The 141,750-nt window shown below is 44.0% G+C and overlaps 12 protein-coding genes across 19 annotated transcripts in view; 6 read left to right on the top strand and 6 right to left on the bottom strand.

Annotated features, from left to right (window-relative positions):
• The window catches only part of LOC100837377 (glutathione S-transferase 4), a 3,394-nt gene extending 2,552 nt beyond the window's left edge, over positions 1–842 (top strand). The window contains exons 5-6 of one of the 2 annotated variants that reach the window (XR_002963342.1): positions 69–177; positions 256–842. The gene's annotated coding sequence lies outside the window, so the exon portion shown is untranslated. Of the gene's footprint in view, positions 1–68 lie in introns of both variants that reach the window. The other variant, XM_010232581.3, reaches the window with a different exon arrangement.
• Positions 843–5,790: 4,948 nt separating this feature from the next.
• Positions 5,791–8,109, top strand: LOC100826019 (protein SRC2). 3 transcript variants are annotated; one of them, XM_024459224.1, is made up of 3 exons: positions 5,791–7,308; positions 7,388–7,515; positions 7,727–8,109. In XM_024459224.1, exon 1 carries the CDS (start codon positions 5,855–5,857, stop codon positions 6,734–6,736), a length of 882 nt encoding a protein of 293 aa, XP_024314992.1. In that variant the 5' UTR covers positions 5,791–5,854; the 3' UTR covers positions 6,737–7,308; positions 7,388–7,515; positions 7,727–8,109. The 3 variants fall into 3 exon arrangements, with proteins under 3 accessions (XP_024314992.1, XP_024314991.1, XP_014753956.1); XM_024459223.1 differs by having other exon boundaries at positions 7,642–8,109; XM_014898470.2 differs by having other exon boundaries at positions 7,388–8,109.
• Positions 8,110–13,174: 5,065 nt separating this feature from the next.
• LOC100837071 (16.9 kDa class I heat shock protein 3) lies at positions 13,175–13,922 on the bottom strand. The gene has a single exon (XM_010232579.3). It carries the CDS (start codon positions 13,810–13,812, stop codon positions 13,369–13,371), a length of 444 nt encoding a protein of 147 aa, XP_010230881.1. The 5' UTR covers positions 13,813–13,922; the 3' UTR covers positions 13,175–13,368.
• A 12,604-nt stretch (positions 13,923–26,526) lies between these two features.
• On the top strand, positions 26,527–30,293 carry LOC100825397 (probable potassium transporter 3). The gene is made up of 6 exons (XM_010232578.3): positions 26,527–26,654; positions 27,397–27,946; positions 28,064–28,324; positions 28,400–28,452; positions 28,611–28,728; positions 28,815–30,293. Exons 1-6 carry the CDS (start codon positions 26,568–26,570, stop codon positions 30,173–30,175), a joined length of 2,430 nt encoding a protein of 809 aa, XP_010230880.1. The 5' UTR covers positions 26,527–26,567; the 3' UTR covers positions 30,176–30,293.
• A 182-nt stretch (positions 30,294–30,475) lies between these two features.
• LOC100825090 (cullin-1) lies at positions 30,476–35,654 on the bottom strand. Its single transcript, XM_003565708.2, has 18 exons — positions 35,472–35,654; positions 35,269–35,368; positions 34,527–34,712; positions 34,375–34,422; positions 34,073–34,276; positions 33,916–33,993; positions 33,685–33,774; positions 33,525–33,605; positions 33,394–33,453; positions 32,689–32,724; positions 32,515–32,601; positions 32,277–32,426; positions 32,149–32,204; positions 31,767–32,049; positions 31,275–31,418; positions 30,989–31,207; positions 30,714–30,881; positions 30,476–30,616 (listed from the first exon to the last, which is right to left on the bottom strand). The coding sequence occupies exons 1-18, from the start codon at positions 35,600–35,602 to the stop codon at positions 30,515–30,517; spliced, it is 2,223 nt and encodes a 740-aa protein (XP_003565756.1). The 5' UTR covers positions 35,603–35,654; the 3' UTR covers positions 30,476–30,514.
• Positions 35,655–49,620: 13,966 nt separating this feature from the next.
• Positions 49,621–50,396, bottom strand: LOC100836447 (glutaredoxin-C1). The gene has a single exon (XM_003567640.4). It carries the CDS (start codon positions 50,259–50,261, stop codon positions 49,950–49,952), a length of 312 nt encoding a protein of 103 aa, XP_003567688.1. The 5' UTR covers positions 50,262–50,396; the 3' UTR covers positions 49,621–49,949.
• A 22,497-nt stretch (positions 50,397–72,893) lies between these two features.
• On the top strand, positions 72,894–82,354 carry LOC100836141 (probable chromatin-remodeling complex ATPase chain). The gene is made up of 25 exons (XM_003567639.4): positions 72,894–73,291; positions 73,703–73,834; positions 73,974–74,077; positions 75,962–76,074; positions 77,311–77,408; positions 77,548–77,727; positions 77,813–78,034; positions 78,153–78,287; positions 78,375–78,657; positions 78,751–78,824; positions 78,922–79,142; positions 79,221–79,308; positions 79,396–79,489; positions 79,743–79,931; positions 80,005–80,036; positions 80,124–80,200; positions 80,275–80,364; positions 80,460–80,529; positions 80,692–80,734; positions 80,819–80,877; positions 80,960–81,125; positions 81,262–81,440; positions 81,514–81,729; positions 81,871–81,981; positions 82,093–82,354. The coding sequence occupies exons 1-25, from the start codon at positions 72,989–72,991 to the stop codon at positions 82,111–82,113; spliced, it is 3,300 nt and encodes a 1,099-aa protein (XP_003567687.1). The 5' UTR covers positions 72,894–72,988; the 3' UTR covers positions 82,114–82,354.
• Positions 82,355–83,581: 1,227 nt separating this feature from the next.
• On the bottom strand, positions 83,582–90,525 carry LOC100835837 (probable serine/threonine-protein kinase At1g54610). 2 transcript variants are annotated; one of them, XM_010232576.3, is made up of 7 exons: positions 90,077–90,525; positions 89,677–89,961; positions 89,274–89,591; positions 87,621–87,848; positions 85,703–85,803; positions 84,618–84,735; positions 83,582–84,179 (listed from the first exon to the last, which is right to left on the bottom strand). In XM_010232576.3, exons 1-7 carry the CDS (start codon positions 90,362–90,364, stop codon positions 83,874–83,876), a joined length of 1,644 nt encoding a protein of 547 aa, XP_010230878.1. In that variant the 5' UTR covers positions 90,365–90,525; the 3' UTR covers positions 83,582–83,873. The 2 variants fall into 2 exon arrangements, with proteins under 2 accessions (XP_010230878.1, XP_003567686.1); XM_003567638.4 differs by having other exon boundaries at positions 83,582–84,182; positions 90,077–90,523.
• Positions 90,526–92,587: 2,062 nt separating this feature from the next.
• LOC100835528 lies at positions 92,588–97,102 on the top strand. The gene is made up of 9 exons (XM_010232575.3): positions 92,588–92,745; positions 93,236–93,351; positions 93,936–94,108; positions 95,084–95,177; positions 95,431–95,541; positions 95,687–95,776; positions 96,547–96,632; positions 96,739–96,803; positions 96,882–97,102. Exons 1-9 carry the CDS (start codon positions 92,646–92,648, stop codon positions 96,989–96,991), a joined length of 945 nt encoding a protein of 314 aa, XP_010230877.1. The 5' UTR covers positions 92,588–92,645; the 3' UTR covers positions 96,992–97,102.
• A 3,646-nt stretch (positions 97,103–100,748) lies between these two features.
• LOC100824788 lies at positions 100,749–107,021 on the top strand. Its single transcript, XM_010232574.3, has 9 exons — positions 100,749–101,081; positions 102,211–102,326; positions 102,549–102,721; positions 104,525–104,618; positions 104,989–105,099; positions 105,211–105,300; positions 106,260–106,345; positions 106,473–106,537; positions 106,625–107,021. Exons 1-9 carry the CDS (start codon positions 100,904–100,906, stop codon positions 106,732–106,734), a joined length of 1,023 nt encoding a protein of 340 aa, XP_010230876.1. The 5' UTR covers positions 100,749–100,903; the 3' UTR covers positions 106,735–107,021.
• Positions 107,022–124,717: 17,696 nt separating this feature from the next.
• On the bottom strand, positions 124,718–129,204 carry LOC100823862. Of its 4 annotated transcripts, XR_001406414.2 has the most exons (6): positions 128,320–129,203; positions 127,970–128,118; positions 127,726–127,765; positions 126,969–127,323; positions 125,553–126,878; positions 124,718–124,732 (listed from the first exon to the last, which is right to left on the bottom strand). XR_001406414.2 is itself a non-coding variant. In XM_010232573.3 (4 exons), exons 1-4 carry the CDS (start codon positions 128,343–128,345, stop codon positions 126,702–126,704), a joined length of 324 nt encoding a protein of 107 aa, XP_010230875.1. In that variant the 5' UTR covers positions 128,346–129,202; the 3' UTR covers positions 126,461–126,701. The 4 variants fall into 4 exon arrangements, 1 of the variants encoding a protein (XP_010230875.1); XR_001406412.2 differs by having other exon boundaries at positions 127,970–129,204; XR_001406413.2 differs by having other exon boundaries at positions 126,969–127,253; positions 127,970–129,204.
• Positions 129,205–134,472: 5,268 nt separating this feature from the next.
• LOC100835216 (cysteine-rich receptor-like protein kinase 10) lies at positions 134,473–138,761 on the bottom strand. Its single transcript, XM_003567636.4, has 7 exons — positions 137,836–138,761; positions 137,271–137,372; positions 136,949–137,130; positions 135,690–135,900; positions 135,363–135,600; positions 135,096–135,246; positions 134,473–135,008 (listed from the first exon to the last, which is right to left on the bottom strand). The coding sequence occupies exons 1-7, from the start codon at positions 138,713–138,715 to the stop codon at positions 134,700–134,702; spliced, it is 2,073 nt and encodes a 690-aa protein (XP_003567684.2). The 5' UTR covers positions 138,716–138,761; the 3' UTR covers positions 134,473–134,699.
• Between the last annotated feature and the right edge of the window lie 2,989 nt (positions 138,762–141,750).

The following is a 141,750-nucleotide window of genomic DNA, read 5'->3' as shown; positions in this document are numbered from 1 at the left end:
AGTTGGCACCGAAAATAAGTTGGGCGACGAAGTCGGCATGGACGTGATAGTTGAGGGACGAAAAAGACACTTATCTCTATATATTTTGAATACTTTGGTTCCATACTTGGTCTACTCTACTCAAGACGCAGAACCGCCAACTAATATGTTTAATGGCATGTAACAACTTGGAGCAAGGTAAGAGATCTTTTCATCAGTCATGGGTGGCGGTCTAACTTTTGGTTTGATATGCTTAGAGTTGTTTCGTTCTTGCAGTTCACGGATCAGATAGAGAAGATAAAGATCAACCCGTGAAATATAGCTAACGGAAAGCGCCTATGCATTATGTCTATTATTAGACCATCATACAACTCGGCTGAAAACATGTGTAACCATCTCCAAATAGTTGCCGCCAGAAACCTTATGCTCTCGCTGATCCATGGGAAGCCATGACCACAAATGAATCAAGTGCGTGGCCTTGTAGATAACGCTCGAAAAACGAGCAACACTAGTCTTGTCAAAAAAAAATCTGCAAATCCAGATAGTCAGCAAAAGAGGCTGAAACGTGCACACGGATTTAAGCTTTTTCTTTTAGCTTATCCCGTTCAACTAGTCCCAAAATATATTTGACATTAATAGATGGGGGTAGATTAGAATTTATATGAACTACATGCCAAACAAGATGAGCAAAAAGACATGAGAGGGACAATATTGTATAGACTCTTTTTAGGGATAAATTTTGCTTGGTATTTATGTTGTGCGGTGGTGCTTACTAAAGATAATTTGGTCAAACGAAATTGAGGTGCTAGCAAGAAATGTGTTTTTTGTGATCAAGATGAGACCAGCCAACATTTATTTTTTCAGTGACCAATGGCGTGTTTGGTATGACGAACTGTCTTTGTGACATTTAATTTGTATCACTAATATGTTTGGCCAGTGATGTTAGGGAGTTGGAAAAAAATTAAATCGCTCATCCTCGTAGGGACTTGTGCGGTTTGTTGGTCTATCTAGAATTGCAAAAATGATATGTTTTTCGTAACAAGGAAGTGTCTAACTTCTTGCATGTTGTTTTTCGAGCGTCGCATTGGCTTCGTAAATGGTCCCTACTACTTCGGATGGTAGCACGGGAGTTATTCAGCCAGTTTGGATGGCGCCGGTCTTAGGCTGGAAGGATATTGATGTTTTCCTTTCATCCTTTTTATATTATCTTTTGTAACTTTGAGACATATATTATGAATACTTTTAATAATTGATGGTTGTGTGCATCGATCGATGCAAATGCCGGGATGTCCTCCTTTTCGAAAAAAAAAGACTCCTCTTAGGGACAAGACTCATCTTAGGGACAACTAGTTTTATTCTTCTTAAGTTTTTTGGTTGCATCTCTTAATATGACATTCAGATCAACAGAATCTTCCATTTTTCGATGAAAAAATCAGACATGCACCGACCTGACATTGACACATAGGACAGTCTCACACAACTGATCAAATAAACGAATTTATTCTTCTTCTCAAGATTTTGTAAGTGCAAGATTGAAAGCAAAAGCCGATTTTTAAGTGGATGCTGTTGTAAAACGAAGCCGTCACTGCAGACAAGTTCACCAAATGAAGATGATAGAATGGTAGATCCTTTTTATTCAAAACTGAGACAAAAGCTTTGATCATATTAATATTAATTAAGAACAAGTTTAAATGTACAACACAAGAATAGAGGAAGGCCAGCAGACCAGAGACAAATAGACAATGAACGCATACTCTCGGCATTAAGGAGCTCAAGAGTCCAGGCGTCCACCCAATTGCAGGTTTCCCTTTTGATTTTATTTAGCCAGCATTGTGTAGGTGTTCCGAAAAACCCTTGAATTTTGCTCTTTCCACAACTCTCCAGAAGTGAGCATGGAGGCCCAATAGTAAGGAAGGAAATCCTATTCGACCCAGTGGCGCTAGACCCAACCATGGACCCAGTTCTCGATCGCTGGATCTGCCGATCAAATCGTAAAACAAACCAGACTGCGGATCCTAACTGATTCGTTCCTGATCCAACGGCTCATGGCTGGGTCCAGCGGCGGGTCGCTCAACCACAGGTCGTATAGGATTTTTTTTCCCAATAGTAAAACTCCGTACTATGTGATGAAGCTGATGAAATAGACCCGTATCATTCTTTGATGCCTTTTCTACTAAGTATTAGCTCCATTCCTGAATGTACCATGTTCTATCTTTGTCTTAAATCATACTTTTTAGAGTTGGATCAAGTTTATAGAAAAAATAATAAGTTTAAATTGGTTTCATTAAATTGGTTGTGGTATATATTTTCATAGTATATTTATTTGATATTCTAAATGTTAACACATTTTCATATAGAGTTGATCAAACTTTAAATATTTTGACTTGTTACGACAAAACTAGGATATCTTAGATTTAACAATGGAGGGAATATGTTCAGTCTCGCCTCGGGGTTCATGGGCTGCTAACGATGTGTCTCCTGGTGGGTCTCCTCCACTCAGTTTGAAACCGGAAGACGATTGCTTGGTGAAGTTACGCTTCAGGTTAGTGAGGTGGTTAACGTACATGGTCCTCAATGCGTGACATTGGTAAACTGATCTAGCATTGGATGATGAAGTAGTTGTGCCTTGTGCAACAACTAGCATGAGCAGCCTTCTCTCTTTTTTTTTTCCCTGCTAGAGAATTTTCCTCTTCCCCCTTTCGACATCTCTTTTTTTTTTTGACGAATTCAGCAGCGCTGATTTCATTAATTAAGAAGGAACAAAAATACTGTACATGAACAAGAGAAAAGAGGTGAGGACAGAGATAATTACATCCTCTAACTGAAACAAGAAACAGAAAAAGCAAAAGCTTAAAAAGCTCACGGGGGATCCACCCATTTAGTGGCCTTCAGTCCAGCACTTCTCCAGAGGTGAAGCTCCTCAGAAAGACTCTGCAGCAGATCATCGATGGAGCATGCTTTTGCATTGAAGACTCGGTTGTTTCTTTCCTTCCAGGTGAACCATGAATGTAGCATCTGAAGTACGTTCCATTTTTCGCGGGCAGAGTTTGGGATTGCATCAAGACTTGCTAGTCGCCAGCAGAGTAGAGAGCAATCAGGTACCAGCACAGAGGGTGGAGGGAGGTTGAAATTGATGCGAATCCGACGCCAAAATTCCGCAAAGAAAGAGCAGTGCAGCAACAAGTGATCAGCCGTCTCGTTGCTTGTCCGGCAAAGAGAGCAGATAGGATTATATGGCCATCCTCTTTTGGCAAGATTTTCTGCCGTTAGACACTTGCCGTGCATAGCCACCCAATTGAAGAATTTACATTTCATAGGAATTTGGGGCTTCCACACCAGGTTCTCAAGCGGCGAGTGAATGGAACCCGCGAACTGAATGTGGTATGCAGAGCTAGCAGAGTATGTACCCGATGCAGACATCTTCCATGTAACACTATCATCCGAGTGAGGGTTAAGTTCAATGTGTTGCAGCTTCTGGTATAGCCAAACAAACTGTTGCAAGACTGCATCTGAGGGATTAGCTTTAACGTTAGAAATCCATTGATTGTCCTCCAATGCATCAGCCACAAGGATTTCTTTTTTCCTACTATGCTTGAACAGCTCAGGTGTAGTCTCCTTGAGAATAAAGCCATCAAGCCAGTTATCATGCCAGAATTTGAAGCTCCTGCCATTACCAAGCTTCAAAGAGGAGGCAGCCACAAACAGATCTTTGACCTTTTTGTCCACAACAATAGGAATAGAGTGCCACACTTTACCAGGGTCAGTATGGTATTGCCATAGCCATCTAATCTGAAGGGCAGTACTTTGATATGCAAGGTTAGGGATCCCCAGGCCACCTAGATATTTTGGTCTGCAAACCATGCTCCATTTAACCAAGCATCGACCTCCAGAGCAGTTCTCCAAACCAGTCCAGAGAAAAGAGCGGCGGAACTTATCGATCAACTTGGTTAGCCACTTGGGGTGATTGAGAACAATGAGCTGGAAAGTGGGCATGGCTGCGAGCAATGAGGTGACGAGGGTGAGTCTTCCAGCAATGGAGAGGAGCTTTGATTTCCATCCAGCAAGAACTTTGAGGATTTTATCAATTAATTGCTGATAATCAGCTCTTTTCAGGTTTCTGTCAGATAGAGGCATCCCAAGATAACAGCAAGGGAAATTCTTCAGCGGGCAATTGAGGATACAGTGGATTCCCTCCAGATCAATATTACTGCAAGAAATAGGAGTGAAACTACTCTTATTGAAATTTGTCCGGAGTCCAGCTGCCTTGCCAAAGATGTTCAAAATCAGGGAGACCACATTCAGCTCTTGATCGTCAGGCTTGAGGAAAATAATGACATCGTCCGCATAGATGGAGGCACAGAAAGGGAATTGGAGCCGGCCCAACGGAGAAATTAACTGATGGTGCTGCGCAAGAACAAGGATTTTACTTAAGCAATCCATCACCAGGACGAAGAGCAGCGGCGACAGAGGATCCCCTTGCCGTAGTCCCCTTTGGTGCTGAATAGGGGAGGTGAGGCAGCCATTGACGAGGATCCTCGTTGAACTGGAGCGGAGAAGGTTGGAGATCCAATTCCGCCATCGAAGGCCAAAACCGCAGAAGAGCAGGATGCGAATTAAGAACTGCCACGAGACCGTATCGAAAGCCTTGGTGATATCCAGTTTCAACAAGATTGCCGGAATTTTCTTTTGTCGCAATGATCTGGCGATAGCTCGCACATATACAAAATTGTCATGAATGGATCTTTTCCTAATGAAAGCATTCTGGTTTTGGTCCACAAGGTCATTCATCCGAGGTTGCAGTCTCAATGCTAACATTTTGGATATCATTTACCAAAGCTATGCACCAGACTAATTGGGCGAAATTCAGAAGGAGAGGAAGCACCTGGAGATTTCGGGATGAGCACCATAGTCGCAGAATTTAGCACATGTAGATTTTGGGAGTTCATTGAAAAGAACTTGTCGACTGCAATGAGCACATCAAATTTGATTAAATTCCAGCATGCTCGATAGAAGGCGCCCATAAATCCATCGGGCCCTGGGGCATTTTCAGGATGCAATGAGAAAACGGCAGTGCGCAACTCCTCAATGGAGAAAGGGTCATCTAACTCATTCATGGGACATTGATTCATCTGCAAAGAGTGGAGATTTAAAGTGGAGCCATCTGGTGAAACATGGGCAGTCCCGATCAGATTCTGAAAATGCTGCCAAAGAGCTTCTTCCTTTGCATCTTGGTCAGCAATGACAATGTCTCCAACATGAAGACAATTGACAAGATTTTTATGCCGCCTGGAGGATGCCTTAGCATGGAAGAACTTTGTGTTGGAATCTCCCTCCTTAATCCACAGGAACCTGGAGCGTTGGCGCCACATTGCTCTTTCCAGTGCCGCCATGCCCAGGCACCCACCTTTAAGAACTTTGTATAGATTATGCTCCGCCAAAGTGAGAGGTCTGAGATCCCGAGCACATTCAAGGCGAAAGATTATTTCATTGACAATGTCCGTGCAAGAGATGTCTTTGTTTAAATTCTTTCGACATCTCTTGCACATGGAAAACGAGTTCCAAGCAGTTTTTTATGCAGAGTTGAAATTTAGTACCACTGATTCATATGTGCATTTAAACAAAGAGATCCGCCAAAGAACACGATGTTTGAGGAGCGAAAAAAATGCTAGACCACAAAAAAACTAGGAGTCTCAAACCACAACCCTATTCTATCTATCTTTAGTACCAGATTACAACACCACCAAACATAGCCGTTCCTTTTAAGTTGTGACATATGACCGTTTTCCAAGTTGAGGGGCTACTTTTCAAGGAGCCTCCTCCTCCACCTAGTCCTACGTTAACCGGCTGACCATTTCATTTTTCGATAACATCAGCCATGGCGTACCGGATTCTCGAGGTAACACTGATCTCGGCGAGCGACCTCAAGAAGGTGACGTTCTTCTCCCAGATTCGCATTTATGCAATTGCCTCCATCTCTGGCGGTGACTCCCGCATGCTTACTCACTGCACCCAAGTTGACCGCGACGGTGGAAGAAATCCCACTTGGAATGCCAAGTTCAGCTTCCCAATCCCCCCAAGTGTGGACATCCGCGGCCTTGCCCTCCATGTCTTGTTGCGCGCCGAGGCGACCTTCTTCGGTCACCATGACGTCGGTGAAATATTTGTGCCCCTAAATGATCTTCAACATGGAGCGGTTGCTAGCAACGACCTCAAGACAGTGACCTACCAGGTGCGCCGGCCCTTGACTGGACGTGCCCATGGCGTACTGTATTTCTGCTACAAGTTCACCGACATCAAAGCCGAGACAGTTCTGGCTGCCAACGTAATAAAGGCCAAAGAAGACCAGTATATCAAGTATGCTCAAGATTCCGGGAAGGCAATGGCACATGTCGCCACATACCCAGAATCACAAGCGGCATTGGCGTACCCACCAATTATGTCTTATTGCACACCATATGGTGCTTATCCTCCACAACCATATGGATATGGGTATACTCCATCACCATATGGATACAATGCTGCACCACCACCGACAATATATGGATACACGACACCGCCTATGGCTGCACCAGCGAGGCAGAGAGGAGGCATGGGGATGGGGTTAGGCCTCGGGCTCCTCGGTGGTGCAGTTGGTGGGATGATGCTCGGTGACATGGTCGGTGATTTCGAGGCCGACGCTGCCTATGACGCCGGCTTCAATGATGGGATGAGTTTCAAAATCTTACAGTCTGGTTATGAACGGAGTATGTCCTTGTAAATTTGTTATGTGCATTGAAAATGAGTAAAGAAACTGAAATCATTGAAATGTGCAAGATCATTTTGGCTTTTTTATGCCCTAAGTGCAAAGTCAAGAGGATTAGGAGCTGACGGGACTATCAACGTGGGACCGTAGGAGGCCGCATAGTGTATATTTATATGTCAAAGAGATATACATGGAGTTTGTTTACAATGCACAAGATCAGGAGGAGATCACGGTTTGGTTTATATCTCACCAACCGGATAAACATGAGTTGTTGGAATCTAATCCTAACACTCCCCCTTAATCACAACTTCCCTACGTTGAGATTACGTCTGAACTTTTGTAAGCTTCGTACTGGCAATGCCTTGGTGAAGCCGTCTGCAACTTGATCTTGAGAAGAGATAAATCTGACATCCAGAAGTTTGTTCGCAACTTGTTCTCGAACAAAGTGATAATCTATCTCAATGTGTTTAGTTCTTGCATGAAATATTGGGTTAGCAGATAGATAGGTGGCACCCAAGTTGTCACACCATAGACACGCTGCTTGATTCCGCTTGACACCAAGTTCATCAAGTGTGGATTCTACCCAGGTAGTTTCTGACGTGGCATTTCCTAATGCCTTGTACTCAGATTCAGTACTCGATCTTGACACCGTTGCTTGCTTTCTAGCGCTCCAAGACACTAGATTCGGACCGAGGAAGATGGCAAAACCTCCTGTTGATCTTCTGTCATCAACACAACCAGCTCAATCAGCATCTAAGAAGGCACTCACCAGCATAGAAGAGGATCTCCTGAAGGTTAGTCCAACTCCTGGTGTGCCTTTGATGTATCTCAATATCCGCTTGGCTGCAGTCTAGTGTTCTGAGGTTGGAGCATGCAAGAACTGACATATCTTATTAACAGAGTGTGATATATCTGGTCAGGTGAGAGTTAAGTATTGAAGTGCACCAACAATACTCCTATATCTTGTTCCATCTTCAGCACACAGTGGTTCGCCTTCATGTGCAGATAGTTTCTCCGAAGTAGATAATGGAGTTGGTGGAGGCTTACAATCTTTCATACCGACCCTATCAAGCAATTCAGTAGCATATTTTTCTTGGCACAAAATCAAACCATCATTAGTCTTCTTAACTTCAATGCCTAGAAAATAATGCAAGTCTCCTAAATCTTTCAAAGCAAAGTGTGTTCTTAAATCTTCTAGTAGAGCAGGAATGGTCTTACTTGATGAACTTGTAACAATTATGTCATCAACATAAATGAGCACAAATATTGTTATACCTGCCTTACTGTATATGAAGAGAGATGTATCTGACTTTGATGGTTTGAAACCAAGATCTTGTAGCTTTGAGCTTAACTTTGAATACCAGGCTCTTGGGGCTTGCTTCAACCCATAAAGAGCTTTTATCAAGTTTGCAGACATGGTAGGAAGCTTGTGCATTTTCATAACCTGGTGGTTGTCTCATATAGACCTCCTCTTCCAGAATACCATGAAGGAACGCATTCTGAACATCTAGCTGTCTCAAATCCCATCCCTTGGATACAACAATAGCAAGAACAAGTCTAATAGTAGCAGCTTTAACAACAGGACTAAAAGTATCCTCATAATCTATAACATGTCTCTGTTTAAAGCCTTTTGCTACCAAACGTGCCTTGTACCTGTCTATTGTGCCATTAGCTTTTCTTTTGATTCTGTAAACCCATTTGCAGTCAATTATGTTTTTACCTTGACTTGCAGGAACAAGATGCCATGTCTCATTTTTCATGAGAGCATCATACTCTTCATTCATCGCTTTCTTCCAGTTCTTGTCATCTAAGGTGTCTTGAAGATCGCTTGGTTCACCTGTGACACATAGCATACCATACGGAATAGTTCCATCTTTCCGAATTCTAGGAAACCTTTTACCGTGTTGGAGTCTGGTACGCCTTGCTACAGGTTGATCAGCAGGTTGACCAGCCGCAGATGATCTAGAAGAGTGTGTGCTGGTTGGTGAAGATTCCGCTGGCGCAGAAGATCCTTGCATGCGAGCCCCCTCCTGACTCGGCTCGCCCCTCGAGGCAGATTCTCCTGGCGACGCGGTTTGCCCACGTGGGGCCACGCAGGAGGACGCGCGCAACGAGGCAGATTCGCCTGCCGCTGATCCGGACACGCTTTGGGCAGGCGCATGATCCGAGGAAGATTGCTCTACCGAATCCTCCTCGCTTTCCGTGTCGGTTGCCTGCGGATAATTCCCAACACTGTTTTGGCTGGGATCTGCATCATCTTCATCCGGATTTTCTCCTTGATTTTCTCCACGGTTCTGCACACAAGTAGAAGTAGGACTATGCATATGATCAATACATGTTATGCCCCCTTGATTAGATGCCGATTTTGGGTGGAGATTCTCAGGAAGGAGAAGAACTTCTTTGCAAAGAAGAGCTCCGGCATTTGGTTGTAGCTCGTGAAAGGGAAAGACAGATTCGTCGAAGACCACGTCACGAGAGATGTAAACGTGACCTGTGGCAACATCAAGGCACTTGACACCTTTATGCAAAGGACTATAGCCTAGGAACACACATCGCTTAGACTGAAACGCAAGTTTGCGTGTGTTGTATGGTCGAAGATGTGGCCAGCAAGCACAACCAAACACACGAAGATTTTATTCGTGTGGTGTGATGTTAAGGAGTCGCTTGGTTGGTGTCAAAATTGATGACTTTGCTTGGTAGGAGATCAATGAGATATGTAGCAGTGAGAAAGGCCTCATCCCAAAATTTTAATGGCATGGATGCATGGGCTAACAAAGAGAGACCAACGTCAACAATGTGTCTATATTTGCGCTCGGCGGAGCCTTTCTGTTGATGCGCATGAGGACATGACACATGATGTGAGATGCCAAGAGTTTGAAACAAAGAATTCAATTTCTCATATTCTCCTCCCCAATCAGTTTGCATGGCAATGATTTTTCTATCAAATTTCCGTTCAACAAAGTTCTTGAAATTATGAAAGACTGAAAATACATCAGATTTCTTTTTAAGGAGATATATCCATGTGAATTTGCTAAAGTCATCAATAAAGCTCACATAATATAAATGTCTTCCAACAGAAGATGGTGCAAGACCCTATACATCAGAAAACACAAGTTGCAAAGGAGTGGTAGAGATACTAGTAGAAACTGGATACGGTAACTGATGACTTTTAGCACACTGACATGCATCACAAACGGATTCAAGACTATGATCGTTGACAAACGAAAGTTTATTATTGCTAAGAATTTGTTGAACTACGTAAGGAAAAAGATGGATGACCAAGACGACTATGCCATTTGGTGGTAGAAACTTTTGTGGCGACATGGGCTTGCTTGCTAGCTCGAGACGATGATGATGACTTCAAGGGATAGAGTCCACCATGGCTGGGTCCGCTAAGAAGATGTTTCGTCGTGGCCCGATCCTTTATCAAGAAATATTTGGGATGAAATTCATAAAAGGCATTGTTATCATAAACAAGTTTGTTAACAGAAAGTAACTTTTGGATGCACTTGGAACATGGAAGATATTTCTGAGATGAAGATTTCGGCTAGGGGTAGGCACAACAGTATGACCAACATGCGCGATGTCCATACCTGCTCCACTTGCAGTGTGCACTTGATCCTTGCCCTTGTACTTCTCTCATGTAATCAGCCGGTCTAGCTCGCCGGTGATGTGGTCCGTCGCACCTGTATCGGCGTACCAGTTGGTGGCGACGCCGTATGAGGCAAGGTTTGCCCCATGCTCGTTGTTGTAGTCGTCCTCCTCGTAACGATACCAGCATTCATTGGCCGGGTGACCAACTTTCTGGCAAATTTGGCATGTGACGTCTCGTCGAGTAGACGATCCGCCACGACCACGTCCACCTTGATTGTTGTTGGCGGCTGGAGCATTGCGGCCACCGCCTCTGCCGCGTCCACGGCCACGGTTTCCACCGTGGCCATGGTTGCCTCCACGTCCGCGAGTTGCGGCGTTGGCGGAGGTTTGGAAGCCTCCTCTGCCTCCTCCTGACTCAGCGAGCATCTCCTGACAAGCATCATAAGAGGAAAGTTGTGCATAGGGCTCGCTTATAGAGAGCGTGTCAGTGTTGTTGAGGGAGGTGACCAGCGGGTTGTACTCAGATTCGAGTCCCGCAAGGATGTACTCGACCAGCTCGGCTTCATCGAGCTTGCGGCCAGCAGCGACGAGCTCGTCACCAAGTGCCTTCATCTTGGAGATGTACTGCGCCGTTGTCATGTTGCCCTTCTTGGTGTTGGCGAGGGCTTGACCCAGATTGGTAATCCACGAGCGGGATTGCAAAGAGAACATCTTCACAATCGCATCCCAAATCTCATGTGCATGCTCCATCCTGATGCCCTGCGTAAGGATTTCCTTCGAGAGAGAGTTTAGCAAATAGCCAACAACCTGTTGATCTCTGATGATCCAGGAGGTGTACGTCAGATTGGCGACTTCCGCGGTGGTCTTGTCATCGCGGGTGACGGAGATCTTCTTCTCCGGCTCGGCGTCGGTGGCGTCGAGCAGGCCAGTCATCTGCGCTCCACGCAGAGCTGGGAGCACCTGCGCTTTCCATAGGAGGAAGTTCTCCCTGGTCAGCTTCTCCGATGGTGGTGCGCTTAGGGACGCAGGAACACTTGTGGAGGAAGCCATGGATGGCGGGTGGTGGATAGATGAGAACGCTAGTTTAGATGGAAGAGTGGCTCTGATACCATGTAAACATGGGAAGCGTTTCTACCTCCCATAGAAAGCCGCGTATTTATATGTCAAAGAGATATACATGGAGTTTGTTTACAATGCACAAGATCAGAAAGAGATCACGGTTTGGTTTATATCTCACCAACCGGATAAATATGAGTTGTTGGAATCTAATCCTAACAGGGACCACAAAGGAAGCTTCCTTCAATTCTCCTAAATTTTTGGGAGAAATGTATGCTGCAGCAGCACTGCCAAACTTTATAGAAAATGGAATTAATTGCTCTGATGCAGCCCTTTCGCCAAAACTTTGCAAGAGCAATTTATTATTTTCCAAGGACAAATCAATTAGGCACACAACAGCTCGATTCCAGTGGCTGGTGGTCAAATTTCGACAAGTGAAGTCAGATTGCAGCCGACGGTTCCTCAGTCGTGGGCATGGCGGCTCGATACCAACGAGCGGAGGACAGATCCCTGGAGAGGCGTCTAGATCCTGGCCATGGCGACTCATTTAAGACACAGCCATGGGTGATTAGCGCCCTCTTGCCATGACATTTTTTGCGAAAGTATGTCTTCAATTCACTGCTAAGATCAATGTTCATGTAAATGTAACTCGTCCGAAGGAAAAACTGCAACTGCAGATTCCTTTCCACATAAAAATAGTTTTTGTGGCATGGAGTATATGGAAGACAAGAAATGATTTCATTTTTAATAAGTCTACAGCCCAGGCCCTATATATGCAGAAGGCTATTCATGGAAGAATTAAACTATGTTTGGCATCGAGTGAAGAGAAAAAAATTAGTCTCCTTTTATTTGCATGCACAGTTTACCTTTGTTTCATTATTATATGTCAATATGTATTTTGACCTATTGCCTTTGCCCCTCAAAAAAAAATTGTGAACGGGTTTCCAGGCATAACAGAATGTAACCGGTGACGTTAGCTCTAAAATAACTGAGACGATATGTCTAAAAACATCACGTGCCTGGAGGTCTCACTCAGCTGCGTGACGCTGGAACAGGAACGTCACATAGTTTTCACCGAGCGTCAAGCATATTTTTGTCGTGCAATCTCTGATCTAGTGGTTTGGTCAGACCAATTTCCCGAACTTCTCCAACCAACTTCTATGAAAACATCCCTGAAATTCAAAGGTGGCACTACCATACTCATATCCATACTATTTCACAAGTATACCAATTATCCACAGTTCCACACACGACTTTACCCATTGGTCTTACCCATGCCTACACCGGTATTCATGGCCATCGGCACCAATCAGAGATCTTAGTGATTATGCATCAATTGAAGGGCATAATTTAAATGAAATTGATTCGAATAATACATTTTCGGGCTACCATGGGCAAACTATGAGACTGTATTTGTATGCATATTTATTCATGACTAATCGAGTTACTCATGAATAATATGATAGCTTTCTGACTATGCATTGTGAAAAGTCAGAAAAAAATATAATGCACGTTTAAAAGCATTAACGATTTTTGTTTTACCTTTCTGACTTTTCACAATGGTAAACAAAAATCTTTATTAGTTTTCAACCAAATACTAGTAAAAGAAAAAAGGCGAAACTGAACAGCGTCCGTGAGCGCTGAAAGTTCGCGTAAGCAAATTATACGCGCACATCAACTGTCCGTTGGAGTTTCTGACTAAACGAATGACAAGTTTGTGACTAAACGAATGACAACTGTCCGTGAGTTTTTAACTTTTCAGGATGCTAAAACATCATCTATTTCGAAACTATAAAAAAAAGGTGAAATCGAAACAGTCGTTGTTTGCGTTCAGAATATTAGTACAAACTGATTGATTTATTCCTATTCATTTATTCATACGCAAACAGAAAGGCGACAATGGAGCCTTGACTCACAGATCGAGTCAACCGCTGCCAGACTTGGACCAAACACGACTCTTACACACACCACATCAAGACAAGCGTTCAGGTTCAGGTTCAGCCAGAGATCTCGATGGCCTTCACCTCAGGCTTCTTCACCTCGGCTTTGGGCACGGTGACCGTGAGCACGCCGTTCTCCAGCCCGGCCTTCACCTGCTCCACCTTGGCGTTCTCCGGCAGGCGGAACCGCCTCACGAACGCCCCGCTGCTGCGCTCCACGCGGTGCCACTTGTCGCTCTTCTCCTCCTTCTCCTTGCTGCGCTCGCCGCTGATCACGAGCACGTTGCCGTCCTCCACCTCCACCTTGACCTCCTCTTTCTTCACGCCGGGGAGGTCGGCCTTGAACACGTGCGCCTCCGGGGTCTCCTTCCAGTCCACACGGGCGTTGGCGAAAGCGGCGGTCTCGCTGCCGGACGCTGCGGGGACGATGGAGCGGAACACGTCCAGAGGGTCCCAGAAGTCGGCGAAGGGGTCGAATGCGCTGCGCCTCACGAGCGACATTGTCGTCGGGTTAACTCAGAGGAGAGATAGATGTATTGGATTTGCTCGGTGTGATGTTTGCGATTTGTACTTACTGGCTTCTTGGGTTGAAGGGTGCGGCACCAGACGAGAGGTATTTATAGGACTCGTTGTGAAGCATCTCGAGTCCTCTGTACCTTCTTTCGGTTTTTCTTTCCAGCTCAGCCTTGTTTTCTTCGGGAAGGACCCGCAAGGTTCGAGAGCACTCTCCTGCCTGCTGGACCTTTGGTCTCTCTCCTTTATCTTACACGGAAAATTTAGTCTTTTGTTACATTGTAAATTTCTGTTCTCGACATTATTAAGTGATTTAAGTCATGCTATGATTGCATTGAACTCGAAGCATCTGGTGGGATGGAAAAAGATACTCCTGGACCTCCTAATGGCACCTTGACCTCCAAGATCAATTGTTCTCGTTGACATGTCACCTATGTCAATCCAACAAACGTATATCAATTAAATATAAAAATGCAGTACTTTATCAATATTTGAAAACATATCATATCTTCGTAAGATTTTTAGGAACTTGTGGTGAAGCAGGCTCTTACTTAATTTACGGATATGATATCTAAACTCTCATACCTGCCTATATCACCTTGTATTTGATATAATAGAAAACTGCGAAATATACACATGGTACCATCGGCTTTTTGGTATATAAAAACAAAAATAAAATGGATGAGCTACAAAAGCAAGAAATAAGTGCAAAAACTAGAAAAAGAAGTATTAAAACAACTGAGAGACAACAATATTATTCAAATTTTAGACCACGCACCGTGTCTTTTTGCAATAAAACTTGTTCAAGTGATGTAATTCGACATAGATTGTGCCCTTAATTATCTCATGGGCAGGTGTTTCTATACGGAGATCCTCTTCATTTGCTAGAACTTAATCTTACTGCGGGTAAATCTCGAATGGAGATTTCAAATTTGCACTATGTAGGTATTTTCACATGATATGTTGCCAACCTAAATACAATATTATTCATAAATTGGAGAATACAAGTTATAATCCTATTAGGGCTTATATATTCGGCTTATTCAACTTATAGGATTTTATAACCCTATTAGGCTTATTCGGCTTATTGGTATGTCACGTACACTTTAATCCTTAGTAACTTTTCATTGGGTCTCACCTAATGTTTAGAAACATTTGGAATCAGATCTATTTAGGCACAATCCTTAGAAAACTAGCATCTTAATTTCACATGAACGAATGCTACGTAAGTTGAACCTGTAAAATCCTCCAGAAACTAATCAGCCCTTAAATCGGCAACAAAGTTCTATATAAGCAGCAGAATTCCCATGTGGCCAGTTCCAACAAATACCTTTTCCAGCTTTGAAGGGAAGAAATGTTAACGAACTAACAAAATTCCATACAAATGAATTTCTTATTTTCTTTTTGAAAAAAAAACATATTTCAGGGATGGGGTTCGTCTTTTGGACAAACTTTCAACTTTTTGAACAAACTTTTAACTTCCAATTTTCAAGGACACATTTTTTGGTAACTTTTAAATTTGTAGAATGGACGGAGTTGAGCTGGTTTGCTTGACCACATGCGACTGCATAGCGTCCACGCATTCGACCTCGCAACATGGTTAGATGTCACCAAGAAATCCTGAAAATTATTTTGGGGCTTAAACCATTAGATGGTTATATAGTACTTCTATTTTTGCGCAAAAAAATATAGTACTCTTATATTATCATTACTTGTTTTTTTTAATTCTCGAGAACAGGATTCTTGTGGGTAATACATACGCGTGACACGTAATCAGCGACCCACCACGGTGTTGAGAATAATTATTTATGATCAATTAGGATTAATTATTAGTTAATTAATAGTTAATTAGGCAGTTAATGTTGTAACTGTTCGTGTCCCAATTTATAGAAAATTGGGACGCCAATGCCCAAAATTTGGGACACCAATGCATGTATTGGTGTCCCTTCCCCTTGTACAAATGTAATCATCAATCAATGGAACAAGAAACAGATTTCATTCTAACACGTTATCAGCCACGTTTTGTTCTACAATCAACAAAGGTGAAGAACATGGCAATCCACAATTTGCCCATCTTTTTCCTTGCCATTCTCGAGTTCTTGGGCCACCATGGAAGCCGCCGTCGGGGTGCTTACCGTCGTAGGCGGGCCTCGCGCCGCCGGTGGGCACCCCGCAGCCGGAGCCATGCGGGTGGCCGTCGCCCGCGCCTGGGCCGTACTGCGCCAGCGACTCCCGCGCCACCGGCCTCTGCCACGCCGGCATCCGCGACACCGGCCTTCGCACCGCCAGACCCCGCGCCGCCGGCCTCCCTGGAGTACATGCCCTCCATGGAATGGTTGATGTCGGGGTCGGCGCCGCCCATGCTCGGCGAGGAGGATGACTTCGTCATCGCCCTAGCGCCTCCACCGCCACCCCTCTACTGCCCCGTCCATGGGTTCGGGCCGTGCTTGGCGAGGGACGGCACGACGCCGCCCCTTCCATCCCCGACTCCTCCCGCGCCGATTGCCGAAGATGCGCCTCCGGCCATCACCGCCGCCCCTCCGGCTGCGGACGTCACGCCGCCGGAAGCCGACGAAGACGACGCCGGGGAAGTACTCAACGCCGTCCATCCCTCTAACTGCGCCGGCGACGCGGTGGCGGGGGAGTTGGGGCGGCAGCGGCATGAAGGCGGCGGGAGTTGGGAGAAGAAACGGCGGCGGCGGCGGAAGTTGGGGGAAGCGGCGGCAGCTGCGGCGGGGCGGGGAAACCGTAACCCTAGCCACCCGCCCCCCCTTTTGTATCTAACCGCCCGCGCCCCCTCTCCCTCGGCCCGACCTGGGCCGGCCGAAAGGCCGCCGAGGCCCCGGCCCATGCCCGCGCCCGCACCCTCCGTCCACTGGCTACGGCCATTTTGCGGAAAAGTCCAGATAATTCCGGCTATTTGCGATTTGGTCCTTGTATATATTTAATAGTAGTATTTTACATACATATAGGTTCCTGCAGTTATATTTATTTAGATTCCAGTGGTTTTAGGATAGAGTCCTATTAAAAGACATATTCCTATGTAAATGTCAATGTAAATATTGTCGTGTTCAATGTGTTTGTATGATATGCATCCACTATTACATGTGATATTTACATCTTGCAATTGAGATATTTATTTCTTGCATATTTGAGAGTTTTGCTTCAACGATTAAGTCCCAAAAAGGCATCAAAAATGCCCAAATTAGACTTGATTCAAGAAAAATCTCCATTAGTGATAAGCAAAAATTATCAACATGTGACTATCTCAATTTAATATATGCGAAACACAAGGTACTATAGACTTTCAATAATGGTAAAATGCTACATGGCGTTGAATGTTACGTGGGAACATACACCTTATTGAAAGCAGCAAATTATTTCACGTAGTGCCGAGAGGTCTACATTGTGTCGAATACACACAATGACTACCTTCAACGTGCTCTTCCAACATTAAATTAAAAATAACACAAGGTGCTACAGTCTTTTAATAACGGTAAAATGCTACATGGAGTTGAAAGTTTCGTGGGAACATACACCTTATTGAAAGCAGCGAATTTTTCGCGTAGAGCTGAGAGATCTACTCCAATAATTGGTGATTATCTTCAAAGTGTTATTTGAGGTCTACAGTATATGAATTTAATATTGATTAATTCTCATGCATTTTCTTGCAATTTAATTACAACAATGACCACAATATTGTGACTTTACCTACTAGTAATTGACAAAATCCATGGTTTTTCAACCCCATGCAGGACAACATGACCGGGAAAGAGTTTGATGAACTCTCCCTCGACGGTCGAAACTATGCAACTTGGACAATGGACGTAAAAGTGAGCCTTGCATCACATGGTCTTTCAGCAACCATACAACCTCCTCAAGAGGGACAACCGCCCATCGCAGATTTATACAAATATAATGCCTTATATACTATAAGGAACCACATCTATGCTGATCTCAAATTAGAGTATCTCATGAAAGAAGATCCATACACACTTTGGCTTGCCCTTCAAACTAGATATGAACAGCAGAAGGCCGTGATTTTGCCTGAAGCCACACTTGAATGGACTCAACTACGCCTACAAGATTCTAAATCCCTTGGAGAGTTCAATCATGCCGTTCATAAAATTTGTTCAAATTTGCAATTTTGCGAGAAGGAACCTTCTAAAGCGGAAAAGATTGAAAAGACCTTATCCACTATGCTTTCGGCCGATAGGATCCTCCAGCAATAGTATCGTGCCTGCCAATTTACTAGATATTCTGATCTTATCCATGTTTTACTTCAAGCCGAAAAGCATGATGAACTTCTAATGAGGAACCATCATCAGCGTCCTGTAGGCGCTGCTCCTTTGCCTGAAGTACATGCTAATTTTCAGAAAAACAACAAGTTCAATGGACCGGCTAATCGACCAAACAACTTCAAAGGCAAGCAAAAGGGCAACAAGAAAAACAAGCCACATGTACAGGAAAAAGGGAAAGGCACTTCCAAACCACAATACGACAAATCTAAAGTTTGTCAGAAATGTGGATGCTACAAGCATATTACAAAGATATGCCGTACCCCTCGTCATTTGGTAGATCTGTACCTCCAATCCGTAGGACGCAAGCGACCTGCTCATCAAGGACCAAGATTTGAATCAGACTTCAATTTCCAATCCGACAATTCCAAGAAAACTGGTTGTTCGCATGATATCAAGGAGGAACCAAGCAACAACCCGACAATCCGATCGTCTGAGGATCTAATGAGCACGGAGAACATGATCATTGAATTCACTTCAAATGATATGTTTGGAGACCTAAATTAGTTCACCTATCTCCAAAATAGATATTATCTATATTTACGTTCCTAAGTATTGTTGTAAATAAATTATAGTGGCCGTTGTCATCAATATTGTAATATTACATTATTGTATCAGCACTTTGGTACCTAGATATTTGACATATGTATTGTAAATTACGATATTGTATTATCAATAAATTTGTATGTATTCTATATATCTATTAAGAATGATATTAAAATTCTTCATTTTCCATATATAGTTTTCTACGGGAGTCAATCCAAAATGGACGAAGAACTTTGCCTTGTGGATAGCGCCACCACAAACACTATACTTAGGGAAACAAAATATTTTCAAACCCTTACTAAAACGCAAGGGAATATTTTGACAATCGCTGGACGCGATACATTAATTGTTGGCTCTGGACGTGCCATCATCACACTTCCTATGGGTACACAAGTAATAATCGAGGATGTTTTATTGTATCTCGATTCAACTCTTACTCTAATAAGTTATAGGGATATCCATCAAAATGGGATTCATATTGAAACCCACGATGACAACAATGAGGAATTTCTCCTATTTACAAAAAGTAACGGATATGGCAAACATATTCTTGAAAAAATTCCTTCTTTATCGTCCGGATTGTACTATACATACATAAAACCTGTAGCCCATGTTGCGTATAAAATAATTTTCCAGAATGTCAATACATTCCAAACTTGGCATGATCGCCTTGGTCAGCCCAGTATCGGGATGATACGAAAAATTATTAATAATTCTGTTGGTCATAATCTTAATAAAGCGAAATTCCCAAAATCTCAGGATTTTTTGTGCACAACATGTGCAAAAGACAAGCTCATTTTAAGACTTTCTTATCTTAAAATACAAGCGGAACCACTCCAATTCCTTGAACGAATTCAAGGAGATATTTGTGGTCTTATCCAACCATTGTCTGGAGCATTTAGGTATTTCATGGTCTTAATCGACGCATCTACAAGATGGTCTAATGTGTGTCTAGTTTCCACACGTAACCATGCATTCGCAAAGATAATGAGCCAAGTAATTAAATTAAAACAATTCGAATGGACAATGCTGCTGAATTCTCCTCACGCGCCTTCAATGATTATTGCATGGCATTAGGAATCAAAATTCAGCACTCGGTCCCATATGTCCACACACAAAATGGTTTGGCTGAATCTTTTATTAAGAGAAATAAGTTTATTGCAAGACCTTTATTACAGAATTGTAATTTAACAACAACTTGTTGGGGTCATGCGGTTATACATGCAACTGATTTAATTCAATTGCGACCAACTGCATATCATAATACTTCTCCCCTTCAATTAGTACATGGAAATCCACCAACTATTTCCCATCTGCGAAAATTCTGTTGCGCTACATACATACCGATCTCACCACCACAACGTACATCAATGGGACCCCATAGAAAATTAGGGATCTATGTGGGGTACAAATCATGTGAATTATCAAGTACCTAGAACCTTTCACAAGGGATCTATTCACTGCCCGGTACGCTGATTGTATTTTTAATGAGAATCATTTCCCGGCATTAGGGGAAATTAAAGTACCATAAACAAGAATGCCAGGAAATCAACTGGAATGTCCAAGGCATTTCCGCCTCAAATCCACGTACTCCAGAAACTAAACAACAGGTTCAGAAAATTATAAATTTGCAACATATTGCAAACAATTTACCAGACGCATTTGTTGATTACAAAGGTGTAACTAAATCCTATAATCCTGCACAGAACGTACCCGAAAGAGTGGAGGTACCTATAAAAACTATTCAACCTCCTGCACCTACCGTTCAAAGGAAGAGGGGGAGAGGTACGACAATTAGAAAGGATCTAGCTTCCAGCAAGCAACAAAAGGAACAAACGAAGGAGCCGCGGCAAAAAAAAACAGAAGAATAAACCTTCTGAATCTCCTTCCACAACAACAAATGTGAGTCAACATTTGATTGACCGAGATCAATTGGGTAATATACACCCAGTGGATAAACAACATCCACAACCCCGCTCAATAGTGCACTCAATTACTGATTCTGGGACAACGGAAGACCTGGACTTAACCGCAACGGGAAATCGCGAACAGTCACCAACGGTAAACGAAATTTTCACAAATTATTTAGTCACTGGAGAAATATACAATAGAAAGACTACGTTTGTCGACGCTTATTTCTCTTCTAAAATTGCAAACAACCTTCTAAAGATCATGATTCAAAGACCATAGCTGAGTGTGAAAAACGCTCCGACTGGCCTAAATGGAAGGATGCAATTCAAGCAGAAATAGCCTCGCTCAATAAAAGGAAAGTATTTACAGAAGTAATACCTAGACCTCCAAATGTTTTCTGAGTGGGATTCAAATGGGTATTTGTCCAAAAAAGGACGAAAACAATGAAGTGGTGAGATACAAAGCGAGACGAGTAGCACAAGGGTTCACACAGAGACCCGGCATTGATTTCAATGAAACATATTCTCCAGTTATGAGTGGAATTACTTTCCGATATTTAATCTCATTGTCTATTCAAAATCGTCTATCTATGCAATTGATGGACGTCGTGACTGCATACCTTTATGGGTCATTAGATTTGGACATTTACATGAAGGTTCCCGATAGAATCCAAATTCCGAATACTAACGCAAGACGCAACATGTACTGTGTAAAGTTGAATAAATCATTATATGGTTTAAAACAGTCGGGTAGAATGTGGTACAACCGACTAAGTGAGTTTCTCATTAAAAAGGGTTACTCTAACAATGATGACTGTCCATGTGTATTCATCAAGAAATCCAAAACAGGATTTTGCATTATCTCTGTATATGTTGATGATTTAAACATCATTGGCAACAAACAGGATATAGATGAATCTCGTAATCATCTAATGACGGATTTTGAAATGAAAGATTTGGGTAAAACCAAGTTCTGCTTAGGTTTACAACTTGAGCACCTTCCTTCGGGAATATTGGTATACCAAGCAACATATATCTAGCAAATCTTGGAAAAATTTAACATGGACAAATCCTATCCATGTAAAACACCTATGGTAGTTCGATCTCTAGACGTAGAGAAAGATCCATTCAGACCAAAAGGTGATGGAGAGGAAATTTTGGGATCTGAATTCCCATATCTTAGTGCCATTGAAGCATTAATGTATCTAGAAAATTGCACCCGGCCGGATATTGCATTTGCGGTAAATTTACTAGCTAGACACAGCGCAGCCGCAGCTCCAACAAAACACCATTGGGTAGAAGTCAAGCAAGTTTTTCGCTACCTACAAGGCACTAAAGATCTAGATCTATATTTCAAAAAAGGAAAACCAAGACTCAGAATTAATCGGATACACTGATGCTGGCTATTTATCTGATCCCCACAATGCCAGATCGCAGACCGGTTTCGTGTTCCTACACGGTGGGACAGCCATATCGTGGAAGTCTTCCAAGCAGACTCTAGTTGCTACATCCACAAATCATTCGGAAATAATGGCTTTATACGAAGCATCTCATGAAAGTGTATGGCTATGCAGAGTGATTAACCACATACAACAATCGTGTGGTATTGGTTCGATTGAATGATCACCAACAATTATCTATGAGGATAATTCTGCTTGTGTTGCTCAGATGCAAACAGGTTATATAAAAAAGCAATATAACTAAACATATTGCACCTAAACTACTCTATCCTCATGAATTACAACAAAATGGGGAGATAAATATCTTGCAAACCAAATCATGTGATAACCTCGCAGATTTGTTCACTAAGTCCTTACCCAACTCCACATTTCAGAAATGTGTATATGGGATTGGTATGCGACGACTTAAAACTTTGCAAGCATCAGGGGGAGTATTCACCTGAGTTTAACCTGTTCATAACATCATATTGCACTTTTTTCTTATTATGAGTTTTACTTACTAGTTTCTCATAAAAGGTTTTTAATGAGACAATATTAACATAAGATTATATGTCATATTTTCTATTTTTCCCACCGGGGTTTTGTAGATAATATACAAGACATATTTATTGTTCACATAATTCGACATGAATTATCAAGAGACAATATTCAAAATATGTTATACCATTTTCTCCTTATTTTTTCCCATTGGGTTTTTAAAAGGAGTTTTCATAACATATCAATATTATTATTATTTCCTCAAGATTTTTCCCACGGGGTTTTAGGAGAAATTACAAGATTCCATGATGATTCAAGAATATACAAATCAACGAAGCAAATTGATCAAGTGGGAGTGTTGAGAATAATTATTTATGATCAATTAGAATTAATTAATAGTTAATTAGGCAATTAATGTTGTAATCGGGACACCAATGCATGCATTGGTGTCCCTTCCCCTTTTATAAATGTAATCATCAATTAATGGAACAAGACACAGATTTCATTCTAACACACAGGATAGCTAAATCATTTTGTGAGACCAGAACTCTAACCCGGACGTGGTTTGCCAATTTGCCTGCTCCGGTCCTATACTACCAACGGTGCTTTTCATTGGACGGACACGATTTCTCCATGGCCCACCTCCACAGCTTCCTTCTGTTCGTTCCCCTTCCGCCTGCCTGTCATGTTGGTGAACGCGGTACGCTACGCTAGCACAAAATAAAATTTCTACCGCTTCCGCCCGGATCAATGCTATAGATAATGGATCACGAGATTACCACTAGACGCGCAGACCCGTAGCGGAAGTAGAGTCGATGTAGCGCGTCGATGCCGAGTAGTCGAACAGCCTGCTCCTCCTCACCGATCCCACGAACAGTTCGTCCAAGCGCGGCAGGTGCAGCGCCTCCGAGGTATCCACACGTACAAGGAGGAACTCCGTGCGGCGGACTGCTAGATCCGATCGCAAGACTTTGGGCGTGGAGGTGTGACGGCCGAGTCTAACTCGCGTCTGGATTGGTGTAACCCTAACCGGGTACGCCTCCTCCACTTATATAGACCTCCTTGGTGGGCTTCAACACTTGAGGCCCGTTAGGAGTCTAAGCCCGATACGAGTTGAATCCGATCCAATTCGGTCCCATCCCCTTAAGTGTGCGACCCTACAGGTTCACGATCAGACGGACACGACTACGAGCTCGGACTACGGGTCCGAGTAACACCTTGCTCGTCCACTGGCACCGACTCAAGTCGATAGTTGGTAGCGGCGCCTAGCAGCACGTGCCAACTCCCGAGTAACCACAAGGTATATTGACGAACCATACAATGTGTCATATGCAACGTTCCTTTTGCCTCACGATATGTGTGTCGAGCTCAAGGCGAGTGCTTGTCATCCTTGTGGATAGCTCGACTCTCTTCTCGTTCCTGTGATACAGATTCCCGAATGGGATAACACTTAACCCAAGTCGCATGGCCATGTTTTCCGAATCTGATCACTCGAGAGGGCCCAGAGATATCTCTCCGAACAGGAGGGGCAAATCCCATCTTGATCAACCATGACTCGCAGCATGCTTCTCAGCAAATTCGAAAGCTACCTTTATAACCACCCAGTTACAGAGTAGCTTTTGGCAACCCCTAAGTAGGCCGATTCACATCCCAAGCTCATGCGATGACCTCAGGTCTAGGACTGGCATATACATCGTACTTGAGACTAACAAATGACAATCATCTCGTTGTGTCTCAGTGCGGGTCTGTCCGACTCCACAATCTCATTGTCGAGTCCATGCTATCAGTCGGCAACACCTTGCCCTATGACTTGTGAAACATAGTCATCATACTGATTCACATTGCTAGTCTAGGTTATGTGTCCGCATAACCTCAATGACCAGGGACCATTAGAACAACATCATAGAATACATAGTCTCACAAACAAATCACGTATTTATTGATATATATCAGTGATTATGTTCAAGGACAATAACAATAACTCATGAATACATAGGAAATAACATCATCACATGATTGTCTCTAGGGCATATCTCCAACATGTCACTCCGTCAGCCTGTGTGTGCCCGAGCCGTGCACACAGGATAAATTAATCACACGAAGACATGATTTGATTATGAGTAAAATACAATGGTGTTCCTAATTCTTTCGTAATTGTGTAGTTAGTCCCAAATCTGTGAAAATGCACATCTAAGTTCTAAAACTATTTTAAGTGGTTCATCAGAGGTACTATGTGTGTTTGCCACTCTCTCACCGATTGGCGTGAGGGTTTGACCAATGCCATGCACCTTACCGGATGTCAAAACACAGCAGAGGGAGAGGGAAGATGGCCCTGCCAACCAACGAGTTGTTGCTGCTAATCCTCGTCCTCCTTCTGGCCGCCGGTCGCGTGAATGCTCCTCAGCCCCCGTGCACCCCTGAAGGCTATCTGGTCAGATTGAACGGGCGTAGCTCGTGGCCGGCGAGGAGCTCGCGGGATTGCAGAACGGGCAGAACTGGCATAGCTCGCGGCCGGCGAGGAGCTCATGGGCGCATGTGTTTCCATGCACACAGAGCAGCAACACGCCTCGACCCGCCTCCGGCTCCGCGTAGTCCTCCAACAACGGGACACCCTCTCCTCCTGCACCGATCCGTTGGTGGGTGCCCGACAGCGACATGGTACCTCCAAGTAAACTGTTTCGGCCTGGAAATTCCAGACCCAACCAGACGGCGCGCCCCCGTCTCCGGCCTCTGCCGGACACCGTCGGCAGCCCGTGACCTCCCTGGGACCCTCGGCACCCCGCAGACTCGTAAACCCGATTTCTCTCGGGAATCAAGGCCGGCGGCGCTGCCCGAATCTCGGCAGTCACCAACGTCACCGCCACAATTGAAGCCGACGTCACGGCGATGCGTGCCGCACCGCTGCAATTGGAGCCACCGCACTCCTCTTGGTCCTCCTCTCAACGCCCAGCAGCCGCGTGGGCTCAGAGGCGGCACGGGTGACTGGTACAACGGCCGTGCGTCGTTCCGGCTACGGGGTGGGGGCGGTCGGCGCAGGCGGCGGCCGGCGACCGGAGACGATTGTCTGCTGGAGGAGGACGAAAACGACCAAGTGGCGGGGGCTGAGTTCTGGTTGCAGAAACACGAGGATAGGCTTTGGATTTTGGGATAGAGTGAGGGACCACGGTTGGAGAAGAACAGACAAGTCCGAGTCTTATTTACAAATTTACCATTAGACGTGGTTACGTGATGGGTGGGCCCAGGCTGACGTGGCATTGGTCAAACCGCCACGTCAACCAGTCAAAGAGTGGCAAACACACATAGGACCTCCGATGAACCACTTGAAATAGTTTTAGAACTCAGACATGCATTTTCATAAATTTGAGAGTAACTTGACACCTTTTCAATTAGGACCGCATGTGTATTTTATTTTTTTATTATTGATCTTAGGCTGACATGAACGTCCTGTCAACAATCAACATTACTGATACGTCTGATTGACTAGAAATTTTCTTTCCACGAGGCCGATCGATCGATCGAAAATGCTTGCTTGTGCTTACGTGTGTGTTGTGTGTACATCAACAACGGCGAAGACAACCCATGCGCACGGCCGACGAGGCGACGACGCCCGGACGCAAATCATCGGCCATGCATGAGAACGATGCGAGAGACGCTGGATTAACTCAGGAAGACAGGAATGGAAAGGAGGTCATCGATCAGGTGTGGGCCGCCGTTTAATCTCCGCCATTGGACAGTTTGGGAGCACGGATAGGAGCAATAGAAGGCAGCAGGCAACACTCATCCATCGGACCCAACCCAGCCACCCAGGGCACACTGCACACAACAATTCTCATTGCTGCCCTTAAACTTACCGACATGATGCTGTCGATAGAACGGAACTGTCAACGTCCTCCTAAGAAATCGGGGCGCGCACTCTGTCTCTGTCTGTGTCTCTGTCTCTCCCCCCACATTTCTCTCCAAGAACACGGAACCCATCCACAGGGCCCCCCGTGAACGCCTGAGAAATGACATGCACGCTGTGAGTCTGTGCCCAACCTTCTTCTCTGAATAAAATGCAGTCGATCGACTGCGAAAGGGGCCTCTCGACGCCGGCGAACATCGTCGACCTGTACACCGGCGACGACCCGCATGGAAACCCGGTGAGTGAACTAACCTTTCCGGAGTGTTTCGTGGCTTTCAATCTCCGGAAATTGATTACCGATCCAGGCTGGCGATAAATGGGCAAAAAAAATTTATTTTCTTGCTTGCGTTCGTGTGCGTGGGTGTGGTGAGCAGATTGTACTGCTCCCTGCGTCCAATAAAAGATGTCTTAAATTTGTCAAAATTTGAATGTATTTAGACATTACTTAATGTATAGATGCATTCGAATTCGATCAAAGTTGAGACATTCCTTATTGCACGGAAGGAGTACATTAAATTGCATGTCCAAGCGAGTTTTCTTAATTTTCTGGTAGATCCTCCCAAATCCGTGCAGAAATGAGGTTGCATTATCGAGGTCATGTCGAATCGTTGGTCATGCCTTTTGGATTTCATTGTTATGCTAGTACTCCAACATTGTTATGCCCAGTGGGTATCAATATTTATGCAAATTAAACATCTGATCAATATTCTAAGGCATACTCAATCATGTTATTTCGTCATCGAGTCCTGTGATGTGGGTAGCTGAGTGGCCAAACACACTCAAGATGCCACGTAGAGTAGAACTCCTATTACTACTTTCCACCACTTATTCGTAACACACACGGGACTAAAAATAGCTTAACTATGACCGAGTCAGACTGAGCATATACTGGTACAGTACAGTAGCACATTAGCACGGACTGAAGATGGTCATGTAAAAAGTGGATCGAAATGAATGTACTATACGATGATGGTATGCAGCGTGACTGGAGATCGTACTACAAGCACGTGCTGCTGCTGGCGTACCAGAGCTGCGGCGTGGTGTACGGCGACCTGAGCACGTCGCCGCTGTACGTGTTCAAGAGCACCTTCGCGGGGCCGCTGCGGCGGTTCGAGGACGAGGAGACCATCTTCGGCGTCTTCTCGCTCGTCTTCTGGACCATCACGCTCATCCCGCTCCTCAAGTACGTCTTCATCGTCCTCAGCGCCGACGACAACGGCGAAGGGGGAACCTTCGCGCTCTACTCGCTGCTGGTCCGCCACGCCAAGTTCAGCCTCATGCCCAACCAGCAGGCCGCCGACGAGGAGCTCTCTACCTACTACAACCCCGGCTACACGCCCCAGGAGGACACGCCTATCCTCAGGGCGCTCAGGCACTTCCTCGAGAAGCATGCCAAGTCCAGGACATGCTTGCTCCTCATGGTCCTCTTTGGTGCCTCCCTCGTCATTGGCGACGGCGTCCTCACGCCGGCCATGTCGGTGCTGTCCTCCTTCTCTGGTCTGCAAGTCCATTTGCACGCTCTCACAAACGGTGAGCGCTCTTGTGTGCCGATACATCATGTAGGAATTCACAAGGTTTTTTTTTGCCTCTTGTAACGATTAATGAATGATCATTTGTGGAAAAAAAAAACAACAACAAAAAAAGCAGGTGAGGTGGTGATCCTGTCGTGCATCGTGCTGGTGGGCCTGTTCGCCCTGCAGCACTGCGGGACGCACCGCGTCGCCTTCCTCTTCGCGCCCGTCGTCATCGTGTGGCTCCTCTTGCTGGGAGGGCTTGGCGTGTACAACATTATCGTGTGGAACCCCAGGGTTTTCTACGCGCTGTCTCCCATGTACCTAATCAGGTTCTTCCAGAGGACCGGTGTAGATGGCTGGATTTCACTTGGAGGCGTGCTCCTCTCTATGACAGGTATGTGCTAGCATAATAAAGGGCTGCACACATGGATTATATTTATCTGAATCGATCCCTGTTTGCACATTTCAGGAACAGAGGCTATGTTTGCAGACCTCGGCCACTTCACAGCGACATCCATCAGGGTACGAATCTGCTCATATGGCTCCTAATTAACTAAGCTATTTCCTATTTCCCTGTTTTAATCAAGAGGCTGGTGGATTCAGCTTTATTAGTTTAACACTTTTGGAGACAGTACTACCATGCATTGAGCCATTGTAATCTGTTGTCTCTAACATAACAGGTGGCCTTTGTGTGCTTGATCTACCCGTGCCTGGTACTGCAATACATGGGGCAGGCCGCCTTCCTGTCCAAAACTCCCGGCTGCGACATCCACTTCATCTTCTTCCAGTCCATACCCAGTACACCTAAATTACTCACATCCATATGTATATAACTGTCAGGTTGAGTACGATGTGACGCTGAGTATACATATTTGTTGGCGCAGGGCGGCTGTTCTGGCCGGTGCTGCTGATCGCGACGCTGGCGGCGATCGTGGGCAGCCAGGCGGTGATCACGGCCACCTTCTCCATCGTGCGTCAGTGCACGGCGCTGGGGTGCTTCCCGCGCGTGAAGATCGTCCACACGTCGAGCCGCATCCACGGGCAGATCTACAGCCCGGAGATCAACTGGATCCTCATGTTCATCTGCCTGGCCGTCACCATCGGGTTCCGTGACACGATGCTGATCGGGAACGCCTACGGCATGGCGTGCGCCGGGGTGATGGTGGTGACCACGCTGCTCATGGCGCTGGTGATCGTGTTCGTGTGGCAGCAAGGGTTCCTCATGGCGACGCTGTTCCTGCTGGCGTTCGGCGTGGTGGAGGCGGCGTACCTGTCGGCGGCGGTGATGAAGGTGCCGCAGGGCGGGTGGCTGCCGCTGGCGCTGTCGCTGGCGTTCGTGGCCATCATGTACGTGTGGCACTACGGCACGCGGCTCAAGCACATGTTCGACGAGCAGAACAAGGTGTCCCTGCGGTGGATCCACGCGCTGGGCCCCAGCCTGGGCATCGTGCGTGTGCCCGGGATCGGGCTCATCTACAGCGAGCTGGCCACGGGGGTGCCGGCCGTGTTCTCGCACTTCGTCACCAACCTCCCGGCGTTCCACCAGGTGCTCGTCTTCGTCTGCGTCAAGGCCGTGCCGGTCCCGCACGTCCGCACCGAGGAGCGGCACCTCGTGGGACGCATCGGGCCCAGGGACTACCGGATGTACCGCTGCGTGGTCCGGTACGGGTACAAGGACGTGCTGGGAGACGACAGCGACTTCGAGAACGACCTCGTGCTACGCATCGCCGAGTTCGTGCAGATGGAGGCGGCGGAGGCCGACAGGGCGTCGAGAGCCGCGAGCGAGGGGGCCGGCGAGGGCCGGATGGCCGTGGTGACGCGGGCCAGCGACCTGGCACGGACGGGGCTCCTTGTCAGGGAGCCAGCGGAGGCGGAGGACAGCGTCGTGGTGCGCGCGGCCACGGCGGCCACGGAGGATGGCACGCTCCAGTCGCTGTACGAGTCCGAGTCCCCGGGGTTGGGCAACCGGCGCCGCGTCCGGTTCGAGATCTCCGACGTGGTGGGCGACCAGATGGACCCCAGGGTCAAGGAGGAGCTCAGCGCCATCGTCGAGGCAAAGCACGCGGGCGTCGCCTACATCATGGGCCACTCCTACATAAAGGCCAGGAAGAGCTCCAACTTCATCAAGAAGTTCGCAATCAACATCGCTTACAACTTCCTCCGGAAGAACTGCAGGGGCCCCGCCGTCGCGCTCAACATACCACACATCAGCCTCATCGAGGTCGGCATGATCTACTACGTCTAGTGCCGATTCTTTTTCATTTCTAGACCATCTAGGTAGCTCTTGGCATCAATAATCAACACATCACAGTCAAGAACGTACAAGGCAGGAATTCATCACAAGAAAAGCCAGATTAGAATTTTGTAGAGCACTTTTTTTTCCTTTCAACAATGCGTGGAACTTTACAGTACGGACCAACCTAACCAACCGAAAACTGCAAGGCTACCAGTCCCAGCTACTCAGATTTGTAGCTGTCTTTCCTGTAGTTGTCCTAAACAAAAGGAACCAGACCTGCCCAAGGCCTGTCTAGAAGATATCAACTTACAGAAACATGCTGCCCCTGAACGCAACAGTCAGCACCAATTAAGCTAAGTATCTGTAGCTGTTCGTCGTCTCCAGGTCACGTTCCAAATATTCCCTGCTGATAAGATCCTCGATCCTCCTCTTGATAAGTTTGACGTCAGGCTGCAGCAGACGTATTGACCATCCAAAGCTAGTAAGTATCACACAAAATAGACAATGTTCGAAAACAAGAGACTAACTAGTTTGAAGTAGGGAGCACCTTGAACATGCGACTAAGCTGCTCCACGCATTCCACCACGAGCTGCTGATGGCCCATCACCTTGCGGCTCTTCATGATACGCACAATGGCTGCATCGATAGAAAACCTTCTGTCCTTGTTGACATCTTCGACAACCTTTTTCTTCTCGTCAGTTGGAGGAAGCGGTACCTGTGGGTACAACACATTTACTGTCAGTTTACATGCTTGGAAAGAAAAAAAGAGAACCAGAGCAAATGATAGACACAAAGTTAGAAATTTCAGATTGACAAATGCACCTTTATCCTCCGCATCTTATCGGTAAATTTGTGGTTGAACAGAAAGATGTCATTCGGAGAAATTGTCCGGTTAAGTGGCTCTTTGTTGAGAATCTTGTACTTTGCACATGAGAGCGAATGGAGCAAGCGCAGAGCATCGTCATCAGGCAGGTTTAGTTGTGTCACGATCTCTGAGTAACTTAGTCGATCAGCTCCGTTGAATAGCAGCAGCAGTGCAGCCTGGCCAAGCAGGTGGAAGGTAAGAAAAAAAATTACAAGAGATTTTGCTCAAAGATTTGCAACGTACCTGATATGTTGTAACAATCAGCTCGATAGGTTTGGTGTCAAACTTTGCAACGATGTTGCAGTTTCCCATAGAATACAACCAACTAAGCTTTTTGCATTTCTCTTTGGAATCATAATAGTTCTTGAAAGCTTCCACACATTTGATCTGAAGACATGGAAGAAAATTGTGTTAGATCAATGCATAGGATAGTAACAAGGCAATATCCCTCATAAGTATAGTAGCAAATAGTATCAGATCTCATCACAACCTGGAAGTCTCGAAATTTCTCATATGCATCCCAATTATATTATCAGGTTCAAATAGGGATTCATTTTATTGTTTATCACTTAACTTAATTTGGATTGTTAAGCCTACATATATGAAATAATAAATGCTGACAATATATTTCCTACTCAATATTGGCATCTCAGTTTGACGGAATGTAAGAGATAATGAAATAGGAAATTTTGTTACATCGTTTCAACAAAGTGATCTTGAAATCAATAGACACACCATCTCCGAAGGAAGATTTATATTAGAGCTCTTGTAGGTTGGCCAGCGTCCTGCCGTCAAAACAGTAACACTGAAGTCTACCCTAGGATTTGATTCTGTGATCTGGCTCATGTATTCGTCAAAGTTAGCCTGTTGGTCTCTCGCTCTTGTCATATCACCGAGCATGCCCTCCATCTTTGAAGTCAACTGTCCCCCAAAGTACTGCTTTAGCTTGGAAAGAAGGCTTCTCTCATGTTCATCATTGACACTCTTATCAAAGAGTAATCTCTTTCCAAGCTTCTTTCTGCAATAAATTACCCAGATCAATTTCCTTCAAAACCATATAGATAATCATGTGTCAAGGCATGTTATTGTACATTAAAGCTCACAGAAAATCACAAACCTGTGAAACTCAACAAAGAGGTCCCTATCGCTGATGTATGTTAGAATGGTCACCACCTGGAGACAGTTGGGGTTTTGCATTAACCAAATGATATTGTCGACTCATGGGAAACAGTCGAAGCAACTGACCTTTTCAAGTGTCTCTTCTAGAGCTTCATCACCTAATTTTTCACTTCCACCTTTCCGTAAGATGTTGTCACAGAATGTTGCAAGCGATTCAGCACTAGTGCAGCCAGCAACTTCTTTGTTGCAAATAATTTCGAAAGCCTCCTTAATAGCCTGATCCCACATACAGTGAGACAAGAGCATTAGGTCAGGTTGTAGCAAGTAATTGAGTTGAAGTTTAAAATACTTTTAACTAGCGAACCTTGTGGAATACTGTGTTGTTTTGGAAACAGTTGATAACATATGATTGCTGTTTGTCGTGGAGCTCGATGACTTTCCGCACAAAATCCTAAAATCAGTAGTAATCCATTGGGAAACAGCACGCACAAAAAAGCTTCAAAAGCTAGGTAAAAGCAAAGGTATCTCAAATACAGACCTGATCCAGCGCACCCACTATTTCCTTCCTCTCATTCTGTATGCACAATGTAAAAATAGTTGCTATGATCAGAAAGATTTAGTGCACAAAGTGCTGACTAGAATGGTTACATAATAAAGGTGACTCATGCAAGATAAGCAATAAATTTTCCACATTCGAACTAATATCAAGATTGAATAAAAGATTTTAAAATAGAGAGCATGCTAAAGAGCTGAATCAGTTAGTTAGCAAGAACATATTGGGTAGCAATGAACTAGAAAATCTGTCAGAGGAAAAGCTAGCTAAAAATTTACCATTTCAATAATTCTTGAAATAAAATACATATAATCACCCACATTACGAAAATTTACTATGGAACGAAATTTAATATAATGATAGTCTTTTAAGAACACAATGGTTCTTGACAAACTAGCATGCAATAAGATTCAGAATCTCCAAAGTTCCATTTTGTATTAAGTGTTCTCAAGCTTACACTTGAAAAATGCAATTAATTAATTCTATAGGGTAAGTACAACTGCAAAGATACAATACAAACCAACTAATGTTGGAGATGTACTTATGGGAAACTGGTTTGACAGAAAACCAAATGAAATTTAGAAGATACTGAAGGACATTGAAATTTGAACATGAGGGAAAACTAAATCAAGATTCAATACAATCACATGGTAGCATGTAGAAAAAAGGGCGAAGACATAGATGAATCACCTTACTGTTGGCAGCATCAGTTGCACTTTTCAACAGGGACATACCCTCCTCGTTGACATGCTACATTGAAGTAAAAATGTTGAGATCTTACTATTTTAAGAGTATTTAAGAATAATAAGAGGTATCCATACCTCCTTAAATACTTTAGACAGTTGAAACAGCCCGTCCTCCACCCTAGAAAAGAGCCTACACATCCTTGATAGATCCTCGGTCTAGGTAAACCAAGACGGGAACAACATTCAGTAAATTTATTGAACCTGTTTCACCAGCATAAATTACTTTCAATCAAACCTTTCCATCTAAAAGCAACACTCTGCATCCAGAATTCTCCTTATTAAGAATTTGTTCTGCCCGCCTACTTATCAGCTCTAATAAAGAATCCTGTAAACATTGAGGTTAAACCGGTAAATTTGAGTAGCTCACAAGTAATCCTGCACAGACAACATGGAAAACTAGCTACACATACCAAACATGCGATAGTAAATAAGTAAAAGAAAAAACATATATATAGCTGATACAAACCTCTAGCAATTTTGTTTCAGTTTTGGAATGCAAGTAATGTCCTACTCGCTCTTTCTCTTTTTGTAAACATTCCTCAGCCTATATATATTGTAGCAGAGAACCAGTCAGAAGATATCCTTAGGCTTGGTTGCAATAAAAAATTAAGTCATGCAGAAACCTTGAGCAGGTATTCAGGGCAAGAATCCTCCACAATCCAGGCTTGTGCCTTCTTTGAATAGTAATCTGTAGTACTATTGAGAAAATCCTGTTCAAAATCACCCTCATAAAGACCTAAGCTACCCCATCCAATCTCGACATAGATATCAATGACATCCTTGACAAGAGCACGGTCTATAAGCTGACCCTCCCTCTCAGCATCAATCTATTAAAAGGCAATTCCAGGACCAGAAAATGAATGTCATGTTATCTATGTAAAATGATCAGGAAGAAGGAAAACAAATAAAAGAGGGCATGGTTTACCATGTCAATCAAAGTCAGAGTCAATGTAGTTTTTAGCTCTTTGAAAACCTATGAATGGCAAAAACACCAATACATGTTCAAATCTTGCGCAGGCAAAAACTTCTGAGCTGAGAGTTAGGTAAAAAATATCACTCAATAACACAGAAACTTACAAGATCGTGGAAGCAACTCTGGCCGAGTTCATTCAGCGGCAGAAGCAACTTCCGTGAAACGTAGTATCGGTCGAGGTAGTGAAAGAACCTGCTCAACCACCTGACCATCACCTTGTGGTTCTTCCACCTCCCAACCAATTCCCTCAGTAGAAATTCACCGTGCTTGCCCTTCAACGAGGGTACGACCTACATGATCACAAGAGAAATTAAGCACTAAACACAACAACAAAAATTAAGCAGTATGGCCAAATGCTGTTAAACACAGAATGGCAACCTATCATAGATTTGTAGCCAAGAAAACACACTGCAGAGCAATCAACGTCCCATTGCAGAGCAATCTCATAATCTATAAAGGTTGCTCTCGTAGAGAGTAAACAGCACATGTGGGTTGCATCTACGAGGACAGATAACACATCACGTAACAGACAGCTACATGAGAAATCTTATTTGCGTATATAGATCAAGCATGTGAAAAGGCAATGGCGGATATATATTATCACCAATCACAAGGTGCAACCAAAAACAACAACTAATCACACACCGTTCAGGTCGGGAACAAATAATTTACCAATACAGGATCAGCATAAGCAAATTGTACCCCAGGATAAATATTCAGTCCAAACGCTCACAACTCACAAGAGGAAATAAATTGCCCACAACTCATCATATCCAATCGAACCTACTTTCAGGTTCGTAGAGTGCCATCGATCGCAAACAAAGGAAAATTAAGGACGGTAAGTACCACAGATTTTATGTAATCGTCCAGGGCCTCCTTGTAGCGCTCGTAGAGCTGCTTCGAGTAGTCGTTCGGTGGTTTCTGCGTGCACATGTTGAATATCGTCCTGCCACAATGCGATTTACGGACATCAGATCAGATCGGGAACCCGACCAAGCATCCCAAATCAACAAATAACGCAGAGAAGTACGTATTAACCAGGCGCGTACGTGTAGAGATCGATGTACTCCTTGGAGCTGAAGCACACGCCTCCGTCACCGCCAAGGATGCTCTTGAGCTTGGAGATGCCGGCCACCATGGACCGCCACCCAACCTCGAGCTCTATCGGAATCTGCGCCATGGCGCAGGAACGGGGGATGGGAAGGGTTTTGGGGTTTGAGGCGGCTCGCTTCGATTTCTCCTGGACCGTGCGGGGACGGCGGAATAAATAAGGAACGATTCGGGTTGGGAATAGCGCAATGGGCCATTTAGAAGTGCAAAGTCGGTTCGACGAGGTCTTGGTAAAAAAAAAAACGACCGGACTATCCAGCCACGCCGCATTTTAGCGCTAGCGTGCGGCGCCCTCGTGCGAGCGCGAGGCGACCTCCTCCTTCCACGTTGGGCCTGAGCTGGGCTTTTCACTTCGCGCTTCTGACCGCGAAATACTTCTGTTTTTTTGGGTCTGCAAAGTCCACGTACATTGTAAATGAACAGAAGTTACGCCTAGGCCGGCCAGTACACTAACACACGTCCATTCATCCGAGGATAACTTCATACTCCCTTCATCCCATAAAGATTGGCACGATTTTGAACTAGTTCTATTTCAAAACCGTGCCAATTTTTGCGGGACGGAAGGAGTACTAATTACAAACACAAGTTACCCCAGGCCGGTCAGCACATTGCAAAGGAAGTTAGGGAAGGCAGCTTCTCGGAGAAACCGGTCGAGGAAGCCGAAAAAACTGGCCCTAAGTAACGAAATATCATGTATCTAAACGTTTTTTAGATGTAGATGCATTCACATTTGAACAAATTTGAGTCACTTAATATGGGACGGATGGAATAACCATGACCAGCAGTCTGGCCTTCGTCAAGCCTTATACGCGCTGCAATTGGTGACCGACACAACCCAACGCATTAGGCGTCCCGGCCTTATATTATTACTCCAGGTGAACATTTTTTAGGACTGCATAGCAGTTTGCCTCCTCGACGTTCAGTCCCACGACGATGGTGAGGAGCCCAACTAGTACTGCCAGTACATCTAGATCACCGTTTCCGGCCAGATCGAGCGTGAGGTGCTCTTTCACGTTAGAACGACAAACCGCAAAGGTCTCATTCGACATTTGTAAGAACAATGGTGGTGCTACCACAGCTGACACAGTTTTGCCCAACATAATACGAGGGATATGGGCTATAAAAATACAAGTCTCATGGTTATCAGGTTATTTATGTCTAGTTATCAGATTATTCATGCGTACTTATCATGTTACACACTACTTGTTAGGACCTGTGAATGCAAATCTCATGATTACCAAATTATTTGTGTGTGCCTACCAGATTATTTATGTGTGTTTATCAGGTTATCTAAGACTACTTATTAGGATTATTAAAAAGTACAGGTCTCGTGTTTATCAGATTATTTATGTGTAACTACCGAATTATTTATGCATATTTACCATAGGTTATTTACGTCTATTTACTAGCACCTATAAAAAGTACAAATCTCATGGTTATTAGGTTATTTATATCTAATTACCGGATTATTTGTGCCCACTTAGCAGATTATCTACGCCAATTTACCAAGTCTCATGGTTACCGGGTTATTTATATCTAATTACCAGATTATTTGTGGCCACTTACCAAATTATCTACGCCTATTTACCAGGACCTATACAAAATACAAGTATCATGGTTACTAGGTGAAAGGGCATTTCTCTCCTAAGTGGTTTTGGTGGTGATGATAATATGTTGTGTATCTAATCGTGTGTCAAGTATTTCAGATTTTATAAAGAAATTGGCACAAGACGATGGTGTGGACCCTCAAGAAGCTAAGAAGCATAGCAGTGTTAGCGGCTTTTTCAATTTGATTTGACTCATAGGACATCCGTACTATTAAGAGGGGATCCATAAGAGAAGGTAATGGGTGAATCAATTTCACATACACATTTACACTAAATTGCACCCACTAAAAAGCCTACCCCAAAAGAGTGAGAGAGAAGGACCAAAATCAAACCTATTTTTGAACTGATGCAGTACAGGTGGCGGAAGTTCCGGCCAGAACTTCCAGTTGCTCTCGGGTGATTCCGAGAAAAATGCGGAAGTTCTGGTTATTCAGCGGAACTTCCGGGAATATGCGGAAGTAACAGTGGATGACCAGAAGTTCCGGCCTGACTCTACACTGCGCATAACCGTTCGATTTTGGGGACCCATATAAATACCCCTTCATCCCCAACGGGTCTTTTGCCCGAGCTTTAGCCAAGTACAGCTACTCTCTCTCGTCAAGAACACAGGAACTTAATTTCTCTCGATCTCCCTCCATAGTTGATCCCCCAAGCCAATACTTTGAGATTTGGAGGAGAAGATCGAGATCTAGGGTTTCACCAAGTCAAAAAGTTGATTCCCCTTGTTTGCTTTGTGGATTTCATTCTCTTGGATTGTTGGGAACTCTACACGGAAGCGGTCGCCTTTGAGCTCTCCCTTGGTGTTGAGGAGCTCGAGGATTGGATTGGGAACCTCCAATTGAGTTGTGAAGCTAGCCCCGGTCAAGTTTGTAAGGGTTTGGACTTCACCCTCAAGGAAGCCACCAGTGGAGTGGAACTCACCCACCTTTGTGGTGTTGTGAGAGCTCATCCCACCTTTGTGGTGTGGTGAGTTGGAGAATAGAGTGATCCTTTGTGGCGTCTCTACCTTTGTGATAGAGCACTCCTCCAAACAGAGACATACACCGATCCCAATAGGTGGAACTTCGGTGAAATCTTCGTCTCCGCGTGTGGTATCATCTTGCCCTTTACATTCTTGCTATCTATTGTTACTTCGGCTATTGCATTTCATACTAGGGTTGCATTCACTTTAGAGAATCTAGTAAACCCTAGGATTAAGTGCTTTGTATCTTTCAAGAAAAGAAAAACCAAACGTAAAATTTGTTAGTCGCCTATTCACCCTCCCCCCTTCTAGTCGACCATACCGATCTTTCACTGGGCTATTTGTGTCTACTTGCCATATTATTTGTACTTACTCATCATGTTATCTACATCTACTTACTACTGTCTAAAAAAGGCACCAAGTATCATGGTTACCGGTTTATTTGTATCTATTTATCGAATTATTTGTGCCTACTTACCAAATTATCCACGTCTACTTACCCGGGTAATTATGACAATCATAGTCAAATCAAGCCGAGCTCACTAATTTACTTTCATTTATGTGTAATTCGGTCGACATGAGCAACAACTTGAGAAAATATGTGAATTTCATAAGACGAAGACTCGTTACATCCAAAGCACAAAACACGTCCATCTCATCTTATCCCGAAGGAGACGACACATCCGACACGTGTGGAAAGCAAGGGCGACTCCTTCTCCTCCTATCCCGGCTACAACTCCTAATGCTAGCGCGGATCTCCTCGTGGGGATAGGATGGTGGCTGAACACGGTGCAGTGGCTCCATTGAGCTACAGGACTTTTTCGCTAATGCTACTGCACAGTTAGTCGTGGTTCGTGTGTGGTAGCGACAGAACGCTGACGAAGATGTAACTTCGACAATGTCCATATTGATGGACTTGTATCAAGGAAAGATGAGTGTGTGTTGGCGAGCTCGTCGGCTAACAAGGATACAAGGGACACGATTTACTCAGGTTCAGAGCCCTCGATGAGGTAATACCCCTACGTCCTGCTTGTCGGATCTGTATTGATGGGTCGATTACAATGGGGTGCCGCAGAGTCTAGAGGCATCGAGTCGTCGAGTGCGTCTAGGCGACTTGTGTGTAAGTTGGGGGTGTCCTCTTGGCTCCCCCTCCTGATCTTTTATATATGCAGGAACTTGAGTCTTAGGTAGAGTCCAAGTCGGTTACAATGAGGAAATATACTCTAATTAACCTTTCTTGTCTTGAGTCACAAGATTTAGCATGTAGACTTCTGAAGTCGAGGTAGGCTTCCTTGTGGGCCCTCAACTGGGCTGTACCAGGTATACTTGAATCGAGTACATGCTTAATCATAACCACGTCAAATGCCAACGCCGATGTCGAGGAGGCGCTGGTGCTAGTCGTCTTCCGGTCAGCGCTTTCCAACCCATCCAGCATGCTCTCTACCTGGTCTGAGTCCGGCGCCACCCCTACCGCAGGAGCTTTTCCTGATTTATCATTGTCATGCGCACTGAGCAAGAGATACACCAAGCGAACATATATTCTCTCCGTCTCAAATTAACTGACTCAAATTTGTCCAAATATGAATGATGGAGGCGCTGGTGCTAGTCGTCTTCCGGTCAGCGCTTTCCAACCCATCCAGCATGCTCTCTACCTGGTCTGAGTCCGGCGCCACCCCTACCGCAGGAGCTTTTCCTGATTTATCTTTGTCATGCGCACTGAGCAAGAGATGCACCAAGCGAACATATATTCTCTCCCTCTCAAATTAACTGACTCAAATTTGTCCAAATATGAATGATCTATGCATCTAGATATAAATATATATATATATATATATATATATATATATATATGTATGTATGTATGTATGTATGTATACGTAATAGAAAGTGACTCGATACGTCGGAGGGAGCAGAAAATTAGCAATCTTCATTCTTCTTCCCCTTGTTCAGTCCCCTTGGCCCTTGCTACGTTCCACTGAGAGCAGCGGCTGTTTTCGTGTTAGATCAATCGAGAAATTGAATTAGACAATTGAGGTGCTAGCTATGTCTAGTGCGACCATGGCACCGGCAGCCTCCCGCGTGCTCCCCCTCACCCACTCCTCCTCCACATCCTGCCGCAGCAACCTGCTGCTGCTCCGCCGCGCCTGCTATGCCATCTCGGCGACCTATCTCTGCTCCGCTGCAGCGCCTTTTCTACCGGCGCCTCGACCTGCTCCGCCACCGTCGCGCCGGCTGCTGCCCCTCCGCGCCTTCTCCGGTTCTCCGCCACCACCGAGCGGCAGATCCAGACAGCGCAACTCCCCTCAAGTGCGGCGCCAGCGCCGGCGCAGGAGATTTGTGGGCTGGAGACTGCTAGCGGCGAAGGCGGCCAACGGCGTTGCGGGGGTCGAGAGGACGAGATGGCCCTGCTGTAGGAGAAGAGAGGGGGCACGAGAAATATCGAGGATATATGAGAGAGCTAGTCCGCGCGTGCTGCATCCGTCAGATCGCCGCACGCGAATCTCGACGCGCGCCGCACCAGACAACAACCGTGGGCCGTGGGCACGGGCGTAAGATAGATTGGATCGCATAAAAAAAAGGACGAGGTTTTTTTTTAGGTTTTCTTTTTAAGGAATGTGAATTCTTCTTGCTTCTTTTCAAAAATGACTTATCATCGTCTCTCGATCCATTATTTCACACAGCTACAAAATTATTACTCCCTCCGATTCATATTAATTGTCGAAATATTACATGTATCTAGACGTCTTTTAGACATAAATACATTCATATTTGGGCAAATTTGAGACAACTAATATTGATTGGAGGAAGTATTGAAAAAGAAGAATAAATTTTTGTTCCCAATTGGAAGCAACGTCTACAAATTGTCCTTCAACTTGAAATCTTATATATTCGGCCTCTCAATCGGATAAATTAGATACGTTCAGTCCTTTTCCTAGATTTTGAACAGATTTGACTCCACCTTGTGGGATTTGATCTCAAATTTCCCCTTGAATGCCACGATGTCATTAGGTTCCTCCCACAAATGGTTCCTGAACTCTAAATTGTATACATTTGTCTCTCGACTATACATTATGGCATCTAACGTGGAATTATTTTAGGAAAAAATGCATCACTTGGAGTCAAAACCAGACAACCAAAACCGGAGGAGGGACTAATGTATACAATTTTGAGTTCAGAGACCATTTCTGAACTTTGCTGCCAATTGAAAGGCCAAAATATATTTTATCTTATTACAACGCAAGTCATTATATTTACAAAAGAAAAAAAAATCTAACACCTCTATCTGTGCAAGTGAGTATATTTAGGGGAAAAATTGCATCACGTGGAGTCAAAACCGTCCAAAACCGGAAAAGAAACTAATATATACAATTTTGAGTTCAGAGACCATTTTTGAACTTTGCTGCCAATTGAAAGACCAAAATATATTTTATCTTATTGAAACGCTAATCATTATATTCACATGGAAAAAAGTCTAACACCTCTATCTCTACCGGTGAGTATATCTATAACAATATATTAAATTGGAGTTTGTGGTGATGGTACGAACGTCGCGGTAGGTCTTTTCACCAAAATTACGATGGATATGCCACTCCCGCACGAGAAAAAAAAACGTTTCGCTTAGATGTTCTCAGTCCCTGCAAAAAGAAGGCCTCCCGCATCCGAGCCGTCCGCGGCACCCCCGCGGCAGCATCTCTCCCAGTCGTGCTCACGAGCTCCCCGTGGAATAGCGCCAGCGACGTCCCTGGCTCCCTGCAACGTGACATGCCCATCCCTCCCCACGCGGCGGCGCGGACAAGCTCCCCGCGGCACAGCGCTGGCGACTTTCCTCAGTTTCCTGCAACGCGACATGCCCATGGATCCCTCCCCACGTGGCGACGTGGACGAGCTTCCCGGTCCCCGCGGCACAGCGCCGGTGACTTCTCTACACCGTGACATCCCCATCCCACCCCTTCCCACTGCAGCGGCGCTCCCTCCTGCGGCCCTCCTTCTGGTGCCCCTCTCGTTACGCCCCAGTCCGCCTCCTCCAGTCTCGCGTCCCGAGCACGACGATCAGGCCGTTGCTAGCTAGCCTGCCAAAAAATACCAATGCGTCTCAAAACCAAACGTTACTAGAAGAGGAGTCAGTGGTAACGACGGCGTCCATGGAAAGAGCAGCAGTTTGCGGCAGCGACCAGTGCAGAAGGCGGCGGCACCGTGGGCCACAGCAGGAGGCGGCGACGGCGGGTCTGTGGGAAAGGAGGTGGCGGTGGTGGAATCCGCTGGAGGAGGAGGAGGCGGCCACTTGAGGAGGAACCAACGGCCAGCGGGAGCCATGGAGTTTCAGGTAAGCCACGGGTATGGGTAAATTGGGTAACGGGGAGAATACAGGAGGGAGAATGCCAGAACGGTGTGTTGAGCTGAACCAATTGAAAAGTTAAAATCTATACCAGTCATGCATATAATTTGAAGCCGAAACTGATCTTCCATCACCTGGCCGGATCGCATAAAATCTATGGAATAATTTTAAGCAGTGAAATTAATATCTGTAAATAATGATAAGATATGCCAGTAAAAAAAAGATACGTGAGACATGGAGTCCAGCTTACAGGTATGTTGAAACTTCAGTAGATATTGATAGTAGTAGTTGTTTAAACTACCGAATCATCAATCAGTAACGATCTGTAACTCTCATGTAATCCTCCCGATATATATATGGCGAGTGCTTCCGTGCTCTCTGGATATTTTTTGCACGAATCCCAAAGCATCGTCATACTTAGCTTAAAGAACACTTATAGATTGTTCCGTATCAACGCACGGACACTCTGGTAGTAGTTATAAATGCACCAATTTCTCTTATCAACATCCAACCCATTAAATGTACACAGATTGCTAATACTCTCATAATCAGACTTACTAACTACTCTTTTTGTCCGATATTAAGTGCTACAACTTTATCTAAATACAAGTGCACCTACACACTACAACGTGTCTACATACATCAGTATCTCATCAAAGTTGGGAAGAGGGAGTACATGACAAACTATATCACCGATTGAGGCTGATAGTCTAGGCCTAGGGCTGGACGTTAACGATCATCGCCAGCACGCTCAGATAAGCTTAACGAGCACCCGCAAAACTCTGTTCGATAGAAGCATGATTAGTTAATTACCGAACCAAACACCTTCCTCAGATCGTTACCGTTAACAATCTTAAGAAATCTTATCGCCGGTCGAGCCCATTTAAGCCATCAGCAGTTGGCGGCCCATCTTTCAGTCTACTGAAGCGAATACCGACTAGGGCGTGTTCGGAAACTCTCCAACTTCCAGCTTCTGAAAAGTCCACGGCGAAGCAACGCCGAACATCTCAGCTCCAAGAAGTTAAATCCAAGAAGCTATGCAAATCTGCTGTACAAAACCCGGAGCACCGGTTGTGGGAATTTGTGGAGCAGCAAAACATGGAGCGGCTTCTATTTACGGTAATCTGCCACCACCAAGTGAAAACGTTTTGGCTGTTCTTTTTCTTTCTCCCTCGTCCACGTTCAACGCGAGCACATCTCCCGATCCACTCCCGTGCAAGAACCTGCGGGAGGGCCATCCCAGCCGTCGCTCTGGCCTCCTCTGTACTCTTCCCTGACGTCAGCTCTGGCCTCCTCTGTACTCTTCTCCGGCGTCAGCTCCTGCCTCGTCCCCGACCTGAGCCGTGCCCGTTCCCCCCACCCCAGTTCGGTACCGAGAACGCCAGCGGAGGCACAGGGGCTCTGCCTCTCTCCCTCCTTCTAGCGGTTCCTCCTTCCCCTTCCTTCGCGTCTCGTTCCCTCCTCTGTCCTCTCACAGCGAGTCAATCGATGGGGGGTGAGACCGTGAAAGGAATCGATTGGGGAAGAAGATGGGAATAAAATAAAATAAAAATGGGCTTTCGGCCTGGTGAAAACGGACATCCGGCCCAGCTGAACCGTGGGGCTACACCGAACGTTTTCTGCTTCGCTAGAGATGCTGGAGTGGCCCCTGAAGCTAGATCGAACGAGTCACAGGGAGCTGGAGGACTCGATTGCGTACCAATCGATCCCTCTATGTCGTGGCCTCGTCTCCTATCCCTATTGGCTCCAATCGATCCCTCTCCGGCTCTCCCACATCGTAATTCCCTCGGTTGAGGCGTCACCAATGCGCCAGGAGCAGCCGGGCGGCCACGTCAGCTGGCACTGGCAGCTTCTCTAGTAGCGAGTGCGACCAGCCGTCCTCCGGCCGCGCCCCGCCCCTTCCCGGCCGCCCTCCTTCCTCCATTCTCCGCGGCTCCGCCCCTTCCCTCCCTCCCTCCTCCATTCTCCCTAGCGCATGGAAAAGCGCACGGATGTGCGATTTGTATGTATGCTTTGATTGTATGATTCTCTTTACCCGAACGTGTAATTTGATTGTATGATTCTCTTTACCCGAACGTGTAATGTGATGAAAGCGGCGTTCGTACCGGTTCCGGTATATACATGTTGCTTTTTGGCCGTTGGATCGCGCTTTGATATCGCGCCAACCGTCAGTTCTCACATGATATCATTTGTGCATGGATCTCAAGGCGCGTCCGACGGCTAAAAATGGCCCGGTACATACCGGAGCCGTTATTAAAGAGTTTACTGTGATGTGATGTACAGTATTGTTGCTTGTTATTTGGAAAGCTTCATTTGCTCTCGAATGGAGTGCTCCTCCTATCTCTGTCCGTCCATTAGCTGGCATCGGACAAATGGGTCGATGGGGAGGTTAACGGGGGCACTAACTGATGTGCAGTATTGCAATATGGACCTAGTGTGGGAACAGGCGCCTACTTTATAGGTAACATACTCGAACAGCGATTGATTTATTGCAAAGCCGACTAGGTCATTTTTTCTACAGCTGTCAGTGATCCATTTTCCTGTGTAGAAACTTTAGATATATTTCGAATATTTAGAGAGAATATGGATATATGTAGAGCAAAACAAAATCGAGTAGAGCGAGAAAACACATATTCTTAAAAGATAATGAATATATTTATATATAGTGAACACATATTCTTTAGAGAGGATGCATATATATAGAGAGAGAGAAAACGAAAGCAAATAGAGAGAGAGAGAAAAAACACATATTCGTGAGAGAGAATGGATATATAAAGAGAGATAAAAACACATGTTTTTGAGAGATGATGAATATATATACATAGAGAGAAAACACATATTTTTGAAAGAGAATGGATATATATAGAGAGAGAAAACACATATTCTTGAGAGATGATGGATCCAGATCTCTTCCTATATAATATTTGGCATTTGTGATCAGTTCTTGGTGCTCTCATTTCTCAGAATGTTAGATCCAGATTCCTTCCTATATAATATACGGCATCGTACTTATCCCAAATATATTTTATAATCTCCCACCCTTGTTTTTTCGATCTGTTTGGAAAGTGAAAGCGGTGCACTCTTATTGAGGTGGAAATTGGATCCGATCTCGTTTTCCTTTGACTATTAATTAAGGGTGTGTTTGGTGGCCCGAATCCATCCAGAAAATCTCTTCTCATCCCACTTTTCCAACTCAGTTTGTGTTTGTTAGCTCGGATAGGACGTGTAGAGTTTAGCCCACCTCATACGAAAAATGCCCCTCAGCCTGGCCCGGTTGTGAAGCTCAAATCGAGCTTCACAACCCCGCCAAGCTGAGTCCATCCCGCAATCGATCTCGGGGGCCCACCATTTTCACCCCCATACTTTCTCCCGTGTCCCTCATTTGCTCCCGAACGAGAACTCGTTGCCCCTCCTGGCCGTCGTCGCCCCCTCCCCTGGCCGCCCCGGGACGCCGCTGGCCACGTGGCCGGACGACGCCACGCTGGTCCTGCTGCTCGTGGGCCGCCGCCGGCGCCAGCCGCTGCTTCTGCGGCGGCGCCGCTCTCCGCCCCAGCGGCACCGCGGCTGCGCCCTCATGCTCTTCCTCTCCTCCTGGTTCGTTCCCAAATCCGATCCCCACATCTCTCCTTCCCCAGCAAAGCTCGCCGCCCACCGCCGCCCCCTCCCCTGGACGCCGCCCACCACCACCCTCCTGGCCTCCGGCCGCCGTCGCCCCCTCCCCTCCCCATGGCTGAAGCTTGGACCTGATTGCTTTTTTGTTTTTGTTTAGGGACCTTTGTGTAAATGTTTTGGACTGCTCCAATCTCAACCCATCATGCTACCAAACAAAGTATTAGTCCAACTTCTCTCAACACATACGGGCTATCAAACATCATAAAAAATCTCAGGCCAGTTTGTATGAGGTCATCATATCTCAAATGGAAGAGTGAATCTGGGTCCCCCGGGCCACCAAACACACCCTAAGCATCGGATGCCATCAAAGAATTGTGTGAATAGTTTGTTACTGTTGTATCTTACGAATAAACAGTTGTTGGCCGCATGCATCTAACAGTAGTGGAAAACGACGTTTGATGATATTTTTGTCACGTCGTACGCCTGTCAGCAGCCAAGATCCAACGGCTCGGGCAGAATCAACGAATGGCCATGATATGGAAAGCAGTAGGGTGGGTCATAAAAAATCATGTCTCATTATTTTATTTCTTACAAATCCAGTATTTATGTTAACTAGGGCTGGCGAGCGAACCGAACTGTGAACAAAGCTTTCAGATCGATATCGATAATAACAATCTAAACAAACGATCCCTTAACCTCATCTCACGTCTCACAACTTTAAAGTTTAAACTGTCGCTGCTCTGCGCTGCCGTCGCCACCGTCGAAGCCCAAACGCGTCCATACCCCGCGTCGCCGCCCGCTGCCCCGCGTTGCCCTGCGACGCTGCTCGCGTCGCCGTCATCCAAGCCCCGCCCCGCCGCCAAGGCCGATTCCCCTGCTGCGAGAGCGATTGACTGCGCCGTGAACTTCAGTTCTCTCAGATTTTTTTTTTAGAAACACAGTACAAACGCAGACACTCACAAGACACGCGAACACTCATCCTTATGAAGGCACACACGCACACTCTATTCCTATGAGCACCTCCGAAAGACTGGGCCGACAGATCTTGAAAGATTGATGAGGTCACCGCAGACGTCTCGCTGTTGATAGGTACGTCATCTACTACTGAAAGAATAACGCATGTTAATCTTGAAATAATCTAGAAAAATGTGATACCCATGTCAAGTTTAGGACTTAAACCTGGGTGGACTGGTTCCACCACAAGAAACCAAACCACCTGACTTAAGCTCAGTTCAGTGTTTTCTTCGCCCGAGAGAGAAAGATGGGGTTCCTTTATCTTGTTCTTAATTTTCTGCTGAGTTTTGGTTTGGGTTTTGATCCAGCCTTATGAAAATCTTCCTGGAACTACTGAAAGTTGATATTGGTGATGTATTCCGATGATTGCTCCTTGCCGATAGATCTATTTTGGATTCTTGATGTAAATGCCATAGGTGGTTGCCCGTTATTGATAGTCCAGTGTAAATTTCAGATGCTTCAAATTATGCTTCTTTTTCTGTAATATTGTATTAATCTCTCGCACAAACAATAGAGCTAGAGTGACTTTGTGTTATACTAATATAGCAGAGACTACTAAGTAGCACTCCCTCCATTTTATAATTCTTGTCTCAAATTTGCTCAAAAATGGATGTATCTATCCTAAAAAACGTCTAGATACATATAATATTTGGACAAGAATTGTGGAAAGGAAGGAATAACTTGCATGCTCATGCAACGTCAACTAGGCATTTTGGGACATGACATGGTAATAAATGAACAAAAAGGGTGAGATGGTAACTATCCATGTTATCATAAGATCATCATGTTCAATGCAAGATGGTTAGATGAGTGCGTAGAAAAATTAATCGGTTTTATAAGCATCGGTGTTTATTTATACTGGCAAGATGCCTCACTAGGCACCTTCTATACAAATAAGCACGTGTGCTTAAGAAAGTGCTTGATTTATTTTCGTAATCATACGTCTAAGCATCTTGCATTGTACATGCTCTAACATCACACATTTCTAATCCTTCTAATTTACTACTCCCTCTGTTCCACAATACACCTCATATAGATTTATCTAGACATACATACATCCATATTTGAACAAATTTGAGTCATTTAATATGGGACGGAGGGAGTATAAACATCTCATTCGAATTTTATTTCCTTTGACAAAACAATAATAATAACAATATACTCGTATAAACTCAACCCAAAAGTATCCAATTATAAATGCAAGTACTGAAAACAACAAGCATAACATCCATGGTTTTCATTGTGTTCTGTGAGATGAGATAATGTCTTGAATGCACTTTCAAATGCAGAGAATAACTGAAATTGACACCAAAAGCAAGAACTCCACCTTTATTAGAACACGGCAAGATCAGGCCGAATCTTGTTGAACTATCTGCAACATTATTGATCATTTTTTTTCGCTGCAAATCTTATCAAGATTTTTTTTTCTGAGATAAAAACAATAAAAAGCTTCTTTAAGAACAACAACATACTTCAAGTGAGACATATCTTTCTCATCAAACCTGAACATTTCCAAGCTAGAAACAGTGCATTGATTATTTCTAGACTGATATTCTAGTAGCAAAAGCAGGGTCAAAAAATTGAAATTTAGCATGTTGCCAAAAGAACTCACAAAAGCTCAAGTCATGTGTTGCATGATACCAGCAAGTAGTAGATTAAATTAGTAAAAAAATGAAGCATGCATACTTGAATCTTTTGAAACAAAATGAGTCATGTATTGCATGATACCAGCAAGCCTTGGATTGAACCATGAGATGGAACGGAGGACCGGGGATCGCGGTGTTGCGGGTGTCGAGTGGAGCGCCCGGCCGCATGCCTCCCGGGAGGATGCCGCGAGTGGCGGCGGGATCGCGACCGGCTCGCCTGGTCTCGTGCGGGGGATTCGGCGGCGGCAGTGGGTGGTTGCGTGGGGGGATCGATGGCGGATCGCAGGTGGAGATCGGTGGCGACGGTTGGCGAGCGGGCGAGGCGGGGCAAAGGCGGGCCGTGGGGGGGGGGGGGAGGAGGCGGCGGCGACGATCGCAGGGAAAGGGAAGGAGTTGGGGGCGTGGGGGCGGGCGAGGCGGGGGCAGAGGCAGAGGCGAGCCGCGGGGGGTGGAGGCGGCGGTCGCCGCAGGGGAAGGGATCCAGGAGGAGGAGGAGGCCGCGTTCGAGGATGGCTGGGTGAGGAGAAAAGAAAGAAAAAAAAACGGTTTGGGGGCTGAAAGATTTTCTTGTGGGGTGAAATTTCAGCATATAATCAATATGTAATCACTAAGCGCACACGCTTAACAAGTAATCTGTATTTACTGAGTCTGATTGTGAGGCTATTAGTACTATGTGTTCGTTTAGTGGGGTGGATGTTGTTAAGAAGAACATTTTGTTGTCTTTATAAGTACTCCCTCCATCCCATATTAAATGAGTCACTTAATGTGGGATGGAGTAGTACAGATAGAGATGTTCTAACCTTGTCATGAGTCAAAAAAAAATCAGACCAAATTTATAGAAAATTCTATCAAACCATATACTTATTTGATATTATAAATATTTAATAACTTTTTGTATAAATTTAGTCAAAATTTAAAAAAGTCAAACATCTTATGAAGGACGGAGGGAGTACAGTTACAGAGCAGACGTATTCTTGTTGCAGTGCAAAAGACCCTGACATAGTGACACGACACTCTCCTCTCTCTCTACAGATTATTGCAGTGCCAAAAAAAAAGCCTGCATACGCTTCCATATACGTACTTAATTACTTCGCCACTACCATCATCACCTGATACAAAGCATGCATGCTTGCGCACATTTATTCTCCCGTAGCCTCCACTGTGTATATACGTAGGAGGCGGCGGAATACACAGAGAACCCGCGCACGCTGGGCCAGGAATATAATGTGCAGAGTCGCGGGCTACACCCAGAGCGCCCCTGCATTGCGGAGCAGCGGGACGAGGTTGCCGCTGAGGTGGAGGGACATGACCTTGTCGGTGGAGCCGACGAGCCTGCCGCCGATGAACACCGCGGGCACAGCCGGGTTGCGGCCCAGGAGCCTCACCAGGGCCTTGTCCATCTCCTTCCCTCTCGGGTCCTCGTCCAGCTCCACCACCGTCGGGTTCACCCCGAGCTCCCGGAACAGCCGCATCACCGAGTGGCACATGCAGCAGGAGCTCATGCTGAAGATCACCACCGCCCGCTGCCCCGCCAACTTCGTCACCCGGTCCATCTCCAAAGATCTAATGCTACTGCAAGTGAAGCTTAGCTTAGTAGTAGTGAGTACTAGCTAGACCCTGCTTGTTGCTTGTGTAGAATGCTCTGATTAGTTGTGCTTGCTTGCTTAGGATTGGGCATTGGGGGGCTTGCTTATATAGGCATGGAAGGGTGCAGTGGCAGGAGGTGAGATCATGCAGCGATCCGACCCCCAAAAGGCGATGCGGGAGGGGGTTTTGGATAACGGGGAAGCCGGCCGCCTGCCTTCTTGCGACACCACCACATACAGGTTTAGTGTGGAGCATCGAATATTTGGATGGGTGGCAATGGCGATGCAGCAACCTGATACCGAAAGGGTCAATTGTTGATAAGGCCCGAAGTCTTCTTACTTTTAGTAGTTCCCTCCTATCCTATTCGACAAGTCAGAAGAGAGAGACTGGGAGAGAAACATAATTGCTTGCTGGTGAGATCATGCATGGTCTTTGTATAGTATTAATTAGTCTATTAGATAGGCAAGATCGGATTTGGATCCCCTGACTTAAAGTCACTGATTTTATGGTCACTGACAGGCCGCCTGCTAGTCCGAGGAAGGGGATCCCACCCCGACAAGATCTGGGAATTCTGTAGAAGGTTCAGGAATGGACTAATGGTAGTTAACCGTTGGAGCTGCCAGGCCGGGTATCACAAGAAACAGACTTGTGATAAAATTTAGAGTCTCAGAATTTAATGGTAATCCATTTCAGAAACAACTTCAGTGATACAACAGTCTTGTTAGCTAGTTCACATTCGGATAAGATTTCCTGGTTCACAACGTCAGCGACGCTGACACGACACTCGCGGCGCGCATGGCGGCCATCCTGGGAATCACATCGTCTTCAGGCCAAGTCAGCGTTGAGAAGAAGCTTGATTCTATACCTAGGGCACCCATGCACAATGAACAGCAATGGCCCTCCCACACTAGCTCTTATCCTCTATGTCTAGAATCTCACCAAAAGCAAAGCTCCTCACACCTCATCAGATATGGAGAGGCATGGGATGCCGCGCTCCGAAGTCGCCTTTCGTAATTTGAATTTTGCTCTTCGTCCTTCCCATAGGGGCCAGAAAGGCCGCATTTTGTATGGATAAGGAGCATCGAAAAGCGGGTAGGGATTCTCCAGGCAAAGTGGGTATCAAGAGATCTTACATGTGGCAGCATCCAACTTGTTACTGAAAAGGAGGGATCCATGTTGAACGCGGGCATATGAGATACTCCTATATTACAGCCAAGTGTGTGTCTACAAATGGCAGGTCTCCATTGTATATCACAGAAATTTTGGGTCTCTTGATGGAAAAACATTCCCTACTTTAGTCAGATCATACCTAAGAAGGGATCCAGATCATCTATTAGGTACAATAATGTTCTTCAACTAGCAGTGCACGGTGGTACTGAATACGAAGTAAGCACATAAAAGATGTAAGGTTCTTAGAAAGTACGGAGTATAGAGTGAAGAGAAAACAGGAGTAGCAAAAGAACCAAGGCCGCACTGTAGCAAAAGCGACAAACGTCTTGCAGTTACAAAAGCCTCGTGCGCCTATTTTATACTTGCAGAAGCAAGACACATTAACATTAGTAACACAAACTTTAGCCTTCTCTGATTAGTCATGTACTAAAGTAGTTTTACGTTAAATTGCCAACAAATTTTAAATTTCATCGCGTGCCTTCTATTTAAGCCATATGCTTTGGCTGATTTCAAACTCAGTTTCCCCTACACAGACGTGAGAAAAGATGTGATGCTTGTACAATCCAAAGTTCCAAATTAACCATGCGACAGCATGGTCCCTCCATATCATGAACGATCTATCGCTGAGTATCACAAATACTGCCAATAGTTTTGGCAGATTCTTACATTGGAATCCGACCTCTAGAATGTCAATTGCTGAATGGCTTGCCCATTAATTACGTGGCTAACTTGCTATCAGTCATACTCACTGACAAGTGGGTATCGCACAAACTAAATTCCTAAATTAGAATATTCTTAGAATTGACCTATAACAAAGTCAAATAAAAAGATGTTGGGAAAAAATTCAGTTGGCGCAGTTTGTTATATTTTATTTTGAGTGCCTACTCATGTCTACCCCCTGCTCTTCGCATCTATCGGGTATGTGGCCAGACCAATGGGTGTCCTTTGAGTGAGTGAAGAGCTAAGGGACAGTTGGCTGGCCTATGCATACTCAGGATAATTTGGAAAGCATATATGCATAGGTCTCATCAAGAACAATTGCAAATGTCACCGAAAAAAAAAACTTGGTATAACTTTGTCTTGACAGGGCCTTTTATTTAAAGGTAGATAACTTTGTCTTGACTGCGGCTGATAATGTGTTGAAATGACCTGAATGATCCTGTAGACCTGTAGAATGGGTATAAGTGCAGAATGTACCATTTTAACTAAAAATAAGTCGTTTAAGAATTGTTTTTGCTGCAAATGATCAATTTTTCACTCTATTAGACAGTGTATGCATGTGACAAAAAAATGAGAGAGATATTTCACGAATTCTTATACACTAACCAGACAGTTTTAACTGAAAAATAAGTTGTTTAATTTCACCAATTCGTATACACTAATTCACATACAGTGATCTATTTCACGATTTCTGAACATATGCACACGCTAATTCACAGATGTACAGTGAGCTAATTCACAAAGTCTTAACACGTTCACACACATGCACACAGTGATTCACATCCACACATATGTACACAGTACTGGGGAAAGGAGGAGGGACTGGCATCAAAGGCAGAGAAGGGTCACCGAGTCGGAGGCCAGAGGATAGCAGCTCGCTGAATCTTAGAGAAAAGCTGATAATTGTAATCAAGGAGAAAGATAGATACTTGGCTAGCGGATATATATGTATCATCATATTTTAGATCAGGCAGGACAGGTGTTAGGTTCAGATCATTTCATCATGCCCGGTAACAACGAATGTCAACACTTCACTTCATATAATCACTACTACAACCTCATCCGTGAACCCCCCTCCAGTGGCTTTTAAAACGGATCAAAAAACACACCGTCACTGGAGGCCTCTCGAGGCATCCACGAGCGCCACCAGTGACGGTGATAATCACCGCCACTACTGCCCCACCACTAGTGGCGGTGAATTTCCATCACCAGTGGCAGTGCTTGTCACCGCCACTGAAAATGGCCATGGAAACCCTAACAACCACCAGTGGCGGCCATAAAAAAGACCCGCCACTGGTAGGCCACCCGATACATGATGGTACTACTCAGTCTCAGTGACCTTCCCTGAACCCCTTAACCACTGTCCGATCATTCGTTTAGAACTCAACCGGAACGGGGAACGCACTGAGCACTGAGTAGTCACCACCGGTAAGTGGGGCGACGGAATCCCTTTTATGCTGGTCGGAACTCATGTAAACTAGCGAGGTGGGACTAAAGAGGGGAAACTGGTGGGAGAGCACCAGTGGCGGGCCTCAGGTTACCCGCCACTGCTGAGCCCTCCAGTGGCGGTTTATTTTTCCGCCCGCCGCTGGAGGTCGCCAGTGGCGGTTTATCCGTACACCCGCCACTGGTGACCTTCCTATATATAAGTACTGTGCGAGCCCGAAGCTGTTCGAACTCTCGCGTCTGTCTTGGACCAGCTGCGGCTCTGCTCCTCACCGGTGGCGAAGCCCCTGCCAAAATTGATGGCGGCAGCTGGAAGGTAGCTCTCCCCCCTTCTCCTCCCTCTTCCTCTCTCTTCTTCCTCCTCCTATTCTTCTCTAATTTGGCAAAATCGCCATTAATGGCGTCTTGTCCGCCGACGGGAAATTCGGCCCCGATCTCTCTGTAGCGGCTCCCCTGGTCTGCCCCCGCTCTATCCGTGGCTCCCCCGCAGCATAGCTCTGCCCTCCCCCCCCCCCCCCCCCCCGGATTGCCCTCTCTATGGCTTTAATTTTGCTCCAATGAGCTCCCTCTCTCTCTAGCTCTCTCTCTCTCTCTCTCTGCAGCTCTCTCTCTAGCTGCTTATGGGGGAGCTTAGCCCCTGGGGGTTAGCCCTAGGGTTAAGCTTAACCTCGGGACCGGTGTACGTGCATGTTCAAACATATTAAATGTGTGTTGACACCGGCCTTCGTGTCGTGTATTTCTTATGTGATGTGATACCGGCCGTCGTGCCGATGTGGGTGGGGGTAATTTTTTTTTGATGTAGGCATCAAATTTTGTAGTGCAAAATGCTATTTTTTTAGCAAAAATCATGCCGAAATTTTTCATTTTTATCGATCAAGCTAATTTGTTTATTTTTAAAAAAAAATTGTGTTGTAACTCGATGGGCCGTGCTTGGATGTACGAGGACAGGTTACGTGTTGAGTGGATAGAGCGGCTGAAGACTTTTGTCTATGCCGGCGTGGAAGATATGCATAGGAAAGGGGGTGATAAGATGTGTTGTCCCTCTGTGAGATGTCGGAACAGCAAGCTGTACGAGCCAGAGGATGACGAGATGCACTTGCTCATGCGGGGATTTGTGTCTGGTTATTCAAGGTGGACTTCTCACGGGGAGGATGGCATTGAAGTCGATGACGGCATTGAGATGGAAAACATGGAGTCTGACGACCAGCCTGGTGAAGAAGCATACCGTGGCAAGGATCCAGTACAGGACGTTCCAACCGGTAGGATGGTTGAAATGCTTGACGATCAGCATCTGCAGAATCAGTTGGATGACCCCGAGGATGAGAGGGTGCCCGTAAGTTCGAGAAGCTGAGGAAGGATGCCGAGACACCGTTATATGAAAATGCCGGCGTGGATAACAGTGTGCTAAAAGTAACGCTCGAGCTTTTGCGTATAAAGGCAAAATACAACATCGTGGACTCGGGATTCACGGAGATTCTGAGTTACCTACGTACGGTACTTCCTCCGGGCAACAAGTTGCCTAAGAGCACGTACGAGGCGAAGAAAGTTACATGCCCCCTCGAGTTAGAGGTCATCAGATACCATGCTTGTCCGCTGGACTGCATCATATATAAGGGCGACTACAAGGACATGCATAGCTGTCCATTATGCAAAACATCCTGATACAGGAAGAAAGACCTCAATCCTGACGGCGGCGAGGAGGAAGAATTGAAGCGTGGTGTGACAGCAAAGACGGTCTGGTATCTCCCGTGTGCACCAGGCTGGAGCGTTGGTTCCAGAACGAGAAGGAGACCAGGTGGTTCATCTACCACGATGCGACTCAGGCGGATATCGATCCTGAGGGCGTGTACCGCAATGATGATGGAGTCCTCAGACACCCCGCAGATGCGGCTCAATGGAGGACTCTGGACGACGAATTCCCCGAGTTCGGCGCAGAGCCCGGGAACATCAGGTTCGGGATGAGTACGGACGGGATCAATCCGTTCGGAAACTTGAGCAGCAAACACAGCACATGGCCGGTGATCCCGTTCATATACAACCCCCCCCCCCCCCCCGTGGCTTGTCATGAAGAGGAAGTACATCCACCTATCAATGCTCATACAGGGCCCTTAGAAGCCTGGAGCTGATCTGAATGTGTATCTGGAGCTGCTGAAGGATGAGCTCAAGGAGCTTTGGGAGAAGGGTCGAAAGGTTTGGGACGCTCATAAGAAGGAGGACTTCACCCTTCGAGCAGCTCTCCTGACATGTGTGCATGACTACCCGGCGAACGAGAACTCATCGTGCCAGTCAACACGTGGGTACAAAGCGTACACAAAGTGCGGGGACGAGACAAAAGTGTTGTTCCTGCCAGAATCAAAAAGATGAAGGACCCATGGAGAGATGATAAGAAAAACTTCAACGAGAGAGAGGCGGCACAAACCGAGGGAACTGACTGGACACGAAGTATACGAAATTGTCAGGGACCTCGAAGTCGTGGCTGGGAAAGCACAGCCGACTGCTGGTCCAGATGGCGGCCTTACGTACAACAGGAGGTCCGTGTTCTGGGACCTGCCTTACTGGAGGTTCTTACAGAGCCGTCACACCATAGACGTCATGCATGTCGAGAAGAACGTGTGCGACAGCCTGTTGGGCTTGATGATGCACCACGCGGACAAGTCAAAAGATGGACCAAAGGCACGGAAGGACCTGCAGTGGATGGGGATAAGGGAGAAGCTGTGGCCGATAGAGGAGGAGGCGCCGCGGGAAAACAAGGATGGTGAACGCATGATATATACGCGATGCAAACCTTGTTACAGTCTGAGCAAAGCCGAGCTGCATAGAATGTGCGAGTGTCTCCATGGCATCAAAGTTCCATCGAACTACTCATCCAGCATCAAGAAACTCGTTGACACGAAGAGCCACAAGCTGGTTGGCATGAAGTCTCATGACTACCACGTGATTCTCACGCAGCTACTTCCGATGCAATAAGAGGCTGCATGGAGCCATGGGTGAGAGAGACGGTCATGAAGCTCTGTGACTTCTTCGACACGATCGGCCAGAAGTCCATCGCGGTGGGCCGTTGCCTGCAACTGAGGGATGCAATGATACAGATATTGTGCGAATGTGAGATGTTCTTTTCCCCAACATTCTTCGACATTATGGTCCATCTGATGGTCCACGTCGCCGATGAGATCTTGTTGTTAGGGCCATCGTTCCTGCACAAGATGTTTGGGCCCGAACGATACAACGGGGTGCTGAAGCGATATGTTCGTAACAGAGGGCGTTCCGAAGGAAGCATCATGGAAGGCTATCATGCAGAAGAGTGGTTGAGTTCTGCACTGATTGGTTGGCGAACAGCAAACCCATAGGGGTCCCTGAATCACGACATAAGGGGAAGCTAGAAGGTGAAGGTGGGCTTGCCCGAAAGGATCTTGATGTGCATGCCCGACAAAGAATGGACGACTTTATAAGAGCACACACAATGGTGTTGCGACTCATGCCAGAGGTCGAGCTGTTCATCGACATGCACATCGAAGAACTTCGAAACCTCAACCCTAACAGAAATGATGATTGGATCCAGCGAAAACACAATTCTACATTCGCCATGTGGCTCAAGGATCTTTGGTATTCGAGGGCTGCGGCGAATGAAGATGAGAAGATTGTTCAGAAGTTGTCACGGCTTCCCGACCGCAACGTCATGACATACCAGTCGTACGCAATGAATGGGTATACATACTACACCAAGGCTCAAAACTGTAAGAGTATGTACCAAAACAACGGTATAGTGCTCGTAGCTGAGACGGGGACCGACAGCGAAGGCCAGACTGAAGCATACTACGGCGTGGTCGAAGAGATCTGGGAGCTTGACTACACCTTCACCACCATCGCCATGTTTCGCATCAGATGGGCACGCGATGTCAGGCATGAAGATCATAGCTTCACAACAATGATTCTGCCAAAAGAGGTTCCCCGTCATCAGGTGAACGTCAAAAGAATCTCGGCACTGCTGAACCATGGCAGTTTGCTTTCAAATGCAAACAAGTTTTCTTCATAGAAGACCCGATAGCGAAAAACCGCGTAGTCGTGAGGAGAGGTAAAAGGAGCATTGTTGGGGTCGACGAAGTAACTTCACAACAAGACTATGAAGGTTTCCCCGATCCCACGACCAGACAAGAAGAAGAGGTGGCAAGACGGACGATCCAGTCAAGAAAGAAGTCAAAATTACCCACACAAGACGGGGCCTACACCAGAAGCAGCCACGATGAGGTCCAAACGTATAAGAGGAAAGAGAAGACAACAAAGAAGAAAGACAAGATTGTCCAATAGTTCACTATTTGTGTGATTTTGATCAATTATGCTCGTTGATGATTTTCAATATAATTTGAATTCTAACGAGGTTCGAATCTTAACTTGTTCAAATTTGAAAATAAATGTCATAAATTTGTTCGCAATATTTTTCTATTGTGAATGCATATTTTATTTGCTTGTTTCGATTTCGAAAATTATTAAGAGATATGGATTTTTTTTAAAATCTTATTACATGTTATTTTCATTATAAAGGAGAAAAAAAGTTTTTAAGCCCGCCCGGGTCATCTGAGCGTTTCGGGTTCGGGCCCAGCCAGGCGAACCCGGGAGCAGCCTACTACCTACTAGGCCAGAGCAGACCTGGGCCCATGGGGCTGTAATCCGAGCACACAAAGAACAGTACAAGTACCGGGCCCACGGGCCAGGCGAGGAGCACAGGAGACAGGCGAGAGGAATATTCGGAAGCTGATGAGAGAAGAGAGGAAAGCCTTATATGCTGGTCGAATCGCTTGTAAACTAGCGAGGTGGGACTAAACTCCCACCTCGCCTCGCGTGGCAGCCCGCAGAAGGCCACCAGTGGCGGTGATTTCCTGAAACCCGCCACTGGAAGGGGTACCAGTGGCGGTGATTACAGGAAAACCTGCCACCGGAAGTGGGCACCAGTGGCGGTGATTTCCCTGAAACCCGCCACTGGTGAATGCTACAGGACTGATGGATTTCCCAAATCTGGTCCAACTCACCAGTGGCGGTGAGTTGTATGAAACCCGCCACTGATAATGATTTCAGAATGCACTATTGCAATCCTATTATATTCTCTGTGTTCCCAAAAAATATAGCAGTTATACTTTTGGGTGTATAGTAATATTGTTTGTTCCCAATGCAAGTTTCAGACCTTAATTCATAGTATTTCATACAAAGTTATGTGATTATGTGTGGCTTTGGTGCTAATTTAATTCCATAAAATTCAATTTTCATCAAAGTGACCTGAAACTTGGCATGGGAACACCTCTCAGTCTAATGAAGCCACATGGAAAAAATCAAGCCCAAAGTTGTTATAATGTTACAATTTGGATGTTGGCTTAGAAAGAATCAGAGATATCTTACCTAGATGATCCCAATATGGTATTCTTATGGGCTTCATTTGGAATTTTGACACCAAACTTCATATCCAAGCATATTGTTGTGTGAGAACCCTCCATGCCAAATATTAGACCATTCTGAGCAATTTTGTAATTTATAACAATTTTTAACCACAGTAAACACTACAAAAGCATAAATATTTCATTTTCAGCAATGTATTTAGCATTGAGATCTTTAGTGAGACAAGAAATAATTATTATACACTTTACAGTACAGGTGCCATAATTTTCAAAGAGACACAGAATATAATAAGAATATAATACTAGAGCCAAAATATTAACCAGTGGCGGGTATATACAATATCACCGCCACTGGTGCATGGAACAGGCATGTGGTGAACCCTCACTGCTGTTCCAATTACCAGTGGCGGGATTTTCATATGCCCGCCACTGGTGGGTCACCAATGGCAGGTATCCGGAAATACCCGCCACCGGTGGTCTTCTGTACCAATAACCCTAGGAAGGGTCGCGAGTGGGGGGTATCCACGAAATACCCGCCGCTGGTGATGTTCCCTGTATATATTACTGGGCGAGACTTTGCGAAAATTTCGTATTCGAGACGCGCGTCTTTCCCAGACCAGCAGCGCTCACTCCAAACCCTACGGCGAAACCCTGCCCGACTCCGCTGCCGCCGCCGCCCTTCCCCGCGCCGCCGTCGCAAACCCTAGCCGCCGCCATGTCTTTGAAGGACCCTAGCGGGGGGTCGCAACGGACGACGAGGAGCGGGAAGCCCGTCGCCCGGCAGGCCCCGCCGCCGGCCGCCGGATCCGGATCCGGCCGCCCCACCTTGCCGCCGCCCGGCCCGCATCGCCGGGGGCGCGGCCGGGCCGCCTCGACGCCGCCGCCGCCTCCATCGGCCGCCCCAGCCCCGGCCCTGTCCCCGGCCCCGGTGCCGGCCACCCCGGCCCCGACCCCGGCCGTCGACGCCGCCGCCGTCATTGCCACTGCCGAGGTAAGTTTTTTTTTATCTTAGGGATTGAATCTTATGTTTAATTTGAATCTTAGGGTTAATTTGCTGTTTAGGGTTGCTGTTCATTTGAATCTTAGGGTTAATTTGAATCTTAGGGTTAATTTGCTGTTAGTTTAGTTAATTGATTAATTTTTTGTTATATAACTTATAAGTGGTTATTTCTGTTCACTTATTAATATATGTTGCTGCTAGTTAGGTTAACTTGCTGGTGCTTAAGCTTATTTGATAAATATGTTGTTGTTGGTGTTGTCATTGGTGCATGTGATCCCGACCATCGTATCGATTGATATGAGGAATGTGGGCCCGGCCATCGTGCCGGGTCGTTGAGAAGGGTCCGGCCATCGTGCCGAGTGCATATATGTGGGTGGGAGTTTTTTTATGTAGGTATAAAATTCGAGTAAACTCATTTGTTCTTTTACAGCAATGGTCATGCCGAAATTTTCTTGTTTTCCAGCATAGGTCATGCCGAATTTTTCCCTTTTTTTAAATTACTTTTATAAGTGTTGGATAGGAACCTCAGGCTCGCGTTGAAGAGGTGCCTGAGCAGTCGCCGGTTGTGGAGGGAGAAGTCGAAGAAGAAGCGGGGGCATCTTCCTCAGGCTCGGAAATTGCCATGAGCGATGGCTTCGAGCACGGCGAAGAAGGAGCCGAGGAGCAGCTCTTCCTTGAAGGAGCCGAGGAGCAGCTGCTCTTTGAAGGAGCAGCTAACGAGGAAGAAGCCCAGGGTGCGACGTCTCAAGCTACGGAGTCGACTACTCAGTCGAACTCCAAGCGAGGGGCGAACAAGGTGCCGACGGAGTCGTGGGTTGTCACCAAGCTAAATAAAGAAAGCTACCCGGAGGAACCGGTGGAGGCTTGCAGAAAGATTCTCGAACACATCCAACGCCATCGTACGCGTATGCGCTCGGATCTATCAAAGATGGAGTGACGTTCCGGAAGATGTGAAGCGGGACTGTTACGAGGCAGCATGGAAGCGGTTCGTGCCTGCCAATGATGCGATCAGGAGACGGTTGGAGTGGCGGATGCACCAAGTCATGAGGAAGGGCTAGAGCACGTGGCAATATAACTGCAGGAAGCTCATCGGCAAAGATTGGAAGACAGTGGTTAACAAGCACTAGAAGGGGATCTCGGAGGAGGACTGGGAGAGGTTCAAGCTGTGGGTCAGGTCAGATGAATTCAAGGCCAGCCAAAAATGGTACGAGGAGCTTCGTGAGAAAAGGACCTTCGACCACCGCCTCAGCAGTCGTGGACGCCCCGGAATGGAGAAGGTGTGGGCGAAGGAGGACACCGCATTGGCCCAAGCCGGTATACAGCCGAGGGTCCCAACTTTGCTTCGCGGTGAGCGCTCCAGCAAATGGTTGCGGTCGTCCATGACCGCAAATCAGTGGGCGGGCCTGGAGCCTATGTCAGAGAAGCAAGAGGCTGCACTCGTAAGGCCTCATCCTAACATCTTCTTTTATCGGTTGGGCTTCTTATACTCACATATAAGATTAACACCGAGCATGTTGTTTTTTGTATACAGGGTGCAATGGCAGAGTGGGAGTCGGATGGCTCCCACTCGTCTATCAACCAACAGTGGAATGATGCCATCAGCTACGCTCTGCAACAAAATGAGCACGAGGGCCATATGCAAGGTGTCGGTTTCGGGCCCTTTTGCAGGCAGATGGCGAAAGAGCAAGGTTCCTGCAAACGCAGAAGGGCGTCCAGCAAAGAACAGAGCTCGGAGGAATTAGATGAGAAGATCCGTGTGTTGGCGAGGGAGGAGCTCAGGAATCTCATGTGGCATGCAAGAGACCAGCGTGACGTCGACAACTTCATTGATCACGGTGTTTTCCCGCCGGCGCCCATCCAACCAACCCCACCCACACCGGATCCGTCTCCACTACCCAATAAGAGCACCTCATGCTCTGGCACCGAGTGCCAGCTTGACCCGCTTGGGCCACCCGACCAGAACCTCACGGTAAGCGTCTTCCCGCGCTACGAAAAATATTGAAATACCACTATCATGCTCCAATCTATTAATGATGTTGCCATGTTTGTCATGCGCAGAAGGGCGTCAAATGCCGGCTACACGTGCCGACGGTGGGGAATCCTCTGGGCGCGCGCGGGTTGCTGATGCCGCGTACGGTCGTGGTGCACCACGTGACCCTGCGAGACAACATGGTCAGGGTGCAGGTGGACTCCGTGCTCAAGGGCTTCGAGGACGAACCGGTCCTTATCCTCCACACGAAGAGGCGACGACCCTAAGGGATTGCGTCAACTCCTACCTCATTTGGCCTAGGAGGTTGGGGGTCCTCGCTATGGAGCCTTCCATCTCCATCTCCGTTGCCCCGCCTCGGTCCGTCTCCACCCGCCCGGCACCTGACGTCTCCATCGCCGCTTGGCGCCTCACCCGATCCTTTGGACTACGATCCCGCGGAATGAGACTTCTCACCTGCGGCGGAGTGCAGCGACGACAATGCAGGCCAAAATCCTTCCTCGCCGGCCAAACCCGAAGCCCCGAAGCCATCCGCACCAAGACCCGTCCCTCGGAGGGCCGCAGCACAATCAGCCCCGTTGGAGCCCCGTCCAAGTGCCCCATCTGGGATGCAGGTCCCCCATAAACCGGACAGTTCCGATTTCCTGAGACGCGGGAAAAACAAGAGGGGAACAGGCGGCAAGGCAAGCAAGGGCTCCTCCAAGGAGGGGAAAGAGTCGTCTTCTACGGGAAGAAAACCAAAGACCGCGCCACAGATAGAAGGAATTTGGAAAGATCGACCAAACATTTTGAAGATGCCCACCCACCCCTGTGTTGGAGATAGATTGCCTGATGGATCTTATTTCGTGGACAGGCGATTCTCCCAATTTTTGTTGTTCCACCCCGACAACCGATGGTGTCCCAGGATGACCTGTATCGCCTGCCACGGGAGATGCAAGAGCTCCATGAAAAGTACATGAATGTGGCATCATCAGGCGCAGACCTAACAAATCTGGAAATTAGGGTTCGAGTGCCAAAGCATTATGGCTTCTTCGACTCCAATACGGGGGAAATCCAGAGAGAAAACGACGTTACCTTCGGCATTGACTTCCTCGACTTGTTTCACCTCTTCAACCGCAAGTGCCTCGATAACGCCATATTAAGACTGTGGTGTGTACACCACATGAGGGAGGCCTATAGGGTGAAGCAATATGGGATGGCCGTCGCCGACCCCCTTCTCTTCAACGCCACTTTGCTTGGTCCAGACCTATCGCGACGCGGTGAAATGGTACACGATGCCAAGCTTCAGCCGCAATCGTGACGCTCCCCTGCGAGCAACAGCCTGAAGGATCCGTCTACTGTGGTTACTACTGCGCGCACACTATTCAACAGATGATCAACGACTTCCAACCGAAGGGGAAGAAGACCTTCGAAGAAGTGAGGAATTGGTTTCTGGCCAACGCCGAGTTAGGGCACAACTCAGAAATTCTCGTGTACGAGATCCAGAAGGACATCGGCGAAATCCTCAACAAGGAGGTCTTCAAATCGAGCGGGGATTACTACAGCGGCGGGATTGTCGCCAAAAGTGGCTAAATTGTGTGGAACACTTCTATTTGTGGCTCATCTTTCAAACACTCTGTATACATGCATGTGACTTGAATGTTTAACTCGTGTGGAACTTTGTAATATATTTGCCACTATTCTCTTTCTTTAGTGTTGTACACTGTGCTGCTGTATTCCTGCTATGTGTTGTATTTCTGCTATTTCTGTATTATGGAATATTTTATTTTTATAATAATTCATTTATTTTTTTCGGGAAAAAACAGTACCAGTGGCGGTTATACACCACCGCCACTGGAAGGTTCCAGTGGCGGTGGCCAAACACCGCCACTGGAAATTTCCAGTGGCGGGTAATTTGCCCGCCACTGATGTACTCCACGCACTTTTCGGGTGGTGCCGGAAGGATTTACAGCGGCAGTTTGTAGGTCTTCGGTGGCGGGTATTTTACCCGCCATTGGTGATCTCGGTGTAGCAGTGGCGGGTATTTTACCCCCCACCGGTGCTAAAACCTCCAGTGACGCAGAATTGGTGGCGGGCGTGATCACCGCCACCAACCCCATTTTTTAATCGCCACTGGAGGGGTTTTCTGGAGTAGCGAAGCTCACATTTCCGTAGAAATGCATGGCTACACAAAGCACATCTTCACGTTAAGGAATTTTTCTGTTCACCTAAGCTAACTCTACCTGCAAGTGTCCATTCATATATTCAAGTGTTAATTAAAACAACTATAAAGCATATGTTTGACCTGAGGACCACTTAGAAACCATTCCTGAATCCTGATAGCATATGATTGATGTGGTTATTTCTGTGAAAAGAAATCACTTGTTGGCATGCATGTCTGGTTAGGTATACATACAAGAGATAAACTGAATGTTATTGTTTTTAAGATCTGCAATAAGCAGAATTGTAGTTATTCTCCTGCATATCTCTGAAAAATACAAGGACGTACTCCTGAAAGTTCAGAATTGTTGTGGTGTTGCTCTCTACATGAATGCCTTATTTGCTTGGAAAACACATGACATTAAGGAGTGTATAGCTTAAACATGCTATCTTTGAAGAGCACCATTAGCGTCCCCTGAACATTAGTTTTCAGAGAAGTAGCAGTATATATGTAATTGAGCTAGTAAACCATTAGAAATCAGTAGGCACATGTGCAATGATTCTAATAAGAAGTCAGTATGGGAACTATCTAGCTCAATTTTTCTCTCTTAGCAATTCTCTCCTAGTCATAAAGTATGGAGTTGGTTGTCCTCCTTCTCAGCCATTCTTTTCTCGCCCCTAAGAAGTCGGACCATGGATTCCCACAGGATGGAGTAGCAAACGATAACACTCCCTTCCTCCAATCTCTTTTTTTTTTGCCGAACCTCGACAAGAGGGCAGGGGGTTCCTGCAGTGCATTAAAGAAGAATAGAATGGCTCCGTTTATAAGGAAAACCGAACTAAAAACCGAACAACGTGACCGACCTGGCCACCCACGCACACTCAACACACACTGCAGAAAGAAGAATACCGCCGAGGTTGTACGTAGATGTCATCGTCATCACACAAACACTCTTCTGAGCTGGCGACTCCGATTTCCCCCACAAACGGCCAAGAACGGGGACTCTACCTCTGCAGGCATGCAAGCACGCGCCGGCCCATGCCAAACAACCGGTCACCGTCGCTAGCGAACAAAAGACGCCGATTCTGATGGCAAGCTTCGGAGGGGTAAAAAGCAGGCTTGCGCCGAACACCCCAGAGAACGGACCACTCCTCCACCGAGTCAACGTCATCACACAACACTCCACTGAGCTGGCGACTCCGACTTCCCAACGGCGAGGCAAAACCAACTCTGGAAAGCCAACGGACATGTCTGAGGACCGACTACCAATCGCCGCAGCCCAACCTCAGCACAACACACCGTCGTCGCTGCCACACAAGCCGCTAACGGACACAACGTAGACAGGCAGCCCACAAACCACTAGACCCACAGTAGATGCGAACTCCAAAAGCGATGCCCCCAAGGAGGAAAGCGGCGCCGAGAGCGTCACCATCGCTCAATCCAACTGGATCTCAGGTTTCCCTTGGAGCTCGATCAGAAGGAGAGAAAAGTAAGGCCGAAACAACGATGCCTTCAAGAAGGTAACGACGCCCACGGGCGACGCCATCGTTGGCCCCAACCAAGGCTAGAGCACGTCTTTCACCAAGGCCACGCCATTCACTCCTCAAACACGCGGACAGCCAACCTGCAACGACAACCAACGCTACACACACCCACGAAGGAGTGGCGCCAGAAGCACGGGGAGCCTGCCGACCGCCGCCGACCACCAAAAACGCCGCACTGCCACCGCCTCCACAACCACACTCCAGAACCGGCTGGAGCCGACCCAAAGGCGGCTGCAGGGTAGCAGCAGCGCCGCTCTAGCCTTGCCATCTGCCGCCGGGCCACGAAGCCGCCCGAAAAGCCGCCCCGCAGCCAGCTACCTCGAGCGCCAGATCCCCGCGTCGCCCACCACCGCCAGACCTTCGGCCCCGGATCTGGCGACCCCGAGCGCAGATCCGCAGAGAACGGGGCAGCCAGCGCCCGCCCTGTCCGCGGCCCGCCAGGCCCGCCCCACCACAGCGGCAGCCCCCGGCTCCAACGCCGGACCCGCGCGGCCGCCAAACGCGCCGCCCCGCGCCGGAACCGCCCTGCACCGGCCCCGCCCAGCCGCCGCCCCGTGCAGAACCACCGCCTCCACGTGCAAAGGGGAAGAAAGCCGCCCCGCCGCCACCTTCCCTGGGCGTGCCCGGCTTCGCCGGCACCCCTCCAGCGGCGGCGATGCGAGGGAAGGAGATGGGGGAGGGCTAGGGCCGGCAGCGCCTAGGGTTCCCCCGGGTCGCCAGAGGAGGGCGACGCGGGGGTCGGCAAGCGCAACCTTTTCCCTCCAATCTCTTCATAATGGTGTTGGCCCATAATCTAACTATCAAGTTGTTGTTAACCATAATTTTATTCGGTCACTAAAAGCATAGGCACAGTCGCTAGGTAACTAATCCAGGGTTTCCAGTATCCAAAATTCGGATCTTATCCTAATCAGCTAGGTAGCTGAGGAACCAATAGGATCAATAAGAGTGCACATACATGCGAGCACATAATGGTTTCTAATAAGACATCACAGACAACCCCACGGGGCACCACAACTCTGTGATCGTCGTTGGAGCACATCCAAACCAGTGGTCATATAGAAACTGGGGAGCTCCAACTCTGAGCACTAGAATTGATGGTTGGATGACATCTCAGTCAAGAAGGCAACAGAATGAAGAGAAATGGACCCAGGCTGAGAGAAAGAGAGAGTTCGAGTCACAAATCATAGCACTGTTGGTCTGTTGGAACCAACTATCTTAATTAGTTATCTGTAAATGAAAACAAACCAACAAACGCAATATCTAGAACTATAACAAAAGAAGTCATTTTGGAGATTCATAGATCTGTTACCTGATATGTACTTCAGTTATGCTCTACTTAGTAGCACACAAGATCTGAAACTTAAAATCATCGATGAATCTGAATTCTGTTTGTATAAATTTTGCTTGGAGAAGTTTGCATAGAAACCTTGCTTTTCTTTAGTATTGTGTGAAATGCTGCTAAGGAAGCCTGAACTGAACTAGTCATCGATACTTATGTATACCAACCAAGTAGATTGTAGCTCATGCATCTGCATCATGTTTTCTATGTCATTTTTGGTGGTCTTTCTTATTTGGATGCATTCACTCTTTCTAGTTTGAATCTACCTTGGGATTCTTATCGTCTTAATTAGATCTTGGTGTTTTGCGTGATCTTTTGAGTATCTCAGCCTAGTTCAGTTCTTGTTCATATTTGGTTATGTTTATAAACTTATTTGCAATATATTCTATTGGTATCACTTGCATCAAAAGGAAAATATATCTTCTACATAATATGACATGTATCTTGTTGATCGACTGATGGACTAGGCAGTGAACTATTATGGTTCGTAGTTTGAATCCTGTGCGGAGGTTGTCAAGCCTGGCTTCCAAGCCATTCGAAGTTGGTTTTGCCTACAAAGGATATCGCCATAAGGGTTTAATCAACCATTTCTTGCTCGTGCTCAAGCTTGTGTTGGAGCGCTGTAGTGACCGCGTTGACCACATGACCCTGTATGGTCGGGGCTAACTGAAGTAATGCCATCTAAATCCATATCTCCCTGGGAGCGATTAGGGTGTAAATGGGAATTATATTTCGCCACACAAGTTACGGCCAAACGATTCCCCTTTTTGGAAGGGCCTAATGCAGGTTAAAGATGAATTCTTTAACAAAGGCACCTTTATTTTAGGGGATGGTTGTGGTACTCGGTTTTGGGAAGATACTTGGTTGGGGGATAACCCGCTTGCGCTTCAATACCCATCATTATGCATTGTGCAACGGAAAGATGTTCTTGTTGCCGATGTTTTATCGACAGTACCCCTGAACGTCGAGTACAAACGACTACTAACTGGCAATAAGTGGACATCTTGGTTGCAATTAGTCCAGCGATTAATGATGGTTAGCCTCTCCACCGCACCGGACAGATTTTGGTGGAAGCTAACCCCCACCGGGGTTTTCTCGGTTAAATCTATGTATAGAGATATAATGAATATGGGTTCCTTGCGTAATTCTCTTTGAAAATTAAAAATCCCCATCAAAGTTAAGATTTTTATGTGGTTTATTGAGCTTACGAAAGATAATCTAGCCAAAAGAAACTGGACGGGATGTATGAATTGTTGTTTTTGTGAGGTCGAGGAGTCCATTCATCATTTATTCATGTTTTGTCCTTATGCCCAACTTGTGTGGCGAATTATATTTTTTACTTTTAATTTGTCACTCCCTACCAATATTTCTTATATGTTTGGAAACTGGTTAAATGGGATTGACAAAAAGACTAAGGCTCACATTCGGGTGAGAGTGTCTGTTGTTTGTTGGACTATTTGGATTTGCCGTAATGATATTATTTTTAACCGGTCCAGAGCTATTCACTTTTTGCTGGTTATCTTCGGGGGCACCGCCTTAATCCGCCTTTGGTCACTCCTCCTCCCCTATGGACAAGAGGGAGCTTTCGGCTTCTAGGTGCACACGGCTAGAGACGGGCGCTTGGGATATCTCCAACCTGGCTGGCCGGCGGCCTATTGCTAGATTGCAAGATGCATAGAAATTTTCTTCGGGATCTTTGCTCTATTTAGCTTAATTTTATATCAACTTTGTGCGATACATGATTTGTGTACTGAGATGATATAACTTTGCAATAAATTGGTTGTGTGCATCATTTCGATGTAGAGGCCAGGAAGAAACCCCCCCCCCTTTCGAAAAAACAACTGCGATAGAATTGATGACATGGGATGATAGATGAGACGGGTGGAAAGGCTCTGTGTCCACAAGAAGGTGTGGATGGGGTTCGCTAGCTCGAGCGCATGACCGTGAGTGTCCATGCCTAAAGTAACGCACCACTACAGAGTGTGTTGAGTTGTGGCTTGTGAGTCCTTATTCCAGGTAGGAACTACGAATGTGATGGGAATATAAAGGAGTCCATTGGGATTCTAGCAGCCCGTGAGCCAAGAAGATCATGATTTCTAAAACTAAACTCATTTCTTTCCTCCGAAATGGAAAAATCATTGCTTATTTGGGGATCATGGGTCCTACACTCCTAGATAGTGTTTGGTTGAGGTCATGAAGTGGAATGTAATGGAATGGTTCCAAAAAATGAGATGGTTCTCGTGTTTGGTCATATAATGTAGAAAACTGGAAGGGAACCATTTGATTCCTGAAAGGGAATATTCCCTAATATGCCTAATCATCCCATTCCTCAAAAAAGTAGGAATCATTTGGTGTACAGAAAAGTAGAACAATTACATTCCATTCCATTCTTATAAGAACAAAACCGTTCGATGTATTAGGATGTTATCCACCTGAACGATGAGCTAGCTTAAGGTTCCATTTCATATGGTAATAATGGTCCTCTGCTTGGAGCATTTGGAAAACCAGAAACGATTTCATTTTTAATCAAATTCAGCCAAGCTCTTAATGCAGAAGGCTTTTCAAGGAGGAATTGAACCTGATTTTCCATAGGTCCAAGAGAAAGAATTATGATAGCTTTGAGACATGGATCAACTCTTTTAGATAGGTTTTTTATTTTCATTTTGGGTGTTTTCACACCATTGTACAATTCTCTTTTATTTGCAATATATGGTGGTAGGTGTTTAACCTACTGTCCTTTTCCCTAAATAAATAAAAAACCATTCTGTTCCATTCCACGTCGCTCTGCAACCAAATACTACCAGTAGATGATAGTGCATCCAACCACCATTTGCTATTCTAAACTTGTTGAGTAGCTTTTGTACTCATCTGTATAAAACCTCCTTTGTTAGGTGCTAATACTTGAGATGTAAAAGAGGTTCCAAGATTCCTAAGATTGAGACAAGGTACACCGTTGAAGAACGTGGGAGGCGCACTTGGGGAATTCCATCATCGAAGTATCCAGTGAGTCTGGAATCATATTGGCGTTGACTAATGTAAATGTTGTAAGAGTTATGTTTTATTTTACTTGTAAAGATAATTCTATTTTTTTCATTTAGTCCGCTCCAATTGTTCATGTTGTACTATGGTGATATATTACTCGTAAACTTCACTTCATTTGTAAAATATTGAAGATCTGTGTGCTGTTGGTTTATTTTTTATTTTTTGTATTAATTAGTTGCATGTTGGACGGCATGTTAGACATCATTGGTGGAGCTAGCCGATCCATGGAGCCTGGATATGCCACTCTTTCTAAACTGAAATTTGCCCATAGTAATTTGCTAATCTAATCATCTTGCTTACTGTTGTTAAGAAAGGTTTAATTAGAGGAGCCTGGGTAATTGCCCGGGGTGGCCGGCGCTGGCACCCCAAATACAGTAATGTACATGGAGTTGAATGTTTGGTCTACCGCTCTTCCATTCCTCCTCGGACGAAAGATCCCGGGTTCCACGTCGACTTCTACGCTATGCAGGACAACATGCGATTTGGGGCGAGTTTGCTTAGCCTCACGTCCATACCTTGCATCGCAGCATGGGTGCACCAGCTGGGCTGCAGGCTCTGAGCATGAAATCTCGAGCTCCAGCCCAATGTTTGGTTCTTAGACCTCAGCCAATGGTGCAGCAGTCGAGGACTAGCAGCGCCGACCAGGGGAGGAAGGTCTTCGGCATGCGGGGGAGGGCAGGAGGGTCGTCGGCAAGGGAGACCACCACCTGGTGGCCGCCACCGGCCGGATTTGGATAGCAACGCGGCGGGATTCAAAAATGAGCGAAGCCGGCAGCGGGATTAGGAGGAGCATGGTGGGAGCAAGATTCGGGAGAGAGCGGCAGGATTTGGGCATGCAACAGCAGCCGCCGGCGGGAGTCGGGAGAGGAGCAGGCGGCGGCCGGGATTCAGGTCCAGTGTAGCAGGCGGTGGAGGGGCGGCGCCGGAGGGAGTTGCGGGGGTGGTGGCGGTGGAGAGGGTGGCGAATGGGGGGCAGTTCCTCGGGAGAGAGATGCGGGATCAAGAGAGACGAGAGAGAGAAAGGGCGACGGTAGAGCATGTATCCAAAAAACGCCCGATTCGCGCGTATGGATGGCGCCCGCCGGGTTCGGGGCCAGGTACGGACATACCAGACCTGAACCCGACCACCCGCCCTGCAACCGCGATCCGGACCCAGACCCGGTATCGGATCTAAGAATCTACCAGACCTGGACCCGATACGGGTCTCAGGGACCCACGGGTATACCTGACTTGAACGAGTCAGGTACAGTGCCGTGACCAATGACATGTGAGTCCAGGTAAAATAACCGGGTCTCCGGGTTTACGAGTTCAGGTTTGGCACTACTAGACCCGGACCCGACAGACCCGATGGGTCCAACATTTTACTAACCCGCGGGTCTAACTTTTTACCAAACCCACATGCTTATCGGGTCTAGATCCGTCGGTTTTGCGGCTCTCGGGTGCTAGTGCCATCCATAGTCGCGGGTAGCTCCGGTGCAGACTGAGAAGCCCATATTTGCAGCTCGGCTGCAAGGCGCAAATGAACCAAACACCTCCTTTGTGCAGTAAAAGTTTGAGCTCGCAAGGAGTGTAAAAGTTTGAGCTCGCAAAGAGCTAAAAGCTGGCCCACCTGTCGTACTGATGGAGCATTCGCAATTTAGCACACAACAAGCTGTTTCCGTCGAAACAAAAAGCACAGCCAGCTCTTCAAACAGCGTCGAGCCTGCTTCCCTCGATCAAAAAAAAAAATCAAAGTCGAACCCACCAATTTTTATTCCTATTTAGCCAAAAACCCAAAACCGGCGGGAGGCCTCAAACCCATCCCGCCTCGTTGGCGGGAACAAACCCCCTCCCAAATAAGCTTCGTGCGCGTGGTCCGCAGAATATCATCCCACGTTCACCCTGAACTGGGACCCACAGCAGTGCCTTCACGATGGATCAGGTGCACCGAGAAATCAGCGCACTGGTGCTACCGGAGATCCTCATTTTGTGCAGAGTTTTCAACTAGGCCCCTGGCAACATAGGCATTTTCGTTCGATCGTGTTTCCACAATGACAGATTTCGTTTTTTCACGTGCAGTCCAGATCAAACAACCTCCAATACCAAGGGAATATTTATTTAGGATCTATACTTATATTATTATGGCTGTAAAGGATTTTTTGTATAAATATAAAATAATACATGATATTTGGAATATTCCATACATCTCCATGGCGTCTAATTCCTAAGGGTGAAACCTGATCATATTCGATCGGATAGTACTCACACCGTATCCTATTCCGTATTTTTATCGGATTCGGAAACGTTACGGAAACGGATGAAACGGATAATGATGTGCGGAGTAACTATTTAGCTCATAATAATTTATATTGGACTGAGATATCAAACCGTGGGTAAAATCAGAAACACACAAACATAACCTCATACTAATATGCAGAAGCAAAGTTCAAACATCAATAGCACTATACACGCCAGAAGCTCAAATATAGTTCACAAGTAAAAAACAGTTAATATCTGACTTATTAGTGTCGGACTATCCTATCGTAATTTCGGATAGTTTGGTATCCGCGGGATAACGCTCGTACTATATCTTATGCCGTATCCAACGATATAGTTATTTCTATTCCCGTATCCTATACCGTCGGATTTGGAAACGGATTTGGTCAGTAATTAGCCTTCCTGATAAAATATTGCTCGCAAAAACAAAGTCCAGGTAAAATATTTGAAGGCGTAAATAGAGATACAGGAAAATCTAAGAGACCAAACTGCAAATCGCCAAAGCACCGTTTGCTGCAGTCCTCCGCCGTATAAATCTGGCTCTCCCTCCCTTTCTCGCCCAAAATCGCTCGGCTCTTCGCCCCCCCCGGCCCGCCCACCCATTCTGCACTCTAAATCCTCATCGCCTCCCAGAAACCCTAACCCTAGCCCCCACCCCAGCTCCGATGGCGAAGCCGGTAAATTACGACGACGAGGAGGAGGAGGTCTCTTCCTCCGGCGAGGAGGAAGAGGACCGGTCCGATGCCGGTGGCTCCGCAACTGACGAGGGCGAAGAGGAGGATGAGGCGCCGGCTCCGGAGGCCGAGGCTGCGGGGGATGAAGAGGTGGATGAGGACGAGATCGAGGCTGTCACCACCGGCGCGGGCGCCGACGAAGAGGATGACGGCGGTGCTGCTGCTGGCGGGGATGAAGAAGAGGAGTCGCAGTCCACCGAGGACGACGAGGCCGCCACGGGGGAGGACGACGAGGTGAGCGAGGGGCTATGGTTAGGGGATCGATTTAGATTATTGCATCAGTATGTCACCGGGGAGTTATTTCTTTAGATTTGCGGGGCTCCGTTACTGCGATCCGTATTGTTTACCAAAGTATAATTACTTTGGTCGATAGTTATGTCCATCCGGCCTCAGTATTTCTTGAGAAAATTATTAGGCTGCTGAGTACCTTAGCTCTGGAGCGAAAAAAACGATATTACTTTTGAGGATTGAGGATTTATTGCTCTTTTCATGTCTTACAATGCAGCAGTAGTTTCTTGGAGCTTGCGTTTTCTGTACTGTGCAAAATAAAAATATAACAAGATGGTTACATTGATTATTTAGCTCTGTCAAATTATAGACATGGTACTATTTTCATTACATTGTGCCTTACCGTCTCCATTGTAGACCGAAGACCCTACTGGAAACCCAACGGTAGGTAAGCGAGAGCGAGCCAGGCTCAAAGAACTTCAGAAGTTAAAGAAGCAGAAAATCCAGGAGATATTAGAGACTCAGAATGCTGCCATTGACGCTGACATGGTATGTTTCTCCTTTAAAGAAATCCCCTGACTGAAAACCCCCTTCCGCAAATGATTTGCCGTCATGTGTTGACGTATTATGTTTGTGTTGCAACGATTCTTCTGTGTATATTGTATTCTCATCGTAGTTTTGATCACAGAACAATAAAGGGAAGGGGCGACTGAAGTACCTGCTGCAGCAGACAGAAATATTTGCACACTTTGCAAAAGGAAGCCAATCTAAAGAGAAGAAGTCACGAGGAAGGTAATATTGGTTATGTTAGCGCCACTAGTATACTTTACTATGCATGCCCATCTTGGATGACAAGGCACTTGCATAACACTTGTCACATTTCAAACGTCATTAAGAATTGTGAGAATTGCTCTGGCACTACATTGCACTTTACATACAGTTCTCTATCTCTATCCTTGCCTCCCATCTTACCCAAATAGCCCTTATTAAGTTAAAAGGGTTTGCCAGCAGCAGCAAGTGGCCCCTCCTCCCTTTATCTCCACCATTTCTGCAGCAGCGCATAGCACTCCTGCAGTGGTGTTGGCGCAACATCATTAGCTGCAATGGCTGCAGTGTAGATGCACAATGGGTGCAGGGTTTGGTGTCCTTGATCTTCTCTTGCCATGCTGCAAAACAATAAGGTGGCCTCAACTGTCTGCTGTTGTCCTGACTGGACAATGTGGACATGGGGTCGTTGATGGTGACTTTGCATCAGATTTCTCTCTTTTTTTTGGTGAATTTTGGTATATACCCGGCCAGAGATGATGGCAGTTATGGGTACAGTGTAGTTTAGCTAACTAGCTATCGATGACACTGAATGTGAATGGATTTGGCGATGGTCAATATAGAGGTAGAGATATGTAGGATCTATGGTATCAACAAGAGGGTGGGGGGAATAGGAGAATATAAATTTTACTTATCCTATACCGGTCTAAGTACTTAATACAATCACATGCAAAAATGATGAATTTATAAGATGCCAAGAAAAGCTAAAGAAAGGTGGGCAGACATCATAGCTATTGGATTCGGTTGAACTGGCTTTGAACCCCAACCCTGATAAATTGATCTAGATCAGGGTTTGTGATCACAATAGATCAGAAGGAATTCATTGCCCATTTTGTTGATCTCAAACTTGAGGACAAGGGTAGATGGAGTCCAAAGAGAACCATTGTGCTTGTGATTGCTGTTGTTGGTGCTCTGTTTTCTCAGTTGCTTGCCATGGAAGAAGTGACGATGCATGCCAGCTTGAGAAGGCAGAAGGGTGGATCAGCTTGGCCATGCGGAATTGAGGATGCAGCTTAGTGGTATAGTTGTAGAAAAGCAGCAGAAGCAGTGGATGAGCAGTGGCAGCGGCTTGGTGACCTGAGTGTAATAGCAAAAGAAGCGATAGAACTGGTGGTGTGAGCAGGAATGTGTAGCTTGAGGATTAAACATGAGGACTAGTGGGGCTATATGGGATTTGTAGAAAAATGGACCAACAGCCATGTTTTATGACCAAGATTTTGGAGCATTATGAAGACATGTGATAGTTAAGAGCTTTTTTTTTTGCCATCTACTGTTTTTTTGAGAAATAGAATCAGAGTCATTGAATCAAAGTTCATGAATCACTCGCCTGATTTGCAAACTATAGATGTATACTCCCCATCCAACTTGGTTCATGGGAAGTGAGGAATTGTTACCCTTAAAAGCGAAAGCAGACCATAAATCTGGAAACTATGGTAGAGATACAATGGTGACTTGAGGATGTGTTGTTGAAGTTCAGACCTTGACACCTATGTTCTCTTTGCCCAAAGAGCTTGTAAGCTTGGGATATGTTTGGTTTGTGCCCAAATATGCCTTGGTAATTTGTTGGCCAAATAAGCTTGGGTTATATTTTGTTCTTTGCTTGGTTGGTTGCACATGGACTTTTGCCCATCCATCTCATACTCGCTTCACAATTCTTGCCAAATTTATACTCTAAGCAAGTGTTGATTCCAGCGGTTTACTTTACATTATGTAGTAAATTAGCTATTGCTTTTGGCTTCATAATATTGTGGAGTGCTCCCTGTTATTCTGTATGCTGGGCTGTGAGTGTAGTGCATTTACTTCTGGATTCCTCTCTTGTTTTATTTGTTGCTAAGGTTGGTCAAACTGTAGGGGGCGTCATGCTTCAAAGATGACGGAAGAAGAGGAAGATGAAGAGTACCTCAAAGAAGAGGAAGACGCACTTGCTGGTTCAGGAGGAACACGCTTGCTTACGCAGCCATCATGTGAGCCTTCCTTACTTATAATTTTTGCTGACTATTACATATGCCAGTTTCCTTTACCTTAATTACCAAGATGATCTGCTTACACTATTTTTTTTTGCTAGCTACATGGATGTTTTTATTTTTTTGCTGTAGAAGTACTCCCTCCATTCCAAAACACAACTCATATAGATTTTTCTCATTTGTTCCACAATACACCTCATTTTTCTCTTGAAACCCGCACCCAGCCAATAACTACTCACATCCATTTACTATTAATCTAATACGAGTGGTTAGGCACTAGAAACGAGAGTTGCCTTGGTACAAGTGCACAAATCTATGAGTTGTTTTGGAACGGAGGGAGTATTTTGTTTCCTTCTACAAGAATGGCAGTGAAATATGACAGACAACTTCAGAAATACATGAGCAAACATTTTATTTTGGTTCTGAACCAACATTTCCTATAGTTGATTATCAGAAGCATTGTTTTTCTAACCATGTGAACATATATTAGACGGCTTAAATAAATATCAACTTTTTTTTTTCCTGTTGTCAACATACCAAAGGTCTTCATCTATTTGAGTAAATTTCATGGAATTCCATGTCTTGGACCAAATATCAGAGTTACACTGTTAAGAAACACTTTCACACACTACTCGAGGAAACTATCTACAATGTCTCACTTCACAAATCTACCTCAAAACTACCTCTTTTCTGCTCCAGCCAATAGACCGTGATACAGTAATTTCTGTAGCATGCCAACTAATAACTTGTAAGTGTTCACTGACGGCAAAGGTAGGTGTGAAAGACCCCCTTTAGTTCCTTTTGGTGCCAAGCAAGAGAACACATTAGTTGACTTGCTTAGCAAGCTTTCACTGTTAACAAGAAGATACTAGCATTTATTACAGGCGGGGTTGGTTAGTGCCTTGCTGGAACATATTTTGTTTAGAAGTGTAGTTTTGTGAATTTATGCCAAAGGTTGTGTAGTTTGGTATAAATATATCTTGAGATACTGCTTTATTTAGTTTGGTAAACTGATATGTATGTTCTAGGTCCATGCAAAATACTCTTTATTTATGTTGATTTCTAGCTAGATGTGAATTATACATATAATGGGTGGAACATTTTCCTGAAAAACAGACTGACCTTGGTCTTGTTCTTTTGAAAATCAGCTGAGAATACTGAAGTCGTTTTTAATAGGATTTTTACTTCTTCGATTGTCATCCAGCATATGTTAACTACCCAATGGTTACTTTTCAGGTATAAATGGAAAAATGCGTGACTACCAACTAGCTGGGCTTAACTGGCTAATACGATTGTATGAGAACGGTATCAATGGGATATTGGCTGATGAGATGGTATGTTTGATGTGCTAACCACACAATTAGCAAGGGTCACTAAAGCCTTTTTGATGTTTTGTTCAATCTGCATGGTGTTTATGTTCAATGCAAGTTACTAACGTTATCCTTGGCATGCATATGCCAATCCATTTACCAGGGCCTTGGGAAAACTCTTCAAACTATTTCACTGATGGGTTATCTGCATGAATTCAAAGGAATAACTGGTCCTCACATGGTTGTTGCGCCAAAGTCTACTCTTGGCAACTGGATGAAGGAAATCGCTCGGTTTTGCCCTATTTTGCGCGCTGTGAAGTTCTTGGGAAATCCAGAAGAGAGGGTTAGTCTTACGTCCCCTTTTTTCAATTATTATTCTTACTTCAGCTGGCATATATTACTTATCTTCTTTTGTACCGTTTGGTCAGAATCATATAAGGGAGAAATTACTACAGCCAGGAAAATTTGATGTCTGCGTGACTAGTTTCGAAATGGCCATCAAAGAAAAAACTGCATTGAAACGTTTCAGTTGGCGCTACATTATTATTGATGAGGCTCACCGGATAAAAAATGAGAACTCTCTTCTGTCTAAAACGATGCGGCTTTTTAGCACGAATTATCGTCTACTCATCACAGGCACACCACTCCAGGTAGCTACCTTTGGCAGTACTGTTTCTTGGTATTATACATACAACATAGATTACAAACAACTGAATAATCTTTTATTTTATTTTCAATTTCGTCACTGACTGACCTGTAATATGGCAGAATAATCTCCACGAGCTTTGGTCTCTACTCAACTTCTTGTTGCCTGAGATATTTAGTTCTGCTGAGACCTTTGATGAATGGTTCCAAATTTCTGGTGAAAATGATCAACAGGAAGTTGTTCAGCAACTTCATAAGGTAAGAGATAAAACTCGTGCCTGATAAGAGTTAATACGTTTGAATCAACATTACTTGATTATAATATATGTATGCAACCTTGTGAAGGTTCTACGCCCATTTCTTCTTCGAAGGCTAAAATCTGATGTTGAAAAGGGTTTACCTCCAAAAAAAGAAACTATTCTTAAAGTTGGAATGTCTCAGATGCAAAAGCAGTACTATCGTGCTCTGCTTCAGAAAGATTTGGAGGTTGTTAATGCCGGCGGTGAACGTAAAAGGTTGCTTAACATAGCCATGCAGTTGCGCAAGTGCTGCAACCATCCATATTTGTTCCAAGGGGCAGAACCGGGTCCACCTTACACAACTGGCGACCATCTTGTTGAGAATGCAGGTTTGTTTTTTCATGGTGGCCATTTTATTGTTGCAATTTTACAATCCCTCTTCTGTGGCTACCGAGTAACAGTTCTTTTTATGTTTACTGTAGGAAAAATGGTTTTATTAGATAAATTGCTACCCAAACTAAAGGACCGTGACTCCCGAGTGCTTATTTTCTCTCAGGTGATTATTTATCTACTTCGCATATTAGAGAAAATGTGCACCTTGTTACACTTGATTTTCCCCAAATATCTTGCTTTGACATGTCACCACCCTGCAGATGACCAGGCTTTTGGATATCTTGGAAGATTATCTTATGTACAGAGGATATCAATATTGCCGAATAGATGGAAACACAGGTGGAGAAGATCGTGATGCATCCATCGACGCATTTAACAAGCCAGGAAGTGAGAAGTTTGTTTTCTTGCTTTCGACCAGGGCAGGTGGCCTTGGTATCAACCTTGCCACTGCTGATGTTGTTGTTCTTTATGACAGTGATTGGTACGCTGCTTTGTTAGACTGCAAATTATAAACCTATAAGCTGGATCTAACTCTTCGATGTTTTGAATGTATCTGCAGGAATCCACAAGCTGATCTCCAAGCTCAAGATCGTGCGCATCGGATAGGTCAAAAGAAAGAAGTTCAGGTTTTCCGATTTTGCACTGAGGTTTGTTAATTTTAGCTTGAGAATGTTTAATATCCCTTTTGGTATTTGTATCTATCTGATGATGAAATCATGAAAACTAAATTGCAGTATACCATTGAGGAAAAAGTGATTGAGAGAGCATACAAGAAGCTTGCATTGGATGCGTTGGTAATTCAGCAAGGAAGACTGGCTGAGCAGAAAAGTATGTTTTTGTGGGTTGTTTCATTACTATTTTCTGTTGTATTATGATCTGACTTAGGCTTAGTTTGGCATTTCTGAAATTTGCTGCGCTGAACTTATTTTATAATCTGCTGTTGAAAAATACACACGAAAACAAGAGAAAGTTGGTTGGCCAAACACGAAAATAGCCAAAAGCCGGTTGGAAAAGCTAGATTATCATAATCCACCTCAATGCCAAACGAACCCTTAGTCTGATCTTATTGTTTTCTTTGCAGGTGTCAATAAGGATGACTTGTTGCAAATGGTGAGATTTGGTGCAGAAAAGGTGTTCAGTTCTAAGGACAGCACAATAACAGATGAGGATATCGACAGAATTATAGCTAAAGGAGAAGAGATAACAGCAGAACTCGACGCGAAAATGAAGAAGTTTACAGAGGATGCTATTAAATTTAAAATGGATGATAGTATGCATCCCTCCCCAATCTCTGTCTGTCTGTCTCTCCCTCCATCCCTCTCTAATCTTTACTTTTCTTGCAGCTGCTGAATTGTATGATTTTGATGACGATAAGGTAATGATCTGTCCATTTGATCATGTGCTCTACCTTTGAAACTTTGTTGTCCAGTACCAACTGACTCTGGCTTTTGGTTGCATAAAGGAGGAAAACAAACCTGATTTCAAGAAAATTGTTGGTGACAATTGGATCGAGCCACCTAGGAGAGAAAGGAAGAGGAAGTATGCCACACTTTTTTTAGGTTATTACATTCAGTTTTGTCTATTTCTTGAACTAAGTTGAGTTATTGTTGCAGCTACTCTGAGTCTGAGTACTTTAAGCAAGCGCTTCGCCAAGGAGCACCAGCAAAACCTAGGGAACCACGGATTCCAAGAATGCCACACTTGTAAGTTCTTTCTGTGTTAATATCCATTTGGATTTTCTAAAATATTTCAATTCCCATGTTTAGTGTTATCTGCTTACTGTTTGTGTTTATGCTAGGCATGATTTCCAGTTCTTCAACAATCAAAGGCTAAATGAATTGTATGAAAAGGAAGTCCGATACCAAATGGTAATTTCTCAGCTAGATGTTGAGGAACTTGCTCAAAGTTTCTTTTGTGCCTGATGGAGCAACCCATTTGAACCTGTCTATTGCTCCATTATCCAGTCCATTGTTTGTCAATTGTCATTGGTAATTGGTGCCTAACTTTATAAAATAATATTTATAATGTAGCAAGCCAACCAGAAGAAAGATACCATTGATGGTGAAGATGAAGGTACTGCTAACTCTTGCTTCTCTAAGTTGCACTATGGCTTCTAGCTAGATCATGCTAATGATACCATCCGTATGCAACATACAGAACAGTTGGAGCCTTTGTCTGCAGAAGAGCAGGAGGAGAAGGAGCAGTTATTAGAAGAGGTTTGATAACATGCGATCTCCCAAATCATCAATTGTTTTTCAAACCTTTTCTCACATTTTTTTACTACCATGCAAATTTCAGGGTTTTGCATCATGGACGAGGAGAGACTTCAACACATTTATTCGTGCATGTGAGAAATATGGCCGCAATGACATAAAGAGTATATCTTCTGAAATGGAAGGCAAAACTGAAGAAGAAGTTCAGCGATATGCTAAAGTTTTCAAGTTGAGATACAAGGAACTGAACGGTCAGCCAAACTCATTTACATGATTAATATAGGGCTATTACTTTAATCTTCATGATGCAACTTGCCACAAAGCAACTGACTGTTTGTTTGGTGAATGTTTATGCTGACTAGTTCGTGGTTTTGTCTGTTTAATCAGACTATGATAGAATTATCAAAAACATTGAACGTGGAGAGGCAAGGATAAGCCGGAAGGATGAGATCATGAGAGCCATTGGAAAGAAGTTGGACCGCTATAAGAACCCTTGGTTAGAGTTGAAAATTCAGTATGGCCAAAATAAAGGGAAGTTCTACAATGAGGAATGTGACCGTTTTATGGTATGTCTTCTCCCATTTGATACGTACTACTTCAAGTATGTGACATGATTAACAACCTGCGGTCATATTTCAGTTATGCATGGTGCACAAACTTGGCTATGGAAACTGGGATGAACTTAAATCTGCCTTTCGAATGTCACCCTTGTTCCGATTTGATTGGTTCGTCAAGTCCAGAACTACCCAGGAGTTGGCTAGGCGATGTGACACTCTTATCCGTCTAGTTGAGAAAGAGAATCAAGAATATGATGAGCAAGAAAGGCAGGCAAGGAAAGATAAAAGGCTGGCGAAGGTATTTCTTCCTGGTCTGACCTCTAAATTATCCTGTTTTGCCTCTTTTGTTCGTATGTTCATAAAATGAACAGTTTATTTTTTTTGTTATACTAGTTTTCGTGGCCTAAATTGCTCATCTGATTTTCCTTTTGGCGTACAGAACATGACACCAACAAAGCGAGCTGCATTAAGGGCTTCAGATGGTGAGACAACTCCATTGAGTTCCTCCAAGAGGCGACGGCAGTCTCTTATGGACGATTATGTGGGCTCGGTACGTCAAGACTAACTATCCGGAGGCGGCAGTCCCTTGTGGACGATCATGTGGGCTGAAAACTAACTATCGGGAGTATTCTACTGCTAACTAGTTTTAAGCATGTTGCAGGGAAGGCGTAAGCGTGGGTGATCAGACGAATGCCTCATGGAACTTATGAGAATTGGAGCGGTCTTAGAAAATGTGTTGGGCTCTCATTTTATTTAAATTTCTTAGTTTATAATGTTGAATGAATCCTAGGTTAGTGTATCGAAGTGGTATGTACATGTCTGGTCACTTGTCAGCCCATACTTTTTGTTGGCCTTTTGGAGCGATGCAAGCTCATTCTGCTTCGGTTCCTCCCGTCCAGCTTTCAGTGCACCTTTTATATTTCCATGCAACTTCTTTTGAAAAGATTTACGTTATCCTGGCGTTTGGTACAAACATAATAATCTACTGAAGTCGCAAAAAGAGATTTGGTTTTAGTTATCACAACTCAAAATGACGAAAAACTATTCTCTTCAATCCTTGATAAGCATCTATCGCTCTTGTATCATAGAAGATGATGTGGCATTTCGGAGAACATCGGCAATGGCTCATCTGTCCGCGTTGCAATACCCCCGTTCAAATGGCAAAGTTGGTACCACCACCGCAATTCGGACCTAACCATCACCACCAGCAGGGCAATGGATGAACCAGTTCTGACCACATGTAGGACTTCGCCAAAAATCAGTGCCGCGACCTCCTTGGCCACCAGCCCACCATCTGAGGTCGCCATCATCATAGTGTTTTTTATTGCAACAAAAATTTCTATGCCTGCTAGCTACATCCACGCCATCACCTTCATTGACATCTGGGCCTCGAAGATGTCAGGGCCGACACCTCATCAATGAAGACCGCTGCACCACCATCTCCTCCTACAGAATCTTTCCTGCAAGAGCCACGGAGTCCAGACGCCTACCTCCGATGCAACCTCCATGATGCAATCTCTGGGCATCTCGACGCGCCCAGACCGCCACCAGATCGCAGCGGTTAAGCCCCGCTGCCATCATCACCGCCAAGGCCTTGCCCGACGGCAGCAATGGGAGGAGGATGAAGGGAGGGAGGGTGACCGGCGGCAGATCTGACTTTCGCGGGTCGGATCGGTTCCTGTGGACCGATTCCATACATAATTAATTGAAAATGAATATAGATAAGAAATGGTGGAATACAATAAATCGTTGACTACTATAACCTGCGAAGTATGCATATTTTAGTTTTTTTTGTTTGACACATCAACATATGATCTGGTTTTAGTTCTAAATATATCACTTAACGGTGAGAACATGTCGTAATTTGTTTACGGTTCCAGAGAGAAATTTGAAATTTGGAACCAAATGAATCTTGATGACAAGCATATTTTTTCCTATTCATCAGTTGCATGACCTGCCATATAGCAACATGACTCTTGCAAACAGTACGCGCGGCACGGTAAAAATAATTTTGGCCATGATCACTGTGTAGTCTTGTCATCGCATAAGCATCAATAAAACTCAATTTTACGCGTCACACATTCATGCAGAAAAATTATGAAAGAAAAACCCAACAAGACACCTGTTAGGGTATCAAAAGAGAAAGCTAATGAGTATACAAACAAGCTATAATTCCACTTAGATGCTTGCATATATACAGAAGAGATATGAATACTCCATATACAAAATGACTAACTGAATTCGTAGCAAGGAGTAAAAAACGAGATTAAACACACAGGTCGTAGACCTGCAACGTCTCTACAATAGCAACACTGCCACGCATTCTCCAACCACCAAAGAAACAAAACGAGGAGAAAATTCATCTGCAGATCGGCCGTGAAAAACTTTCCTCCAAACTCAATAAAAAAACATGTTTAACACTTACACCATTCTGACATTACTCTAATGCGCTCGTCCCTTCTCTTTTCGAAGCTGTTTTGAATAAGCCGCAGCCTTTGCGTCTAGGGCAGTCTGCTTCTTCCGCCGTGATTGCCCAAGCGCTGACGGATCAAACAACGGCCCCGACCATGTTTGTGAGGTTCCCTTCTCGATGGGCACTACAGTACTGAAGGAAGTATCCTGGTGCTCATATGTAGGCTCCATATGCCGACAGGATCCCAAGGGATTACCCATAGCTCCATCTTGATGCGGTGGAGGGAACTTCTCACTTTTACTCTTGGCATTTGCATGGGTTATCATGCGTCGCCTCTGCTGTTATTGAGAATACTAAATGCTTAGCACCAATCAAATCATGCAATATCTGTAAATTTCGTTACAGCTTTTTAAAATCGATTAGTTGTGAAGCAAGCAGAAACTGACTAATGTACTTTTATCACATCAATTAAGTATCAGTTGCAACAATTATCAATTTCATAGACGAACAATTTTGTCCTACAGAAAAATATACTTGTTGACCTGAATGCAGAGGTCAATTAATACTCTAGGGATGTTCGAAATGAATTACCTCTTAATACTAGATACAAACTGTAACCGACTTTTAATGCAGTTTATAAGATACTCCCTCCGATCCATAATAAGTGTCTCAGACTTGGTACAACTTTGTACTAAATCCAAGACACTTATTATGAATCAGAGGGAGTAGAAAATTAAAGAAGAATATGTGCAACCATAAATAACCTTGCTTACATCTAGATTTGTTTGAAGCTCTGCATTAGCCTCTGGTGCTGGCCCAGCCCTATGAGATCGATCCCGCGTTCGAGTCCTTTTAGCCACCTCTCCTTTGGCCTTTGCAGCAGCTCGTAGCCTGAATAACGATAGCAATGATGGTGATCATTCTCATGGATTGTCCAATAAAATAAACCAAATAAATTAATTAACAAATATATGTGGTACTCTCTCATGGTGTCTGTGGATGCAAAAATAAGACCATGTAAATTCCAAAGAATTCCTGGCTAGTTCCCAGCAGTAAAAGATCCAAGCCGTAACACTAGCCACAAACAGAAAACAGTAGGAAAGTGGCTGCTTTGGGCACCTCACAAAACAGCATGGGGAATGTGGATTTCCTGCAACTCATTTCGCCCACATCGCATTTTGCATGGGGTCTTCATGAGTTTGCCAAAAAAAAATGAAAAACAAAACATGGACATGGATTATTGTTTGCCAAGTTAGAAATGATTGCTCCATAGCACCTCCTGAGCCACTCCATCAACCAGTCACACCGCCTGCAGTGGGTTCGACGCAAGCCTGTGTGGAAGTAGGTTGTTTGTTTGGGCTTTGGCTTGTTAAACCATGGAAAGCCACCCAAAATGACTAAACAAACAGGGCGTAAAGGCTGATGTCAATACCAAATGCTTTTTTTGTGAGGAATACCAAATGTTGTTCACAAGAGCTCACACTCAGTAACTTGGTCAAAATAGCACAACTTCCCAATTCATGCAACCTATGACATGGATAACTTGAAATATCATAGGTGGTATTTCTTGTAACCAACTGATCTGTACAGTTTTACAAACATGGATTACAAGGCACACATGGTGTCATGGGCTTCATGGACACATGCATGCAAACATACACTTCTTCGTTTCTTCTTTTAGGGAATGACATTTAGGTTGGTTATGAAATTAACCATGTCCTAGGAAATCCAATTTCAGCACAAAGAAATGCTGCCAAAACAGTTGTACGTATATTGATAAATAAACAAGATACTGTAAAATGATCAAAACATTTGCATGCAAGTCCAGCAAAAAAGGGAAAGGGTAGATGCAACACACCTTCTAGCCTCTTCGTCTCTCAACTTGGCATCCATCTCCTTGCTTGGTGGATACGTTGGCAAGCTTGATGGATCACATGCATAAGGCTCAGATGCAAAGAACTACAAAGCTTGCAGTATTAGAAATTAATACATAATGACAATCTGATATATTATTGTCAAACACACAATTACAAAAAAAGGGGATATTGTCAATGGAATAACGGTTTCCGCAAGAAAAGTATCAGATGGACATAAGTTTTTGTGAGATGAAAACACGAAACTGAAACTAACATGCATTGTCATGTACAATTGCTGACATTCTTAAGCAAAGTATTCCATGCTTTGTAGCTTTCATATGTTGCATAGAAAACATGTTTGTTTCAGAAAACAACAGCTCCAAACCACAGTATTGCTACCAATTTGTTCCAATTAGTTATACTTCGCCATGTTTCTACGAGCCAAACTGTATTGAATGACTTTGTCATGACCCATGCTGTATAAGGGCATCTCCAATAAGGCTGACATCAGCATTGGCAATTTTTTAAATATAAATTAGAACTGATGAGGCATGTAATTATTAAGGAAAGAGAATGAGTCCGTATGATCTGAAGCAACGAGCCGGGTACAAGATCCGAGGCTTCTGCCGACGAAAAATTGCCTGTTGGAGCAAATATGTGCGTTTCTTCAGATATTAAGGGGCCCTACTATGATAGTTTTTAAATATAAATTAGAGCTGATTGTTGCTGTCAATAATATCTGGTGGGGCACACAATCTATTCTTAAACTCAATTTAGCCAACAATCTATAGGAGTTGTTCTTGGTACTCTTGTTGGTAATGGTAGATGATTAATTTACACACCCTTGAAAGATCCATAAAGTGTCAGGGATTTAGTACAAATTTGTACTAACTTTGTACTAAATCCCCGACAATTATTATGGATCGGAGGGTCGGAGGGGGTAGTAGTTTGCATTGGATGGCGTGACACTTATGTGGACACTTGTATTTTTCTCTCTGTTTAAGCGTCTATGTAAGCGCTCTTGCACTCGAGATGACCTAGAGTTCTCTGTTAAGTTTGTAACCTGTAGTACGTGCTCTGTATCTGTAGCTAGCGACCACGTTAGATTAGATGATGTCTATTATTTCCGTTTCGTCCCAGATGGCAACTTGGACTTGCAGGTTATGCCAGATTTTACATCGCGTAGCCAGAAATTGACTTAGGACAGGTTCATGCAAACTGGTTAAATTGCATACAGTTCAGTTGGTATCATATTGTTCAGCTGATAGCTCCTATAGTGTAGTTCAGTAGTCTACCATGTTTAGTATCAATGTCACGTACACATGTTAGTTCTTTTCCAGTGTATGATCACTAGCAGATTGCTAAAATGATTAGTTGCTTAATTTCGTACATGTTTAACAGTGCCATCTCCAGCATTGGGTACTCTAGTACAGAATGTTGCGTAGAACAAGTTTATGTGCGTATGTGCACATGCATCTTAAAATGGAGGGTATCGAGTTTGGGAGTACAGGGCACCCGATACGTTCTCCTCCCCCCCCCCCCCCCCCCCCTCTCTTTCTCTCTCAACTCCAAAAATTCAGCCCTCTTTGGATCATAGGATTTTTGGAGGGAAGATAGAGGATTTCAATCCTAAGGAGTAATTCCTATAGATGTCATTTCGATCATATGATTTACACCGAAGGAATTTCATAGGACAGAAACTTTTCCTCCAAATTTTGGAGGAGTCCAAGCATGATCTCCATCTAATCTCAAAATTCCAATGCATCTTCTCTCTATCTCTCTCCTCTTACTCCATCTAATCTCAAAATTCCTATGTTTTTCCTATGTAGTAGCATCCAAACAGTCTTTGCAAACAATTCATATGGAAAATTTCCTATTAGAGATTTAGAATAATAAAAAGGAAAAAGGATATGAACATACTTCACTTTGCAATGCAGCTGTAGAAGTTTGACGCTCAGCTGGATCTATTGCAAGCAGAGTTTCAACCAATTGCAGGGAAGATGGAGGAAAATCTTTAAATGTATCTCTGATGCAACGTTTATAAGGTTGCTGAGGTTTAAATATTGTAGCATGTGGCAGTTTTGACTTCTTCCAATACTCCTCCGATGGGGAGCCACATAGCTTGAAAATCTTGTGCAACTGCTCTACCTGATTTACACATAATATTAGGAACCGAATAGTCTTGGCAAGGCAAAACATAACAAAATAAACACACAGTAAATTCAGACTAGATTCCAGTTGAATTCGATCAGAGTATTACAGGTTAGAAATTAAAAAGGAACATAAGATAGTTCATCTCAAGGCACAAACATTTTAATACTCCCTCTGGCCGGTATTACTTGTCGATATATTACATGTATGTAGACGCTTTTTAAACATAGATACATCCATGTTTGGGCAAATATGAGACAAGTAATATGGGTTGGAGGGAGTAGAATTCTATGTATGTGGTGGTTTGATCACTTATCAATCTCTCAATAAAATTCTAATGATTAAATTAAGAGTTTATCAAAATAGCTGAAACTTATATTGCTGGGCCAACAAATACTAGTTGATGATTAGTTCTGATTGGTTTCTCGTACATGGTAATATTTGCCCGTAGAGGACAAACAGGTGGTATTTGGTCAAGTGGCATTTCATTTTTTTTCCCCCATGTGTTTTACTAGTCTAGCATGGTATAACATGCAGTTGACTGATTGCATGATTACATTTTTGGATGCTAAATTTATACTCCCTCCGATCCATAATCGAAGACACTTATTATGGATCGGAGGGAGTATGATTTTATAGTTTCATACAATTGACCTAGCAGAACAGAAAAAAAACTACACCAATTACGTGGCAAATATGAGAATACTTTCATTAGTAAGCTTGGAAAGTACTACAATCAATGCAACCATATTTGATATAAAATGTAATGAAAACTACTCTAAATGGGTCATATGGATAAAGCAAACATACCCACCAAAAGAGAGCTAATCATTGAAGTGTTCAATGTCTATTCATGTAAACATGTACATGGAGTTCAAACTAATGGAGGCATGACCATTCCAGTTGTATCAACATAAAGGTAATGTGGCATTCCACTTCCACTACTTGTGCAATTCAGTACTACTTAGAAACACACTGTTTTGGGGGGTTTTCAGTAGCTGGCATAGTTGAAAGAGCACCTTCTTTAATGCTAAAAGACATTGGCATGCTTTTCAACAGAAGTTTTCAAGTCATGCTGCTAACCACTAATGATAGTACCTCATAGAGAAATAAAGTCAAGCATATGCAATAGAGTCAACATAGTATTCAACTTTTTCAATAAATGACAATGGCATGGTCATGAATAACTATTGCCAAAACATAAAATATTAGATATCGTAGAGACACAAGTTGTCTTCTGAAGGAAACTAGTATAAAGTTGAAGCTTTTCAACAACCGCCATAGAATTATTAATTATGCAGACAAGTTGGGTTTTTTCCATACCAAACAAAATATTACCATAGGTTTGACAGCAAAAATATGACCGCTAGGATTACCAGAACATAACATATATGAAAGGTTTAAATACTGTTCAAGACTAACCTCGGTGCGCCCGGGCATGATGGGCTTTCCATATAAAAGCTCTGCCAGAATGCACCCAGCACTCCATAAATCCACACCCACACCATAATCTGTCGCACCTAATAATAATTCTGGTGGTCGGTACCACAGTGTGACCACACGGCTCGTCATCGGCCGCTTGTGGCGTGGGTCAAAGAGTGCTGCCAGCCCAAAATCAGCAATCTTAAGAACCCCATTATTATCCAACAGCAAGTTCGAACCCTTGATATCCCGATGCAGCACATTATTGTCATGGCAATGCTCAAGTCCTGACAGAAGCTGGTGCATGTAACATTTTATCTGCAACAGGTACATTAGCACCACGCTCATATTAATCCAGCAAGTAACTCCACCCAAAGCATGAGAGCAAGCAAGAATTGAACACCTGTGGCAGAGTAAACTTGACTTCAGGGCTTGCTGCAAGGCCAGCAAGGTCATGCTCCATGTACTCGAACACCAGGTATAGGCTGCATGACATCCTGGAGGTCACTAATCCCTCCAATTTGATCACATTTTGGTGGTCGAGCCTCCTCAGGATCAGGATCTCCCTTGCCATGAACTTGACGCTCTCAGGCTCCAGGTTGTCGAACCGGACCTTCTTCAGTGCCACGATGCGGCCTGAGACAGTGTCCCTCGCCCGATACACGTTGCTGTAGGTGCCCGATCCTATCTAGGTGTTTGATTGGCCGAAAAAAAAAATCATCACCACCACCACCACCACCAAATAGTAAAATCAGTACTTGTAAGTCGAATTCCGCAGTTTTCGGGAGGGGGCGGGCCTATACCTTGTTGAGCTTCTCGAAGGTGTCTGCCCGGCGGGGCGTCCACCCTCGGAGGGCCTCCCCGGCGACGGCGACGAGCCATGGAGGCCACCCCGCAGCGAGCTGCTCGGCGGCGGCGGGAGCGGGGACGCACCCCTGCCTGGGCCCCGTCCGTCGCCCAAGCCTCCGCCTCGGCCTTCCGAGGGACTTGTCTCCATCCGCCGGGGAACCGTTGGAGGGCGCGGGCTTTGGGGACGCCTTCTCCTTCTTCCTCGTCGCGGACGAGGACGCGCGGCCGAAGACGCAGCCCATAATACCTCTACACTAGTACACTCTCCAGCATCTAGACTACTAAGGGTCTAAGGGTTCACTACTCCTACCTCGCCGGAGACGACGGAGAGAGTAGTCGGCGGCGGCGGCGGCTAGACGGGGGTGGTGGTGAGTCGATGCAAGGGGGAGGCGGAATCAATCAAGGACAATCAATCAAGAGACCCGTGTGGCCGTGGTGTGTGCGGATGAACATTTAATGGGTCACGTGGCGGTGGGGCTGACCGGGCGGGCCCGCGATGGGGTCAAAGGAGGGGTCAACAGCTGGCGTATCGCGATGGTTACCATAATTCGCACCGCAGTGCAGCGAGGCCGGGTGTATTATTAGCGTGGGGCCCGGAGTGTCATGACTGAGGAGACGGTGTGTGCGCGCGGTCGGATGGTAATAAAAGGCTGTTTAGTCGTTTTGCGGTTGGTTTTGGGGTTCCGAAATGCCCCGGCCGTAAAGGCATATCTGTCTCGGTGTTCACTCCACGGCAATGGAAAAGCAGCGATCGGAATCATCCGCGCCACGGTTGGCTGCACGGCACGCCGACGCCGTAGGTAGGCGTGGAGTCGGCCACGCAGGAACAATGCCAATGTTTGTTTTGAAGTCGATCTATATACACTTCTCTTAATTACTGACTGCCAGTAGTATAAATTTAGTTGATTTTCAGCTTGTTTTTATCAAATTTATAGCAAAATATATTAACATCTATCTGTACTGTTTGATCAAGATAATTAGATCCATCATAAGATATTTTTTGGTGTATTGATTTGGAATAGAGATTACCGTGAATTGTGTAGTTTTAGGTGTAGTTTCGCATTGTTGAAATGTGCTACGCTGAACTTGTTTTTATAACTCTTGTTGAAAAATACACAACGAAGCGGGAAAAGTTGGTTAACCAAACGTGAAAATAGCCAAAAGCCAGTTGAAAAAGTTAGATTATTGTAATCCACCTCAATGTCAAATGCAGCCTTAGTAGTGGTGTATTCTTTGTATGCAATTTTGCTTCTGGGTCGAGAGGGGGCAAAGTTTGTTGCCATCAATCACTTATGACCCTCTCGTCGCCATATGTCTCCAATTCCTCTTTATTTGGTATAAATTGTGCCGACTTAATTATTGCAAGCACCTCTCTTCAAGATATTTTTTGATACATTAATTGTACTTATATAGTTAATGTATTCTTGATTTGGGTGGCTTGAATTTTCAGCCTTTTTTAGTGTGAATTTGTCGCATAATGGAATGTAATAAATTTGCGACCGTGAAATGGGACAATCTAGAAAATGCTCACCTAGGAGAGGCAACAACAAAGATGTTAATTTTGTTATCCTATTAATTTATTCTTTGCGAACAATATGTACTTCTCGACAATTTGCTTTCAAACAAATACATTCTAATAAATATTTCTATCTTTACTATTCTTGCATCGCTTTCTCTCTTTTCTTCTGCTCATGGACTTCCCTTCACAGTTTCCTATCCATCTTGGAGTATGCCTGGCCGGAGCCTTTGCCTGCACCCCTTGCCTGAAATTTGTTTGGTTGGTGTCCTGAGAATTCACGTGTGAGGATTCGTACTGACCCGGGCCTATGAATTGAGTAGCCTGAGCTTTGCTACCTATGCTGCCTTATGAATGTTGTCACGCAGATCATGAGCCAAACACTGTTTGCAAATTGTATCTACTCGATCATGGTTTCGGGTTATAAAGAGGTGGTTTCGATAGCACAGTGGGCACGACGACACGAAGATGGTAGGACAAATAGTGGACCATAGTCTAGGATGGTTGGTAAGGAAGGTGGAATGCGTAAGAAAAGGTGTTGGCGAATCTCAATCGAATGGTTAAAAAGGACTCCATGCGGTGGAAAAAGACCAAATGCTTCTCAGCTGACCCAACTCATACTTTTCCTGCCACACCACGCTACATGGGTTCAATACCAACAAAGAGTTATCTCCAATGTGGAAATTATGTAAAATATACATCTTCCAATCCATATTATTTGTCACAACTTTGTCTAAATGTATCTAGACGTTTTTCATTGTATAAATACATGTGTATTTAGACAAATCTGCGACAAGTAATATGGATCAGAGAGAGTATATTATTTTGCTATTTTGTATTTGTCTTATTTTTACGGAAGATCTAAAGCAAATTTCTAGCATGTGTTCCATTTTACTCTCGCTGTATGCCTTAAACATAAACATCGTACTGTAGGATTTAGTTTGGTGGACCCCTCATTCACCCATCTACTGCCTTGTCCAGGACCAGGAATAAGGATCGAGATTCGCATGGCGTCGACCTACCAGCTACCCCATCCTCCCCCATTGACTGCTTACCCATCACTCGCATCCCGCTGCCGCGTTCGCATGGCCTCCGCCGCGCCCCTCGGTATGTGCTCGATTTGAGAACAGCTCCTCGCTTTCCTCGCAAAATCTTTCGATCCTTCACTTAACCTAACCAAAATTGGGATGTAGTGCTTGTGAAACGCATGCGTATGATAGATCAGGCAGAGTTTTTGAAATTGGGCGGGGTAGATTTCGATGGAATGGCTTACGTGCCTATTCCAGTAAATTGCCAGGAAGTAGTTGTAAAATTCTCGCAGGATTGCAAGCAAATATTGGTGCAATGTGCCAAGGGATCCCGGGTTTACAGGTTCCTCGATTGAAATTTCACCATAAACATTGACTTGATTCTTATTTTAATGGCTGTCAAGGCTCTGTACTCCAAGCGGAAGTCTTTTTTAATGTCCGCAGTCAGTTCCTTTGTTAGGTTCTGTTGCACACGATTCTCCACATGCCCCCCCTCCCAAATTGGCAGCCTCTGGCTTTAATCTATTCTCTTTATTTATGTATATATATTTTTCCTTTGCTGAAAACAGGAGTATCTCACGACACAGGGGTCACGGTTCCCACATCGGATAGTGTTGGCCAGAATGATTTACTGATTGTTGGACCAGGCGTGCTTGGTCGAATCGTAGCTGATAAATGGCAACAGGTTGAGAGAAGTATCTTCCTGACTTTCGTGACTTTTCTGTTATTTTGCTATATCAAGGAGTTCCAGTTAACATTTCGAGCTGATGAAATGATTGTCTTACTGAAAGATTTAATTCCCAAGCTAATGAAACAAAAAATTACTCATGTTCAAATGGAGTCTTCTTTCTTGTTTAAACTACATTTGTTCCTTTTAGATGTTAGCATTTCTCCAGTGGTACAGGAAACTGTAACTATCACCCTGAAGTAGGGATGCAAGCGGGTAACACGCAAAGCCAACATACAAGTATACTTAAAGTCAACCTGCTGCAATTTTTCACTTGAACTTTGTATAAGGTTGACTTAGATATACTTTTATGCGTGTTTTGAGGGTCGCCAACTATCCTTACCCTGAAGATCATTTCTTTGAACATTGATGATCCTCTTTTTTATTTGATCTTACCAAACAACATTTTTGTTTTCTTTTGTCTGTATGATACAATGCGTGAGTTCAGAGTTGTGTCCTTATAATAAATATATTCTGCCTTCTTATTCTGCTTTGTATTGTAAGGATTATATGTTCAAGAATAGCTTTCATATCTCTTACAGGAGCATCCAGGTTGCAAAATATTTGGCCAGACTGCAACCACAGATCATCACAGTGAACTAACTAAAATTGGGATAATTCCCTCCCTGAAGGGATCCAGAGGTTGTCAGAAAGTTCCATATGTTATTTTCTGTGCTCCTCCATATCGTACAGATGATTACCCTGGGGATCTTAGGTAAATAAGATGTAAGATATCTTGCATCTGATAATAAACTAGAAGTTTTCAAGATACAGTTGTATCATGTTTCATTTTTTTTTTGGTATATATACTATGAGGGTAGCTTTCTTACCAGCAGCTATTTTGTTAAAGGGAAATTCTGATTGTGAGTTATCAGATCCCGAATACAGAAAATTTGAAAACTGAAGCTTATGTTGCAAATTTCATGAACATAAATTAGTCAAGGCTTAAGGTGATGTATGTACCTTTGTCAAGACTTTGTGTAGCAAGTTCAATTAGTCAAGGCGATGGAAGATTAAAGTCGAATACATAAAAGAGAACTTTGTACTAGAAATTGAATGTTTAGGTCCTTTAGGACAAGAGAGGTATTATCTTTAACACCATCATTGTGTAGCACTGCAGAGTACTGGGGCAAATAACAGTAATAGGAAAACTTCCTTCCCTCGTATTTGTACTATTATATATCTGATATATCACAAATTGAGAAACATAAGACTCGAATAGTTCTAGACTCCTAGGAGTGTTACTAGCATAGGTGTTCTTCCCATTTATTATTACTAGCTAAGTCTCCTGTGCGTTGCTACAGAGAAATAAACATGGAAAGAAGGTTTATCGGAGTAGAAGAGCATCCACTGTGTGCATTAATTAATTGCCATATCAGAATCACGTACACAGGTAGGCACGAACCGATATTGCACAGTATCGTGATTATGCTCAGGACCTATCTTGTCCTGGTTAAGAATGGCCTTTAGCGCCACCATGTTGTGTAGACCAAAGTGAACTGCAGGATTGCTGGTATTGATCAATGAGATTTTGTTAAAATCATTTTCACACCCAAGAAAAGGTATTATATAAACAAAATTTAGTGTCATGGTAGTAAAACTTGACATGCATCTATCATGAGCAAAGTCCATTAGTCCAAACAATGTATGAAGGACATGTATGGTGTCTTACTTGAGAAAACTTGTGCAGAGTTGCAGCATCAAACTGGAGTGGGGAAGGCTCTTTCCTGTTCACATCAAGTACTGCCGTGTATGACTGCAATGACAATGGATTATGCAGCGAGGTATAAACTTATATTAACTTAATCTGCTTCCACGGAAACAACAAAAGACTTAAACTACTTATTACAAAGAATCAAACTTGTTCCAGCCTTTTTTTTCCTGCTTTTGGCGGGACAATGCAGCAGTAAAGGAAAACTAGAATGTTATGTAAGCCAAAATATGCAGTGTTTAACAAGTTTTTACTAGTGATGTTCCAGGGTGACCTAAAAATTATCTTGATTTTATTTAACCTTGATGTTCCATTTACTTTTGTAGGATTCTCCTTGCGTGCCAATTGGCCGGAGCCCTCGAACCGACGTCCTTCTAGAAGCAGAAAATGTTGTCCTTGAGGCAGGAGGCTGTGCTCTCAGGCTAGCAGGACTTTATATATCCTGACTTTACATATCATCAGTCCTCACCAAGAGGCTACTTTTTATTCCAAACATCAGGCATTCTCAAGTATAATTTTTTGCAATCTCTTCTTCATTAGAGTGGACACAACTGGTACAGTTTTTCTCTTGACTTGCCACACAAAGCGGATCAAGGTCCTCACATTTTCTGGCTGTCAAAAGGATCTGTAGATGCACGGCCAGATCTCATAATCAATCTGATCCATTATGAAGTAAGATCTTCTACTTATTTATTTAGAGTCTTGGCTTTGTTTTTGTTCTTTTGCTTTCTTTCAGCTTATCCATATTTTGTCTTTTGTAACTTTCGCCTTCTGGGCGCTTCTTCAAATGAAAATAGCAGTTATACGTGCGGGTTCAAGGAATTTTATTTATTTATGTTAAGACAGTATCTAGATGAGTGTGTTTGAGAGGGAGTAGTAGTTATATGTGTATCTTGCAGTTTGGATGTTTTGGAGTTACGATAGAATTTACTTGTCCAGTGATGACATAAAGTTTATACCATATATGCCAACCCAACCCCATATTTGGTAAATGTTCATCCTACTCCTGTCATCCCTCTAAAATATAAATGCTCACAAAATGGCACTCATGTTAACCATATTTAATCATTCTGTTGATATAATTAGATTCTCTACGTTTTTCCTGTTGATTACCGGTGGGTGAAATGATATATCCGGGTGTATTAACTGTAGAATCTTCTTGTTTATTACTCCTTCCGTTCCTAAATATAAGAAGTCCTACTCTTGTCATAAGTCAAACTTCTTCATGTTTGACCAAGTTTATAGAAAAATCTACTAAGAATATCAAATGAGCGTGCTATGAAAATATATATAATAACAAATTTAATAAAACTAATTTGGACTTGTAGATTTTTCTAAAAACTTGGTCAGACTTGAAGAAGTTTGACTTAGGACAAAGTTAGGATTTTTTATATTTAGGAACGGAGGTAGTTTCATCTATTTATGCAATTTGCACTTTGCAGGATGCTGCTTCGCTTGCCATTGCCATTATGAAGAGGAGACTTCGCAGTCGGGTGTTTCTGGGCTGCGACGATCAACCTCTATCCAGGTCACTGCGAAACTTCAACCTCTTGAGCTCCTCACCTCCTCATCCGAGTTCAATTTTGCTCTGTATTGCAAGTGTACTGATATGAAGAGGTTGGGGTGCTTTGCAGACAACAGATAATGGACCGTGTTAACAGGAGTGGGAAATTTGATGCCAAGTTCCAGGGCTTCACAGGTAAGTTGTCTATAGACCTGCTTTTTGCACAGGCATTTACACGTCACTAGTCTGCATCTGCTACCTTAACTGATGCAGGGACTGATGGTCCTTTGGGGAAGAGGATGAATAATTCCAAAACTCGGGCTGAGATTGGATGGCAGCCCAAGAATCCTAGCTTCACGGAATTCCTTGGTCTCAGCAATTAATATGTTACCGACCGTAACATTTCTGTTCTTCCAGATGAATATTTGTAGCACAGTGGATTTGATCATGGATATTACCTCAATTATGATTTCTTCCCCTATTGTTCTCCGTTACTTTTTTTTTTCATATGGTGAAGTTATGAAAGCATCATCCTCGAAAAAGAAACTTATGTATAAGCAGTACTAGAATGGTTAACTGGTGGATTCTAAGAAGCATTCTTCTTGGAGATGATGAATATCTTGGCGGCAGTCGGTCACCAGCGTCGAGGTCTGCCCCTCCTATCTCCTTCCTCTTCTCCCTTCCTTTCTCCTTCTCGGCCGATCCCGCTGCTTCCTTTCCCCCACGCGTCCAGATTGCTGGACAGTGTTGTTCATTCCCTAACATTTGTTGATCCTTGATCGTATCACGAGTCGTAAGAAATTAAAGAGAAGACAAATACATTGGAATCTAGTTTTTCCGTCCGTCGATTGCAACACGAGTCCTGTCTTCTAAGAAAACCGAAGATCAAAACAGGCGATTTTAACAAGTCTTTTGCGAATGACTATTTTCCTTCCGTGAGCTGCAAGCAGGCAGGAAGCAGTTTTTGTTTCCCTGGAGCTAATCTGATGTGGTAGGCCGTTAGGCCAGCCCTAGAATTTAGGGAAAAGTGAATTGTATAGAATATAGGGCTACCCTGGGCAGATTTACTTCGTAGCATAGCACTAGCAGAGACTGGAGCCGTGTGCGTGCGTGTTTTTCTTTTTCGTCCATATTTTTGCAGAGTTACTTATGAAAAAAAGAAACGGGAGAATGTCCCATGTAGGATATATATTTAATTATTTTTTTACCACCAACATTTTACTATGAATCTGTTCCTTTTTTGTGTCCTTGAAATGCTTGGGCTCCAATATCTGTCATCAAGGATTCAAGGTGACAAACAGCAAAATTTGTGATTCCAGGTTTTGCGAAAATAGAATTACTGACAGAGAGCGTCTTAGTTCACCTCAGCAATCGAAAAAAGGTTATTGCATTGAACTATTTGCCTCATGTTGTATATTGTAGTTCTTTTTTATGCAAACTTAGCTAAACGTCCTATGGTTACATCTTCATGCAGTTTAAGCACCCAATTTATACCTATGGCAATGTCCGCGCAAAGCGTGCATGTACACGACAAAGACAAAGAAAAACGGCGGGTTGACTTCTAGCCCCTTATTGATAAAGTCTCGGGGAGACTTAGTGGTTGGAAAGGAAAACTCTTGACCCCTGCTGGACGCACTACTCTTGTGAAATCTACTTTATCGGCAATTGCAACATACCACCTCATTGTTTTTGACGGTGCTGCAAAAAGATTGATAAAATTAGGCCATCTTTCATTTGGAAACCGGACTCGGATGATCACAATTGCTCTGGAAAGGCGTTGGTCAATTGGAAGACAGTTTGCCGGCCTAAAGACCTTGGAGGCCTCAGGGTGTCTGACCTTGAGAGATTTGGGCGTGCCCTTAGACTGAGATGGTCGTGGCTCGAGTAGAACCAAGACGTCATCAATGCCAAGGACATGGATTTCTTCAGATCATCCACGGTGGTCTCCATTGGAAACGGGGAAAGGCTTCCTTTTGGCATGATTTTTGGCATGATGGTGCATGTCTTAAAGACCTCTTTCCCAACCTCTTTTTCATAGCGACCAGGAAGAACAAAATCGTCAAGCAAGAACTTCAAAACGAAACTGGATCAAGGCCTTGGCCGGCATCTCGACGATTGAGCAATTTCTAGAATTTGTGTCTTGCTGACATTGTTGAGGCGCTGCAGCTCCAACCGGACATTCAAAACTCCATTAGTTGGAAATGGACTTCCAATGGTTTGTACTCCGCATCTTCTGCATACCAAGCTCAGTTTGTTGGCTCCTACTCGAGGTTTGACTCCTCGAAAATCTGGAAGGCGGTGGCTGAACCTAAATGCAAATTTTTTGCATGGACTGTACTTCATAACAAGATTTTAACGGCCGACAACCTTGATGCAAGGGGATGGGAGAATGATGGCTGCTGCTCCCTTTGCTCCTCTTTACAGGAGACGGTTCAACACTTGTGCATGGACTGCCCTTTCCTCAAGTTGGTTTGGGAGAAGGTGTGAGGATGGAATGGAAACTTTGCTTCCAGAATAAAAGATTCCCATACCATTGATGAGTGATGGGAAGCTGACAGAGCCCAAATTCCTAAGGAGGTAAAACGGGATTTGGACGGTCTCCTCATCTACACTATGTGGAATTGTCTGGAAATAAATAAATCGGCGCATCTTTACTAATGAGGAGAAAGAAATTGAAGAAGTGGCCCTTGCGATTCACGAGTTTAACTTATTTAAGAGGGCAACTAAGCAAAGATGGCATGTTGTAATTTCTGATAGCAAGTAGTTGACTTTTCTTTGTATGGGGGGTTTTCTTGCTAACCTTGACCCTAATAACCAAGGTTAGCTGCACTTTTCTCCTCCTTTATTGAACGGCAGAGAGCTCTTGCCTTTTTCCTAAAAAAAGACGTACATGATGCTAAAATTTCCAAAAGAAGTCCTCGCAAAACAAAAACTAGTGTCCCTTCCTGACATGCCTCTTCGGTCAACAAAGCCACTTATGAGAAAAAGGAGAGCTGAGGTGGCAAGGAAACTGAAGAGGGGGAGATGAGAAAGCCCAATGTATAAAATTCAAAAGGAATAGCAGAACCATAATAAAATCTGTTTGAGATTTTTCTCAGCAACAAACATAGCCATCCGTTTGAGATTTTTCTCATCCTTTATACTTGAATCTTGCACGAATCTTAATTTGATCGGAAGTTACTAAGTTAGCGTTGACCTATAAATAATTATTTCTCAGTTGCCTAGAAATAGCAGAAGCATAATAAAATCTCATGCATTTACCTTTTGAAGCTACATATCTGGACTAGGGGTGTAAACCAAGCGGATATTTTCCGCTCCGAATCTACATCCGTATTTGAGGATACCGTATGCAATTTTAGGAATCTGTCAGATATGGATGCAAATACAGATATTGGTCATCCAGATATATCTGATGTATCCAATTAGAATTTATCCAAAAAATTAGTTCAACCCAATTAACCAATTAGTCCATTTTAATTAGCCCAAGGCTTAGGCTATTATACGAGCAACATGAGACGAGCGAGAGAGGCGACCCCGCGTGAGCCACGTGAGTCGGCCAATTCCACCGGCTCACATGGGCCAGCAATTTAGGCCATTTTTCGGTCCTTGCTAACGGCGCCCCACGATCAAACGCGAGCAAAAATACTTTTGGACCAGTTGGCACCGCACGGACGGTCCGTACCCACGAACCAAACACATCGTTAGACCACGCCCCACAATCAAACGCGAGCAAACATAATTTTAAGTCAGTTGGCACCACGCGCATGGGCGGAGATAGGGCCGGTGCTACAGCACCATTAGACCCATTAGCAAGCGTGGTTAGAAGGAGATGCTATTCATTATCTATTATCTAGCTTATAAATTGAAAAATCTACAAGTATAGCAGCACTTAGACCCATCTTAGCACCCTTCTTATCCGTTTTCTGGGCCCACCACTGACCACGCGGACGGTCTGAACCCACGAACCAAACACATCTTTAATAGAGCCGGACTTGGACTCGTACCATCCAACAGGCCTTGGACCTAAACTGCTTTGGATCTTTTTAGACTGGATCGTATTGGATATGGACAGAAAATTGGATAGCCCAAGGTCCATTTGGACCCTGTGTCTCTTCTTCTCGCCAAGGCCAAGCCTCATTGTTCTCAAAAAAAAAAAAAAGGCCAAGTCTCATCTTCCCCGTCACAGGTCACTTGCTCATTTCTTTCCGGCCGACTCCTCCTTTTGCTCCTCTCCGGCCACACCGGAGTGGTGGGTATCCCACCCCAACTCTCGAGTCTCGACCGCCGACGAGCAAATGGAAGTCGCCGCCGCCACCGTCTCCACTCTGGTTCCCTCCCCGGCCCCAACCTTCCTGCTCCCCGTCTCCACCACCGCCTTCTGCCCTTCCTCCGCGAGACCCCTGACCCCATCTGCTCGTCGTCCAGCTCGGCTCCTCTCCCTCGCCCGCCGCGCGCCAGTCGTCGCCTCTCTCGGTAACCTTCTCGCCGCCCCTTTCCTTTTTCTCGTGTATTCCCTGCTCTGCACGCCCGGGCTTCACCGGGAATTGACCCATGGCATTGATTGAACAACGATTCTCAGTACGGGAGAGAAAGTGATCTAAGAACGTGAATTTTAATTTTGTATGTAATGAGGGCAACTGTTTAGTGAAAAGAAAAAAACTAAACGAAACAAAACAGGTTAAAATTAGCCCAACCTAAGATGAAACAAAGCAGGTTCAAGTTAGCCTAACCTAAGATGTAATGTATCCAAATCCTCTCCAGTTTCGCAGGGCGATTGTGCTGAGCTGCTATCGAATTCTCAAGTTCCTTCCAGTTTCAAATCACATGTTTTTCAGTTATGCCCATTTCCCCCATTGAAATGTAACTATCTTCATACTGGTTGCATTTTGAGGCTGTGCATCTCATGTCATGTAAGGACAAACGACGGGTGTGCTTACATTAGCTAGTGTACTCCATTTATATGGCATTAATTGCCTCGAGTCAAGGTGGAATTGGTTCTGAAGGGATATAAAAAGCATTTCATCGGTAATGCTGTCTAGTTTCTATGTGCTAAAGGTTATAAAGCTGAGTAAAATACACTCTGGGCCACTGAACTTGAGGAAAAATTTATTATGGTCACTCAACTCAGGAAATTTTCACCTGCAGTCGCTGAACTAAGGGCTGACATACGGTCACTGGTTATGGAGACGTGGGATGTGTTGACCACCTTTGACTGCCACGTGGCACCATACTTCTGCAAAGGAAGAAAAAGGCGGATACACCCCCGCCCAAGTGCCATACTGTGCCACGTGGCAGTCGAAAATGGTCAACATATGCAAAGTCATCCATATACATATGAGAACCGAGCCAATGGCTGTATGTGAGCCCGTAATTTTTGTCCAGCGACCATGCGTGAACGTTTCCTGACTTGACTGACCAAAGTGAACTTTTTCCTAAAGTTCAGTGACCCAGAGTGCATTTACTCTATATAACTGATAACAGCTCTAGTATCATTTCCCTTATCTGTAATGTTGAACTCGACAGTGGCGCTTGCAATTAACTTGCCTAATCTTTTTTCCCCCTAAAAAGCCAACCTTCTACTTTTGTCCTTTCTTGCTCCTAGGGGTATCTCATGGTACAGGGGTCACAATGCCTGGCACTGACATTGTTGGCCAGAATGATTTGCTGATTGTGGGCCCTGGTGTGCTTGGGCGACTGGTAGCTGAGAAGTGGCTAAAGGTATTAATTGTTGTGGTTGATATATCTTTAACTCCAAGAACTAGTCCCCAACATCAACCTGGTTGTTAAACATAATGGCACCAGTGAAAGGAACGACCTGATAGTATCTCTTACATTTGTTTACTTCTATGTTCTTTGTAAGGCTAAATTTCTAGGTGAAATGCAAAATTGAAGCCGCACTGTTAATTTGTCTAATTAAATACTCAACTTCATATTATCTAGGAACATCCAGGTTGCAAAATTTTTGGCCAGACTGCAAGCACAGATCATCACAGTGAGCTAACCAATATTGGCATCCTTCCCTCCTTGAAAGGATCTAGTATTCCTCATAAAGCTCCATACGTTATTTTCTGTGCTCCTCCATCTCGTTCTGATGATTACCCTGAGGATTTGAGGTAATTGAGTGCAGTGCTAATGATGATTCCATGCAAATAGATTGGAAGTAGTTTGAACCATTGATATCTATCTCCAGTTTGTCGCTACTGTCCCACGTATGAGCTGTTTGGTTTGAGGTTTCGTATTCAAAACAAACTCGTTTGGAAACTGGAGTCTTAACTTTTGAAGTTTAATTGCTGATCTTCTGTGCTCCTCCATCTCGTTCTGATGATTACCAATTTACCCTGGGATTTGAAGTAAGTGAGTGTGTTGCAATGATGAGTCCATGCATTTGATTGGAACCATCGATAGTTTGATACTACAATTTGTGGTTAATATCCCATGTGTGAGCTGCTTGATTGAGGTTTCATATCCAAACCAAACTTGCGCACAAACCGAAAGATTTTAAGTTTTGAAGTTTAATTGCTGATATAAACACGAGGCACATGCACATTAGTGAACATTGGTTGAGACAAATGCATCTCATTGATGGTGGTGGATGTATGTATGATCATTCATGCTTACATCAATAGTGACTCAGGCTGGGAAACAACCTGAGATGATGGATGATCAGGCATTATGGAGATCATCACGGTAGTTTAAATTCATGCAGTGTGCAGCAATGGTCACGTTAGTTACCAGTGGCAGTGGCAGTACCATAATGTCATGCCGCAGAGGGAAATGTTGTGTGTTTTAACATGGTTAATCCAGGACTTCCTGGTCTGATACTGCCACAAGACTTCACATCACCAATTTTTTACTTTAATTAAGCAGTGCATTCTACTCCCTCCGTTCCTAAATACTTGTCGCAAACAAGTATTTAGGAACGGAGGGAGTACATCACTAGCTAAATGCACGTGCGTTTCCACAGAATTAAAAATATATATTACATGTATGAGTTATTTTAAATATTCATTATCGTGTTCAATTTTATGCTAAATAAAAATTCTCAAAATATTTAGTTAAAAAATAATTATCTCAAAAGTATGCATCCCTATCAAAAGATCATGAACATATTTCCGGTCAAAAAAAAAGATCATGAACATAAATGTACTATATTGAAATGGATGGCAATCAAGTGACGATCATCTAGCTACGGAGTAGTCTTGGTAGGGTGAATTGACGATCACCAACTCAGATCTTTGTAAGTGTAAAGATAAAGATTACTGTTGAAGTATAAAGTGAATTGACCTCCTTTCCCATCAGCTTAGGCTTTTGGGTAATTGGTTCAGTGCATGCAACTTTACATCGTATGAGAGCCAAGAGGTCTTGAGTTCAAGACCTGGCTGATAATTTAAATATAAAAATTGCAGGCCACTTTTGGTCCACGTTTAAGCCTGAGGGGGCCACACGCGAGGGAGAGTGTTGAATTATAAAGTGAATTGCCCCTCCTTTCCACATCAGCTTAGGCTTTTGGGTTGGTTCAGTGCATTTAATTTTAAAAATTATTTCTATGTAAACTCTGCTTGGAACAACTTACTCCAGTAGCCACTAGGACCTTAAGATTTTATGATTTATTTACCAAAAACCCTTCCAAGAATAATTTGGATGATTTATTTTATGCAAAGCATCTGTTATTACTAGTATTATGTGAAGATAGCTAGATAGTTGCCGCCAGCCTTTTCTTATAGTCAACACATCCCTGTACATCACCAATTTGCTTGGTAGAAATTTTCCATTGTTGGTGTTTGTGTCTCAATGAACTGATACAATGTAATTAGACTTGTTTCAGTTACAGCATTGTGCAATGTGCATCTACTTATGGTAAACAGATTGCATATCATGGACATGTGATGTATCCTTATTTCAGAAAATTTATGCAGAGTGGCCACCTCAAATTGGAGTGGTGAAGGTTCTTTCCTGTTTACATCCAGTACTGCGCTGTATGACTGTAGTGACAACAGATTGTGCAACGAGGTATTTACTGCAAGACTGCATATTCTGCAGAGATCATCTGCTCCCTCCGACCCATATTACTTGTCTCAAATTTGCCCAAATATGGATGTATCTATGTTTAAAAAGCGTCTAGATACATGTAATATTTCGACAAGTAATATGGGTCGGAGGGAGTACATTTTTTTGTGTGGCTCTTTTTGGTTAAAAGTTCTTGTACATGAATAAAAAAAGACATTCACAAGTCATAGTAATAAGTAATAACCAATGCAACTTCAGATTTTATTTTACTTCACAGTATAAGCATTTCTCCTCTAGAAATGTACAATTACCTCCCAATCTCGGTGCATTTTATTTTCATAATTTTGACCATGTTTTTCTCTTCTTCATGCAGGATTGTCCATCTGTTCCGATTGGCAGGGGCCCTCGTACTGATGTCCTTCTTAAAGCAGAAAATGTTGTTCTGGAGGCAGGAGGCTGTGTTCTCAGGCTAGCAGGACTTTATATATCCTCAACTTATAAATATTTATTGTTCAAAAGTACAGCATGCACCCACAGATCCCTTATTCAATAAGATGAATAAAAATGGTTTGACATTTCCTTGACTTGGGCACACAAAATAGATAGAGGCGCTCATATTTTCTGGTTGAGGAAAGGAACTTTGGACTCACGACCAGATCATATTATCAATCAGATCCATTATGAGGTTAAATGAGCTTATAAATTTATCTCTGGTTCATTTCTTCTTTACGCTCGTTTTTAATCAATCTTACCGTTTTACATGACTACGACATACAAGCTGGATGCACTTACAACTCGTAACTTCTTTATTACCCATGTGTTCATCCGTCTGCATAAATGTTTTGCAGAATGTCTGTTACCTGTCATTGGTACTATCTATATAGTTAACTTGTTTGATGAATTGGAAAGAATATGCATTCAAACTTCTACAGTCCACACACCTGGAAATATATTGTATTATTTTAGTCTAGGTAGAACTCTATACTTTTTTTTTGGCTTTAATTTATGTAGGATACTGCCATCTTTATGTGTAGTTATTGGGTCTTCCCACCTCCCTAAGGAGGGCAAAAATAGCCATAAACTCCCACATGAACATAAACACAAAGAACATCTTGATCATCAATTTTCTTGTCCAATTAGGGATGTGCCTCTTAATCAGTTGTAATCCTCAGGATTTTGTATACTGATACTGTTCCAAGAAATGGAATCAGCGCAGTTCTCGGCACCATCAATTTTGTTCCTGTTATTTTTTCTTTTGGCTAAAATTAAAATTCGAGAACTTTCTAGATTTGATGTTTGGGGCATATCCAATAAACTGCAATTCACACGTTCTCATGACTAGGTGCTATCTTGGGTCTGAGCCAGCCCATTGTGTAAAGAAAAAAAAAACAAAGTGGGGATTGGTTTGACCACTGGTTTCCTGAATGGTGCGAAGGACAATATTGGTAAACATCGTCTCATAACTAACCCCTCGGTGTAGATAAACAGCATGCATGCTGCAAGTGATATAGTTTGCCACAGTTGTGCTTGTTTACCTGTTTATGCAAATTGTTATTGTAGATATCATGGCTACGGCTTCCTGTTGATGTTCAGTGAGAATTTCATCAGTTGTAACTGTATGTTATATACTTATGTCATTTTCAGGATGCTGCGTCCCTTGCAATTGCGATAATGAAAAAGATACCCCGGGGTCGTATCTTCCTGGGTTGTGACAATATGCCACTTTCTAGGTCAGGGTTAAGCTACTTGTTTGCATCAATTGTTTATTCATCTAACTCAATTTTGTGGTCTATCATGACTACTGATTGCACAACGCCCTACTACTTCGTTCAGTTTGAATAAAGTCCAACTTTGCAGGCAAGAAATAATGGACTCTGTTAACAGAAGTGGGAAGTTTGAGACAATGTTTCAAGGTTTTACTGGTTAGTTTCGTACCTGCTCCAGTGCAGCATATTTCAGTGCACGTGCATTACCATTTCTTGCATAATCTCAATCTTACTTAACTTCAGGTACCGATGGTCCATTAGGGAAGAGGATGGAGAATTCGAAAACTCGAGCTGATATTGGATGGGAGCCCAAGTACCCAAGCTTCCCAGAATTTCTTGGTGTCAACAATTGACATTTTGTGCACTGTGAACCATTCTTCTTACTCTGAGTGAATAGCAATGTGAAGGGGGCCATAGGAATGCGTCACACTAGAGATTTTGTTGCGTCAGCAGCTTACTTAACTATGCAAACACTACAGAGTGTAATGGTGTATATTTGTTCTGCTCGGTGGTCATCCACAGTTAGTTTCTGCCCATTGAGTTCTGAATTTAAACCATATTCTCACCTGAAATATACTGCCACCTTCATCCTGGTTGGTTTCCTTTCCGTTCGATATCAAATTTATCCACTTTTGGTGAACTATGTTTATTCTGAAAATTTTGGTGTGCAAAACATAATCTTGAACATATGTGATGTCACTTTGTTTCGAGGCAAAGCTCAATTGCTGGTGTCCTGGAACAAAAATGCTCAAAGCGCAAGTTGCTCCGTAGTCTGTACAACTGAAAATAACCAACGACCTGCGTATGCATGCGCATTTTCAGAAACCCCGCCAGCAGGAAAAACAAATACCGAGAACCAAGAACGAGTAAAGATTACTCCGTATTTGTCTGTCGTATGAACTAAACTTATTTGGTTGATTCCGAATTTTGGTTGATTCCGAATTTTGGTCAAACTGGTACCGCTGAATAGAACTAATCGCAAGAAAAAGAAAGAATGTCTATTTTTTTGGACTCATCTGAAGTTTCGGCGAAAACAATCTTCGAGTGGAGAGTTCCAGTGCCCTGAGAAAATGACATCCCAACAACGATCAAAGACCTTGGAGAATATAATCAACGAAAAATCAAAACGAAATCCACCTCTGACATGCGGGCCCTATGTCCTATGAATCTTGCCGTCTTGGACCGGCCTCGTCTCGTTGGACCTGTGCTCCTGGATGGCAGTAAATAAGTGCTTTCCTTGCTTATATCCTCCTCCCCTTTTTGAGTCTTGAGCGGCCATTTGCCCTACTTTTTCCCTACTCGAAGCAACACACTCATCACAAGATTCAGAGAACAAGCCCTCCGGTAAAGGGGTGCTCCGTCGATCGGGTGCGGACGCCATGGGATCGGGATCTTGCTGCTGCCTGGGTGGCAAAGGCGACGACGACGGGGCCAGCGATGGCGGCGGCGGCGGGCTTGACCCCAAGGGCTTCTTGCTGGCCATGATGATCGCCCTGGTGCTCTTCATGCTCTGCCACCGGCCTCAGCCCCGCCGGAACTCCTACGTCGTCTACCGCTGCTAGATGGGCGGAGTTTAGACCATTGGACTGTCGTCGGTGGATGGTGCCAAAGTTTAAAGGTCTCCTTTTCCCACCATGCTCTGATTCCATCGTTGCTCAATCCTTAGCAAGGTAATTAGCTGAGTTTTACTCCTTTGATCGGCATCATATATAGTTTGTTTTTATTTAGTTATGGTAATCAAGATGGATGTAGGCGAAGAGTTGTGATATGTACCCAACTAATCCAATCAGAACAGAGCAGATATGTGTATTCATATCAGTTTCATCGCCTTGTATTCGCATTTGATCGACCAGTTGTTTCCTTGTTTTTGGCGATTTTATCTTCTTTTTTGTTTCCCGTTTCTTGGTCCCATCGATACTTTCGATCTGATAAATTTTTGGAACAAGATGAAGAGATGCTCCATTTTTCGTAGTAGTATTTAGAATTCAAGGCCTGGTAAATTCCGATCCTATTTGTATTTCATAACATATTTTTTCAGTGTTGTGATGTTGATCAGTTCGATGATGAAAGGTTGATGCTGATCTTCTGAGAAATACAACTTTGTGAAGTTTGACATCTATATAAGTACATTGTGAATAACTGTGAAATAAATCAAACACGAAGAGAATACACACTTAGAAATTTGGGATTGTGAATTTTGGTGATCCATTTCTGAGCTGTGCGAAGATCACATCACAGGTTGTCAATTTCTTTTCCATCTTGTAATTTTGGCAGAGATTCTTGAAGAAAAAAGCTAGACAGCATGTTGTTTTCATAAACTTAGAAGATGTGATTTTGCTAAGTTCTACAAATGAGACCCATTCAGATCGGTATTTACCACGGGCTAGTACGAGACAATGATCTCGATTATAAGATTGCACCAAACATATCCCCACTTCGCCACGCATAAATACATATTCAGATGATGTGGCTCGAACAGCCGTCATTTCTGACATACTTGTTCTTGCTTGCATCATTCTCTTTTGGATGAATCTAAGCCTGTACGGCTGGGCTTATACCAACAACAATAGCCGGAAAGCTGCGTGGGTCCAATATCCAAACAATATATATACTCCATGTAGCTTTCCAATTCGAACTTGTCCTCCTCACAACGGGTGGATTTGTGTTTTCTCTTTTTCAGTTGATCATGTGGGTGCGATGTACGTGCGCTAGCTTCTTCAGTTTGGGTGTCGCGTGCACACGACCTAATTAAGCTGGATAACAAGGATATGTGTATATCAAATCGTATAATCTTGATCACAACTTGCCGACATGCCGAGCTGCCGACATCCTGTGTGATTGATGCACGCATGGGCCGGGGTGCGCAGCAACAACAGTTTCACCCTTCCTGGTTCCACACGTACACGGTGCAGATAACGCAGGGGAACACAGGGTGCAGGAGCAGAGAGCTAAATTGTCGCTTTTGCTCCTCTGGAAACGGCGCCGGCCCACGAGGAGATTCCTCGGGATTCGTTTGTACACACGCCGATTGAACCGTGATACCGATACATATCAGCTCGTGCACAGCGTAAACGAAAAATAAAACCTGAATTAACGCGCCCGGACTTTCCATTTCCATAAATTACTCAATGGGGGCAAAACAAAATCCTGTAATTATGCCCTTGCCTGAAGCAGGATCGGCGACAAATGCGATTAAGAGTTAAGACAATATTTCGAGAAGTCTCGGGACCCTTTGGTGGACTCCAGTCCACCCGTTTGGCCCATCATGATCTGAAATTTGGTCCAGGATGCGATACTGAATAGTGTAAATACTGGGCCGGCCATTTGCGATGAGACCTGGGCCATTTATGATGGCAATTGGCAAGCTGGACCATTCCGAAAAATTGGGCCCCACCATCTCCTAAACATCCCCTTTTCTATCCTCTCCCCCTAGTTTTGAAAAGAGAAAATTCTATTTTAAACCCCGACTTCGTAGGCAAAGTCTGAATCGGATCTTAACCTTTTAATTCCTGAATTTTGAACCCCAACCTTACTGATCCCGGTTAATTAAAACTCTTAATCCAAGAAATCGTGTTTGGTTGATCGTTTTCGCTAACATGGTTCTGGAATTGATGAGTAGGTTTACAAATTCTCATGATCTACGTCACTACTACATAATGGATCATTTGTAACAGCCGTAAAATGACATCAGTAGCGGGCGTCTCACTCGTCGCAACCTGCATGCCAGTGATGAGGTGCAAATCAGTGGCGGACAGGCCACTCGTTACTCATGGGGCACCTCATCAGTGGCGGTCACGCCACACACCCGACGCTGATGGGGGTTAGGAGAAAATAAAATAAATCACAAAATAAATCATCGACTGGTTAAAGCTTCGCCGCCGCCGCTCCGGGCCCCACGTGCGACCCTGCTCCTACAAGTGCCGCCAGTCCACCAAACGGATTTTCTGGGAATAAATGGCTTAATTAATCAAGATTTGTAAGGTTAGGGTTCAAAATCTAAGGATTAAGATGTTAGGGGTTAATTCAGACTTTACCTAAAAGATCAAGGTTTAAAGTAGAAATCCTGATCGGAATCATCCTTTTCCTAGCGTGCCAAACAGCTTTAAGGTCATAATTGACCGGAATTAACAAGGTCAGGGTTCCAATTTCAAGGATTAATAAGTCAGGGTTCATCTCGGACGTCCTCTACAAGTATAGGGTTGAAAACATATTTTTCTCTTTTGAAAACAGGACTGGACCGGCGGTCCGACCGGAAAAACCGGAGCCACAGGTCCCTATGGAAAGGATACACTCCGTCAACCACCCTTAACTCACTCCTGTCAAACATCATTTAGTGAACCATTTTGGTCCAAAATTGCTGACCGTGGACGACGTCCGGCACTGTGGAATGTCACAGCCGACGTGACATTTCTTGACGGGATACAATAAATCTTCAATTTTTTCCTCTCGCATATTTAATGAAGTTGACAAAAACTGTGACTAATAAATTGTACAGATTCGACAGGCCCAACGCAAGGTATGAGAAAGCAGCATCCTTCACTCAGTGAGTGATACCGTCCTGTTAGAGTGTTAGGTCGTTATTCAACCCATTAGCAGAGAAGAAGTGCACACTTGTACTTGGTGATTACAACTCATATATGTTCGAGTCAATCACACTCTTGTCCCCGATATATTTCCTCCCTCGTTTGCTAAATCATATATTGTTTTCTTTGACGAAAAATTAGTTTATTAATACATTATTTTGAAATAAGATTGATATCATTACATTTATATTGCATCATATAAGTCACACGTTGATTAAGTAATCATTGGTCAAACGTTCAGTCAAAAAAATCAGTATAATACTAATGAGTAAATTACAAAGACACATCTGTAGCGGCTCTTGTAACAAAAAACCACGTATCCAAAGGCTTTGTAACTAATACCCCAACCCCAGACTAATTAGTAAAAAAACCGAAAATCGCATGTTTCGCCAGGTTAATGACTTGGACCCACACGACATACTCAAGAGCCACTTTCTAGATCTATTCTTCTAACCCATTGGCTTTAGCCGAGCTGGAAGCCAAGCCACACGGGCTTCAGCCAATCAATGTTAGGAGGTGGCGAGAGACGTGTGGGGAAGAAGAGCCGGGGAGAGCAACCGGAGTTGGGGAAGAAGAGCAGCCCGGAGTGACGGAATTGGACACCATTGCACCCATCCTACTCCAATGATACATGGCCTGATTACTACAACAAATCCATGGCCTTCCTACTCCTCCTGGGCTCCAGCCCGACGACCACGGCGGCGGCTCAATTTCCCGTGACTGGAGGCGCTGCCGCTGCGGGCGGCACTGCAGCTTCCGTCTCGACGCGTTCCAGGCCATGGTCGACCCCACGCCCTGCTTTGCCGAGACCTCCGAATCGAGTGCTGATTGGAGGCGGCAGGGGCAGATGGCGGTGTGCGGGGGTGGTGGTGGTGGCGGCGGCTAGGGCGGCCAAATCATTAATCCGTGAAATCTGAGATTTTTTTTACTCATTAGTGTTTGACTCGTGGGTATCAGTTAAAATTATTTGAGTTTGTGATTTTTCTGTTACAAGAGCCACCATACATGGATTTCTATGTAATTTACTCAATACTAACTTAAAGAATGGAGGGAGTAGCATCTTTGACAAGCAAGCTCTAGCTGATGCACATAAAAACGGATTATACTGGAGAAAGAAACATGAACTTAATTTTAAATACTAAATAAAAATCATATTTAGAAATGGAATGTCAAGCAGGCTTTCTACGACGACATGAGGATTGGTAAGATCAATATGTGGGTGAGATTCGCTGTGGAGTCGGCTTGGACTCCGAAACCCCTACCACCATTTCGTGGAATTCCACTGTTTTGATGAACATATTCATCACCTTCGGCATATCAATGGCCATGATGCACTGGGTTGTTTTGAAGGTGTGGTCGTGTGGACACCTCCAAAGCACGAAATGTTCGCCTAGCTTGCCGCTCAAGACACTTACTGACCATTTGGAGTGTCGAGGTGTGGCCGAATTTTGGGCTATATATGTCCAGATGTCCATGATGCAAGCAAGTACAGAAGTCGGTGGCCCATCTTTTATATAATTGCGCATATATTCTCAATTTGAAATTGGTTTGGACTCACCCACATTGATACATCTCAGCGGGCTACAGGAATTACGGTGAAGATCCGGTGGAGCCAAATGAGAACGAATCAAAATCCATGGTGCATCCTCGTGAGAGGGAAAGACATCTTCCTACACATTGGATAATTCGGATTTAATTCTAGTGTCAAGTTCCAATTTCCAAAACTATATAATATTGCTAGGCACAAGCTATCATCAGTAATGGATATCCTAGTTTTAGGTCATTTATTTAAACTCATAAATCCTCGTCGCGTTGAGTGTTGATGTGTGTGTATATGTTAATTTTTTTGCATGACCTGAGCTAAGTAATCCCTCCATTCCATAATTCTAGTCGAAATATTACATGCATCTAAACGTTTTTTTAGGAACAGATACATTCATATTTGGACAAATTTGAGACAAGAATTATGATATGGAGGGAATAGAAGTTAAGCACCAGTTCTATCAGATCTGTCCGATTTGCACCATCCATCGCAAAAGGTGGAGGCTGCGGCAAGTGAGGCTGGCCCCTCCATGATCAAGGTGGAGTCGGACGACGACATCATCGACTGGGATGATCTCACAGCCTCCACCCCTCTCCTCCACCTCCTGCTCCTCCTTTGACGACTCTGATGATGTGTAGATTAATGCTTATCTATGTAGTGTTTGTCATTAACTATAAGTCGAAGTATCCGGTGAAAACCCTCATTTGGTGCAAACTTCATAAAAACCATGTTTAAAAGTTTCAAAAAATTTCTAAAAAAATACCATATGTTGGGAGTGTGATGTTCTACAAATCTGCAAAAATTTAAAGTTCAAAATCAAAAGCATTTGGAAGGAATTAAAAAGAGAAAGTTACAATGAATAGTGTCAAACACTGAAAGACCACTATTCATGCAGAATTTGTTTTTTTGTTGCTGCCAAACGAAATTGTGTTTGGACTTGTAATTTTACACATATATAAAACATCACTTTTCTAACATATGTGATTTTTTTGAGATTTTTTTGAACTTTTTTCGATGGAGTTTTCACAGTTTGCACCGTAGAGGTGGTTTTCACCGGATACTTCGCCTAACTATAAATGCTTGTTATTTCTATGAAGCTGTGAACTATGCTATGCAATGTGATGATTTTACTTAAATTAGATTGTTTATTAATGTGTGTGGTGACCTATTTTGTGTTTTATTTTTTAAACTTATTTTTTATGAATTTCATATGAGTTGCTTCATATGTATGCAACTGTGGTAAAAATAGATGTGTTGCTGCGGCCCGGTGTCCTATTTACATCATCTAGTACGGCAGCCATTGGCTGCCCTCGAATACATCATCTAGAAAAGCAAGAACCGTTTTGGTTCTCTGTATCTGACTTTTTGATGTCCTATAAATTTTTGGTGGTGTCCTCTTTTGGGTCATATATTAGAGATGCTCTAAGGTTGATTCTATCTAGTACCAAATTTGTCAAGGCAAAAAGTTTGAGTTCCCCTTCTTAACGGACGGCCAGATTTGTTAGTACTCTCAACTCGTCAAAAGAAGTACCAGGGTATTTGTTCAAACTCATGGTAGTTAAATTTTAAAAGTCTGTTTTTGCTTGTGTCCAAAACGACGACCTCTCCGGAACCGCGAGGTAAAACCGTTGTAGTGGCTGGGAACGAAGACGGATTGGCGCAGATCGGAACGAAGCCAGATTCAGGCCACAACTCCACATGTAGTCAAGGTCAATCGGTCACAACTTTGGTTCTCCACTATTTCCAAACGCGGTGACACTGGTGAGTGGAAGTGACTTGCGATAGTGAGGAAGTAGGGGAGAGGAAAGATTGTTGGAGGGGTGCAAGGTAGTTGTGACAAAGGAATTAACCCAGCAAGCGCCACACAACTAAAATCAACTAAATGACAGCTCAAAAATAAATCAACAAAATGAACTGCGCAAGTGCGGCACAACCAAAAATGACAAGGATAATTAGAATGGCTGTTCAACTTAATGTTGCTGCATGTTAATTGTTTCGAATTTGTTTGGTCGTTGACTTAGTGGGAGGGAGAAATCTCTCAAATCACTCATTCTTGTTGGGTCTTGTGCGATTTGTTACTCTATTTGAAATTGTCGTAATGATTTGGTGTTGAACAAAAAAAACTCTTCCAATTTTTTGCAGCTGTCCTGTCGGGCGACACACTGGCTCCGTTTCTGGTTCCCACTGTTGAATATTTAGGTAATTTCGATGTATATCTAATCCAGAAAATCAGGGCTAAAAACATGTAGCATATTATGTCATGTAAACTAGAAAAACTAAACAGCAACGCAAAGCGATAAAGCTCGTCTAATTCCACAGCATGCATAATATAACTACCGAATAAAATCAACAAGAAAGAGCAGATTACGTACGGTAAGTTGCCCCTCTCCTGAGTTGGTTCCTTGTTGATGAATTTGTTAAAGTCACTGACGAGTCCAGCGGCGTCGATGTTCATGCTGGCTACAGCAGCCGACCTGGCAACCTCCTGGGCAGCTGCGAGCGCCTGCGCGCTGGCATCTGGGCAGCAGCAGTCGCCTGTTCTGTGATCTGCTGCTGTGCTTGGAGTTGAGCAGTCTGCTACTGCTGAGCTTGAGTGGTAGCCTGAGCCGCGGGATCACCGTTGTTGACCATGGTGATGGAGAAGCCGGCGTATAAGGGACGTGATGAAGCGAGCAGTCGCGTAAGAATGCTCCCCAAAAAACCTTATCGACCGTCTCCCGGGCACGATTTCAAAGGTCGGGGTTCCGAAGGCCTGCTCTCCTGGCGAACTGTGCACGCAGCCGACGGGAGCAAAAGGCAGCGAGTAGCGAGATTGGATCGTGGGCGAGATGGCGGCTAGGGTTTGAGACGTGTCTTTCCAGAGGCCGGGATCGTCCTTTTTATATGCACACAAGAGACATCGGTTCGGTTTAGGAAACCAACCACGTCTGCAATTTCCGGCACGTAGGCGGACGTCGGTTCGGTTTAGGAAACCAAAACCGACTCCGCAATTTCAGGATTTGTTACGTGTCCATAACAGATTCTGACTGCCAAAAAGATAAGAACGACCCGGACGGTCTCGGTCTCGAACTCTAACTCAATCCACGAAAGGCGAGGCGAGCGGAGGAGGAGGAGGAGTAGCGCGTGTGGGGATATTCACTTGCTCACCTCTCTACTAGTTGGGATACCAACATTCCTTATATATTGGTCCAACTCTCCCTAGACTAGCAAGGTGGGACTATTCCACTTCCTCAGCCCACTTCATGAGTGGCCTTTTGAGATTTTTCAGGAATTAATTTCAGATTGGGCTTTGGGCCTAATCCCAAATTCCAACAATCTCCTATAATATCTCAAAAGCACAAAATAATGTCGTTGATCCAAAAACTCTATTTTTGATATACCAGCGTTTCAGTGGAGACCGGTTAAGGTTGAACATCCACCTAAACAAATAGCTACACTCATACACAACTGAACAATGGACGAGACCTTAAATTGTCAGTTTTCTGTGTTAGAGCTTCACTAAGTTGTTGTCTGGTACTGGCTGACGAAAGCTACTCCGCGGTGTGGAGCACATAAGTCATTCTCCAAGCCTTTTCATGAGCTTACTAGAGACCACCCAAATCTCATAGACTGCGACCAACAGTCGAACTCATATAAGTGTGTTCTTTTGAGACTACTCTATAGGACAGTATCTCTCTTGCAAATTAATGCAACGCATCAGGACACATTAAGTTGAACAACCTACCGTACAGCATACAAGAGTAATGCATCATCAACGGAGTGGGATAAGGAATGTACACTCTCCTCAGTTATCTTATGACTTGTTTCCCTGGTCCTACTTCACGGGATCTTCAATCACATCGGCTGGCTTACCGCCATGGTAACTCACGTGGGTCGCAAACCCATCTCCCTTGATGCAGATTCTATCACATTTCTTGATAGACCCTTCGTAAAGGGATATGCCAGATTTTTAGCCGTTGGGATATACCCCAATGCTATTATTCCGAAATTTCTCATTGCTCTGACAGATTTCAGACGTCTTCTGACGTGTCTTGATGACTTCATGTTGTCTTTAGAACTGTTCACTTTGACTATCACAGTTTGATTGTCACAGTTCATAAGAATTGCCGGTACAGGTTTTTCAACAATCGGCAAGTCCATCGAGAGCTCTCGAAGCCAGTCGGCTTCAACCGTGGATGTATCTAATGCTGAAAGTTCTGCTTCCATTGTTGATCTGGTTAAGATCGTTTGCTTGCAAGACTTTCAGGAACAGCGCCCCCTCCGAGTGTGAACACATATCTACTCGTGGCCTTTAGCTCATCAACATCAGATATCTAGTTTGAATCACTATAGCCCTCAAGTACGTTAGGGTACCCAGTATAGTGTATATACCATAGCTCATTGTACCCTTTAGGTAGCGCATTACCCTCTCGATTGCACTCCAATGATCATCTCCCGGATTCTTATTGAACCGACTCAGTTTGCCCACAACAAAAGAGATGTCAGGTCTAGTTGCGCTAGCTAAATACATGAGTGAACCAATAATCTAAGAATATCTCAGTTGGTCACTTCCAATTCTGCGATTCTTGTGAAGCAGAATGCTTGGATCATAAGGAGTGGGATAAGATTTACAATCAGCATAGCCGAAACGACTGAATAACTTCTCCACATAGTGAGATTGCAATAGAATGATCTCACCATTGTCACCTCTCACAAGCTTGATGTTAAAAATGACATGAGCTACACCAAGATCTTTCATGTCAAAGCACTTCGACAAGAAAGCCTTAACCTCTTCAATCACTTTGAGGTTAGTCCAAAATATTAGTATGTCATCGACATACAAGCAGAGTATAACTCCCTCACCCCCACCATGACGGTAGTATACACATTTGTCAGCTTCGTTAGCAACAAAGCCGGCAGATGTCAAAGTTTTGTCAAACTTCTCATGCCATTGCTTAGGAGCTTGTTTCAGACCATATAGAGACTTTAATAACTTACACACTTTGCCTTCATGACCCTTTATTACAAATCCATTTGGCTGTTTCATGTAAATTTCCTCGTCCAACTCTCCATTAAGGAAAGCTGTTTTGACATCCATTTGATGAACGATCAGACCATATGAGGCAACCAGTGACAGTAACACTCTGATTGTGTTCAATCGAGCTACAGGTGAGTAAGTATCAAAGAAATTTTCAACTTCTTTCTAAGTAAAACCCTTGGCCACAAGCCGCGCCTTGTACTTCTCAATAGTACCATCGGGCCTAAGCTTTTTCTTGAATATCCACTTGCATCCTACATGTTTGCACCCGTACGGACGATCAACGACCTCCCAAGTACCATTAGCCATGATGGAAAACATCTCACTACGAATGGCTTCCTTCCAATAGTCTGCATCTGGAGATGCAAAGACCTCATTAATGGTTTTGGAGTGTCTTCCACGAGGTACACAATGAAATCATCACCAAAGGATTTTGCAATCCTTTTGTCGCCTACTCCTCGTAGGAGCTTCATTGTCATCCTCCTCAGTAATCTCAGCAAGCGTGTATTCAAGATTTTCCATTGGGATGGCGGGTTCAGGAGCTACATCATTATCTTGATGTTCCTCTGAACTGTCAGGTTTAGCAGGTACATCATGATCCTCTCTAGATGTGCTATGCTTATCTCTCATGGGAAATATGTCCTCAAAAAATGTAGCATCCCTGGACTCCATAATTGTACCGACACTCATGTCGGGTACTCTAGAATTTACAACCAAGAATTTATAACCGACATTCCGAAGAGCGTAGCCAAGAAAAACACAATTACCAGTTTTTGGTCCGAGCTTACGTTTCTTGGTGATTGACACATTGACTTTCGCCAAACAACCCCAAGTCCGTAAGTAAGAAAGTGTGAGTCTTCTTTTCCCATAGCTCATATGGTCTAATCTCTTTATCTTTTGTGGGAACACGATTTAGGACATGACACAAAGTCAATAGAACCTCCCCCCACCATGCCTTGGATAAACCCGCAGTGTCTAACATGGCGTTAACCAAGTCAGTTAGCGTGCGGTTTTTCCTCTCAGCAACCCCGTTTGATTGGGGCGAATAGGGAGGCATCCTCTCATGGACGATGCCATGTTCCTCACAAAATGAATTAAACTCACTGGAGAAATATTCTCCACCGCGGTCAGACCGCAACCGTTTGATTTTCTTCTCAAGTTGATTCTCGACTTCAGCTTTATAGATCTTAAAATAATGCAATGCTTCATCTTTTGATTTTAATAAATACACAAGAAACATACTTCTACTAGCATGTTGCTTTGCTGTCATCTGAAAACTCATCTGGAGACACCATAGATCATGAGCCTTTCTAAGTCACATGCCGACCTATCTTCATCGTCTTTCTTCATAATAACAGTAATGACGGCAATATCAGACAACGCCACCATACCAGTCGCCGTCTCATCGTCAAAAGCATCGCCAACAGAGGCTCCACCTCCAAATATGAGGACCTTGGGCGACACCACCATCTCCTTCCACGAATATGGTACCACCACTGTCACAGCTCCCTTCAACTCTTACGATGAAAGAACCGTCCACGACTAGTGACGGCTTCCTCCTTGGCTGCCAGCCACTCTCGTGCCACCAACACCATGGCCAAGGCCTTTGCCACAAACAAAGCAAGCGCCATGACCTTCGAGACCAGCAGCTGCATCCACACCACTACAATCATAGGCATCTTGGCTCCAAAGCATGATCCTAACGTCTCCGGCGAGCACCTCTCACCGGAGCAGACCACCACACTGCTCCATCCTCGTACCACATCCGACCTCCGTCGCCCAGTCAACGGCTACTGCATGGCGAAACATTCACTCCGCAGAACACCGCCCACAACGCGGCCCGATCTGGCCGTCGCGATGCTGCTTACCCACTCCACAGGATGCCCCCCGATGGTCGCGCACAGCATGTCCCGATCTGGCCTCCGCACCACTCCTTTCGGCCCCTGAACGGCGCCACAATCCGGCCGCCACGCTGCCTCTTCAACGCAACAGGACGCCACCTCTTCCATGCCGCAGAACGCAGCCCCGATCCGGCCGTTGTGCCGCGTCTTCCTTGCACCGCAGGAAGCGGATCCGCCAGGTCGGCAATCATCGTGAAGCCAAATCCATGAAAAAGGGCCCCGCCACCGCCGATGCCGCGCGGGCTTCGCCCAGCTGCACCTTCTGGCGGCGGCGAGGGAGAGAAGGGAGGTGGGGCGGCTGCACATTTCAAACCTCTTAGCTGTGTCTATTTGGTAGTATCATGTGGAGGGATGGCACAACACAAAACTGTTTTCTTTTGCCTGACACATGTTTGAGGAGATTTTCTTGAGAAATTTTGTAGCCTCAAGGCTAAAGAACCTAAAGCATCAATGGCTTAAGTGGCTCGACTCTCATCACAACTGCATAATGATTATTCGGATTTTTTTTCTCACCTTGGCGTCATCTCAATCCGAGGTTGTATGCACGCTCCACGGGCCACGACCGGAACAGATGTGTTCGTGTTGCATTCGGACTCAATTTAGGGTCGCGAATTTTCCCTTATAAATAGAGAGTGTCCAGGCTAGGGTTTTGACAAGGACGTGAGGGAACTAAGAGCTTTGGATCTAGATCAATTCTTGGAAAGTTCTTGGATGCATGATCGCATCTTTTGTAATCGATCGACATCGTTGCAATAAACAGATTCGTTGGCGGTGCCATCTCTATTTTTCTCGGATCTTCGTGAATTCTTCGTGGTAGATCTTTTTAACACTTTGCTGCAGGTTCATCACAAGTTCATAATACTTTGCTATAGGTTTCTCACGAGATCAAGGAAAGATTGCGATTAATTCATCTTTCTAGTTATTTATCGAAATTGGTTCTAGATTGATTCTCGTAACTTTTTGTCACCTGTTACTGTTGTGATCATATCTTTTGATTCATACGTCCGGTTGAGCTGATTCTTGTTGAGTTAGTTAGATAATTTCAATGCCTTTATTTTGCATACTCATACGTATTTTTTTGTTAATCCAATCAAAAGTTAAGGCTGTTTTACTATCACGGACAGAAACATGTTTTAGGGTCTGAACTTTTGAGAAAAAAAATTAATTTGCTTCCGTGCAATCACCCTCTTTGATTGCCTATTTCGATCTCACACCTCTCTTGCTCCGACAAGCAGCTATCAGGTGATGGAGAAAGCGATCGAGCAAAGCACAACTTGATGTGATATACTGTCAGCCAGCACACATCATAGAAGTTTTGTCAAAAGTCCGAACTACAGCAATGGTGTGGCTTATCCTCCTTTGGTTGCCATTATGGGAATCACGAATAACGGTGTTAGCTCGTCAATTTTGCTAACTACAGCAGGTCGCCATGTAAAGGCGAGGACAAATGATCTTTAGATCCTTACTATATGTATATTCCGGCCAATCTCGTTTCTAATAAAAATGTATCGATCATTTTCTTCATAATAATACCCAGATACTTCCTTTCATCAATGTCAGCGTCATGGCGAATTCCTTAGACACGTGTTACAAATACACAAAAGTAAAATGAAACGAAGTGATGAATCATCTGCCATCTGCCTCCCCAGTGATGGTTACACCATTGATACTGCATGGATCAACAACTGTTGCTGATTCCTTTACCTTAGATACTCTCATGTTGAAATATGCCGGATGATTAGGCTCCGGAAGAACAACACTCTCGCTGTTCAGCATTGCAACAACATCGGACATTGCTGTTGCTGCCATCTGCCATCTTCCTCCCCAGTGATGGTCACAAGCTGACGTCACTTCACCACCACCTACCAAAGCAAGTAAAGGAAAAAGGGAACTACCAAGAGGAAATCAAGGCTCACTGTTACTGCCGCTGGAGTATTGTGATGGAAGAAAATGCATTGCCAAGAACAAAACTGGATGGTGTGTGTGTGGCAACAGAATGTAACTGCTACCGAATGGTACTTAAACTGAAACAATGAAATGTGGATCCAAAACTGAAATTGAGTGTATTTTGTGACAATCACAGAAATTTTGTGGTTCTTAAAACTGAATGAAATTGTTGCGGATATTTGTGGCATTGTGTTGCAATTATGATCTTTGTGGCACTGTCCAAAGTGCGTCAAATTCTATCTGTGGCATTTCTCAAAGAGCATAAATTTTGGTTCTGTCACACTTATGTAGAGTGCATCAAAACTGAATTTACAACACTGTCAAAGTGCGGCAAATTTGAAATCTAGAGGCAATAAACAAAAGTGCATCAAACCACTTTTGCCAACATCTGTATATTCTACACTTTTTAAAGTGCTATGAATATGAATTTGACGCATTTCGTGAGTCAAATTGACGCAGTTCAAAGTGTGTCCAGTAGTCTCCTGTGAGGTAATGTGTGGCGAGAAAATCCTGGCTGGAGAAGCTATGCAGGCGTCGGTCAGTGTACAAGCTCAACTTCAAGCTTATCCCTAAAAAGCTTCAAACTGGTCAGCTGCCCTTGTTCAAGCTCAACTTTGGTGTCATTACGCTTATCCCTAAAAAGGAAGATGCGGTCCAAATTCAACAATATAGGCCTAATTGTCTCCTTAATGTAAGCTTCAAAATTGTTACGAAGGTTGCTACTAATCGCATCACTGGGATCGCCCATCATGTGATCAGCCCTTCTCAAACGGCGTTCATGCCTGGTCGTCACATTTTAGAGGGTGTGGTTGTCTTGCATGAGACTATTCATGAACTTCATCGGAAGAAAATGGATGAGATCTTGTTTAAGATTGATTTTCAGAAGGCCTATGATAAGGTTAAGTGGCCCTTTTTGCAACAAGCGTTCCGTATGAAAGGTTTCGATCCGATATGGTGCAATTGGATTTTCCAATTTGTTCAAGGGGGAAGTGTTGGCGTTAAAGTCAACGATGACATTGGGCATTTTTTCCAAACTTGTAAAGGTCTATGACAGGGCGATCCACTGTCACCTGTCCTTTTTAATATTGTGGCGGATATGCTGGCCATCCTAATTGCTCGTGCAAAAGAAGATGGCCTTCAATACGCTGATGATACGATTATTTTTATGGAACACGACTTAGAGAAAGCCGTCAACATGAAACTAATCTTATGCATTTTTTAACAACTGTCCGGTCTTAAAATCAATTTTTATAAAAGCGAGATTTTTTGCTTTGGTAAAGCTAAAGATGATGAGCACCAGTACAAGCGTCTCTTCGGTTGTGAGTCGGGATCCCTACCTTTTCGTTATCTAGGGATTCCTATTCATCACCGCACTTTGCTTAACAAAGAATGGAAGTCAGTGGAAGGTCGTTCTGAGAAAAAACTGGGGTGTTGGAAGGGTAAGCTTCTTTCCTACGGCGATCGACTTACTCTTATTAATTCGGTGCTCACTAGTATGCCCATGTTTATGCTATCCATTCTTGAGATACCTGTCGGGGTACGCAAGAGATTAGATTTCTACAGATCTTGGTTCTTTTGGCAATCTGACGAGCATAAGCGCAAGTATAGGTTGACCAAATGGAACATTATCTGTCGTCCGAAAGACCAGGGCGGACTGGGCATTGAGCTTTTTGAAATTAAAAAAAATGCCTTCTCAGCAAATGGCTGTTTACACTTCTTAATGAAGAGGGCATGTGGCAAGAGCTATTACGGAATAAATATCTTCAAAATGGCACCCTCTCCCAGACACTCGCTAAACCAACGGACTCTCAATTGTGGAAGGGTCTTATGCGAGTTAAGGAAGATTCTTTTAGCCGTGGTATGTTTACCCTTGGGGATGGGACCGGAATTCGTTTCTTGGAAGATACTTGTCTAGGCGATGGCCCGCTTGCTTATCAATATGCATCCTTGTTGCGGATTGTGCATCACAAAAATGTTTCTGTTGCCACAGTCTTAGGGACCGTTCCCTTGAATATACGATTTAGGCGGAACCTGGTTTGGGCCAATTGGATAAGATGGTTACATTTGGTTCAGCGGTTGATGTCGGTTAACCTTTCACATGAACTTGATAGCTTTGTTTGGAGTCTTACTTCCTCGGGAGTCTTCTCTGTAAAATCCATGTACGCTGATTTTATGGAAGGACACACGGTCTTTCATCGGAAATACCTCTGGAAGCTCAAAATTCCATCAAAAGTCAAGATCTTTATGTGGTTTCTTGATCGCCAAGTTCTATTAACTAAAGATAATCTAGCAAAATGGCATTGGGAAGGGAGTTTAAAGTGTTGTTTTTGTGATGATGATGAGAGTATACAACACCTTTTTCTTACCTGCCCGTTTGCTCGTATTATTTGGCGCATTATTTTCATTACCTTCAATTTACCTCCACCGACAACGATTACCAATTTATTTGGGAATTGGCTTAACGGTGTGGATAAAAAATTCATAGCTCATATTCGGATGAGAGTTTCGGCTTTATGTTGGGCTATTTGGAACTGCAGAAAGATGTTGTTTTTAATCGATCAGGAGCTCCACATTTTTTGCAGGTTATCTACAACGCCACGCACTGGATACGGCTATGGGCGTTCCTGCTCCCTGCGCAAGAGCGGGAACTTTTGGCTATTGGATGCATCCGGCTGGAGACGGTCTTACGAGATATCTTCAACCGGGCTGGCTGGCGGTCTACTAGACGACTTAATGCATATACTCGTTATGTTTGATTTATTTCGCTAGCTTATCTTTGTATCCACGATCTCCGATCACTGAACTGTATAACTCTTTACAACTTCGCAATAAAATCGGCTGTGTGCATCACTTGATGCAGAGGCCGGGACGTTCCCCTTTTCGGAAAAAAAAGAAGAAAAAAGTTCCTGGAGTAAACAATGTAATGCACAACTGGTTACTCATGTCATGGAGCCTCAAGTCCCTGTGGAAAGGATGCACTCCGTCAAGCACCGTCAACTTACTCCTGTGAAACATCATTTAGTGAACCATTTTGGTCCAAAATTGCTGACCGTGGACTAGGGCCGCAACCGCGGAATGTTACAGTCGACGTGACATTTCTAGACGGGATACAGTAAATCTTTAAATTTCTCCTATCGCATATTTAATGAAAGTTGACAAAAACTGTGACTGATACATTATACAGATTCAACAGGCCCAACGCAGTCTATGAGAACGCACATCCTTCAGTCACTGATTGTGCGTCCTTAGGTCGAAGAGTTCTGTTATTTAATCCATTAGCAGGAAAGAAGTGCACACTTGTCCTTATAACTAGTGGATACTCCACGCGTTGCGGCGGGCCTCAAAAGCAATGCATTTGTCCTACGTGACAGAGAAATGGATTCTAATGAAGGAATATGAACAATATAGGAGTACTGGAACTAAGAGATAACCTAAGTGTGTTTGTATGGTATACAAGTTTGTGTATCTTCAGGACTAATTTCCCGTGTGACTGAAAATACAAATTATTAGGTTGAACTACATATTATTGTTGTTCCGAGTTATATAAGAATACTTGGAAATGTGGCATCTAATTTTTCATGCAATCAATGTTGACAAATGGATAATCACACGGTATTTGGTTTGAGATGTAAGCATGAGAAGACATGGTTTTAAAAGTTAGACACACCGATGGTGGTTCAGTATTCCTCATCTTTTGAAACTACATCTGTATATTTATTATGATCTTGATTAGAGAGGACATGGTTTGGTGAATTAATTAACGTTTGGGTTGGTGTGGGGGGGGGGGGGGGGGCACTTGGCTGGGTTGGCAGCTGCTCAAATTCCAATTGTGTGTGTGTGTGTGTGTGGGGGGGGGGGGGCACTTGGCTGGGTTGGCAGCTGCTCAAATTCCAATTGTGTGTGTGTGTGTGTGGGGTGGGGTGGGGGGGGGGCACTTGGCTGGGTTGGCAGCTGCTCAAACTCCAATTGTGAAAACTATATAATATTGGTAGGCACAAGTTAACGTCGGTGATGGATATCCTAATTTTAGGTCATTTAAACACATTCTTTACGATGTACTTTTCCAGACCGAAGTTCAGTGGAACATGTTGATTCTGCTAACAACCACCGATCCAACTCGTAGATTCTCGTCGCGTAGTGTTGATGTGCGTGTATGTGTTATTTTACTTTTTTGCATTACCTGAACCAAGCAGAAGTTAAGCAACAGCTGTGTCAAATCCGTCCGATTTACACCGTCCATACAAATGCATCCAATGCTCCACGCCCTCCGTCCCATGTCAATGTCACCTTACTCAAATCTATTATATATTAAAAGTTCATGACAGAGCAACCAGAAAAAAGATAGAATCTTAAAAAATCTATTATATATTAAAAGTACATGACGGATTTAAAAGTACATGACGGAACAATCAGAAAAAAGATAGGATCCTAAAAATCCCACAAAAAAGCAAAAGATCTGACTGTGGGATGCGGGCATGGTGGCGTCGGTCGTAAGACAGAGAAAAAGAAATCGTGAATAAAGCGGTAGGGAAAGAAAATAAGGGACAGTGATATATTGGTTATAATTTTAACAAAATTGACCGGCCAATGACGCCCAACCATCACCACCAACTCTAATTTAATAGATAGTAATAAACTAGTGGAGTGCCCGTGCGTTTCTACAAAAGAACATTTTGTATGTTGATTTTTTTCCAGTAAAGTCATATGTATGGTTGACTAATGACACTCCAAATCACCTTAATATTATTTAAAAAAATGGAAGACATGCTTCGTTCCCACGAAATAAATTGATGATAAAGTCATTTGTGGTTCGCGAACAGTTTGGCATACTTTTCAAATAATATCCTCGCAAGAAAATCATAATTTCTTCAATATTACATTTACATTTGAGCTGCTATGGTTAAAACAAATTTGACTACTCGCTATAGATAAATTAGACTAAAACCACTATTATATAGTCACGACACTTGCTAGTAAATTTATCCTAATTTCGGTGACAAACATTACCAACATTTTAGTTTTTCACATTATATTTAATTGCTTCCATTAGAAAGAGACAAGGAGTGTTTTTTTTATCACAAAAGGATGCGAGGAGCAAGGGACCACTCTTTTATATTTAGGAGTAAATCTTTGGTTATATCTTGAACGTATTATCATATGGCATAAATGATTCTTGGGATTCAAAAAATCTATCAAGATAATAGTCGAGAAGTAACTTAAATTGAAGTAAAGACTTGCAGGCCTCCAAAAAGATTAGTTTCCTAAAAGTGCAGAAGGCAGAACAGAAGGCGCACTCAGTAGAAGCTGCTAGTCTCCTCCCAATTCCCCATCACATGCCTTGCCCGGTCTGATGTAAAAACACATTTGATGATACCCAGTGATTCTTGATGACCATGGATCCATCCATCTCATGACCCATAAACTTCACCAAATGTCCATTAGCTTCTGCTACAACAAAAATCTTCAGAAATGCAGAAAGGAACACATACCCACAAGCTGCAACTTTCTGTAAAATGTCAACAGAAGAACATTTCAGATTTAAGTTCGAACAGGGGTATTCATGAATCAAGAGGAAATATGTTAAGTCATTATTTACCTTGATCCTGGAACAAGCTAAGGTGATATTGCCTTTAGTGGACACTTTGACACAGACCTCAATGATAATTCTCACCCTCACTGTTAAGATAACATGCACCCGGTGTTGAGCTAGGAGAGCTCCTAATATGCTATCATTGGTTCTGGACTTCTGGGTATAGCATGGCAACCAGTGATAGAACCAACTAACATATGGTACAGGAAAGTTCAGCAACAAAAATCAATGTGTTCCAGATATCCAGAAAACCATTATCCCGATACAAGCACTTTGGTAACCTTGTGAACACTATTGAGGACAATACCAAAAGGAATGAGTTGAACGATTGAAGTGCGGAAATAATTTTCTCTCTTATTGACTGCAAAATTAGGAATTACAGAGGAAACATGATTATTTTTGTTATCAGATGGTTTGCATCCTTTATTTCAAATTTCAGCCACAGTTTCAATTTTCTGAGATGAACCATGGAATTCAGTTCACCAACTAAAACGCTTAGGTATTTATGTTTACAGTGATTACACACTTTATGCGGCACATACTTCCCATATTTTATTCATCTGCATGATCCAAAATGACCACAAAAATACATCTGATGCAGACATCTAATCTGATGAAATTAGTTGAACACAACAGAGATGCGTACGAAACTGACGCGCATCGTGCAGCCGACAAATTATTTAGTGAAGAAATTTATTCAGTAAAAGGATTCTGAAACTACTCTAGATTTTATCATGACAAGATATATGAGATAGATATATACCTGAATGCCTATTATTAATGCCATTTGGTTGTCCTCCTATCTGCAGAACCAAATAGTTATAATAAGTAATCTACAAAAGAATCAATTTTCATTTTTCACGCATATAGAAGAATTGTGAATGAATATTCAGCCTTGCTTGCAAGAAGCGGAGGTTACAGGTACTGCCAAAGCGAAAGAAAATTTAAGTCCAGTCATGGGATCCAGAAAAAATGTGCTTGCATTAACAGAAGGAGACACATGTTACCTGCGGTAGGTAAACTCGTCGAAATTGATCCCTTGTTGTTCCTGCCGTTGGCGGCAAGGAGGCGGAGCTCCTTCTACCCGCTCCGGCTTGAGCCCGGCCCGTGCCATGGTTAGACAGCGAGGCACACACATAGATCACCATTATACAAGCTTCAAGATACAAATGGGAACACTACTGAGAATCCTCTACTGGAAGAGAGGTAAAATATGCAAAATGCATGCTTTCAAGAAATTAGGATTACATGTTGAATAAAAAAAACTACTGGAAGAGACGTAAATTCTGCCAGCTCAAAATTTATTCTTCCAGATATTCTGTAGAAGTTTGAAATGACAGATGGATAAGTTAGATACTTTTAACCTGACACAACCACGTTCATATTTCTTCACAAGCATTTTCTTGAACACATTGCTTGCCCCTGCACGATGTCAAACCCGAGCTCATCCTGCACAATTTCAAGTTCCATACTTCCATTAGACGGACTGAACTCAGAGATCCATCCAACCATTGAATAAATTTGCTGCAAGTAATCACTAACGAACTGAAATTTTCTCCAGAATAACTAATTTAAAATAGCTCATGGTCATAGCTACACAGCGCGTCTCATGAAAATTCAGATGGAAGCTGGATATCATAGCAGAAGCACTCGGACAAAAATCAAGAAGCCTTGCTAGCTGCTGGATTTGGACTACAATCCAACTGCCGTCTGCCGCTGCCATACGTGAGGAGCCTCGTCGGAGAAAAACCACGACGAGCCAGCTGCTATCCCTTGGGCTATTAGGGCACCGCCATGGGAGGAGAGCACATGGACGAATGAAATCGGGGATGGGAGGAAACTTAGTTGTGGGTGCGGCGGCTAGATCCCGCCCTGCGGCGGCCTCCCACGGACCGAAGCGATGGTGTGCAGAGGCAACAGCCCCCTCCTGGAGCGGATGACGAAGGTACAGGCCGAGATGGGGAGAAAAAAGGGAAGGAGGCCAGGCGGGGGTGGCGGCAAGGCTGCCCGTGCGGAGATGGACGTGGGGGAGGAGGCACGGCAGCGGCGGCTCGATGAGGAGGGCGGGTGTGGGACGGCCTCCGCCCGAACCTGTCGTGGAGGACAACGTAAGGAGGTTGCGACCAGAGGAAGTGCACGGGAGGGTTGCAGCGGGAAGGGAGGCGGCGACGAACCCTAGGAGGAGATTAGCGGAGGGGATCGAGCAACGGAAAGAGAAGAGAAGATCGGGGCTGAGGAATTGAGGATAGCGACGGGTGGGCGGTGGCAATATGTAATTTCGCTGAAACTGACGGACGGACGGACGAGCCTACCAACCCAACTGCAAATTAAAAAATAGCAAAGACTGGCAAAAAAACCATGCGATGCTACCAAACAATAGAAAGTGTATCAAGCACGAGCCGGTGGAGGCGAAGTCTGGACATTGATTTTTCGATTGGATTGATTTCCATACTGAGATTGATACCGAGATTTTTTGTTTGGGTTCGAATTGATTTCCATACTGAGATGGATACGAAGAATTTTGGATTTCATGCTAAGGAGATTGATTTATTTTAAGACTGTTCGTATTATGTTGTGACAAATTTGGACCGTACGATAACTTTCAGTAAATCTAAACCGTAGAATTTCTGCTACTGAAATCGTAAATAAGGCGGGAGGGAAAGAAAATAAGAGACAGTGACATATTGATTGTAATTTTATCGAAGTTGACCGATCAACACCGACCAACGGCACCCATCTATCACCACCGATTCCAATTTAATATATTGTAATAGATAATAAATAATTGATCTCAACCGTTAGATCTACGTCCGTTCCCGAAGTCCCAGGCCGAACAGTTCCCCTCCTCCCTTTCCTTCGCTCCCCTTCTACAAGGGACGCGCCATCACGCTCGCAATTGCCAGCCGCCGCCTGGGTTCCGCCAAGATCAGTCTGCGCCGCCACACTAGATTGGATAAATCAATCTTAATCATCTTTGGCCCAACGAGTTATTCTGGATTTCCGGCACACACACACCGTCACACCCTGCCGCCCACAACGATGATGGCTCCATGAATATTCTGCCTCCTTTGGTCGATCAGATGCATGGTATCACTTGTGTCTCCCTATCTCGATTACCCATGTTCTCCCCCCTAGAAAAGATCGTACCTCTGTTTTTATCTATCTTATCCTTTCTAATCTGCGGCTGGGAACTACTACGAGCTACAATGCTCCAAGCCTCCAGCGGCCATGACGAGAGATTGAGCAATTTGGTATTGCTATGTCCAGTAATCCAATGGTGGGAAGAAACATAATGTGCTTGCATGGTTCTCTTCGATTACTGCAATTGGTTCTTTCAGATATGTGAGATACAGATTTTATTTTTTTGGCGTAGTCCCTACATTTGGGACAAACCAAAAGGTAAGCAGGTCTTCAGATTTGGAAGATCAAGAAAATTGTTCGATCTTTGAATGGGTCCTGGGCAAGTTAGACTAGATAAGATCTCACTGTGGGCTATGTACAAGCATAATTGTGTTCAAAATTTCAGGCAATCTGGGTATGACAGTGTTATCTGCACTATTGAGCATAAATATTTTACTATTGGTTGGGCGTTGGGATGTAATATCCTAGGTGGTGTTCAGAGTTTATACTTGCAATAAACATTTGGATGTTCAAATTTTTTTAATATACTACAGTTTCGGTGAGTATTTTGTTTCACTTATTCGTGGTCAGCTGGACGTTATGCCTTTTGTATCTTAGGGAGAAAAGTTGTGAGGTTAATTTTAATCTTGAAATAAAGAATTCAAGATGAGAAAAATATTTTAAAAGAAGATTGAATAATGCGTGTCCATATTTGATATGTTCAAGTCTGATGATGCGACCCTCTTCTCCTTATGGTTCTAAAAAGTTGCCATGTTACGTAATTACTCTCTCCGATCCTAAATTGTTGTCAAAATATTACATATATCTAGACGTTTTTTAAGAATAGATGCATTCATATTTGTGCAAATTTGAGTCAAGAATTTAGGATCAGAGTATTCAACAACAGATTGTACATAATGCTTATCTCACTTAAGTATAAATCTGGGATTCCTCAGCTTAGACATTACTAACCTCTCTTGAAAAAAAAATCATAAAGATTAATTAAGCGCATCTACGAACACAACTTTTGCTTCTTCTTCTTCTGCTGCCAATATTGATATTTTGTACTCCCTCCGATCGGAGGTAGTAGCATATATAGTAGTGTGCCATATATACTCTAATATTTATTGTTTTTGCTCAGATTTTGGATCAAGTTCCTTGTCAAGCCAAAATCGCCCAAGACGTGCATAGCTAACCGGAGAAAAAAACACGGTGTAATTGAAATTCACAAGATCGATTATTTTTTAGACAGGCCTACTTGATTTCTCGCCATAATGCAGGTATATGAAATGAAATCGACTAGCAATTATGGACTCCATCCTTCAAGAAATCGTACTAATTCTGGACAAATGTTTCAACCAGCTACCTTGATTTAGCTTATGCTGCGCGTCTTCTTTGTATACTTTTTTTATGCCAAACATAGCAAATGTATCAGCACATGATTGTAAGGTAATACAGTAATATGTTGATTATTATAATTTACTTTGATAACGTGACATTTTTCTTGGTAGTATTTACAGCTTTGTTGTTCGCATAATTTGTCCATACTCTAAAATATTTAGGTAATATGTAGTTCATTTTTCTTTTAAAAATCCTCAAGGTAGTTTGGTATGACATTTTCCTTCTGAAGGCTTTGCAGACATCCATTTCTCACCCCCACGGCCCCACCACATTGTTTTAGAGGGACACCGGTTCCATTCATTGAAACCAGAAACATCTTAAGTTCAAATAAAGTCGTTTATTGTGGAATCTGAAAACGTACGCAAAGGAGGTACCCACAGGCGGCACCTAAACAGAGTCAAAGTTCAAACGACTGAAAATGACGAATAGAGCTCGGCAACCTTCTGGAGCTTGGCACGAACAGTCACAAGCGGCACGCACCCCCACCACCTCTCCTCTAAAGGCATCAATATCCCATACTACTTAATTTAGCATTGAAGGTATGAGTCTTGCATTAGCTTACATTATCAACAAACTATTAATGTTTGAGCTCCCATTTACATTTTATCACATCCTTTGATTTCTGAATATTGCCAATCATTTTAAGTTATAGCATTCTAATTAGTATTTCTCTCTCCAGTATGCAGGACCTCAAATACATCTTCAAGATCATGAGGCTCCTTCATAAAAAAAAAAGATCATGAGGCTCCCCACATATCAAACTAGGCCTTCCTCGGTCGTTTGTACACAAGCCCTCATCTAGGAATTTGAATACTGGTTAGAGTTTAACAAAGTCTAAAATTTAAAGCTCTATCATAAAGTTTATAGAAAAATGTACCATCATATCGTTAATATCAAATAAGAACGTATGAAGATATATCATAACAATTCTAATAAAACTAATTTAGAGTTGTAGATGTTTGTAGATTTTTCATAAACCTGGTCAAACATTAAGAAGTTTGACTTAGAATAAAGCTAAAATATCTCATGAAAAGGATTGGAAGAAGTATTATCTTACAAATATGTTTATCTAAAATTATAGAGCGATTAGAAGTTTTTTGTTGATATGAAAAAGGTAGATGAGAGTTAAAGTATCAAGTGTCAAATAAGGATATGCTATTGAAGACATATAAAGTCAAATATGAATGTGCTACTGACTTATGACTTTGTAAGCAAAGGGAGTAGCATGAACTAGTAGGACATATTTTTCGGTGTGTATGACAGAGTAACCACTCATCCTAAAGACAAATGTGCTACAGTATGTCTTTAGACAGTCTAATTAGCTAAACACATGAAACTATGTTCATCGATCATAACCATAAGGAGGTCGAGAAAACTTATAATTTAAAATGTACAAAAACCGAGCACACAGGCCTGCCTACGCATGGGCCACGTGTGAACGCGAAACGGAAGAAACGGGGAAAGTGGCCCTGGCTAGGAGAAAAGCGAGTAAACCAATCGCCAGGGGGCCGCCCGACCGTAAGTGGCTGACGGCAGGCCCCCCAAAAACCCGCACTGTTAAGAAAACGCAAAATACATGGACACACGCTAAGGTGGCGCGCGGTGAGGGCGAGAAATCGTTCCCTTTTGGAATTGAGAGTTATAAATTTCCTATATACTACGGATGGGCTAAACCATCTTTAGTACAAAATATGGAATTTCCTGTCAAGCCTAGCTACTATTTTATTACAAACTACTATAATGGTAGGAAGCAAGAGGTGAAAACCGAAGCAATAAAAAGTCTCGAAAACACAAGATCAATCTACAAAACAAAGGAAAAGGTACTATAGTTTAGAGCCTAGCTGGATACAAGATCATATAACCATTAAATAATACTAGAAACAAAAACAAAGTAAAAAAAACTCAGATGTTACCTATGTGATTAAGAGATTAAAAATAATAAAAGATGTTGCCCGCGCAAATGCGGGTCGATGGACTAGTTCGTGCAAATATGGATGTATCTATACTAAAAAGATGTTTAGATACATGTAATATTTTGTCACTTAATATAGAACGGAAGGAGTATGTAATTGTGTCGATGAGTTTTCCCTCTCTTCCCATCATGCCCTCTATCTTCAAAATTATCTGTTGTTGTTTTCGACAACAATTAGAGTAAGGGGTGCCAACGCTCGATGGCACAAGTGCGGGTATAAATGTAGGGCGTGTATGCCGGCCTTATAGCGAAGGTCGCTATACACTTTGGACAAGTTGACACGTCGATATTTTTTGAATAGGTTCGGTCGACCTTGCGGGTGCGACTTAATCCTATGTTAGGAAAGGTTTCGAGGGGGTTGTTAGCCGAGGGCTTGGGCCGAGCGGATCTTCAGGCGAGAGGTTCGTCGGGGCCGCCTCGTATTTGGACCGAACGCGTCTTTCCAAGTATCGAGGTTAGGATACCCTCGGAACTCTAACCCAATCCCTTCTCCTTCGAGTCCGGGCCGAACGTGTCTTTCCGGATCTCGAAACTAGAGCTCTTTGCAAGAGGCTCTAGCCCTCTCCCCTTGAGTTTATTCAAGTGAGAGTGAATGATACATGCCCCCATGGAGGGTATTTATAGCCTAGGGTCCATGACAAATGACCATGGCTACCCTTGAGGGAGAGAGAAAAGTGGGGGTAAAAGGATAAAAGTAACTCTTTTGGTTCATAACTTTTGTGTGCACTATGTGAGAAAAGTAGGGCTTGGTCCATGGTCCACCATGGACTAAGGGCCCGCTCCTCTCACTTTTCTTGCCCTCCACTCTAGCTCATTTGACCCCTTGACCATGGCATGAGAGGCTTGACTCGTTGACTAGTCTTCCTCTGCCACGTAGGATTGACCGCGCCACGTAGATGTCTTTGACTCGTGCTTGCGAAATGTTGACTTGGTCATCGCCACGTAGGATTTACGTCCCGGCCCATATAAGGGTTTTATTTTACTACAACATTATCTTTTATTCCAACTTTGATGACAAACATCATCACCATGGGAGCCTTTTGCAAAATATTTAAGTATTGTTTCAGTTAGAAAGAGATAAAAAGTTCTCTTTTTACAATAGAAAGAGGCCAGAAGGGTTTTTTCACAACAAAATGAGGTGACGGGCAGCCGCCACCGATGGACTCTTTAATAGAGTAAAGATAAAGATAATGCCTACAGACAACCATTCGTTAGACATGAACAAAGGTAAAATGAATGATCAATCATCTGCCATCTGGCTCCACAGTGATCGTAACGTCGTTGATACTACATGGATCAACAACACTGGCCGATTCGTGTACCTTAGATACTCTTAGGTTGAAGTATGCTGGATGATTAGGCTCCGGAAGAACAACACTCTCACTGTTTAACATTGCAACAACATCTGACATTGTAGGTCGATCATCTGCATTCTCCTGGACGCACATCAGTGCAATGTTAATATACCTCCTAGCCTCTGTTGTATGGATCTCCCCAGCAATGTCTGCTTCTACCAGCTCAAGCCAACTTCCTTCTATCCAGAGCTGCCATGACTGGAGAAACATTCTTCATGATATACATGACAAGAATTTCTACAGGATAAACATACGGTTGTGTGTACGAGTTCAGAAGATACTCACGTATCCGAGGAGGTTAAGATACTCCCCATACTGGTGGAAACCAGAATTCCTTTTTCCGCTAAGAATCTCAAGAAGTAAAACACCAAAGCTGAACACGTCAGATTTGATCGAGTAAATACCTTCAGAGGCATACTCTGGAGACATATAACCGCTGAAATGATTCAGAACCACAAGTAAAATATTAAATAACATTTTCAGTTCAAGTGATCAGACAATTACTGGTGTTTTAGGCATTAACTGTACTATAAATTAAGGGGATATGCTTACTATGTTCCCACCACCCTGTTTGTGCTTCCTTGACTTTCATTTGAGCTGAAAATTTTTGCTAGCCCAAAATCAGAAATTTTAGGATTCATGTCCTGGTCCAACAGAATGTTGCTGGCCTTAAGGTCCCTATGTATTATGCGCAGACGAGAGTGCTTGTGCAGATACAGAAGACCTTGTGCTATCCCTTCGACTATCGAACGGCGTTTGTTCCAATCAACTAAAGTTGTTCTGTTCCCATCTGCAAATTACTCATGGTAACAACAGATTAGACATAATTTTATAGCATGGATGAATGACATGTTGAGTAGTGAGCTACATTGTGAATACCAAATATAAAGAAGTCCAAGCTCTTATTTAGCAAATACTCGTACACCAGAATTTTTTCCTCTCCTTGAATGCAGCATCCCAAGAGTCTGACCAGATTATTGTGTTGCAGTTTTGCTATAAGTTCAACTTCATTCTTGAATTCTGTGAATCCCTGTCCCGAATGTGAGGCAAGCCTTTTAACTGCAACTTCCATCCCACCTGGTAATTGGCCCTGGAAACATGTATAAAACAATATTCCAGACACTATTGAATTTTCACTGAATTGGCAGAAAAAGGATTACAGATATTCATTTTGAAAAAAACCTTTTTGCATATACAACAATACATATCCATGGCATGGACTATGTTCCCTTTCACTCCTTTATACTTCAATTTCCACTTCTGAATTCCAATCAACATTCGAAAACAAATAAAACTGGTTTCTCAAGTACAGTACTCCCTCTGATCCGAATTTGTTGACGCAGCCACTTCACAAAAACTCACTCCCTCCCTCCGGCCGTCGCGTCAAGCTTTTCGGATCGGAAGGAGTATTTCTTTTCTTTTCAATTACAGCTTCATTTGATGTTTCTTATGCTGATCCCATTTGGTTGAGATAAATTAGTAAATCTGGATATATTAGCAACCTGCGTGTATCTTTATGATCAAGTGCCAACTGTATATTGTGTAACTATTGCTAGTATTGTTTTATCCACTTTGTACCCCATTTGTCAATTTGGGTCAAATCAGACAGATGGGTACCTCTCATCAGGCAAGCTGGCGTTTGCAATGGTGTGGACCGTGGAAGTGTGGAGGCTGATAGCCAGCTGCGGGGAGAGTATGAGGCACGGATGTAGCGACCCAAGAAGACAATTCGGTCATGATTGCCGTTAACGAAGCCACATCAAAAATGCCCCGCACCTATATGCATCCTATGCGGCCCACTTTCTCGTAGTTCTATAAAGAAAGTAGTTTAATGGATCTTTATAATTTGTTTTTCGACGTAGGTTAGAGAACTAGGCACATCACAACACAATTCCATATATACTGGCGACTATAAATAGTGGTATTGTAAATATGTAATAATGTGCTTTTGGCCATGCACAACACGAATGTATTGGTTAATGTATAATCTATGTCTCAGATTTATTTCAGAAACTCATGAGTGAATATATTTTTTGGAAGGAAACGTGATTGAATTTTTTTATTGTTTGAATACGATTTGTCGATTCATACAGTCATCCCTTTTGATTTTCCCCTGCAAAAATAAACCTTTTATTTACCTTGTAGACAGGGCCAAAACCACCTTGCCCAAGTCGGTTTTCTTCTGAGAAGTTGCGCGTAGCGTCCAATATCTCAGAAAAGTCAAAGAGGGTGAAGTCTGAACTCTTCTCTTCCAATCTCCAAACCAGTGCATCTTCCCCCCCTCTATTCGCCGCAGCTTGATTCTGCAAGTTTGCCTTTCCTAAGTCGAGCACACACATGGATACATGATTAATTTGGGATCAAACCTTTTGATTACCCAAAGAAGGGTGAGTAGATAAAAAAGTCGGCGGTTGTTCTTTAGAAGAACGTTATTGTGACGCGTGATAAATTAGAACATACCTTTTCTCCGTCTTCTTATCCATACAATGGCAAAGATAAAGCAGAGCAGTATCAATAGTAATGGAACGGCGATACCAATAACCCACAGCTTTGAGTTCCGTCCTAAGCATAATAACACAGTATCAGCGCATGGTAAATTTGCAATTTTGTACAAAATCTCATAAGCAATTAAGCATTACTTCGATGTCCCAATAATTCGACTGCTACTGCTAAGCTCAGCTGCTCTGCTTTGCAAGTCTGAAGATGCTACCAGCCTACCACACGCAAGACTTTCAACAAGCTAGAAAACTATTATATTAAATAAAGTAAAGTAAGCTAAAACTATGCACTCGATTTTCCTGGTAAGTGAAGATTTTTTTTGTTGATGGAAGGTAATTAAGTGAAGATTGCAAAAGTGAATTACTCAAACATAAGCTTTTTTTCCTAGAAGATGTATGACATGTCCAAAAAGGAATTATCAGAAAATTCGCTCCGTATTATCCAAATCAAGGAATTTGCACACAGCCAAGTCGAATCAACGAAGTGTCACATGAAGGATCAGAATTTTACATTATATATCACATACCTTGCTGTTCTTGGACCGTCGTTTGTGCCTCCGGTGGTGGTACCCCAACTGGTGTCTTAGGCTCCGCCTGCGGCTGTGGATACACGGCAACTGGCGTCCCTGGCGCAGTGTTGTTGGTCGCCGGAACTGCGGAGGCCACGATGGTAAGAGGCAGGGGGTCCCCTTGAAAGAACCGGTATATCTCGTATCTCATGCTACAACGCCTCCCGAGAATTCGACCACCTTGACTTCCGTCGAGGTACTGGAGAGTGATCTGTGGGAAATCCTGGAAACAGGCCGCGCACTCGGCGGCTGTCAGGTCGGGCGTGCACTGCATGAGACAGAACAGCGTCGGGAAGTTGTAGCCGACGTCTAAGCGCGAAGTCGTGAACCTCCTCGGGCTGTTTACGGCTGCTTGGGTCGTGCTGTTCAAAAGATTGAACAACAAGAGCCTGGCCGAATCGGCGCTCATCGTGAAGTTCTGGGTGTTCATGAGGAGAAGCACACCGCTATTGTCGTTGGTGGCGAGAAAATTCTGGTCGGAGAAGCTAAGCATGCAGGGATCGTAGTACAAGGTGGCACCCTTATCGTACGGACAGAGCCTCTGCCCGTCCTTGAAGGCGGTGGCCACGCAGTCCTCGCAGGCGGAAGCGTTGGTGTCCCCGCGGCAGAGCGCAAGGGCGTAGACGGTGTCGGGAACATCGCCGGCGGTGCCGGTGGCGAAGAGAGTGCTGTTAGACGCGGCTTTCTTTGGGAGGGCGGACGACAGGAGCCTCAGGTTGGTTTCGTACGTGCTCCTTGCTGTGTAGTTGCTGATTCCGTCGCAGGATTGCCACTGGGCAGCGGCGAGAGGCAGGAGAAGGAGAAGGAGGAGGAGGATAGCCATGGCCATTGCGCACATGTTCCTGGAGTATTTTTTGTCACAATGAATGCGACGCACAGCGGGTTTACTCATGTCGTTCAGTCTCAGGTTCCATTGGATGCACTCCGTCAACGACCCTTGACTCACTAGTCACTCCTATCAACATCACATGGAAATGCCCTGGGCTAGCCGTCAAGCGAGACTTCTCAACCGCGCAATCATGCAGCGTCCAAAGAATGGGAATAGTGTTTACACGCGAGAGAAGTTTCCTAGAATTTTCTGGCCGGGGATTATTCAGCCGTCGATGATCCCCAAATAATTTTAATTATTCATCACATATTTGAATATTTTGTGTCAAAAAAACATATTTTAATATTACAGTACTCCCTCCGGTCGGAATTACTTGTCGAAATATTACATATATCTAGACGCTTTTTACACAAAGATACATCATATTTAGGCAAATTTGAAACAAGTAATACCGATCGGAGGGAGTACTATAATTGACTAGTAATCGGGCATACTTAATATCTTTATCTAAAACGAGTCTAAGAAATAGCCACCGCATCTTATTACAGTTATTTAGTACTCCCTCTGTTCCACCGCATTTTCGACAGGAATTATGGAACGGAGGGAGTAAGTTATATCAATATTTTTCCGTACATTTAATTCTAACAAGAACAGCGGTAAAGGCCACACGCGAGAGCTAATTTTTTTTATATAATACGATTTTTTTAATCATTTTTAAAAATAATACGTGTTTTTCAAAAATATCAAAAATAATACGGCCTCGGCCTGGGCGAGGCCGAATGGGCCCAGTCGGCCTGGCCCACGCCGATTAGGCCCAGTCGGCCTCGGCCAGGCCGCCTGTCGTGCGCGCGGGGGCCCCACGAGCCAGTCGGCCTGGCCCAGGCCGACTGAAGCCCAGTCGGCTTCGCCCAGGCCGACTGGCCAGTCGGCCTCGCCGTGGCTGAAAACAGCCTGGTGGGTTCCGGGCTGGAATCTTTTCCCTTTTTCCTTTTTCACTTTCCCTTCCCATCCCTCCCGTGCGTGCCCGAGCAGCCCAGCTTCTTCCTCCTCTGCTCGTTCTCACAGCAGCTAGCTCCTTCTCTTCTATGTTCTTCATTTCCTCCTCAAATGCCCCCATTTTCTAGCCCAAATTAGTGCATTTTGATCCCATTTAACCCACAAAATCGCATCCCCTACCTAGTTGGCACCCAAAGACACCTCGATCTACTGTTTTCATTGGCCATGTGGAGCTAATTTTGTGGTGCAAAGTTGGAGCAATGATGGTGGTTTGGAGGAGTTTGGAGGTGGTGGTGCTCATCTGGTGACCGTGAGGCTGCTCGAGGTTGGGTTCACACGATTCAAGGGTAAATCCTAATCTCTCACGTATTTATCCTATAATGTATATGTTTATGAGGATACGTGTGTACTGCTTAGACACATGATGTTTATGAGGATACGTGTGTACTGCTTCAATGTATATGTTTTGATTGGAGCAATGGTGGTGATGCCAGAAGTATGTTTTAGCGTTTGGTAGTGCTCATTATTTTGGACAACGGTTAATGTCGTACTGCTTAGTATTTGATGCGTCTAAATATTATGGCCGGTAGTAATATGTTTTGATAGATGAGATTTTTTTTTATGCCGTATTGTTTAGTATTTGACACCTATTAATATTTTAAATCTGTCGTACTGCTTAGTATTTGACGTGTCCAAATAGTTTGGCCGGTAGTAATATGTTTTGATTAGGCTAGATTTTATTTGTGCCGTACTGTTTACTATTTGACGCGTATTAATATTTTTAATATGCCGTACTGTTTAGTATTTGACGCGTATTAATATTTTTAATATGCCGTACTGGTTAGTATTTGACGCGTATTAATATTTTTAATATGCCGTACTGGTTAGTATTTGACGCTTATTAATATTTTTAATATGCCGTACTGCTTAGTATTTGGCGCGTCATAATATTTTTAATATGCCGCACTGCTTAGTATTTGACGTGTCATAATATTTTTAATATGCCGTACTGCTTAGTATTTGACGCATATTAATATTTTTAATATGCCGTACTGCTTAGTATTTGACGTTTCATAATACTTTTAATATGCCGTACTGCTTAGTATTTGACGCGTCATAATATTTTTAATATGTCGTACTGCTTAGTATTTGATGAGTCATAATATTTTTAATATGCCGTACTGCCTAGTATTTGACGCGTCATAATATTTTTTATATGCCGTACTGCCTATTTTTTATATGCCGTACATGTTAGTATTTGACGCGTCATAATATTTTTTATATGCCGTACAGGTTAGTATTTGGCGCGTCATAATATTTTTTATATGCCGTACTGCCTAGTATTTGACGCGTCATAATATTTTTTATATGCCGTACTGCTTAGTATTTGACGCGTCTAAACATTTTTTTAGGCATCCGAGATGTCCGGTGTAGTGAAGTTTGTTTTTTACTACGGTCCGGTACTGTCTTAACAATCGAGCACGGAGCTGATCTGAGTCAGTTTAAGTATGTGGAGTTGGATCTAAAGGCCCCTCAAACATGGGCGTATAGTTAGTTGTAGGAATGGTTGGTAGGATGTTTAGCGGTCAATCCTGAAACATACACCGTCCGTGTGCAAGCATTGTGGACCAAGTCAAGTTCAAATATTTTCTGGGTTTTGAGGCCGATAGACCGGACATCAAAGTGGGTGCGCTGGTTAGAAAGTTGTAAGAAAAGGGGAACTACACCTGTCGCCTTAATCCAGGTTGTCGCTCATGAGACCAATCCAGCTGAAGGCGAGGGTGAATCAAGTTATGACTTGTCCAATGCAAACTCTGTGTCAAATGCTGGAGGTGGTGGTTATGAATCAGGCCAGAGCTCCGAGGCAGTAGGAGAGGATGAGTACACTGGCGAGGCAGATGCGGACGAAGAAGATGGTCACTTGCAGAACGAGATGGAGGATGAAAATACAGATGGTCGTAGTTCTTATGACGATGAGTCTCATGAGTCGGACGAAGAGGAGGTGCCGATTCCTGCATCATGGAATCAGCACTTCTCTTCAGCTATGA

Source organism: Brachypodium distachyon, chromosome 2 (genome assembly GCF_000005505.3).
Source record: "Brachypodium distachyon strain Bd21 chromosome 2, Brachypodium_distachyon_v3.0, whole genome shotgun sequence".
NCBI lineage: Eukaryota > Viridiplantae > Streptophyta > Magnoliopsida > Poales > Poaceae > Brachypodium > Brachypodium distachyon.
Note: the sequence above shows the minus strand (reverse complement) of the source record. Positions and strands in the feature narration are given on the sequence as shown.

Coding starts and splice junctions, on each gene's coding strand:
- LOC100823862 (XM_010232573.3), bottom strand. Junction 127,766..127,969: donor GACGAGTTTACCTACCGCAG/GTAACATGTGTC, acceptor TTGGTTCTGCAG/ATAGGAGGACAACCAAATGG. Junction 126,818..127,725: donor CATTAATAATAGGCATTCAG/GTATATATCTAT, acceptor TTGTTGTAGCAG/AAGCTAATGGACATTTGGTG.
- LOC100837071 (XM_010232579.3), bottom strand. CDS start 13,812: ATGTCGCTCGTGAGGCGCAGCGCATTCGACCCCTTCGCCGACTTCTGG.
- LOC100836141 (XM_003567639.4), top strand. CDS start 72,989: ATGGCGAAGCCGGTAAATTACGACGACGAGGAGGAGGAGGTCTCTTCC. Junction 73,292..73,702: donor CCACGGGGGAGGACGACGAG/GTGAGCGAGGGG, acceptor TCTCCATTGTAG/ACCGAAGACCCTACTGGAAA. Junction 81,730..81,870: donor AAGATAAAAGGCTGGCGAAG/GTATTTCTTCCT, acceptor TTTGGCGTACAG/AACATGACACCAACAAAGCG.
- LOC100826019 (XM_024459224.1), top strand. CDS start 5,855: ATGGCGTACCGGATTCTCGAGGTAACACTGATCTCGGCGAGCGACCTC.
- LOC100824788 (XM_010232574.3), top strand. CDS start 100,904: ATGGAAGTCGCCGCCGCCACCGTCTCCACTCTGGTTCCCTCCCCGGCC. Junction 105,301..106,259: donor TCAATCAGATCCATTATGAG/GTTAAATGAGCT, acceptor TGTCATTTTCAG/GATGCTGCGTCCCTTGCAAT. Junction 106,538..106,624: donor AATGTTTCAAGGTTTTACTG/GTTAGTTTCGTA, acceptor ACTTAACTTCAG/GTACCGATGGTCCATTAGGG.
- LOC100836447 (XM_003567640.4), bottom strand. CDS start 50,261: ATGGACCGGGTGACGAAGTTGGCGGGGCAGCGGGCGGTGGTGATCTTC.
- LOC100825090 (XM_003565708.2), bottom strand. CDS start 35,602: ATGGCGCAGATTCCGATAGAGCTCGAGGTTGGGTGGCGGTCCATGGTG. Junction 34,277..34,374: donor CTCTGACTTTGATTGACATG/GTAAACCATGCC, acceptor GCCTTTTAATAG/ATTGATGCTGAGAGGGAGGG. Junction 32,427..32,514: donor ACAACACAGTATTCCACAAG/GTTCGCTAGTTA, acceptor ATGTGGGATCAG/GCTATTAAGGAGGCTTTCGA.
- LOC100835528 (XM_010232575.3), top strand. CDS start 92,646: ATGGCGTCGACCTACCAGCTACCCCATCCTCCCCCATTGACTGCTTAC. Junction 93,352..93,935: donor TAGCTGATAAATGGCAACAG/GTTGAGAGAAGT, acceptor TATCTCTTACAG/GAGCATCCAGGTTGCAAAAT. Junction 94,109..95,083: donor GATTACCCTGGGGATCTTAG/GTAAATAAGATG, acceptor AAACTTGTGCAG/AGTTGCAGCATCAAACTGGA.
- LOC100825397 (XM_010232578.3), top strand. CDS start 26,568: ATGCAGTCGATCGACTGCGAAAGGGGCCTCTCGACGCCGGCGAACATC. Junction 27,947..28,063: donor TTTGCACGCTCTCACAAACG/GTGAGCGCTCTT, acceptor CAAAAAAAGCAG/GTGAGGTGGTGATCCTGTCG. Junction 28,325..28,399: donor CGTGCTCCTCTCTATGACAG/GTATGTGCTAGC, acceptor TGCACATTTCAG/GAACAGAGGCTATGTTTGCA.
- LOC100835837 (XM_003567638.4), bottom strand. CDS start 90,364: ATGGGCTGCGTCTTCGGCCGCGCGTCCTCGTCCGCGACGAGGAAGAAG. Junction 87,849..89,273: donor TCATGCCCGGGCGCACCGAG/GTTAGTCTTGAA, acceptor TGTGTAAATCAG/GTAGAGCAGTTGCACAAGAT. Junction 84,736..85,702: donor AGAGACGAAGAGGCTAGAAG/GTGTGTTGCATC, acceptor ATCGTTATTCAG/GCTACGAGCTGCTGCAAAGG.
- LOC100835216 (XM_003567636.4), bottom strand. CDS start 138,715: ATGTGCGCAATGGCCATGGCTATCCTCCTCCTCCTTCTCCTTCTCCTG. Junction 135,901..136,948: donor GTTTTGGCCCTGTCTACAAG/GTAAATAAAAGG, acceptor ACATGTTTCCAG/GGCCAATTACCAGGTGGGAT. Junction 135,601..135,689: donor CTTGGACTTCTTTATATTTG/GTATTCACAATG, acceptor AGTAATTTGCAG/ATGGGAACAGAACAACTTTA.